This window comes from Rhinoderma darwinii, chromosome 8 (genome assembly GCF_050947455.1).
Source record: "Rhinoderma darwinii isolate aRhiDar2 chromosome 8, aRhiDar2.hap1, whole genome shotgun sequence".
Lineage (NCBI taxonomy): Eukaryota > Metazoa > Chordata > Amphibia > Anura > Rhinodermatidae > Rhinoderma > Rhinoderma darwinii.
This window is the reverse complement of record NC_134694.1, coordinates 79,948,426-80,092,604: the sequence shown is the minus strand read 5'-3', so window position 1 is coordinate 80,092,604 and position 144,179 is coordinate 79,948,426. Positions and strand designations below refer to the sequence as shown.

The 144,179-nt window shown below is 41.9% G+C and overlaps 1 long non-coding RNA gene across 1 annotated transcript; it reads left to right on the top strand.

Annotated features, from left to right (window-relative positions):
* The first annotated feature begins 58,325 nt into the window (after window positions 1-58,325).
* Window positions 58,326-78,687, top strand: LOC142658730 (uncharacterized). The gene is made up of 3 exons (XR_012850161.1): window positions 58,326-58,388; window positions 70,749-70,821; window positions 78,494-78,687. It is a non-coding gene; the product is annotated as an uncharacterized LOC142658730 (long non-coding RNA).
* Window positions 78,688-144,179: the final 65,492 nt, after the last annotated feature.

Sequence of the window (144,179 nt, the reverse complement as noted above, 5' to 3'; positions counted from 1 at the left end):
ATAATGTCATCCACCTATTATCAATCACATCTAAGTTAAGAACTTAGATGTGATTGATAACAGCTCACTGCACCCGTCAGTCCCGCTGACCTGATGGATGCAGGTTTCAGGGCACGATACAGCTGCCATGTATCCAGGATACAAAGCAGCTGTATCTGAAAATGTTAAAATAATTTTTAATAAAAAGTAATTAGAAATTTGCACCAATCACACTGAAAAAAAAATAATATTGTTTTTAAAGGTGTACATAGCCTGTAAGTCAGAGTTTCAGTATGTTCAGTTGGATACATTTACTGCTGCTGGGTCAAACATGGGTAGTCTCATACAAGATAAAGTGTGCTGCGCAGCTAAGTACACTAAAATAACAGTCATCCATTTTTACCTCCATTAGATAATCCTGTAATGGAAACAACAGGATGACTCAAAAATAGTTTAGTCTTGGATTAGTCCTTGTTGTCAAACAACCTGAAATTACAGAAATTGATTTGTTAATTAATTTGCTAGATTATCATTTGCTACTGAGAGACCCTTTATAGCTTTAACACGTCAATGCATTATATGTTTGATACAAGGACCACTGTGTGATAAGTCTAGTTTCAATAAAGGATTGTGCATAGGATTACATATATATTCACATAATGTATATATCGCTAGCATATCGTCTCTTTAGGCTAGGGCTACACCTAATGAGTGGGGGATCCCCTCTCCATTAAGTCAGATCCTTACACTTGCCCATTGTTCCTGCTTCAACACATCAACTTCAAGAACTAACTGTTCACTTGCTGCCTAATATTTCCCTTGACAGGTGCTAATATAATAAGATATCCAGTCTTATTCACTTCACCTGTCAGTGGTTTAAAGGGGTTGTCTGGTGAAATAAAATTGATCGCCTATCCTCAGGATCATTATCTGATCGGTAGTGGTCCAACTCTTGGCACCCCTGCCGATCAGCTGTTTAAAGGGGATGCAGCATTCCAGCGAGCTCTGCTTCCCCTTTATTGCTTACACAGCTTCATACTGCACAATGGCGACATTCATAGCAGTGGAGCACAGTATTACAGCTTTCTCTGATTCACCTGGGGACCACCAGAGCCAAGTCCACATTGGGGACTGTGAGGATGTGTAGATGTAAATCCGAATTAAAACTTCATCTCTGAAAAAGAACCTAGGTTTCTCATCCTATATTTTTCTTAGCACTATACGTCATACATAATCAAAACAAAAAAGAAGTAGTATGCACCCAAATAACCACAACCTGCATGATAAAGGTATTCTCTCTTTCGTTTTGTGCCCCTCAGGCCCTGTACTAGGCATAGCACAGTATATCAGTTTTGCCGGAAGCAGTGGCGTAACTACCGCTATAGCAGCCGTAGCGGCTGCTACGGGGCCCGCGGCATGAGGGGGCCCGTGTCGCCCGCCGGTACGGGCCCCTACCATGGCCGGAGGCTCCGCTAGCAGCCGCTATGGTTGCTACAGCGGGACGCCACTGAACACTACGGCAGAGCAGGGAGGTATCTCCCCGCTCTGCCATTAAACAAAAGACATGTATCCCCTATCCACAGGACAGGGGATACATGTGTGATCACTGGCAGCGATAGGGAGAACGGGGGACTGAAAGTCCCCTGAAGTTCTCCATCACAAACCTCGGACTTCCGGTGTCTGTGTCGGCAGCTCCGTAGAAATGAATGGAGCGCCGGTCTCGCTTGTGCGCATGCGTGACCAGCGCTCCTTTCATTTTTATTGAGCTGCGCAGACGCCGGAAGTCAGAGGTTAGTCATGGAGAACTTCTCCCTATCGCTGCCAGCGATCACACATGTATCCCCTATCCTGTGGATAGGGGATACATGTCTTTTGTCTTTTGACACTGTAGGTCGCATTTTTTTGGGGGGTTGGGGATGCTGTATAGCGTTCCCTACAGGGAGGGCTGTATGGCGTTCCCTACGGGGTGGGGGGGGCTGTATAGCGTTCCCTACAGGGGGGCTGTATGCCGTTCCCTACAGGGGGGGCTGTATGGCGTTCCCTACAGGGGGCTGTATTGCGTTCCCTACAGGGGGGGGCTGTATGGCGTTCCCTACAGGGGGGCTGTATGGCGTTCCCTACAGGGGGGGCTGTATGGTGTTCCCTACAGGGGGGCTGTATGGCATTCCCTACAGAACCCCCCTGGAGGGAACGCCATACAGACCCCCTGTAGATAACGCCATACAGCCCCCCTGTAGGGAACGCCATACAGACCCCCCTGTAGATAACGCCATACAGTCCCCCCTGTAGATAAAGCCATACAGCCCCCTCTGTAGAGAACACCATACAGCCCCCCTGTGGATAGCGCCATAGAGCCCCCTGTAGATAACGCCATACAGCCCCCCTGTAGATAGCGCCATACAGCCTCCTCTGTAGATAATGCCATACAGCCCCCTGTAGATAGCACCATACAGCCCCCTCTGTAGATAACGCCATACAGTCCCCATGTGGATAGCGCCATACAGCCCCCTCTAGATAATGCCATACAGCCCCCCTGTAGATAGCACCATACAGCCCACTCTGTAGATAGCGCCATACAGCCCCCTCTGTAGATAGCACCATACAGCCCCCTCTGTAGATAGCGCCATACAGCCCCCTCTGTAGATAGCGCCATACAGCCCCCTCTGTAGATGGCGCCATACAGCCCCCCCTGTAGATAACGCCACACAGCCCCCTTTGTAGATATCTACAGAGGGGGCTGTATGGCGTTATCTACAGGGGGGACTGTATGGCGCTATCTACAGATGGGGCTGTATGGCGTTATCTACAGAGGGGGCTGTATGGCGTTATCTACAGGGGGGCTGTATGGCGTTATCTACAGGGGGGCTGTAAAAAAGGCACTATCTACAAGGGGGGGGGGGTTGTGTGACACCCAGGGGAGGGGGGGCCCCAGTCAAAAGTTTGCTATGGGGCCCAGTCTTTCCTAGTTACGCTCCTGGCCGGAAGTGCTTCTTTAAAACGTCTACACAGGTAAGCCAGTAGTAAGCTAATAATATAACGGGGGAATAATGTGTTATGGTTGACACTGACCTTCAGTTGCACTGTATTGGGAAACATGCAACAGTAAAAATGTTATTCCAAGAATTCATACAAAAACCTTTCAAGCAGCTAAATAACAAATGAAAGCTATTTCAGGGACATGAAGAAAAATAACATAGGTTGTAGGAATCATTTCTTCGTCTGAGCTTTCTGCTTTATTATCTTGGCCTATGTCTGGATGCTGCATCTTTAAGGCTTTTATCAGATATATTGTGTGACGTCCTTTAAGGAAAATGTATCCAGGGGACCAAAATAGTCTGGTGCAAAATGTAGAGAAAATGTTAAGAAAAAGGTGTAATATAAACCAAGATTTCTTTATATTTCTGTTGCACGAAGAGTAATATAAAATGAGTGACTATCTTCATGGTCTACCTTTGTATCAAGACATTTTATAGAACACAGATCTATTGACAAACTGCAGACAAGAATGACAGATAACCTTGGTCTTTTTTCCACTGTCTCTTCTTTCTGTTCTCCTACCCTCTAAAGAAAAGTCTGAAATGGAAACAAACTAGTGCAATGTGAAGTAAATGGTAATTTACTTTTTATCCATACATTTCTTTAGAAATTTTATATTTATCACATTTTTCTTTAATTTAATTTCAGTGGTCACTGTCTTTTCAACAAACTTTGCATGAATCAATGGCACACGTGAATATAAGAAACCTTGTAACATATCTTATTAGAGAAAAATTGCTCTTTCTCTACGTAGCAGCCACTTCTCCCCCTCCTCAAGCTCCTGCACTGATCTTTCACTCTCAATTCTCTGCTAAAATCTATCTTGAGAAGGATTAACAGCACAATGAGGTATTAGGTAATATGCTACCAATAGAAGTCTATGGAGAGGGAAGGGAAGAGAGCTTCTAGAGGGAGACAGAGACAAAGATTCTGCTACTTCTATTAAGTGTTTTATCTCACCCCAGTGCTGGATTCACAGATTAAGGCCACATTCACACGGCAGGGTTTCCCGGCCGGGTGCCGGCCGTTCATAAATCGGCCGGCACCCGGCTGCATTAGGAATAATAGACCCCTAATGGGGCTATTCACACGACCGATTTTTTGACGGCCGGGAAACCCGGCCGTCAAAAAATAGGACATGCTCTATCTTCACCCGGGTACCCGGCCGCCCGGCTCCCATAGAAGTCTATGGGGCCGTGTATTACACGGCCATCACTGGAATGTGTTCCGAGTGATGGCCGGGTTTCCCGGCGCTTGCGCTCTATCTCCTCCTCCTCACAGCGCAGAGTGCATGTGAGGAGGAGGAGTTGATGCCATTCTGACGAATGGCATCGCTGCACACTGTGTGGCAGGGCCGGGGTGTACAGCAGGTGGAGGGAGCGCTGCGCTGGCTCCCTTCCCCTGCTTGTTAAAATCACCCTGGCCCGGCGACACCTTCGATGGCGCCGCTAGCAGCTGCAGCTGCTGCTGCTGCGGCTGCTACTACTGTAGCGACCCGCTCTGCTATGTGCTAGCCGCACTTTAGCTCCTTGAAGGAGCGGAATCCCCGTGTTTTCGGGGATTCCGCTCCTGGACAGAGCGCTTGATGTCTCTGTCCATATCTGGGCAGTGACATCAGGGGAAACTCCTGAAGCGGAATCCCCGAACACATGGGGATTCCCCTTCAGGAGTTGCCGCTGATGTCACTGTCCGGATCTGCCCGGCCCGGCACGGATGCAAAACTTTATGCAAACCGGCCGGGCAGAATGGCCGATTTTACCGGCCGGCACTCGGGCTCGGGAACGACCCGTTCGTGTGAATCCCGCCTTACTGCTCATTACTGTTGTATAATGTCCTCCATGTTGCTTTTTTCTGAGGGTTTACTACAAAGATATAGGAGAGCAGGGTGTTCTCCTCTCTATATGTGCAATGTATTGGAGACATAATAGCAGCAAGGCTCCACACACTATCTCAGGGAAATCTTAGACTCATAGATAGAGCCTGGACAGGGAAAAACTGCCAAAAACGGCAAGATACAGGAAATTGTGTTAATTCCTATGTACACACGACTGCTAATTCTGAAAACTTACCTGAAGCGACAGGTACACTTTAATGAATATTCGTTTTAGGTATTATATAAACTGGAATATAATAGTCATGATGAGTTTTCCCGAGGATGTACATCGGTTTCATCCATGTGCTTCTCCATGTTTTTAGAAATGCTAGTTTCTTTTCAGAGAATTGAGAGTGTTCATAGACCCACTGTAACAGCAGGGGGTAGGGAGACGGACAAGTGAGCCCTAATCTACCCGCCACTCTGTCCCTGCCTACTTGCAACGACCCGCCCTAGGCGACGGGGTACAACTGGGCGGCGGTCCCTGCGCTCAGTAAGTGCACGACAAACACGACAAACATACAAGGAACACAAGCAAGGAAAAGGGGCCGTTGCCCACGGCAACACCGTGAGCAACCAGAGTGGTGAACGAGCCGAGTCAAGCCAGGAGTGTGCGAGGTACAAAACGAAAAGCAGAAGAGTAGTCAGTAAGCCAGGGTCGGTATGGAGCAGGATCAAAAATAGCAGGAGCTGTAGCTGGGCCAGGAACCACAAGGAAGGAAACCAAAGCAATAACAAGCACCGAGGGACAGGAAGTGCAGGCTTAAATAGACCGAGGGCGGGAGCTAGCTGAGTCTGGCCAGGTTACGATAGGCTCTCCCACTCCTAAGCCTGCCAGCCTGAATGGTGGAAGCAGGAGTCAGTCTCAGGGATGTATTCTCAGGTGCTGACTGATTAGTTCTGGGAGTTAACCCCGCTGTGCCTGGCAGATCCTTTACACCCACACAGTGGGTTGACCGTAGAAGGAAACAGATGTAACGATCGCGATCACAGAGAGTGTGAGTCCGGAGGGGAAGGGGGCTCTGCCGTTACAATAGCAGAGCAGAGAGCCATTGGTTCCCTGCCCCACCCTTTACTCTGGTAAGCCACAGGCTTTTTTAAGCCTCTGGCTTACTAGAGGACGCTGAGGATGTCAGCCTGACATCCCGGCGCAGGTAGTGCCATATTGTCACTGCATTGTGCCGCCTAAAATGGGGCTCAGAAGCTTGTCGAGAGACATGATTAGGTGAGTTTCAGTTTTTTCTTTTAGTAGCGTAAAGGGGGCACTATAATGGCAGATTAACTGCTATATTGAGGTATCTAACTGCTATATGGAGGCCTAACTTCTACATGGAGGCACAAAAGCGTAATACTACTGTGTAGGCGCACACAGAGGGACATTAGTACTATGTGGGGAACTATTACTGTTTGGGACCTAAGGAGGGCTCTGTTACAGTTTGGAGGACACTATTACTGTGCGGGGCATTAAGAGGAACACTATTACTGTGTGGGGCCTAAAGGGGGCACTATTACTGTGTTCAGCACGAAAAGGGATACTATTACTGCGTGGTACTACTAAACCAGGATGGACATTATTACCATCTGGGGGACTGGATGTCGAGTCTGTGTCGAGAGTTGGGAATAGGTGGCGTGGGGTATGTGCTTAAAAATTGAGAAGTCAAAGATGTCTGTACTTTAAATTCTGCAGAAACGAATTGTGGCTGAAAGAAGTCATCATAGTGGTTTCATCTGGATAAAGAAGAAAAGCGAAAGTGAATGACTCCAATCTGAGATCTCACCTGTCAGTCACTGAATGTAACGGAACTGTATTCAGTTATACGGTCTATAGAGCGCCTGTGTAGAACTGTTAGTTACCATTACATGGTCACTGTATTGTGGTAATATTATACGGTGTGCCGAGCGGCTGTATATTTATCACTCTATGGTCCCTGTATGATGGAAACATTGGCCTTTGTGCAGTATTTTTTATTCGGTAACAGTATGGTGGTATTATTGAGTCACTATGTGGTGGTAATATGTGGTTATGGTGGGGCAGTATTTTTGTCCCTTGAATGATTGGTAATATTGTCCTTGAATGATTGTACGTGCTTATATTTGTTCCTTGTATAGTGGATAGTGGTATGCTTTGGAAACTTTATCACTGAATAATTTAGAGGTAGATTATCATACACAGAAAATAGTCTTATAGCTAAGTTGTCTTTGAGACTAACAACACCTCTGGGGCACCAAGCAACAAGTGGCGGGGAGGGGGGATTCCAATAGAAGGGGCAAACAACACGGTTGTCAATTATAGTCAGATGTGATGCATGGTTTGGTACACAAGTAGATAAATCAGCCGTAGTCAGATGTAATACAGGGTTCGGTACACAAGTAGGTAAAGTGTCTGTGGTCAAATGTATTACAGGGTATATAGGTGTACAGGTAAGCACAAGAAAGCTGGATTACTAACAAGCCAGAACAATCAGGCACAAGAAGTACAAAGCTGTGGGTTGATATAGGGCAGCAATTGCTGTGATTGGCCACAAGGCACATGCATTCCACTAACTAATCACTAGGTACATAAAATGCATGGCTGCACGAAGCTAGAACAAACAAGTACTGGGGAGTTCATAGTTCCAGTCCAGGTAAATTCAATTACTGACAAAACCCACCCTTCTCAAAGAGTGTCTTGGGGACGGTTCCTGACCAGGCCTGTCTGTGTAGTGACAATTAAAATCTCTTACCAGCCAGGGAGCATGAATATTCCTCATAGGTTCCCATGACTTGACCTTAGGACTGTATCCTAACCACTGAATCAAGTGTGAAAGGAAATATATTTTTCCAAAGTGTTTTATACTTACTGTATACCTTATATACTCATATCCTTATATGTTTGTACAAGTTAGTTATATTAGAAGGTAGGTGCTCTGGGACTCTAAGGCATAGTGCCGTGTGCAAAACACTACGCAGCAATAATAATAATTAAAATGGAGAATCATAGTGCCGTGTGCAAAGCACTACGCAGCAATAATAGCGAAGATGAGGGAACGGCCCCTCTAAGAGCCAATTGAGTTGTGGAATTATATCTAAACTTTCTGACTCATTTGTTATTGTTATTTTGTTATTGTCTGAATATAAATATCCATGCTGATAAGAATAAAGTGGAAGCATTTTCAAACAGTAACGTGTCTGTGTGTTTTTGCTACTCCGGGCTGCTCGTACTCATAAATTGATTTTTAAAAGCTAATTTGGAGCTGGATGGAACTCAAGGCGTAGTGGGATGCTAAATTGCACTCACACAAGTATTGTAATAGATTGGGAAAAAATCCTAGAATCCAGAATTCTTTCTAAAACAATTCTTTCTTCTCCCCGAACTGTAACCAGGTCTGGTGGAAGCAAATAATACCCTGGGAATAGATTCTCAAAAAAGGGCTGAAAACGAAGAAGGAATCACTCCGGCAGATTTTCTTATGCACATACAATGCTAACTCACCAGCAATATTATTAAAGTGTCATTCATCTTTTCTCAGTTCAGTTGCATCAATACAATGCACTCAGAAAGTCTTCAGACCGTATCAATTTTTTCACATTTTGTTATGTTGAGGCCTTGTCCTAAAATAAAAAAAAAATCACGTTTTTCCCCAATCATTCTGCACTCAATACCTCATAAAGACAAAGTGAAAATGGAATGTTAGTAATCTTTGCTAATTTACTGAAACGGAAAAACGAAAATATTGCATTGACATAAGTATTCAGACCCTTTACTCAGAACTTAGTTGAAGCACCTTTGGCAGTGATAACAGCCTCCAGTCTTCTTGGGTATGATGGTTTTGGGAATTTTCTGCCATTCTTCTCTGCAGATCCTCCTAAGCTCTGTCAGGTTAGATGGGGACCGTCGGTGGACAGCCATATTCAGGTCTCTCCAGAGATGTTCAATTGGGTTCAAGTCAGGGCTCTGGCTGGGCCACTCAAAGACATTTTACAGAGTTGTCCCTAAGCCACTGCGTTGTCTTGGCTGTGTGTTATTTTTGGAAGTTGAACCTTTGGCCCAGTCTGAGGTCAAGAGCACTCTGGATCAGGTTTTCATTAAGAATATCTCTGTACTTTGCTCCATTCATCTTTCCCTCAATCCTGACCAGTCCCCCTGGCTCAGCTGCTGAAAAACACCCCACAGCATGAGCTAAAGCTCATGAACTTAGATGTGAGCGATAATAGCTGGATGCTGCATGTCAGAGACACACGGGACCAGCGTTCCCGCTGTCCTGACAAATTTGGCTTTGACCGCAAGATACAGCCTCTGTGTTTACAGGATACATAAAAGCTGTGTCTGAGCTACTATTGTGGTAAGTTGGTTTTCTTTTTTGTATAAAAAGAGAAGTGAGTCTAATGTGGAAGTGCAAAGTGGCCTATTTTAGGTAGGTATAGTGGTCTCCAAGTTTAAAGGGCTTGTCCATTGTCAGACAGTTCTATCAGTGGGATATCTTTAACATATCCTAATAATATTAGACAACCAAGCAAGACAACATAGAAGAAATGTGTGTAAAGATGTCATAGTTGAATATCCTTATGTAATTGATGAACTGAGAATAAAACATTTACATGTTAAAACGAAATGTATAAAACATTAATTTTCAGTGTGACAAGACTAATTAAAGAAGCAGACTAAATGGCAACATTTATTACACTCTTATATTGTCTGTCTAAATACACGGGTGCGCACACTTAAGTGATTTTTCTTTACAATGAATAGCTGCATTTATCATTGTTTTGGTCTATGATGTTGCTGGTGAAACACAGCAGGACAGACATGTTTCAAACTTACGTTCTTCCATCTCGCTTGACCGGGCTGTCCACGGAAAGATCTTGTATAATCAATTAAAGGCAAGGTTTCTCTTTGTTGAAAGCTCAGGGCAATCAATAGCATCACTGCGAGAAAGCATATGTGAACCGTGTAATGATGTATATGCAAATTTGTTTTCCTGTTGCTAATGACATTACTAGTTGTTAATGGCATATAATGCAAGACAATTATTCACTTTGCAGTAAATACCAGTGTCAATCTAAATTTGGTTTCATTTGAGAGGTTATGCTGAACTCTTGTAAACAGTGGCATAGAATTTAAAGCCATAAGTCTAATTTGTTTTCATCTTGACAGCAAAATATAGTTTGAAGGGCATTACAGTCAAGTGCTTAAATTACTTGATATATTCTTTTATTTATGGCTGAATGGCTACTGTTCCAATTAGGAAAATTCTTCTGCCTAATACAGAAATTGATCTTCTCTACCTCCAATTGGAGATGGCAAAAGGGATGGATACAGAAAGCAGGGGCTTAGCTAGGGGGGGGGGGGGCAGGCGGGGCATGTGCCCCGGGCGCAACCTGGAGGATACGGATAGGGGGCGCCGAAGAGCAGCTGATCGCTGCTGACAGGCGCCCCGTATGTGGGACACCTGCAGCAGCTTAGGAAGAGCCAGGACATTACAGCGTTCTGACTGGGGTCTGTGACGGCTAAGAAGTGGACCAGTCCAGTCACCTGACCTCACGTCAGTGACATGAGGTCAGATGACTCATGTCAGGGGCAGGTCCACTCCCGTGCTGCAGCCTCCCTGCATCTGCCTGTGCTCTGTGCTCTGCCGAGAAGCAGAGAGGAAGCTCCGCCCACAGCCCGTCCTGACCTGTCAGCAAGGAGACATGGTGAGTGTCTGTGTGTATATGTGTTTGTGTGTTTGTGTGTGTGTGTGTGTGTGTGTGTGTGTGTGTGTCTCTGCATGTGTTTGTATCTTACATCTACTACATTATCTGTACTCAGAGAGTTATCTCTGTGTTATACGTGGTGTTACATAGGACTGCAACATTATCTGTACTGTGTGCTAAATTACAATCTCAGCTCTGCTACACAGTACAGATAATGTTACCTGCAGTCTTATGTAACACCACAGATAACACAGTGATATCTCTCTGAGTACAGATAATGTAGTAGATGTTGTCTGCAGTCCTATGTAACACCACAGATAACACAGTGATATATCTCTGAGTACAGATAATGTAGTAGTGTTACCTGCAGTCCTATGTAACACCACAGATAATACAGTGATAACTCTCTAAATACAGATAGTAGTGTTACCTGCAGTCCTATGTAACACCACCGATAACACAGTGATAACTCTGATTACAGATAATGTAGTAGCTGTTTCCTGCAGTCCTATGTAACACCACAGATAACACATTGTGATAAAAATTACAATCTCAGCTCTGCTACAATGTTTTATCTGTGGTGTTACATAGGACTGCAGGCAACAGCTACTACATTATCTGTACTCAGAGAGTTATCACTGTGTTATCTGTGGTGTTACATGGGACTGCAGGTAACACTACTATCTGTATTTAGAGAGTTATCACTGTGTTATCTGTGTTGTTACATAGGACTGCAGGTAACATCTACTACATTATCTGTGCTGTGTACATATGTGCCTGTGTGCGTATATATGGGTCTGTTTGTGAATGTGTCTTTGTGCTTGTATATTTGTGCCTTTTATGTATTTGCATATGTTCCGGTCTGTGTATTTATCTGTTGGTGTGTGTGTGTATATGTGTCTGTACGTCTATATATTTACCTGTATGTATATATTCCAGAATGTGTGTATGTATAATTGCCTGTATGTCTAAATATCTGTCTTTATGTATGTACTGTATATATGTTCCAGCGTGTCTATATATGTGGTTAATTTTTGGTTTGTGTAGGGGGCGGCAATAGAGAGTCCCACACAGGGCGCTATCCAACCTAAGGCCGGCCCTGGCTGTCACCAACCCTAGTCAGAAGAAACTCCGCCGCTGCCTGCGCCGAATGACCTCCTCAGCTCCTCCGGTAAGTCACACCAGGCAGAGCGGAGAGTGGTAGCGGTAGGCTACTGCTCACCGGTCTGTTCACAGTGTGGCGCTATTTAAAAGGGGTGGGAGTGTGGCGCTATTTAAAAGGGGTGGGAGTGTGGCGCTATTTAAAAGGGGGGGGGAGTGTGGCGCTATTTACAAAGGGGCAGTGGGCTGTGTGGCACTATCTACAAGGGGGGCTGTGTGTGGCACTATTTACAAGGGGGGCTGTGTGTGGCACTATTTACAAGGGGGGCTGTGTGTGGCACTATCTACAGGGGGCTGTGTGTGGCCTCTTTAATTTATTTTCTTTTAATTTATTTTTATGTTAATTACATTATAGAACTATATCGCTTGTAAAATGTAGAAATGCTTTTATACTCAAGTTACATTAAAAAAATTGTGAACAAAAAATTACATCTCATTGATTGGTAGGGAAAGAAAACATGGCGAGGGGGAAGGAGATGTCGGGAAATAAGTTGGGGGGGGGGGGGGGCGCCAATATGAATCTTTGCCCCGGGTGCAGGAGAACCTAGTTACGCCTCTGCAGAAAGTCAGGAAGTGCGTCTATTACTTGTCACTCTCGCTAACAGTGTGCAGGACTTAAAGGGGTTGTCCAGGATTGGGGCTGTTTTTTTATACTGATGACCTTATCCTCATCAGTATATGATCAGTGGGGGTCCGACACCTGGATCCCGCAATGATCAGCTGCTCCGGCTGCCTCTCGGCGCCGGAAGCTATGCGGGGTCGGTGCTGGAAGCAGAAGGCTCCAACCACTGTATAGCGGCCGTGCTGCATTACTGCAGCTCTGCTCCTATTAAAGTGAATATGAGCAGACCTACAGTAACCCAGTAGAGCCATCTGTTTTCGGCACTGACCCTGCATAGCTTTTGGTTCCCGGAGGACGCCGCAACAGGTGATCGATGCGGGTCCAGTGTCGACCCCCACTGATCATATACTGATGACCTATCCTGTGGTTTTGTCAACAGTAAAAAAAAAAGCCCTGAGCCTGGTCATTTCCTTTAAGGCCCTTTTACATGGAGCCAATGATTGGGCAAATGAGCGTTCATATGAACACTCGTTCATTGGCTTATCTGCTTGTTTATGCAGCAATAAATATTATCGGTGTCTGCAACACATCTCCCTGTGTAAATAGGGAGATGTGCTGCCGACATGATAGAAATGCATGGGGATGACCGATCATAGTAATGTTCGCTCGTCCCTATACATAAGCAATCTCTGCTCCTTGTGAAAGGAGCAAATGAGCGCCAAGCAACGAGCTGTGCCATTGATCAGTGTTTTTTTTTAATGGCCCATGTTGGGTCGTGTAATAGGACCTTAAGTTCAGGGAGAGATGGCATAAGTACCAAAATGCAGCCCCCTGTAGTGAGGCAAGGGTGCTTGTCTCATGCCTAGTGCACCTATGGCTCCCATTCAAGCATTAGGTGGGCTTCCCTAAACTCTTTCTATTTTATCTGGCAGACATACATTGTTTTTAAAAATAAAATGTATCGTCTACTTTGGACTCAATGGCCCACATGTATCAAACGTTGTGTAATTTTAGCCAGTGTCTAATGTAAAGCTAGATAGATTTATTGACTTATTTTGCCTCTCATTTTTTACCACACATGCGCCATTTGATACATCTGTCACAACAATTATCACTAGTATTAAAGGGGTTTTCCTATCAAGGACATTTATGGCATATGCACAGGATATGCCATAAGTGTCAGATAGGTCTGAGACCCACACCTATCTCTAGAACGGGGCCCTCCAAACCAGGTTCTACCTTTCTGTGTTCCCTCTGCCACTTGTAATTTCCGACCGTGTAAGTAGAAAATAGCATAGCTGGCTGAGCTACGCTGTTTTCATAACCCCCATTCAGTCCGTAAAAGCCTATGGGACTTCTATGGGACTTAGGGGAAAAGCGTAATTCAGCGAGCTATGCTATTTTCTACTTACACGGTCAGAAATTACAAGTGGCAGAGGGGACACAGAAAGGTAGAATGGGGTTTAGGGCGCCCGATTCTAGAGATAGGTGTGACTCCCAGAGATGGGATCTGTATCTATCTGACATTTTTGGCATATCCTGTGGATATTCCATAAACGTCTGGTGGGAAAACCCCTTTAACTATAACAATGTCTAAAATTATTGCAATTTTTCTGCACCAGTTTCTGTGTGGGGCAGAGATGCAACATTTTTTTCTCATTTGTAACTTTTCTTTGCAACTTTTTAAAATGTGTAATTTAAAAAATATGTGTAAATCCTGGCCAAGCAGTTAATCAGGGCTGTTTTGCACTTACACTTTTACAGACATTGGTGGCATTTAGCCATATACCACCAATGTCTGTAAATGCCCTATACCACCAATGTCTTTTACAGACGCTGGTGGCATTTAGCCATATACCACCAATGTCCCTGATGATGTTACGTTTCTCACCAGAGAAGTGGAGTCGTTGAGGTGCAATGAGTTTGGTGCTGGCTTATCTGAGGTACGGAAACAAATGAATCCCCTATTCTTCACCCTTAACCCCCGCAAGGAGGTATTGACTTTCCCGTCTAGATCTGGATAACGGTCAGGAACAATACAATATAACAATAGATATACTTTGATTCACAGGTAAGTGATAAAGGCTGGATTTATCTTTAAATAAGCCACCAGGCCTGACATCATTGGTGTGCGCCTATCGCCATAGCACATCGACACAGCCGAATGAAGAAAAGCCACGGCCACAAGCAGGAGGGCAATGCTGGATCAAGAAGGCATAAATTCAGTTGCTTAGCAACCTGACATGGCCAGCGGCTAGATGCAGGAGAGCTGTGAATAGGAAGAAGTAAGTAACAGATGAGCCTATACCTAGTTAACAATTCATGCTAAAATTCTTCTGTTCAGTGCCTATGGATGGGGGAGCCAAATTCTGGTTAGTCCTATTGGCTTCTAAATGGCTGGTGTGAACCTGTGCTGGTCCCAACTGTGCTATCATAGGGTAAGGGCAGGGCCAATTCTAGTTTTTCTGCTGCTTGAGGTGAAAATTGAAATGGCGCCCCCCAGATTTTGATTGACATCCCCCTGGCTGTTCTACATGACTGGCAGCCTCTTCCAACACTTGCGGATATGCTGTTGACTTGTACTGGCATGCGCGGTGCAGCCTGGCTGAGTACACCTCGCTGTACGGTGCATGCACATGTAGTACACGGCAATGGCGCATCCGAGAGAGTTGAAGGAGACTGGTAGTGATGTAGAACAGCCAGGGGGATGTCAATCAAGCATGGAAAGGTGGGTTTGGAGGCAGCACTATGTGACTCTTCAGGATAGCGGCACCGCCCCATGACACTTTAATGAGTAATTAGCATATAGTGTGCACCATTTTAAAAGTTGATTTTATAGATTTTGCTGCATGGGAAAAAAAACATACAGGGGAATGTTTGGAAAATTTTGTCAGGTCATGCATTACTGCATGGTGGCGGTTCAAGGGGTTAAAATTACCTGACAGGTTCCCATTAAATATGCAATGAATTGAAAACAATTTTATCTGCCCTGCAATTTTGTTATTATAAATATATTCTATATAATTACAGATCCAGAATTAAGCTCTGACATATACGGCTCCAGAACCAAGCTCAATACATATACACAGCACCAGACCCAAGCTCAGTACATATATACAACACTAGAACCAAGCTCAGTACATATATACAGCCCCAGAACCAACCTCAGTACATATATATACAACACCAGAACCAAACTCAGTACATATATACAGCACCTGAACAAAGCTCAGTACATATATACAACACCAGAACAAAGCCCAGTACATATATACAACACCAAAACCAAGCTAAGTACATATATATTACACCAGAACCAAGCTCAGTACATAAATACAACACCAGAACCAAGCTCAGTACATATATACAGCCCCAGAACAAAGCTCAGTACATAAATACAGCACCAGAACAAAGCTCAGTACATATTTACAGCATTCAGAACCAAGCTCAGTACATATATACAGCCCCAGAACCAAGCTCAGTACATAAATACAACACCAACACAAATACAACTCAATTTAGTGCAACTCCCAGCATGATCCGAACAATGGTAAGGATATGCTGGGAATTGCTTTTTGACAAAAAAAAAAACATCATACCACCCATCATCTAGCTGCAGATCATACAGTGGCTACAGTACTGATTAGAGGCAGAATAAACATTTAGATTAAGTGACTCACCAGTGACGTCTCAGATTCTAGTTGTTCTTTTTCTCTTTTTTTCTCCATCTGGTCCAGACCTGTATGATGACTTCTCCCGGCCACAGCCCATTTCTGCAGTTTTCCGCTCAGATGTCTTCAGCTTCTCACTTTTCAAACATTTCTGCACCTATAAACAAAGATAAAATTCTCATGATGCTACACACTACACCCCTAAACATAAATATAATAGTGCCATACACTGCACATCTAATTATAATAGCACCATGCACTGTCACACACACACACACACACACACACACACACACACACACACACACACACACACACACCAACACACACGCACACACACACACACACACACACACACACACACACACACACACACACACACACACGTGCGCACACACACACACACACACACACACACACACACACACACACACACACACACACAGTGCTCCCTGTAGGTAGTGCCCCCCATAGATACCCATGTAGATAGTGCCCTACATAGATCCCCCTGTAGATTGTGCCCCACATATAGCTCTCCCTGTAGATAGTGCCCTACATATAGCCCCCCTGTAGATAGTGCCCTACATATAGCCCCCCTCAAAATAGTGCCCCACATATAGCCCCCCTGTATATAGTACCTCACATATAGACCCCTTGTGTAAAGTGCCTCACAAATAGCCCCCTGTATATAATGCCTCACATAGTCCCCTGTATATAGTTCCCTACATATAGCCCCCTCTATAGATTGTGCCCAACATATAGCCCTCCCGCCCTGTAGATAATTTGACGCACACTTTTCAAAGAAAAAAACTAATTTACATACTCACCTTTATCCCGTTCCCGCACCGTCCTGTGTCAATGCAGACCTGCTCTCTTCTGAGCAGGTCTGCTGGGGCTGACTGATGCAAGCGACACGATTATGTCATCGCACCGCTTGCATCGTTGAAAGGTGGTGATTGGCAGGGCAGAATGGCTTGCCCCGCAAATCAGCGCCTTTCAATGACGGTAGCAGCGCGATGACATCATCGCGGCACTAGCATCTTTGAAAGGCGCTGATTGGCAGGGCAGAATGACTTGCCCTGACAATCAGTGCCTTTCAACAACGGACGCGGTGCGTGTCATCTATTTTATATTGTTTCTATGCAACCTCTACTTTTTTTATGTATCCTCTACAAAAGCAGCTAGTTTATCTATGCATTTTAGGCCTTGTATTTTAGTCTTTAAGCTGTCTATAGGACCTTACTGAGGATTATGTGCGACTAACTACCCATTGCTAATTAATTCCTAACTTAAAACATACCACTTAGAAATGAACACTGGTTGACTTTTCCAATTAAAACACATTGATCTTTTACTTGATTGTATCTATATGTTTAGCGTCCTTCCTCGCTGAACAGCAGTTAGAAAGCTTAAAATGAATAGTCTCCTGTAATTGCTATAATACTTTAGCCTCATTACATTTTTATTTTAAAACCGTTAGTCCCAACTAACGACCTACTGGGAATAATTGCAGAATTAAACCATTTGCCATATTATGTGTGAATCTGCAATCTTTTAATACCATTTACAAATTAAATTGGCATTTTTAATGCTTTTTAATTTTAGGCCAAGACACCTAAATTACACAGTAGAGCAGGAGTCACCAATGAAAAGGTCAACTCCATGTAATACAATTTAGGACAGGCTAGTCTGCTTTGCAAAAAAGTGATATGAACTTTACATTGCAAAAATGTTATATGCCTTCTTAACACATAGGCACGCCACTGGGAGTAATAACTTCTTTATGATGGCTTATCAATCATTTAGACAAGTTAGCATTGTGAGAAAGTAGACATGGACCGCACATCCACAATATATACGTTGATCTGAGCCGCTAGGCACAATTTATAAACATGAACATGAGGTTCTTTGTTAACAATTTAGACAAGTTAAATTGTGGTGACAGACCAAAATATGATTGTCCCTTCCTTATTACAACATAGGGAAACACTACAACTAGATACATTCGGTATATGTAATATGTATATATTTTTTTATATAATAGTTTATTGATTTTTTTAATATACACTACATCCATTAAAGATTCAAAGGAGGTAATAAAACAGTTGGTATAATATACATAAAGGTCTATCAGTTTATAATCAAAATTTTCCACACTTTTAAATTAGCTTAATAATCATAAAAGAGAGAGAGAGAGCGAGAGAGAGCGAGAGAGATAGAGAGAGCGCGAGAGAGAGAGAGAGGGAGAGAGAGCATATAAGGAAAGAAGAAAAAAATATGCAATATATTGCTGGGTGCAAAATAGCACTTTTATTTGGTTCTGTTTTATTACATTTTCACGATATACCAAGAATATACTCTCAAATGCAAAATATATAAAACCCCAAGTACCCTACCCTCATCCCCACAACCATAAAGGGTAGACCTGAGAAAAAAAAATTAAATCAAAAGACTTCAATCCTCAATTGTGCATCATTGACTCCATTGCATAATGGAATTTAACATCCTGGTTCCTCTGTAAATATCATATTTTATCATACTCCTTTATCTGCTAAGCCAACACGATGAACTGTTACAATACCAGCACCCTGGCCATACTCCTATTATAAGAAGAAGTGCCCCAAAAAAAATTATTTTATGATACATTGTAACAATTTAATAGGAACCTTTCAAGTCATGATATGATGTGTGAAATAGATACTGTCCTGTCAGATAATTTATTCTACTCAAATGCTTACATGAACCAAGCACTATTAAGGTAAATTGCAATAAAACTATATTGAAACAGTGTCACGATCTATGGGAATGTGGACCAACTGGGCCGTACCGCCGTAGCAGAATAGCAGCTGGCCAAACAGAGTAACAAGTCAATGTCTATAGTTCAAGTAAGGGTACCAGTGGTAGCTTAGAAAGTAGCGATGGTTAGGCTCGGATCGGATCTTGGCAGCATACACCAGGCGTGGTGAAACACAGCAGACGTGATCGGTGACACAACACGACTCCAACTCTCTAAGGCACAGGAACAAGTTAGCACGGCATACAGAATACAGGTAGCAGGTACGGGAACACTGGGAGCTGGAAAACACTAAGGGACCATTTGCAAAGACTAACATGGGTAAACACAACAACGCTCAGGCAATGAAGGAAGGGGCAGAGTCCAGGGTGAGTATGGGCTAATTTACTGATTTACTTCATGTGCGCGCGCTGGCCATTTAAGGCGGGCACGAGCATGCGCGCGCACCCTATGAGACACAGTAGAATGAAGCGGAAGTGAGGGCTGGCGTCTCCTGAGGAGGAGATGTGGCCGTCGGGAGGTTAGTAATCCCAAGGGTCCGTGGCCATGGGTGTTACAGTATCCCCCCTCTTATGCCCCCTCTTCTTGGAGCCAGAGCGAGAGAGAAACTTCTTCACAAGGGTAGGAGCATTGAGCTTCTCTGGCTGCCAGGACCTCTTTTCTGGTCCAAACCCTCTCCAATCCACCAAATAAAAAGTTCTTCCTCACACTTGCTGGGGGCAACTGCAGGACTAGGGGTCTTGGTGTAGCGGTTCAGGACCAGAGGCTTCAGGAGGGAGACATGAAAGGAGTTGGGGATCTTGAGGGTGGTAGGCAGCATAAGCTTGTAGGAGACAGGGTTGATCTGCTGTAGGATCTCAAAGGGTTAGAGGAATCTGGGCGCAAACTTGTATGACGGCACCCTCAGCCGGATATCCCTAGAGGACGGCCAGACCTTGATACCCGGTAGAAACTAAGGAGGCTCTATTCTCATAGCATCTGCCTTTCGTTTTATGCCGTCGACCGCCAGCAGAATGGAGGATCGGGTTTGCTGCCAGATCTGCAGGAAGTCCCTGAATGCAAAGTCAGCTGCGGGCACCTGGGACGTAGCTGACATCGGGAGAGGAATTCGTGGGTGTTGGCTGTAACCATTAAAGAACGGTGTGACAGTGGTGGACTCGCTTGTGTGGTTGTTATAGGAGAACTCAGCCCAAGGAAGAAGCTGCATCCAGTCATCATGCTCCCTGGAGATTAAGTGTCGTAGATAGTTCTCCATAATTTGATTGATCCTCTCAACTTGACCATTGGACTGGGAATGGTAGGCTGAGGAAAAGTCCAACTTCACATCAAAGAGTTTACAGAGGGCTCTCCAGAACTTTGAGGTGAACTGGACCCCCTGATCAGACACGATATGCAGAGTTAAGCCATGCAGGCGGAAGATGTGTTGAATGAAGAGGTTGGCCAGTCGAGAAGCAGAAGGTAGGTCAGTCAGCGGAACGAAATGAGCCATTTTTGAGAATCGGTCTACCACCACCCAGACCGTACTGCATCCAGCAGAGGGAGACAGATCTGTGACAAAGTCGATAGCTATATGCTGCCAGGGAGCATTGGGCCCCAGCAGCGGCTGGAGCAGGCCTGCAGGCTGGAAGTGAGCAACTTTGTTAACCGCGCATACCGTGCAGGACGAGGCAAAGTCTGTGGTGTCTTTGGGCAGCGTGGGCCACCAGAAATGATGGCCAATCAAGTCTCGGGTTTTGCGGGCACCCGCGTGACCTGGAGCTGTGTCCCCAGCGAAGAATTCTTCTTCTATATGCCAGGTGTAAAAAAGTCCTCAAATGTCTCTAACGCAGTGGGTTATCAGAGACAATGCAGGACAGATCAATGATGTTTTGCGGAGACTCCATGGTGTCCTCAGTCTCAAACTACCTGGACAAGGAATCGGCCCTCACATTTTTGTCGGCAGGACGGTAGTGGAGCTCAAACTGGAACCGGGCAAAGAACAGAGACCACCTGGCTTGACGGTTCTTGTGGTCGGTAAATATCAGAATAGGGGGAGCTGTTCCCTCCAGTAGATGTCTCCACTCCTCCAGAGCCAACTTGATGGCCAGTAACTCCCGATCCCCAATCGAGTAGTTGCGCTTTGCGGAAGAGAAAAGTTTAGAATAATAGCCACATACCACTGCCTTGCCTTTGGGACCTCTCTGGAACAGAAGTGCGCCTGCACCAACCGAGGAGGCGTCCACCTCCAACAGAAACTGTCGCGACACATCAGGATGATGGAGGGTTGAGGCTGATGTGAAGGCACTTTTCAGGCTATTAAACGCAGATTCCGCCTCTGGAGTTCACAACTTGGCGTTCATGCCCTTTTTGGTGAGGGTAGAGATGGGTGCTGTCAGTGAAGAGAAGTTTGGGATGAACTGCCGGTAGAAGTTGGCGAATCCCAGAAAGCGCTGTATGGACCTTAAGCCTTGAGGACGGGGCCATTCCAGGACGGACTTTACCTTCTCAGGATCCATCTTGAGATCTGGATCCGAGATGATGTAGCCCAGGAAGGGTAGAGAATTTCTCTCAACCACGCACTTCTCCAGCTTGGCATATAAGTGACTCTCCCTTAATCGCAGCAGAACTTGACAGACGTGTCTCTGATGAGTTGTTGGGTCAGGGGAAATGATCAAGATGTCATCGAGGTAGACCACGACACAGACATAAAGGAGATCTCGGAAGATGTCATTGACGAACTCTTGGAAGACCGCAGGTGCATTACACAAGCCGAAGGGCATTATCAGGTATTCATAGTGCCCATCCCGGGTGTTGAATGCAGTCTTCCATTTGTCACCTTGGTGGATCCGGATTAGGTTGTCCCCTGTATGTCTAGCTTGGAAAAATTTTTGGCTCCTCATACGTGATCGAACGGTTCAGAACGGATATCTGTTCTTGACCGTGATCTGATTGAGACCCGGTAGTCGATGCAAGGTCGAAGAGATCCGTCTTTCTTTTTGACAAAGAAGAACCCGGCCCCTGCAGGGGAGGAGGACTTTTGTATAAAACCCCTCTCCAAATTCTCCTGGATATAAGCGGACATAGACTGGGTCTCTGGCAAGGAGAAAGGGTATACCCATCCACGAGGAGCGGACGCACCAGGAACCAGTTCAATGGGGCAGTCGTACGCCCGATGTAGGGGCAGCGTCTCATCCTCCTTGCTGAAGACATCTGCAAACTGTGAGTAGTGAAGTGGTAATCCTGCCAATGACCGAGGCAGAGTAGGTTGGGCCAGATGGATCTGTCCCAGATAGTGGTTGAGACACTTGTGATCCCACTGGAGCACCTCACTGGAATTCCAGTCCAGGACTGGGGCATGTAGTCGAAGCCAAGGCAGACCCAGCAGCAAAGCGTTGACGGCTCTGGGCAGGAGGAGGAAAGAATTTAGCTCTAAGTGAAGAGCTCCAACTTGGAACCTCAGCGGTTTGGTCTTAGACTGGATCAGGCAGAGGCAGACCGTTCACTGGGGCAACTGCCAAAGACGTCTCCAGGGGAACTGTTGGCAACTGGAGGCGATCAACTAGGTCTCTCTGGATAATATTGGCTGCGGATCCCGGTGGGTCTTCCTCCTGGACACTATGGTCACGGGGATGGACAGTTTTGAGGAGAGTTTTTTTTATCTAGTGCTGTATCGCCTAGTGTTGACTCCCCAACCAATCCTAGGCATCTGAGTTTTTTGGCTTTTGTGGACACAGACGCACAACATGGCCTCCGAGGCTGCAATACAGACAAAGTCCAGAAGTGCATCTGCGTTGTTTCTCCTGGACGGATAACTTAAGCCGGTTCACCTGCATAGGCTCCTCAGGTGGGCCAATAGGCAAGGGCAACAGGGATTGCTGGAAATTGGGGACCAGCCTAGGGAGTCTTCTCTCCCGACAAACCTCTTGAGGTCAGTCCCGGAGCCTCATGTCAACCCGGGTGGCAAGCAAGATGAGGTCATCCAGGATAGATGGTAGATCACGGGCGGCAAGTTCATCCTTGATCTCAGATGATAGTCACTGCCAGAATGTAGCCACCAGTGCCTCGTTTTTCCAGGACAGCTCTCCCGCCAGGGTGCGGAAGTGAATGGCGTTCTCACCCACCGATGTGTCTCCCTGGCGAAAGTTCAGCAGGATGGCAGCTGCTGATGAGACCCGTCCCGGCTCCTCAAATAGTGTGCAAAATGTCCTTAGGAACCCCTGGAAGTCGCAAATTTCTGGTCCTTGACGCTTCCAAATCGGATTTGCCCATGCTAGGGCCTTGCCAGAAAGAAGCGAGATAATGAAAGTGATCCTTGCACCATCAGAAGGGAACGCTCTGGCATGTAGAGTGAAGTGGATCTGGCACTGGTTCAGAAATCCCCTGCAGCCACTCGCGTCTTCGTTGTAGCGAGGCGGTAGTGGCAGCGAGAATCGGGGATCAGCACTGGTACTTGCAGGAGGTGTAGCAGGAGGAACAGCCGGGGTAACTGGAACAGGTGCTGTGGAGACTGCAGCTTGCGCATCCAGCCGCCGTGCAATGGAGTTCACTGCCAGGAGGAGTTGGTCCTGACGTGAAAGACGACGGGATAGCAGCTGGCCAAACAGAGTACCAAGTCAATGTCTATAGTTCAAGTAAGGGTAACTGTGGTAGCTCAGAGCGTAGCGATGGTTAGGCTCGGATGGGACCTTGGCAGCAGACACCAGGCGTGGTGTTACATAGTTACATAGTTACATAGTTAGTACGGCTGAAAAAAGACACATGTCCATCAAGTTCAACCAAGGGACGGGAAAAGGGAAGGAAAAATTTCTACACATCGGAGCTAATATTTTTTTGTTCTAGGAAATTATCTAACCCTTTTTTAAAGCCATCTACTGTCCCTGCTGTGACGGCTCCTGCGGTAGGCTATTCCATAGATTCACAGTTCTCACGGTAAAGAAGGCTTGTCGCCTCTGCAGCTTGAACCTTTTTTTCTCCAGACGGAGGGAGTGCCCCCTTGTTTTTTGAGGGGGTTTTACAAGGAACAGGATTTCACCATATTTTTTGTATGTGCCATTAATATATTTATATAAGTTAATCATGTCCCCCCTTAGTCGTCTTTTTTCAAGGCTAAATAGGTTTAATTCTTTCAGTCTTTCCTCATAACTTAAATTCTCCATGCCCCTAATTAGCTTTGTTGCTCTTCTTTGTATTTTTTCCAACTCCAGGGCATCCTTTCTATGAACTGGAGCCCAGAACTGAACTGCATATTCTAGATGAGGCCTCACTAATGCTTTGTAAAGTGGCAATATTACATCCCTGTCCCGTGAGTCCATGCCTCTTTTAATACACGACAATATCCTGCTGGCCTTTGAAGCAGCTGATTGACATTGCATGCTGTTATTGAGTTTATGATTTACAAGTACACCCAGATCCTTCTCAACAAGTGAATCCGCCAGTGTAGCTCCCCCTAGGACATATGATGCATGCAGGTTGTTGGTACCCAGATGCATAACTTTACATTTATCTACATTAAACTTCATCTGCCAAGTGGACGCCCAAACACTTAGTTTGTTTAAATCTGCCTGCAATTCATGAACATCTTCCATAGACTGAACTATATTACATAGCTTGGTGTCATCTGCAAAAATAGAAATAGTGCTATTAATCCCATCTTCTATATCATTAATAAATAAGTTGAATAATAGTGGTCCCAGCACTGAACCCTGGGGTACACCACTTATTACCGGGGACCATTCAGAGTAGGAATCATTGACCACAACTCTCTGTATACGGTCCTTGAGCCAATTCTCAATCCAATTACAAACTATATTTTCTAAACCTATAGTCCTTAATTTACCCATTAAGCGCCTATGGGGGACAGTGTCAAATGCCTTTGCAAAGTCCAAAAACACTAAATCCACAGCGGCCCCTCTGTCTAGACTTCTACTCACCTCTTCATAAAAACAGATTAGATTAGTTTGACAACTTCTGTCCTTAGTAAAACCGTGCTGGCTGTCACTTATAATGCTATTTATTGTCACATAATCCTGTATATAGTCTCTCAATAGCCCCTCAAACATTTTCCCCACGATGGATGTTAAGCTCACTGGTCTATAATTACCCGGGGAAGACCTAGAGCCCTTTTTGAAAATCGGTACCACATTTGCGCTGCGCCAGTCCCTTGGCACTATGCCAGTCACTAGAGATTCTCTGAATATTATGAAAAGGGGGACAGAAATAACTGAACTAAGCTCTTTAAGAATTCTAGGGTGTAACCCATCTGGTCCCGGGGCCTTGTGCACATTTATTTTATTTAATTTAGCTTGGACCATATCTACATTCATCCAATTCAGTATATCAACTGATATATTAACAGCACTGGCACCGGCTACATCAGCTGCTCTTTCTTCTGTTGTATATACAGAGCTAAAGAACCCATTTAGTAACTCTGCCTTCTCTTGATCCCCTGTGATCAACTCCCCATTACCATTATCTAGGGGTCCTACATGTTCAGACCTTGGCTTTTTAGCATTTATATACTTGAAGAATTTTTTGCCATTTGTTTTACTATCCTTGGCCACCTGCCTTTCATTTTGTATTTTTGCTAATTTTATTACCTTTTTACAGATTTTATTAAGATCTTTATATTTTACAATGGCTGCAGATGTACCCTCAGATTTGTATTTTTTAAATGCCCTTTTTTTGTCGTGTATTGCCCCTTTCACAGAAGGTGTAAGCCATGTGGGGTTTAATTTGAGTCGTTTATACTTGTTACCTATAGGAATAAATTTTGCACTATAATAACTCAAAGTAGATTTGAAAATCTCCCATTTATCATTTGTTCCATTATTTGACATTAGTTCTTCCCAGTCCATATCCTGAATTACAGCCCTCATCCTGGGGAAATTGGCTTTCTTAAAATTAAATGCTTTTGCCCTCCCAGCCTGCGTTTGTTTTTTACAGTATAGGTAAAATGTAACTATATTATGATCACTGTTACCGAGGTTTTCACGAACATTGACATTCCCAACAAGATCTGCATTATTAGAAATGACCAGATCCAACAGAGCTTCACCTCTAGTCGGGTCTTCCACAAACTGGCCCATAAAATTTTCCTGCAACAGGTTGAGGAAATGTCTCCCCTTTGCAGTTGAAGCTCAACCATGACACCAATTAATATCCCGGAAATTAAAATCTCCCATTATCACTACAGTACCCGCCTGTGCAGCCCGCTCCATCTGTTTATATAGCTGTACTTCCATCTCCTCAGTTATATTGTCGGGTCTATAGATTACACCAAAAGTAATTTTTTCAGTGTTTACCTCCCTTTCTAGTTCCACCCACAAGGTTTCAACCTCCTCACAGTATTCACCCACTATTGTCTCTTTCACACTCGCCTTCATATCATTTCTCACATACAGACATACACCACCACCTTTCCTATTTGTCCTGTCTTTTCGAAAAAGTGTAAAACCCTGTAGATTTACAGCCATTCATGTGAAGAGTCCAGCCATGTTTCAGCAACACCAACTATATCTATATTTTCTTCCAGTATCAAGGCCTCCAGCTCCCCCATTTTGCTTGCTAGACTTCTGCCATTTGTGAACATACACTTTAACTTGCCTGTCAGTTTTTCACTTTTATTATCAGAAATGTGATTAATTGGGCCTTTTTATTTACACTGATGTTTTGTAACGAAAGGATCTCCTTATCTTGTTGTCTAGTCCTCTCCCCACATTCTGTTTCTCCCCCCACCAATATAGTCTGACCCCTCTCTAACCTGGCTACCCCTTTTTTTTCTACATTGAACTCCCTCCTCAGCCCTAGTTTAAATACTCCACCACCCCAGCTAGAATTCTCTCCCCCAGCACAGAGGACCCCCTTCCATTTAGGTGCAAATCATCTGCAGAATACAGTTTGTACCCCAATGAAAAGTCAGCCCAGTGCTCTAGGAACCCAAATCCTTCTCCTCTACACCAAGACTTCAGCCATGCATTTAACTCCCTGAGCTCCCACTGTCTTTCCTATGATGCGCATGGCACAGGCAGTATTCCTGAGAATACTACTTTGGAGGTCCTTCCCTTCAGCTTGTAGCCTAGTTCTTTAAAATTATTCTTAAGGCTCCTCCACCTACCATTTATTCTGTCGTTGGTTCCGACATGGACCACGACAGCTGGATCATCACCACATGCCAAACCCTGGCACCAGAGAGACAGCAAATCATTCGGTTGAGGTGGTCTTGGCGACAAATTATTCTATCCGTCTTCCTGATTATAGAATCCCCTACGACTATCAATTGTCTTGGCTTACCTGCATTACCATCCCGCCGACTACTAGCTGGGCTGTTCTCCCGGCTGTTAGGGAGATCAGTATCCACTAGGGCTGCCATTTCTGAGACTGACACCCTCGCATCATCACCCAACTTGGCAATTTTGCCTGGAATGTCAGAAACCGGATCGGCCTTCCTTTTCTTTGACCCCTTTCTACTGCCCCTAACTACATTAACCCAGCTACTTACCTGATCCTGCTCACCCATGTCTTCACCCTCCAGTTCTAACCCACTAACTGCATGCTCCGTGAGCAGCAAGCTCAGCTCAAGATTGTCTATCCTCAGTGTTGCATTTTGCTCCTCCAGATCTCTAACACAGCAGAAGTGATTGGTGACGCAACACGACTCCAACTCTCTAAGGCACAGGAACAAGGTAGCACAGGATACAGGATACAGGTAGCAGGTACAGGAACACTGGGAACGGGAGAACACTAAGGGACCATTTGCAAAGACTAACACAGGTAAACACAACAATGCTCAGGCAATGAAGGAAGGGGCAGGGCCCTTCTTATAGTCCAAGGTGAGTATGGGCTAATTTACTGATTTACTTCATGTGCGCGTGCTGACCAGGGCACAAGCCTACGAGACACAGTAGAATAAAGCAGAAGTGAGCGCTGGCGTCTCCTCGGGAGGAAATGCGGGTCAGCACTCACAGATCCATGGCTGCGGCCGTCGGGAGGTTAGTAATCCAGATGGTCCATGGCCATGGGCATTACAAACAGTATGGAATTGATGAAAAAATAAAATAAATAAATAAATAAATAGCCTTTCCTTAATTTTAGTTTTTCACTCCTATAGACCAGGCACTAATCCAGAACAAACTTTAACAGAAGTAGGCATAGAAAATGTAAAGAGTAGGAGTTATCACAGGGGAAAGATGTGACTGTGACAGAATTATAGCTCCACAACTACTAAAAATGGCTGCTATCATTTATTTACTTCCTGGACCCAGCTGCCAAATAAAGACTTGATGAAGAACATTACTGGCTGATATAGGAAGAAAATAAAGTACAAAATGAGAGAACTAGAATAATTCTCAGCACAATAAACATAAAAGAATGTGAAGAGATACTTCAGATTGACAGCCTACCCTTAAAAATGTCAAATGTGTGACATCGCTGTTTCGCATTTGTTGTATAGTAATGTCAAATTCTATAGAAGCCCATAGATATTACATTTCACCACTTTATTAATGTACATTAAATAACTTCATGCAATATTGTGACTTAAACTCTGAAAAATGTTGTGGTTTGTCGTGCCGCAGAGGCAGATTCTAAATGCATGTCACTGTCTAGTCCATCACTTATTACCTCTAGTACAGAACCAGTAATTAACAATTCTCATGAACACTATTCTGAGTGTGCTTTTATTTAGAGATATGCAGGATACTACATAGTCTGAACCATTAGGTTGTTTAAGTGTTTTTTCTGAACCCCATCCCATGGAGGAAGGGTACTGAACATACAACAGTAGCTCTGAGAAGAAAATGTGCTCAGAATGTTGACCACTTTTCTACCTCCAGATGAGAGTGAAGGGAAAAGAAGTTCTACCAGCTTGGACAGAAAATTGCCCGTACTACAAGCATTGCATGACCAAAATCTGTACAAGAGGAATTTTTAAAAAGGGGTTATCTCATGAAAACAATCCTTGTCTATATGCCCAGGGCCAGCCTCAGGGGTGTGCAACCTGTGCAAAATGCACTCGGCGCTGCACCTTCCCAGCATGTAGGAGGCGCCACTGAGCTCTGCCTCTGCTCTGTCCTCTGCTCTTAGTTACACACACGGTGGAAACAAGAGCAGAGCCAGAGAAGGGGAGGAAGCTCCGCCAAGAGCCTGACCCTACAAGAAACCTGTGAGCCTGTCAGCAAGGAGAGATGGTAAATGTCTATGAGTGTATATGTGTCTCTGTATACAAGTCTCTGTGTTTGTATGAGTATATGTTCCAGTATGTGTGTGTATATGTGCCTGTGTGTCCATACTGTATATGTGTCTGCATGTGTATATATGTCTCTTTGTAAGTGTGTGATCAGTATTAAAGTAGAACAAATAAAATTATCTGTGTTGCCCCCTATATACTATGCTGCCCCTTAAGGGAAACACCACATTTTCATATATGGTCATCTATAAAACATTAAAAAAATTATGGCAGTTAATTCATGTATAGAATATTTTTAAAGTGTATTTCCAGTTTGGAGGTGCACTGCATGAAATGTATATATATATATATATATATATATATATATATATATATATATATATATATATATAAATTTCATGCAGTGAAAGGTTCCTGTTGAACCGAAACGTTGCTGTTATTTCTTGAGGTGAATAAATCCACCCTGTTTTTCATCCGTCTTGAAGTCCTGGTGCCGTTACTACGTTCTATGCTGGTATCTATCTAAAAAGAAGGGGAATTGATTCATCCCCTGGTAACGAGCACATGGCCTGATTTCCTTGATGTGTGGAGTGCTGTGTTTTCTTGCCCTTGGATTGTGTATATATATATATATCCAAGAAAAGAGACTGGAAGCAGCACTCAGCAAAAAAAGTATGAATTTAATCACCCAACACAGCAACGTTTCACTTCCTCCATGGAAGCATTTTCAAGCGCACATTATGGTTGCCTTTTTGTAATATTGGTATACATTTATCTATATGTTTTATTGGAATTATACATATAATTGTTTTATTGTCGATTATTGTATGCTCCTCCTATAAATACCTGACACTTTGTTTAGTTTGTGATGGCTTGAGAAAGGTTCCTGTTGAACCGAAACGTTGCTGTGTTGAGGTGAATAAATCCACCGTGCTTTCATCTACTCTGAAGTCCTGGTGCCGTTACTGTGTTCTATGCTTCTTTCTATTGTATTTTGGGGAATTGATTCACCCCCAGGTAACGAGCACATGGCCTGATTTTTTGGAACCATTGGAGTGCTGTGTTCATCTATCTCTGGACTGTATATATATATATATATATATATATATATATATATATATATATGATATCCAAAGATGGCGACAGCACTCTGTGAACACTAAAGCCACCTTAACACTATAAATGAATAAATATGCATTGCTGTTGAATCTACTTACAATAGTGAGGTTCTTAGCGCGCATTTCGATCAAATTGTGTGAGTCCACCTGCTACGACAAGGCGACCTCTATAAGGTGGGTCCCTACACTGGAACTAAGCCTACATATACTTGGGGATAATAGGAACCAGCATTAAACTAATTAAAATCACCCATGGCAGAATGGAAGGAGTGCCAGATCAACAATGGAGAGAGTCAACCCCACATATATGCAATACATAAAGAGACAACAAAATTTGATCAGCACATTCAATCAATGAAAAAAAAAACGTGTATACAGGTGCAAGGAAGCCTAAGACTGCAAACAATACAATATCCCAAAATGGAGATAGCACTCTGCGAACACTAATGCCACCTAAACACTATAAATAAATAGATATAATTTGATCAAAATGTGCGCTAAGAACCTCATTATTGTAAGTAGATTCAGCAGCAATGCATATTTATTTATTTATAGTGTTCTACTCATATAGTGTTCGACCCGCATCTATCTGACATTTATGACATATCCTGTGGATATCAAGAGAAAAAGGATTTTTGAAGCAGCACTAATCCCGAGTATGATGCGGTGCACGCTGTCAAGCCAGGCAAACCCACTCCGGCACGATGTAAATTCAAAAAAGTCCCCACACTCACTATGGGTCGAAACGTTGCCTGTCGTTTGTGGATGTCTCGACAATAAAACCACTTTGATGATTTGAAGACGTGTGCTGTTGTCCTACTACTTTTTTATCCTGTGGATATGTCATAAATGTCTCTGATGGGAAAACCCCTTTAAAGGAACACTACAGGAAAAACTAATACACTGTTCATACCTAGTGCAAGCATGAAGATGTGGTGCATGACTTCCACCTGTTGTAGAATATCAACAGTATATCAGGAGCCAACATCTATAAATGAAAGAAATCCGGTTGCCAGCCTTTAGATATAAAAATAATGAAATGGAAGTACTCCAAATGTTTTAGGTGAAAAAAATAAGTGCACTTAAGTGTTGGTAGTTGATTATTGACTGTTATTTTATCTAAAAACAATAATTTTTACATGAATAGTTTACTTAAAAAGTCAAGGTTTTAGATGAATGTCACTTATGAAAAGCAATTAGCTGGACATAAAAGAAGTCACAATTTCACTTTCTAATTGCTTTGCAGCACCTTGCAGCTAATAAATTTGTCACATTGAATTATTAATTAGAAACGAATATTTGACTTGCTGCTTTGAATAGAGAACCGTTCATTATCAGTTGGCATTGTTCCTTCGGAATAATGAGCCTGGCACAACGGGAGTAATACAAAGGTGAATGAAAGATGTTTTATAATTTGTGTCATTGTCATTCACCACATGAACCAAAATAATAACTAAAAGTAGGTGTGTTCATTTCAATTGTTTTTCTTTCTCAATTTGTTTTTCATCTTCTTGATACTTATGGAATTGCCAGGGTTAGAAAACCCATTATCCAATTCTAAGTTAGGGAATTATGAATTAATAGAAAGGAGTTCCTGTTCAGCGCCCTCCTTTATTAGCCAGAAAAGAGAGTGGCTATAAAGAGAGTCTCTTATATTGGAGGACCCTTCACATCCATTCATTACATGCATTTCAATGAGAACTGTGAAATACTTAATTTCTCCTGTGGCGGTGCTGCAGGGGAATTAAACACTTGCTGGCTTCTCGGTTTACAGTTGATTGATATGGGTCCCTGATCAGATTGTCATTGATCGTTCTAACAAAACGATTGAGTAACAGATTGTATCTAATTTAATGGTTCCATGATTTGAGTGACATCACGGCATGAATTTACGTCTTTGATCATGTTACCAGTCTTATGTAACATATGTGTATTACCATATGAGGTAATGTCTCGTTCTACCATTTTTTAATAGAAAAATTGAGTTGAATGTGCGTGTTTTAGTTTACTTTAAAGCGGATCTGTCCCATTTTATGCTGCCCTGTCTATTTAGATCTTATGCTTATGACATTCTGCCAGCAATGCAGGGCCTGAGTACAAGTATATTTATATACTAGCTGTGCCCGTGACTTCGTAAGCGCAGACCTTTTAAAAACCTACCGATGCCGTTTTCTATAGGTATACTCCTAGCCTTGGACCATACTCAAAACAAAGTGAAAAAAAAAAACAAAGACAATAAACAAACTTCAATTAAAAATAGTTTTCTTTCAGTAATCAGGTTCACTATGACAATGCTTCCCTGTAAACAATGTTAGCAGTAGAACCACCAGGGATGTGTGCATAAAGATTGGTGGAGTTGCTAACACAGGAGAGAGCCACATAGAGCTGGCTGTGCACAGAGCAGCTGACACTGAGGTCCACGGCCGCAACGCGCAGCGTATGGCCCTGCGCTTTGTTGATGTTCATAGCGTAACATAAGCTGGCAGGAAACTGTACACGTTTAAAACTGAAGGGAATATTATTTGGAATGAGGGGGATTCGGGGTATAAAAACGCTATTACCTGCGCCGCATCCTGTTAAAATCTCAGCTTCTTCAAATCACTTTTGTTGTAGATTTGTGATTTTTAGTCGGGTGCCGTTACATCGTTTTTGTGGGCTTAAATTTCTAAGGAGCATTATGGGGACGCTGTCTTTTAAATAAATTTTGTGTGACGGAAGACCGGGTGTGCTTAGGGAATTTAAAAATTCCACCGGATAGTTGGTAGCGTCTTCTTGTTCATTGACTCTGTTGATGGAGATATATTCTGCACTTTCCCCATGAACACACGTCAATATTTCAGCGTTTATTGCTACTGCTGCCTGGTGGTTTTGAGGGGTCAAAATAGCTCTTTCACAAAGCCAAGAGTTTTCATGATTTGTTATTTGCATTGAGTCACCATACACAGAAGAACTGAGCTCTTGCAGAGATGGAACAGTACAACATAAATTATCAGGCAAAATAACTTTCCCTTCTTCCTGCGGATACGTGCCGTTACCAATTTTTTATAATAAATCTGAAAACTCTTGTGCATTTGGGTTGCCTCCGATTCGCGCCCGCATATTTATTGTTAAATGCATCGGTATAACGTTGTGCCACAGACTTGAACTCTTTAGGCAGGCTCTAACTTCATCTGCCCTCATTCCTCTTGACTGGCAAAGTCTGCCTAAAATCGCCACAGAAAAGCATTGTTATACCACCCATGGGCTGGTCATTTTGTCTGATATCTCGCAGGGTTCTATCTACTGCTTCTACCGCCTTACGGTTTACCATAGTGCACTCGTCCCATATTACTAAGCAGCAATCGCATCGAACCCTTTCTTTGTTGCTGTTTCTAAAAACATTACACCCTGGGCTTTCCATAAGATTCAAGTCAATCGGGATCTTGAACATTGTAAGGGCAGTTTTTGCCTCCGGGCAACAATGTGGGTGCTATGCCCGATGAAGTGACATCAAGAGCAATTTTGCTTTGATTGCGTATTTGGGCCAAGATGACTTTGGTGAGAAATGTTTTTCCCATCACACCGGGTGCATCTAAAAACAGGATTTCTCCCAAAGTACCATCTACGCTATGACACACGTGATTGAATATCATATGCTGTTCCGTTGTCAGACTCAAGAAACCGTTTTGCAATGTTTCGGTCAGTTCCGCTGGATTATAGTTTATTTCCGCTGCGTATGCCCTGTTAATGCGTTCCCCATCTAAAGCTGGTGCAGGAATACCATATTGAGAGACAGGATTACCTCCTATAGATGTAACTTTGTCTTGGATAGCCAGCAAACATCGATTCATATTACTTTCACGAAACATGTCATTCAGTTTGCCGTTATTGTTTAGTTGTGCATTCCTAGTCTTCAACTAATTTTTCCTGATATTTTTGCCACAACTGTGCAGCATCCGAAAGTCCACAAAAAAACAGCAAAATGGCAAACAAATGACGCAAGCGATGTGGACTATCGCTGACGCATGCTTTGGCCAAAGCTCCATCCCAATGCTGATCACCATCTAGCAAGTGAGGCACTCGGCATGCAGCTTGGTAAGTAGGATATTCAATATCATCAACCTTTCGCAATTCGGCAAAATAAGTAGGTCCTCGCACTGTATGTAGAAGTAATCGTAAGTAATAGCATTCTGAGTTGTTTGGATGCACCGTATAGACTCCAATGACGTGTTCTTTTAAAATGCCGGGCTCGCCATTCACAGCTGTTCCACGTCTTCTACGGTTGAAAACATCTTGCTGCTTATTATAAGTATAATATGACGGAACTTCGTTATATAACAGTGTTTTTGCAAAATCATCTGTTGAAAGTATGCCAGCAAAGTGGTTTGTCTCGGGTTTTCTAGCCTATGAACCATGTGCGTCTTTACAATCTCGTGCAATATCGGATCCTCGTTCCGGTCAGGAAATTCAGCACTTATGACCGTGTCAACAGCATCGTGACAGATTTTTTTCTTGTAATGGTAAATACACATGATTGTATGGTAATAATACCTGTTCAAGTAAACCTCAGCCATGCCCTAAGAATGGCAGTAATACATTGGAATACACAGATATTCCAATACATTGCCATTAAAAATAAAATATAAAAAATTCAAGTCCCCTAGAGCAGCGGTCCCCAACATTTTTTGCACCAAGGACCAGTTTGATGCAAGAACATTTTTCCAGGGACTGGCAGGGCGGGGGAAGGGGGTTTAGGTTCAGTTCACACATTGCGTAAATATGGCGTATACCTATATTATAATACCTGTATTATGCTGCGGAAAATCTGCAGCATAATACAGTAGCAGCAAAGTGGATGAGATAAAACAAGTCTCATCCACACGCTGCATAAATAGTGAGCGGAAAAAACACTCAGAAATGGACTTGTGTGCAGAATTTTATTCCACAGCATGTCAATTGTATTTGCGGAAACGCTGCTTATTTATTGCGGGTTTTCCCCATCGAATTCAATGGAAGGTAAAACCCACAACAAATAGCAGCAGGGGCATAGCTAAAGGCTCATGGGCTTTGGTGCAAGAATTCAGCTTGGCCACCCCTACGCCTCCCCAACACCACCAGACCTTTGTAGGCGCCTATGTCCAGCCGCCTTGCACAACAGTGTCCATGGATGCCCCCACAGTATAATGCCCCCATAGCTGCTTCACGGTATAATCCCCCACACAGTATAATGCCCCCATAGCTGCCTCAACGGTATAATGCCCCCACACAGTATTATGCCCCATAGTATAATGTCCCCATAGCTGCCCCCACACGGTACAATGCTCCCCATAGCTGCCACATACAATATAATGCACCCCATAGCTTCCGCCATACAGTATAATGATATAGCAGCCACCATATCATCCCCCACTCCCATACCCAGTATAATGCCCCCATATATGCCTAATAAAAAATAATAACATAATTACTTACCTATCCCCGTTCCCACGACGGGTGGAGGATCCTTCTCCTCCAGTCTGTGCTGTGAGTGACTCGGCGCAGACATGCACGATGACTGCATTACATCGCGCCTGCCTGCGCCGAGCAGCTCACGGCAGTGTGAATACTGGAGCAAGGGGTGGTCACTCATTGCTCCAGCATTGAATTCAACTGTCTCTGCATCTTAAGGATGCAGATGCAGTTGGAACTAGGACCAGCGGCAGTAACATGGGATGAAACATCTGCCTGGATGACGTTAGAGGGGCGACCTCCTGGGATGACGTTTCATCCCATGTGACCGCCACTGCAGCCAATCACAGGCTGCAGCGGTCTCCTGGGATGAAATGTCATCCCAGGAGGCCAACCTACTAGCAGGCCGGCTAAATTTTCGTCAATTTTCCGCAGTGGACATTCCGGGCGAAAAACTGCACCACAGTTTGGTGCGGATTTTTGCCCAAAATTTCCTGAGGCCATCGGGGCGCATACCAGATACCGCAGCCCGATACAAAATAATCCGGGGCCCGGTATTGGTCCGCATCCCAGTGGTTGGGGATTACTGCCCTAGAGAGACTAAATAAGAAAAATATTAATAATACTTAAGATTATGTAACTAAAATAACAGAATAAACACCATTGATTGTCTTCTCACCATTACCACTACTAGCATTGACCACTAGGCAAAATGTATGAGCAATGTTCTGTTCACACTTGTGTTAGGAGCTTTTGTCTGGGGTTCCATCAGCCATTCTGGTATGTTTCACAGCAAGTGAAAGATGTCAGACCCCCGACAGACCCTATTAAAGTCAGTAGGTTCCGTCTGAGTTCGTTTTGATCAGTTGGAAAACAGATCCGTCACAGCTTCCATTAATAATAGGAGCGATTGCGCTAGCATGAACAGAGCAAATGAAGAATTAGGATAAAATATATATTTTCTTTTTGAAATGTAATAATATTTGATTCCCTGCCTGAATCTAGTAGTATAACTGATAGTTACCATAATACAGTATTCTAAACACTTGTATGCAGTAGATTGGGGATTTGATAACAGGAGGTTGAAGGCTAATACAGATTCAGAAAAGATGCTTATGAGACATAATCCTATTCTGAATAAAAAGTAAAGCTGAGGATCAATACAGGGCTGAAGCATGTGCACTTTTTCAAAAAAGCAGATGAGATAGGTCAAGCTGTAGACCTGGATGATAGGGGCATGTTATATGTCTGTCAACGACAATATGTGTTAACATTTATTTACATAATGATTAATTATTGAGACAAATTTAACCTGACTTTGCACATCTCTACATGAAAATAGATTGATACAATTCTGTTTGGAAATAATACCTACTGCCTTTCATATTGCATAATCGAATTTTGGCTAGTGCTACCCGCATGTTGCCATGACATGGCAGTCACAAGAAATCCAAACTTGATGGATTTCTTTCGAGTCGCAACGTGCCGACGTTCACGGACAGCGCAACACTGATTACACAGCGATTTTTGGCTGTGCGACCTGTGTCCTACAATTGTGACCCACTGAGGTGGCCTTCCTTACATTTCCTCTTATCTCAACATATGCTGAGATATGTGGTTCGAGATGACCAGCTTTGAAAAAAAAACAAATCACAATGCTCTCTCATGAGATGTCTGTTATATGTGTCTATGTGTGGAAACCCGGTTGTGATGCAATTCGCAGCCTGTCAAGTGTTTTGCTAGCATGTCGCGATATTGTGTTAAAATTGTTTCATGAAAAATGTAAGTCCTTAACCAAATTCAAGCAAAAGCAAGGATGTGTTTAGATCTAAACACGCTCTGCAAGCATCATGCTCACACTGAAAATAATATATATATATATCTATATATATATTTGCACACCACAGGAGTCTGGCCAGAGTCCTATGTCAATATGTCCAAAAAAGAGGCAGTACTCAAAAAAAAAGTGGTTGTATTCCATGAGCCATGTTTCGGTTCCTAATCTGGAACCTTTCTCAAGCTTAAAATAGAATTTAGGACGAGGGACGACTAGGCCCGAGGAAGCATAAGGTGGGCCAGGGCGTCCCTGATAATGGTGGTTTGATGAAGCAAGGTTTATAAAATGGTGCTGGCCGCATGGCTGGGGGGGGAGGGTCTCTCTTTGTTCACTGTGAGATAAGTGTAAGAAAGGGGAGTGATAGTGGGAAGAGCTAGAGGAGCGCATAGGTAATGAGGATAGGGGAGGAGGAGCAGTATAAGGGTTTATAAGACCAGAGAACAGAGGGAGGTGAGGCATACTTACCAGGAGAAGAAAAGACCCACCCAACCCTCCCTTGTTAGAAATAATGGAATGTTATGTTATGTTAGGCTATGTTATGCTATGCTATGTTATGCTGTGCTATGCTATGTTATGCTATGTTATGTTATGCTATGCTATGTGATGTAAAGCCGGGGCGGATCGTGGCACTGCACTCCTGCTAAGAGCGGTTTCGGTGGTGGACCACGGCGAAGTTACCACTAGCTATATGGCGGGGTGAACTCGCACGTGGGGGGACACTAAATATACGGCAGGTCCCCAGGATGTTTTGGGCCTGGGCAGTCACGAAAGCTGGACGGCGGACCGGCGGCTGCCTGGGGGGGACAGCCGTGGCAGGGGGCACGGCTGTCCTGGTTTACAAGATGCGAGCTGGGGGCACGCGGGCCCCAGCTCAGGGTGTGCCATGTCGCGATTGAAGTCAGGCTCCTCTTGCGCTGTATTGCCTATGGTTACTGTTTTTTAACAAATCGTGGCGCATGCCACAATTTACTTGCCAATTTAAGACTAATGTGTTTTTAATGTTTAAAGTTGTTACTAAGGGTTTAGCACGTGCACACCTTATAAGTAAATAGAAATACATGAACATAAAAATACGTAAACTAGGTGTGTCAAGAGCAGATAGCCTGCTTGTTGACAGTTTCCACTGCACAATAAATGAAAACAATCTAAAGCAACATGAAGTGAAAAAAGCTAAATATAATGAAGATAAATTACAAAGATGATAAAGCTATTTAATCGTGAATTCAAGTAAAAAGTACATTTGTAATATAAACCTTTCTACTATGCCTCACCTTCTAGTACACTAAATGCAAGCAGTAATATGAACAATGTTTTTGCTCTATCTGAATTGGCTATATGCAGGGACCTTGAGCTAGGGACTTAAAATGTGTCAAAATGTATTTGGAGTACTTGTCAAGGCATTAGTACTTTATACTATTGTATAGTTTCATTAATAGCATTTTTCCCCACTATGTTGGCTGCGGAGCATTAAATTAAATTGTTAAATATTTACTCTCAGACCTTAACTTAACGCCTCCACCATTTAAACTGGGGCTTACACAAAAAACCTTGCTGCCAATACTTGGAGGCTGAATACCATACACACTTTTACATTTGCTGCTATGTCTATAGCAAGATCCACACCAAAACAGAAATGGAATGACACACTATCTCAGTAAAAAAGACAGTTTCTCTTATTTAATTACAAATAGAATATACACAATTACATTGAAATCATAATTGGATTCAAGTTGACAAGAACAAACAATGCCCTGATGACCTGTGCTGGTCATTGAACCACTACATATGATTCAACCATATTACATCTAATTATTATTTCTTGTATTCTGAATCATGATTTGTAAGTGGACACAATAAGTTGTAATTATATCATTAACACTTGCAAATTGAAAACTATAATGTGCAGATTTCCAAAATCCCTCACTTATAAACTTATTCCATATCTAGGGTAATGTAGATACACTCTAATACTAAGTGGGGGGGGGGGCTATTAGGATAATCCCCATTATAGTATTATATGTCACAACAAATTATCAATAGTACATACCCATCGAAGAGTTTGTATCCATGTGGGTGTAAGCAAGGACTCCCCAACGTGCGTTTTGCGTTCCTCGCTACCTCATTACATGCTGAGGTAGTGAGGAACGTGAAACGTGCGTTGGGGAGTCCCTACTTACACCCATATGGATACAGCCTCTGCGATGGGTATGTATTATTAATAATTTGTTGTGGCATATGATACTATAATGGGGATTATCCCAATATGTCCCCCCTTAGTACTATATTTCCTTAAAACAGACAATCTGATAATTGTAGTTGTCTTGATGCGCTGTTGGCAGTTGTTGTGCTTGTGGCCTATTTACCGGCAGCCACGACCAGAGGACACTGTCTTCATGCCGACGTCTCCCTCCCCAGAGAGGCCACCACACGTGGCTGCAGCTCTCCCACTGAATCCTGTAGGGTGCGCGCGCTCGTTACTGGCCTTAAAAGTCCAGCACGCGTACCATGCAAAAGTTCCCTAATCAATCCCTATACATCCTGGATGTCAAAAATTGCTCTGCCCTTCCGAATTGCTCGCTGTCAGGTTGGCCCTGAAAGAATGGAGACACCTACTAGAGGGGTCTGCTCACCCCATCATCATCTACACCAATCACAAAAATCTTACATATCTGCAGTCTACACAGCGACTGAACCCTCGTCATGATAGATGGTCGCTGTTCTTTGCCAGATTTCGATTTCTTTTTCACTCGCGCCCTGTGGACAAAAACATTAAGGACGATGCCCTGTCTCAGTCATTCAAAACTGATGACTCTGAAGAAAAACCTAAACACATTATTGATCCTTCTAGGATTATTGCTGTAAATCCTCTGCAGATCAGGTACTCCACCTGGAAAGATTTTTGTCCGTTCTGCTGACAAGAAAATAATTCTCCGCTGGGGGCATAATTCCAAAATGGCTGGGCATTCTGGTGCTAGCAAGACTAGGGACATTATTGCTCCTCATTAGTGGCCCTCGCTACCTAAACAAGTCCTCTCATTCTAAACCTGCTGGTCTGCTCCATCTCTACCGATGCCTGATGCTCCCTGGCGACACATTGTTATTGAATTTATCACTGACCTTCTGCTGGATGTACTACGATCTGGGTAGTAGTGGACCAGTTCTCCAAGATGGCACAATTTGTTCTTTTAACGGGCCTTCCCTGAGCTCCTCGTCTGGCAGATCTGTTCATTCAACACATCTTTCATCTTCATGGACTACCTCTTCATATTGTTTCTGACTGGGGGGGGTGGGGTACAGTTCACATCTAAATTCTGGAGAGCCCTATGTAATCTTTTAGATGTGAAGCTGGACTTTTCTTCTCCCTATCACCCACAGTCTAATGGTTAAGTGGAAAGGATCAAACATATACTACAGAATTAACTACAGAATTATCTCCGTCATTATGTCTCTGTCCGACATGACAATTGAGTACAGCTTCTGACTTGGGCGATATTCTCATACAATAACCATACAAGTGAGTCTACTGCTTTCTCTTCATTCTATATAGTATACAGTCAGCACCCACGAGTTCCTCTTCCGGTGCCAACTATGTATCAAGTGCCTGCAGCAAATTCTTCATTTGGGACTTTTCTTCACATCAGGCAGAAATCCAAGTCTGCGATTCTTCAGGCAGTGGATCGCATGAAAGCATATGCCGATATGAAGAGAAGGGTTCCTCCTCAGTTTCTCTCCGGAGTCAAGGTCTGGCTCTCTTCAAGGAACATTAGTCTGAAGATCCCATCCCACAAACTCGCTCCCAGGTTCCTCGGCCCCTTCTAGGTGCAACAACAAATAAACCTTGTGTCCTATAAGCTTCGGCTGCCTCCTACTTTCAAAATCCCCAACTCGTTCTATGTATCTCTCCCAAAGCATGTGATCCTGAACCGTTAGGGTATGTTCACATGGGCTATTTTCGGCCATTTTTCGGGGCCAAAAATGGACGAAAAATCATAAGCCTCCAAACATCTTCCCATTGATTGCAATGGAAAAACCGGCGTTCTGTTCTGGCGTGCCGTTTTTTTAAACGCACCCGTTTTTCAAAAATGCCACGTAAAAAACGGCCGCAAAAAAGAAGTGCAGGTCACTTCTTCGGACGTGTTTGGACCCGTGTTTCATAGACTTTATTGAAAACAGCTCCAAAAACGGCCATAAAAAACGCCACAAACATCGTGAGTGGCTTAAAAAAAAGTCTGAAAGTCAGGAGCTGTTTTCCCTTGAAAATAGCTCCATATTTTCAGACATTTTTGAGTTTGCATGTGAACATACCCTTACAGAAAATCCCCTGGTTCTACAGTTGGTCCCAGCGGTTCTTCTGACATCTTTGAGGTAAAGGAAATCCTGGACGACTTCAAGAGAGTAGGAAGAAAGACTGGTAGACTAGAAAGGGTTTGGTCCTGAGGAGAGGTCTTGGGAGCCTGAGGCGGACATTGATGCCACAGATCTCATCAGTAAGTTCCTCTAACACTCTGGATCTAAGAAAAGGAGGCTTAAGGGGGGCACTAATGCGCTCGCGGTTGCTGACCGCCGGCACATTCTACTTACCGGCAGCCTCGACTGCAGGACACTCTCTTCATGCCGGTGTCTCCTTCCCCAGAGACGCCGGCACATGCGACTGCAGCTCCCCCACGGAATCAGGTAGGCTGCACACCATGCAAAGTTTCCCTAGCCAATCCCTTTACATCCTGGACCTTAAAAAGGGCTCTAGCCCTCCTCTCCTTGCCTGAGCGTTGTTGTCTGCCCATGTTAGTCTTTGCATATGGTCCCTAAGTTGTATCCTGTATCCAGTGTTCCCGTTTCCTGCATCCCATATCCAATAATTGTGTTTGTTCCAGTGCGTAATCTAGTCGAGAGTGTCATCTGTGCCAAGTGTCATGTGCCAACTTTGTGACAAACAGGAATTATTTAAAAAATGCATTAAAACACACATTTGCGCCTATACCTCACACACAAGCGAGATTAATTCACAAAAACAATGTAAAAATAATAGATCAAGGGGTGCAAAATTCATATTTATCAAAATTGTCTACATGAACAAAAACCTCTCAAAAACACGTAAACAAAGGCCATAACATTTTTGATCATCCACAAAAGTGTGTCAAAAATATATACTGCACATGGCAAACAGCTACTATGTTACCAAAATCTACATTTTTTGAGAGGGCATAGCATACCATGTATAAAAATAAAACGTAATAATTTTTACACACAATCACCTTCATGCAACTTTACATCAAACAGTGATTACAAGCAAAAATTTCATGAAAATTCTACTTTGCAACTAAACTTCGTATTCAACCCCTTATGCAAAAAAAATTTACTCTGCAAAGAACTGTAAGGCTATGTTCACACAGGGCGGTTGCGCTGCGTAAAATTACACAGTTTATGTGCCCTATGTGCTGCAGGGAATTCCGGACAAAAAAACGCATGAAACTGTGGTGCAGTTTTCCGTACGGAATGTCCGCTGCAGAAAACTGCACATAAAAACAAAAAAAGGATACTTACCATGGCGACATGTCCCTCCGATGTCCTGATATCATGATGCTCTGCAGCCCTGGGATGACGTTTCATCCCATGTGACCGCTGCAGCCTGTGATTGGCTGCAGCGGTCACATGGGATGACACATCATCTCAGGAGACCAGCCTGGAGGAAGAAACACAGACTTCTGGGTAAGTTGTTTTTTTTCCTGAGTTGCGTTTTTTGTGGTGCAATCGCTGCGACTCTGCTGCAAGAAACGCAACATCTGCTGCTTGTTGCGGGTTTTACCTGCCCATCAAATTCAAAGGGGAAATCCCACTACAAGTAAGCAGCGTTTTCGCAAATACAATTGACATACTGCTGATTAAAATACCGCACCGCATGCCAATTTCGGAGTGTTTTTTCCACTCAGCATTTACGCAGCATGTGGATGAGATTTGTTCTATCTCCTCCACTTTGCTGCTACTGTAGTATGCTGCGGATATTTACGCAACGTGTGAACTGACCCTAAGATGTGGGGAGTTCATTCATACCACACATGTCTATGTTCATATGTTTATCATGTGATAAAGAAACGCACCAAACAATTTTTGTATTATAGGTATATCATTTTGGATTTCCCTATACAAACTCTAAGGCTGGGTTCCCATGGGCTGGATATACTACGTAAAACGGCACAGTGTATCCGACCTAGAACCCCGCAGCACATGTCGTCCAAAAAACTGCACCACATTGTGGTGCAGTTTTTCAGGCGGAATTTCCACTGCAGAAAGCAATGATAGAAAAAAAAAAGTTCATACAGATGTAGCTGTCTTTAATTTGACTTTTAACACATTAAATACACAGTGGCAAGATCCTTTATCTTGACTCTTTCAATTACTTTTGAATGGCTTTTGTTGTATGATATCACGCTGCATCAAGTTACCAGAGTCAAGATAAAGATGGCTACATCTGTACTTACCCCTTCTGTAGTTATGGAGAGGCGTCCCTCCATTGGCATGTAATCCACCCTCTTGGGATGATGCTGCAGCCCATTTGACCACTGCAGCCTGTGATTGGCTGCAGCAGTCACATGGGCTGAAACGTCATCCCAGGGGGCTGGCCTGGAAGAAGAGCAGAAGAAAGCGTCGTTATGACAACACCCGGGTTGTAATTATAAGCTTTTTTTTTTCTGAGCTACAAATTATTCAGGCGGAATAACTGCGATTCCACTGCAAAAGTCGTAACACTTGAGTATTTGTTGCAGGTTTTACATCCCCATTGAATTCAATGTGGAAAACCCGCAACAGAAAAGCAACGAAAACGCAGCATAAATTTACATGATGCGGATTTAATATGCGCACCACAAGTCAATTTATGAACCTTTTCGTGGCACTTTTTTCCACACTGTGGGCATGAGATTTTCTAAATCTTATTCACTTTGCTGCTACTGTAAATACTGCAGAATTTTAGCACAGAATTCCGCGGAGTTTACTCTACGTGGGAACCCGGCCTAAGGCTGTGTTCACACATCATCGTCAAAGCACTGTTTTTAAAAAAAAAACAAAAGTAGAGCAAAACTGCTACATTTTTACAGTGATTCTGCAAAGATCATGGCAAAGAACACAAACTGACCGCGAAATGTGAACACAACTGAACCCTAATGAAAATCCATAAGACTAAACCAATGCGTTAACTAATACTGAATTTTTTAGTGGAACTAGTTGGAAATTATCTTTATGGTGACCGTCACAGGATGAAAATATATTTTCCATCCATCAGAAATCTATTAGATGTTCTTCTCTAGGGATCATAGTTATGGTAACGTATAACAGGTATCACTAGCGGTCACCGGATATAATACTAAAGATCAGGTACACATAGGTTAAGAACAGTTTAAAATTTATAAACTTTAATAATATGTCTGTGAGTGCTTAGAGCGATTTTTTTGGACACTGTGATCCTGACCCATTAGACGCAGGGAAGTAGTTAGATGAGCTACTAATGATCTTCTCACTTTTCTGGAAAAAAGTATGCTCTCTGATTAATGGGGCGGGGGTGATACCATGAACAAAAGTTTATATTACACCTCTCCCAGGGGTCATCTACAGCCATACAGGGACAGGAGGAGAATCACATATTCTCCACCTCTCCTTGCACGCTGGCACGTCCCCCGCTGCCTCTCCTCTTCAGCATGAACTGAAGTTAAAGCGCAGATATTTATTTCTGCAATTCAGCTTGAGCTAGAGACGTTAGAAGCACCAGTTGAAGTGAGAACTGCAAGTATATGAAGCTTTTATGTCAACCTGATCTAACTCAAACTAGATCTCATCTAGAGCTGGGATCTAAGTGTTATTTTAAAGCGATATAGTTGGACATATCAGTTACATCCTTGGCTACTGAAGTGCACATCCTTGTGTAACGCCGCATCTGCCTGTGATCCCCAATATCGGGTCAACTACCTTTTCCTCCGGCGGCCTAGTTCACGTGCTGCCCATGGACACCGGTGCCTCTGTCCTGCCTCCTGTGGTCGTGCCTCTACTCCCACTCATGGTTGCATGTCTCTTAGGGTATGCACGCTCCCTGGCTGCCTCTTAAAAGGTCCACAGTATGTGAATTTACACATCTCCCTAACCAATCCCTGTTGCTTCAGGCTTATTTAAAGGCTATGTAAACTTTTGAAATCACCTTGTTTTTTTTTTGTTTTTTTATAAAAATGTCTATTAGTGTGTTTGGTGCAACTTTGTAAATACCTTTTATTTAAAATTATTTTTACTTTTACAGCTGCTTTGTATCTTGTTTAGAGAGCATACAGAGCAGCTGTATCGTGTGCCGAGACGTGAATCCGTCAGGTCTGCAGCGCTGACGGGTTCAATGACAGCAGATCCACCTGTTATCGATCTCATCAAAGTCCATAACTTAGATCTGATCGGTAACAACTCGATCCTGCGTGTCAGAGACATGCTGGACCAGCTAACACTGAACCTGTCAGTCCCGCTAACCTGACAGATACAGGTTTCAAGTCTAGATAAAGCAGCTCTGTATACAAGATACAAAGCAGCTGTATTTTGAAAAGTAAAAATAATTTTTAATTTTAAAAGTATTTAGAAAGTTGCACCAAACACACTGATTCATATTTAAAAAAGATAAAAATAAAATTCAAAGGTTTACATAGCCTTTAAGGCAGCTCCTATGATCACCTGGTGCCTGAGCAACTTGCTGTAACTTAGCTGTTTCCTGCAAAGGTTCCCATTTATATCCTGCTACCCGCCACACGTTTGTATCCTGCTACCAGCTACCAATCTGTGTCCTGCTATCGGCTACCAGTCTGTATCCTGCTACCTACTACCAGTCTGTTTCCTGCTACCCGCTACCAGCCTGCATCCTGCTACCCGCTACCAGTCGGCATCACGCTACCTGCTACAGTCTATATTTTGCTACCTGCCAGTATCATCTGCCAGTGCCTGTACCCACAGAGTACTACACCGTTGTCTCCTGGTCCACTCTGCCAGCTGGACTCACACCGGGACTACCTCAAAAGATAGCGACCTGATGCCTCTCCGCAGCGAAGTCCAAATTCCCATATGGGGGTCAAAGGGTGAATACCGGGGAGGCTACTTACACAAAATCCTTAGAGGTGGCCCTAAGTCAAACCGGTTGAGTAGCACAGTGGGTCTACAATGCGCTGGTCATTACACCTTGGCAGGAAAAGGGTTAAAGCAACATCAGACTGAAGCATTTTTTGGGCAAAATAAAGGTGCAAAAAGACATGTGAAAATGCCACCGAAAACATGAAAAAACGCTTTATGTGAATCCAGCCTAAAACAACTTTTAGTGGTAAAGGTGGAAATGCATTTAATGAAGAAATGTAGCCTCCAGTCAGACACTTTTAGATTTTGGCCTCATGTAATGTCTGGGAGCTAAATAGATAATACTTAAAGGCAGGGGTGGGATTTTTAACAACAGGTTCCCTGTTTTGCGGACAAAGATATACACGTCGGGGAGGGGGGGGGGGGTCGCAGTGATTTGCGGTGTATCGCGCCATGGAAAATTATTCTAATAATAAAATAAAACAATTATGATATTTCAAATACACCCTATTTTAAAGTAGACTCTAAATAAAGAAATTCCCTATCCAGAACGTTTTAGTGTGGATTTCCACACTATGTATAAAATTACATAAGCGTACATACCTACCAACCTACCGACGCTCATTATATTAAACTCACCCATTATGTATAGGCCTATATGCGCACATTCAATATCCTAAGCGTGCTTAGGCCATTTAGTTAGGCTGTGAACTGTGAGAAGGGTGTGCGCAGTAAGCCATGACAACTCTCCCAGCTAATGACAGATACGGTGCCAGGAGAAAGCTCAGTACATATAAGCAGCACCAGAACAAAGCTCAGTACATATATACAGCACCAGAAAAAAGCTCAATACATATATACAGCACCAGAAAAAAGCCCAGTGCATATATAAAGCACAAGAAACAAGCTCAATACATAAATACAGCACCAGAACCAAGTTCAGTATATATATATATATATATATATATATATATACACACAACACCAGAACCAAGCTCAGTACATACATACAGAAGCAGAACCAAGCTCAGAACATGTATACAGCACCAGAACAAAGCTCAGTACATATATACAACTCCAGAACCAAGCTCAGTACATAAATGGATCACCTTAACAAAGCCAAGTACATAAATACAACACCAGAACCAAGCTAAGGAAACACATACAGCACCAGAACAAAGCCAATTACATAAATACAACACCAGAACCAAGCTCAGTACATATATACAGCACCAGAAAAAAGCTCAATACATATATACAGCACCAGAAAAAAGCCCAGTGCATATATACAGCACAAGAAACAAGCTCAATACATAAATACAGCACCAGAACCAAGTTCAGTATATATATATATATATATATACAACACCAAAACCAAGCTCAGTACATACATACATACAGCACCAGAACCAAGCTCAAAATATATATACAGCACCAGAACCAAGCTCAGTACATATATGCAACTCCAGAACCAAGCTCAGTGCATACATGCATCACCAGAACAAAGCTCAGTACATATATACAGCACCAGAACAAAGCTCAGTACATATATACAACACCAGAACCAAGCTCATACATATATACAGCATCAGAACAAAGCTCAGTACATATATACTCACCAGAACCAAGCTCAGTACATAAATACAGCACCAAAACCAAGCTCAGTACTGTATTTATGTAATAAGCTTGGTTTTGTTATTGTATTTATGTACTGAGCTTTGTTCTGGTGCTGTATATACAGTGAAGGAAATAAGTATTTGATCCCTTGCTGATTTTGTAAGTTTGGCCACTGTCAAAGACATGAACAGTCTAGAATTTTCAGGCTAGGTTAATTTTACCAGTGAGAGATAGATTATATATATATATATATATATATATATATATATATATATATATATATATATATATATAAAAAAAAAAAGAAAATCACATAGTCAAAATTATATATATTTTTTTGCATTGTGCACAGAGAAATAAGTATTTGATCCCTTTGGCAAACAAGACTTAATACTTGGTGGCAAAACCCTTGTTGGCAAGCACAGTAGTCAGACATTTTTTGTAGTTGATGATGAGGTTTGCACACATGTTAGATGGAATTTTGGCCCACTCATCTTTGCAGATCGTCTGTAAATCATTAAGATTTCGAGGCTGTCGCTTGGCAACTCGGATCTTCAGCTCCCTCCATAAGTTTTCGATGGGATTAAGGTCTGGAGACTGGCTAGGCCACTCCATGACCTTAATGTGCTTTTTTTTGAGCCACTCCTTTGTTGCCTTGGCTGCATGTTTCGGGTCATTGTCGTGCTGGAAGACCCAGCCACGAGCCATTTTTAATGTCCTGGTGGAGGGAAGGAGGTTGTCACTCAGGATTTGACGGTACATGGCTCCATCCATTCTCCCATTGATGCCGTGAAGTAGTCCTGTGCCCTTAGCAGTGAAACACCCCCAAAACATAATGTTTCCACCTCCATGCTTGACAGTGGGGATGGTGTTCTTTGGGTCATAGGCAGCATTTCTCTTCCTCCAAACACGGCGAGTTGAGTTAATGCCAAAGAGCTAAATGTTAGTCTCATCTGACCACAGCACCTTCTCCCAATCACTCTCAGAATCATCCAGATGTTCATTTGCAAACTTCAGACGAGCCTGTACATGTGCCTTCTTGAGCAGGGGGACCTTGCGGGCACTGTAGGATTTTAATCCATTACGGCGTAATGTGTTACCAATGGTTTTCTTGGTGACTGTGGTCCCAGCTGCCTTCAGATCATTAACAAGTTCCCCCGTGTAGTTTTCGGCTGAGCTCTCACCTTCCTCAGGATCAAGGATACCCCACGAGGTGAGATTTTGCATGGAGCCCCAGATCGATGTCGATTGACAGTCATTTTGTATGTCTTCCATTTTCTTACTATTGCACCAACAGTTGTCTCCTTCTCACCCAGCGTCTTACTTATGGTTTTGTAGCCCATTCCAGCCTTGTGCAGGTCTATGATCTTGTCCCTGACATCCTTAGAAAGCTCTTTGGTCTTGCCCATGTTGTAGAGGTTAGAGTCAGACTGATTAATAGAGTCTGTGGACAGGAGTCTTTTATACAGGTGACCATATAAGACAGCTGTCTTTAATGCAGGCACCAAGTTGATTTGGAGCGTGTAACTGGTCTGGAGGAGGCTGAACTCTTAATGGTTGGTAGGGGATCAAATACTTATTTCTCTGTGCACAATGCAAATAAATATATATAATTTTGACTATGTGATTTTCTTTTTTTTTTTTTATATAATCTATCTCTCACTGGTAAAATTAACCTAGCCTAAAAATTCTAGACTGTTCATGTCTTTGAAAGTGGGCAAACTTACAAAATCAGCAAGGGATCAAATACTTATTTCCTTCACTGTATATGTACTGAGCTTGGTTCTGGTGTTGTATTTATGTACTGAGTTTTGCTCTGGTGCTGTATATCTGTACTGAGCTTGGTTCTGGTGTTGTATATATGTACTGAGCTTTGTTCTGGTGTTGTATATATGTGCTAAGCTTTGTTCTGGTGCTGTATATATGTACTGAGCTTGGTTCTGGTGTTGTATATATGTACTGAGCTTTGCGCTGGTTCTGTATTTATATGCTGAGCTTGGTTCTGGTGTTGTATATATGTACTGAGCTTCTCTTTGGTGCTGTATATATGTTTTGAGCTTGGTTTGTTATGTATATAACTCCAAAACCAAGCTCAGTACATATATACAGCATCAGAACTAAGCTCAGTACATAAATACAGCACCAGAGCTAATCTCAGTACATAAATACAGCCCCAGAACCAAGCTCAGTACATATATACAGCACAAGAATAAAGCTCAGTACAAATATACAGCACCAGAACTAACCTCAGTACATAAATACAGCACAAGCACAAATGCAGCTCAGTACAGAGATCATTTGCAAATTCAGTTTAACCCCTGCCAAGTTGTACGGCATAAAACTACAGCTCCCTGTATAGCCAGAACGATGGTAAGGATAGGCTGGGAGCTTGTTTTACAAAAAAAAGTATGATACACCCATCATCTCGCTGCAGATCATACAGTGGCTACAGTACTGATCAGTCACAGGGAGAATAAACATTTACATTTAGTGACGCACCGGTGACGATTTCTCAGATTGGAGTAGTTCTTTGTCTCTTTTCTTTGGTTCTCTATGCCGACTTCTCCCAGCCACAGCCCATTTCTGCAGTTTGCCGCTCAGATGTCTTCAGCTCCTCACTTTTCTAATATTTCCGCACCTATAAATGAAGATAAAATTCTCATGGTGCCGCACTCTATGCTCCGTGCTAAATAAAATAGTATCATACACTGTGCTCCTAAATATAATAGTATCATACACTGTGCCCCTGAATATAATAGTATCATACACTGTGCCCCCGAATATAATAGTATCATACACTGTGCCCCGAACATTAGTGCTACACACTGTGCTGAATATAATAGTACTATACACTGTGTCCATGAATTAAATTTTGTCAATCACTGTAAAGTAATACACCATACACAGTGTCCCTTGTATAGTTATTGTCCCCTATATAGTCCTCTCCTGTAGTTATTGCCCCCTATATAGTCCTCCCCTGTAGTTAGTGCTCCTATATAGTCCTCCCCTGTAGTTAGTGCCCCCTTTATAGTCCTCCGCTGTAGTTATTGTCCCCTATATAGTCCTCCCCTGTAGCTATTGTCCCCTATAGTTAAGCCCCCCCAACACTGCCCACAGTAAAAGGAAAAAAACATTATATGCTTTCCTGCGCCATCCTCCAGCGACACAATCCTCTTCCAGCGGAACGATGCAGCGGCGCGATGACGTAATCACGCTGACTGCATCATCACTAAAGTGCTGAATCGCGAGGCAGATTCCAGAAAAAGCACCACATGGTCATGCCTGGTATTGCAGCTTAGCTCCAGTGAAGCATTGTAGCACAAACTGAGTGAGCTGCAATACCACACAGAATCTGTGGACAAGTGTAACTGTTTTTGGAAGAAGGAAGCCATGTTTATTAAATCCAGGACAACCCCTTTAACAAATGGATGATTTTTAGTTTGAGATGTTTTATAATCAGATTATCAATATATATCTACAGTGTAAGAAACTGCTCAGCATCTTGAGTACAAAACCTTACTGCACACCCAAAGTCTTTATTGAACCTTTTTTTTATAAGCCATCTAATAATAAAAAGCTTTACCTGTCATGCAAGAATAAGACTTAACCCCTTGCGTACCTTCGACGTAATAGTACGTCGCTGGCCGCTTATTCCAGCGTACCTTCGACGTACTATTACGGCGCAGGAATAAACTGTCACTATGTGAAATCACATAGTGACAGAACAGCGGCGGCAGCTGTCATTGACAGCTAACCGTCTCTGCTACCGGCCTGGGGACCAATTAGCAGTCCCCAATGCCGGCGATTACTGTGATTGGTCAGTCTCTGAAGACTGACCAATCACAGCCGTCTGTGACGTTTTCTGCAGGAGAAAGCTCCTGTCACTTTCTCTGATCTCCTCACTTCTGTGAGATACGTGAGGAGATCAGAGAACGCGGTGTAAAAAAACAAAACACTATTTTTATTAACCCCTTCCCGAAAATGGGCGTATAGTAACGCCCTGAGGATGAAGCGGGCACAGGAGCTGTGCTCGCTCCATCTTCATCGGATGTCGGCTGTAATATACAGCCGACATCCCACTGCAACTACAGCGATCACTGTCCTCTCCGATCGCTGTAGTTTAACCCCTTAAATGCCGCTGTCAATAGCGACAGCGGCATTTAAGTGATTGATACAGAGGGAGGGGGCTCCCTCTGCACCTCATTGCCCCCCCCCCGAGAAAAAAGCCTAGCAACGGCTTCCTGGTTGCCAGGTACGGGAGCCTATTAGGTCCTGCCCAGTCCCCTAGTATGTGTAAAATAAAAAGTGAAAAAAAAGTAAAAAAAAAGTTTTAGATAAATCAATAAATACACATTTACCGTAATAAAAACAATAATTGCCTTGTTTCCCTGATCAAGCCCTTTATAATTAGAAAAAAAATGAAAAAAAAGACAAAAACTAGACATAATAGGTATCGCCGCGTTTGTATCGGCCTGACCTAAAAAATATCTTATTATTTATCCCGCACGGTGAACACCGTAAAAAAAATACCATAAAAAACAATGGCAGAATTTCCTTTTTTGGTCACGTTGTTTCCAAAAAAATGGAATAAAAAGTGATCAAAAAGTCGCGCGTAGCCAAACATGGTACCAATAAAAACGACAGTGTGTCACGCAAAAAATGTATGTACTCCGCACAGATTACATATGCCCCCACATTATAAACTGAAACACCAGTAAAACACTAAACAAAACTACAACCAAGCAAAATCTGCGCTCCAAAAGCCAAATGGCGGTTCTTCTGGGCCTGGCAGTGTGCCCAAACAGCGGTTTATGACCACATATGGGGTATTACCGTACTCTGGAGAACCGCTTAACAATTTATGGGGCGTATGTCTCCGGTGGTACAAGCTGGGCCCAACGCATTGGGCACTGAAATAGCATATATGTGGAAAATGTCAATTTTATATCTGCAACATCCACTGTGCACTAATTTCTGAAAAACCTTTGGGGGTCAAAATGCTCACTACACTTCTAGATGAATTCCTTGAGGGGTGTAGTTTCCTAAATGGGGTCACTTCTCGGGAGTTTTCACTGTACTGGTACCTCAGCGCAATGCAACATGGAGTCAAAAACAAATTTTGTAAAATCTCCACTCCAAAAACGAAATTGCACTTTTTCCGTTTAGACCCTTGCCGTATGTCCAAATAGCCGTTTACAACCACATATGGGGTATTTCCGTAATCAGGAGAAATAGTGTAACACATTTTGGGGTGTCTTTTCTCCTGTATTCCTTGTGGAAATGAAAAATTCTGAGCTAAAGCTACAGGTTATTGGAAAAAAAAAAATGTTTTCATTTTCACGGACCAATTCTAATAAAATCTATAAAACACCTGAGGGCTCAAAATGCTCACTACACCTCTAATTTAATTCTTTCAGGGGTATAGTCTCCAAATTGGGATCACATCTGGGGAATTTCTACTGTACTGGTACTTCAGGGACTCTGCAAATGCGACATGGCCCCCAGAAACCAATTCAGCAAAATCTGAGCTGCAAAATCCAAATGGTGCTCCGTCCCTTCTGAGCCCTGCCATGGGTCCAAACAGCAGTTTATTACCACATATGGGGTATTTCCGTAATCAGGAGAAATTGCTTTACAAATTTTGAGGTGCTTTTTCTCCTTTATTCCTTATAAAAATTAGAAAATTCTGTGTTTTTTCCCAAAAAAAGTCTCTTTTCATCTTCACAGACTAATTCCAATAAATTCAGCAAAAAACCTGTGGGGTCAAAATGATAACTATACCACTAGAAAAATTCCTTGAGGGGTATAGTTTCCAAAATGGGGTCACTTTTGGGGGGATTCCACTGTTTAGGTCCCTCCAGGGCGTTGCAAACGTGACACGGCACTGAAAACCATTCCAGTAAAATCAGAGCTCCAAAATCCAAATGGGGGTCCTTCCCTTCTGAGCCCTGCTGTGGGTCCAAACAGCAGTTTATTACCACATATGGGGTATTTCCGTAATCGCGAGAAATTGCTTTACAAATGTTGGGGTGCTTTCTCTCCTTTATTTCTTGCAAAAATTAGAAATTTTTACGTTTTTCCAGAAAAAAAGTAGATTTTCATTTTCACAGACTAACTCCAGAAAATATAGCAAAATACCTGTGGGGTCAAAATGCTAACTATACCCCTAGATAAATTCCCTGAGGGGTGTAGTTTAAAAAATGGGGGTCACTTTTGGGGGTTTCCACTGTTTTGGCACCACAAGACCTCTTCAAACCTGACATGGTGCCTAAAATATATTCTGAAAAAAGGAGGCCCCAAAATCCAAGAGGTGCTCCTTTGCTTCTGAGGCCTGTGTTTCAGTCCATTAGCGCACTAGGGCCACGTGTAGGATATTTCTAAAAACTGCAGAATCTGGGCAATAAATATTGAGTTGCGTTTCTCAGGTAAAAACTTCTGTGGTATAGAAGAAAATGTATTACATATGAATTTTGTAAAAAAAATGAAATTTGAAAATTTCAGCTCTACTTTCCTTCAATTCCTGTAAAACGCCTAAAGGGTTGAAACACTTTCTGAATGCTGTTTTGGATACTTTGAGGGGTGCAGTTTTCAAAATGGGGTGTTTTATGGGGGTTTCTAATATATAGGGCCCTCAAAACCACTTCAGAACTGAACTGGTCCATGAAAAAATCGCTTTTTGAAATTTTCTTAAAAATATGAGAAATTGCTGCTAAAGTTCTAAGCCTTGTGAGGTCATAGAAAAATAAAAGGATGTTCAAAAAACGATGCAAACATAAAGTAGACATATGGGAGATGTTAATTGGTAACTATTTTGTGTGGTATTACTATCTGTTTTACAAGCAGATGCATTTAAAATTGGAAAAATCATAATTTCTTCATATTTTCGCTAAATGTTGGTGTTTTTCACAAATAAGCAATGAATTTATCGACCAAATTTTTGCACTAAACTAAAGTACAATATGTCACGAGAAAACAATCTCAGAATCAATTGGATAGGTAAAAGCATTCCGGAGTTATTACCACATAAAGTGATACATGTCAGATTTGAAAAAATGGGTCTGGTCCTCAAGGCCAAAATGAGCTGGGTACTCAAGGGGTTAATCAAAATATGATTTGTAAAATGTTGTTTTAAATGAAATGAATCAGAATTTGTGTGATAATGATAATGCATCATATTGACAAATCAGTGCAGGAACATAGTGAAGGTCATTTTAAGGCTGGAAAAGAGTTCATGTGCATAATGTTCTTCAGTGATGCAACCTGTGTGTAACCATTTAGGGTGGATTCACACCCTACAGATTTGTCTTGCATGCAGATTTTGTTGGGGACTTGCCAAAAATTGCTGTGGATTTTACCCCCTGCATTGTATCTATGCCATGTGGGAATCCACTCTTATAGAACTGGGAATGTTACTGCTGGGAAGAATGAAAACACTAGGGGAGGATTAGTAATGCAAGTATTCCAGTTTTCTGATCGGATTTGCATTGACAAAAAAATATGTTTGGCGCTAACTTTATATCTATAACCCTCCCCACTTTTCCTTAAATGTACACCTTCGAAAGCGTTTTTGTTTTTTTTATCCAAATGTCTATCAGTGTGTTTGGCAGAACTTTCTAATTAGTTTTTAGAATTTTTTTTTTTCACTTTTTGACTTATAGTTGCTATGTATCCTGTATACAGAGCAGCTGTATCTAGCGCTGAAACCTGTATCCGTCAGGTCAGCATGACTGACGGGTTCAGTGTTAGCAGACGCAGGATCTACCTGTAATCGATCACATCTAAGTTTTGAACTTAGATGTGTTCAGAGACCAGCTGTCAATGAAGCCGTTAGTCAGGATTCAGCGCAAGATACAGCTGCTGTGTATACAGGACACAAAGCAGCTGTATCTTAAAAAGTAAAAATAATTTTTAATAAAAACTAATTAGAAAGTTACACCAAACTCACTGGTAGACATTTTTATTTAAAAAATAAAGAAATACATCATTTTCGAAGGTGTATATAGCCTTTAAACTATTGAGACTTGTTTTGGAATAGAAGGGATGTGGTAGCGAGACTGATTTATTAACAATGCTAGGTACAGCCTGATGTATTTCTCTAGTGTACATCATGCTGGGTACTTAATTGTACCGTGGACTACTTTTTCATCCTGAGACATACACACAGACGTACTGCAAATGCTGGTAAGATTTACGGATGAAGCCATCTTTATCTTGACTCTGGTAACTTGCTGCAGTGTGATATCACACAACAAAAGCCACTGAAAAGTCATTGAAAAAGTCATTGAAAAAGTCAAGATAAAGGATCTTGCCACTGTGTATTTAATGCGTTAAAAGTCAAGGTAAAGACGGCTACATATACATATAAAGACGGCTACTGTATATGTTACCCCGGTGCTGGATTCTCAGCTACTCTGCTCATTACTGCTGTATAATCTCCTCCATGCTGCTGCTGCTAGTTCTAAATATGTTAATTTGAGAAGTTTGACGAAAAAACAGATTTTCCCTGGCGTTGCTAACTGGTAAAACCCTTCTTGAGTAGTGAGGATTTAAAACAAGCAATAGCATTTGTATTTTACCTGATGAAGAGGCCGGTCCGGCCTTGAAACGCGTAGTAATTAAAACAATATCTGATATTACATTTGCTTGCTTTAAATCCTCATTACTCATTTACCAGTTAGCAGCGCCAGGGAAAATCAGTTTTTTCCTCAAATTTCTCAATTTACCATTTACCACTGGACCCTTTGGATCCGGATCGGAACCCATGTTGAAGCAATATTTTAAAACACGCTTGCAGGATGTTGTGCTCCTAGCACAACCAACCAGGTCAGCAGAACTGATCAACTATCTGTGGCTTTTTTACTATACCATTTGATGCACTATGTGCGCTTTGTGTTGTTTTTTCTCCTCTACTGTTTAGTTCTAAATATGTGATAGAGATAAAGGAGCAGGATGTTCTTTTCTCTATGTGCAGTGTATAGAAGACAAGATAGCAGTTAGGCTCCACCCACCAGCTCAGGGAAAACTTAGATTTAGAAAAAGAACATGCAGAAGGGAAAACTGCTGAAATCTAGAATACAAGTCATATAATGGTCAGAAATAGTGTTGTTCCTCATGTACACACATATGACAGCTTATTCTCAAAATAGTCATCTGAAAAGTTATGTACCCTTTAATCATTTCCCTATGAAATATTATATAACTTTCTAATATGCTTGCATTGCCTCATCATTTTCAATATATTTGCTTGCTGTCAGTGAATGCAAATGCAATTGTTTACATTCAAAGCCCTTGGGCGGATTGCTCTTACTTATAATGTTACATATTAATAAATTCTCCATTGTAAGCGGAGCACTAGGCCAGGAAGATCCAATCCCTTAATGTAGACCAGAATATTTCCATTCTCTGAAAGCAAGCAGAGAGTTTGGAAACAGTAAGAAACGGAAACAAGTATATTTGAAACTTAATTTACTTTTCATTATGCAATGAATAAATAAATGTATAAATAAATATATATTTATTCATTTCTATCGAAATAGCAACCATATTTATTATTGATGAAAACAATCTCTGCTGGAATAAAATAGTATTTGGGCAATCTGCTAGGGCTGTCTATTCTACTGGAAACAATCAGCATTTTTCTTGTTTTACAAATCACGCTTGTTTTAGTGTGTACTTTTCTGCAATAAACAAAAATCTGTCATAACAACCTAGTATTTCAACAATGGAAACAAGACATGCAAACATCACATACCTACAGTAAAGTAATAATCATCCCAGTGAATAATAAATAGCTGCGATGTCACAAAGAGCAGTATTTTTACCTTGTCTAAATTATAGTCTTGTAATGGTCTTATCCATTTACAGGTGAAGAGTATTACAAAGGAGGACATTTGACTTAAATGTTTCATGAAGGAAGAATTCTATTGGAAAATCTTGCCACCGCTCTGAAATATGTTTCCACGCATAATAGCTCTGGACAAAATCTGCTTTGAGAAATACAATTGCACATGTGGAAAGCTATTTCATCTTCCGCTTGCTGGTTATTATTTCATACGGGACAATAGGTTACTGCATCATGAATGATTGCTCAAGTCAAAAAAGTGCTAGTAGGGTAAGGCATATCTTTCCATGGGACAGGGGGCACACTGGCCTCTCAGCCCTTAAAACTCTATGTAATTAAACGGAATGTAATGGTTTTAACATGGAAAGCAGATGTTTAAGGGACTGATTTGTAAAATGATGAATGAGATAGTCCAACCTTCTCTCACCGCTAGCAGATGTCACTTTCTCCTAGCTAGCAGATGTCGCTTGTACTGCCACTTCTAGTCAATGGGAATTGGTCTCCCTGGACCTGAGAGGGAAGATTATAACAGTAGACGAAGCCACATCCACGGGTAAGGAGAGGCGCTGATAGAAATTTTCTATAGCTATAATCATTTATTCTTTTCAAGAACCTACATATGATGCAGGGAACTGTTACAATCCACTGGGAGAGATTTAATGAATAATTTAAAGAGCATTTCCCTTTAAAAGTAAAAAAACTAATAAGTAAATCTGATAAATCATTGAATTGTCCTCTACTGTCAAGCTGTTTATGTTTGTGTATTTTTATCTGTTTTCTGGTGGTTGTGTGTCATATGGTCACCAATATGGGCTACAGGTCAGGACTGTAAATCAGGTGTTATCAAGCTATATATTCGCTGCTCACTTAAAGCCTAACTAAACGTTCAATCAACTTTTTATTTTCTAGCAGCATGTGTAATATAAATATTTTGTAATATACTTTATTATACTTTATACTTTACTTTTTTTGTGATGTGTTTTAAATGGCCACTCTGACACTTTTCTAGTACATTTTATTTCTTGTATTTTTCCTGCCGCTAGCAGAAATCCGACACCGTTTGAATGTATTCGGTGTACGGACTCTGCTGCCTCTGTGAATGGGTGGCCGGCGGCCCCTTCGTGACGTCAGGAAGGTCTCTCTGCCTCTTTGTACTATATATATGCACTAAGAACCTCCCTATTTCTAAGTAGATTTAGCTTTAGTGCATATTTATTTATATTTAGTGGTTTAGGTGGCATTAGTGTCGCAGGGTGCTGTCGCCATTTTATGTCTGCTGTATATCTGCAGTCATGGGTGTTCTTGCACCTGCATACATTTTGTATCATTTAGTTGGAATGTGCTGTTCAATTTTTGTTGTGTTTATGGTATCCATATATGTGGGGTTAGTGACTGCCTCCACTTGTTGTTCTTGCACTCCTCCCACTCTGCCCTGGGTGATTTTAATCAGTTCAATGCTGGATCCTACCATCCCCAGGTATATATGTAGGCTTAGTCCCAGTTCTGGGTGTATGTGCAGCGTAGGTTCCCACCTTACAGAGGTCGCCTTGTCGTGGCAGGTGGGCTAACACTTTTTGATCAAAATGTGCACTAAGAACCTCCCTATTTGTAAGTAGATTTAGCTTTAGTGCATATTTATTTATATTTAGTGGTTTAGGTGGCATTAGTGTCGCAGGGTGCTGTCACCATTTTTTGTCTGCTATATATATATATATATATATATATATATATATATATAAAATATATATTTATATGGCTGAATTGAGTCGGCCAGACTGGAAGCTTCTTTTACTTAGCGTCTTTTCTCACAGGTTAACAGAGAGGGGTCCTGAGCAGTTGACCCCCTCTATGATGTCCATATGCCCTAATGTGGCATATGGACAGAGGTGGTCTTTATAAGACAACCCCTTTAAGCCCTGTTTCTTTTCTGCCACTATCTGAGGGAGCCTGAGGGTGTGAACAAGACTGTGGAGTGGGGTCCCGATTTGATTTTGTCATGTGCCTCCTCCCCTATGTATACCCCTGGAAAAGGTAGAAAGTGCATTTATTTATCATCCTTATAAGCATTATAATGTAATTAAAGGGTTATTCCAACATTAGGCATTTATGGCATATCCACAGCAATTACTCTAGGATACCAGTGGTTTACATATTGCTATTCTCACATGAATCCCCGATTCCCCAGTTTTATTCTTAGGGTATGTGCACACGATAAGTGTCTTCTACGTCTGAAAAGACAGACTGTTTTCAGGAGAAAACAGTTGCGTCGTTTTAGACGTAAAAGCTCCTCCTCGTATTATGCGAGGAGTCTTTGACGCTCGTAATCTTGAGCTGCTCTTCATTGACTTCAATGAAGAACGACTCAAATTACGTTGCAAAGAAGTGCCCTGCACTTCTTTGCCGAGGCAGTCAATTTACGCGTCGTCGTTTGACAGCTGTCAAACGACGACGCGTAAATGACAGGTCGTCGGCACAGTACGTCGGCAAACCCATTCAAATGAATGGGCAGATATTTGCCGACATATTGTAGCCGTATTTTCAGACGTAAAACGAGGCATTATACGCCTCGTTTACGTCTGAAAATAGGTCGTGTGAACCCAGCCTTATTGTGAAGTCATGAACTCTAATGATGGTTGGGGCCCTGCAGTCCATTTGATGTTCTTCTGTTGTTTTTTTCTTTTGCTTAGAGTAGTTTTGGAAGGCTGCCCACTTTTGGGATAATTCTCCAGTGTTCCAAGTCTCTATTTGAGGATTATGACTTTCACACTAGATGCTTTAAAACAGCTTTCTAACCCTTTCCAGAAGTATTTATTTCAAAAACTTTTCTTCTCATCTTTTTTTAAACAAACCTTTGATCATGTCAGTGTTTTTATACAAACTTCATAATGTCAACTTGTCACTCGTAGTAACATTCTAAATATATTGTAGTTTAGAATCAACACTGATGTGGCAGACTAATATTAAAAATAGAGATTTTTTTTAATGGTATTGAGTGACTCTGAGGGTATGTTCACACGCAGTTAGCAAAAACGTCTGAAAATACAGAGCTGTTATCAGGCGAAAACAGCTCCTTATATGCAGAAGTTTTTTTTAACAACTCGCGTTTTTCGCTGCGTTTTTTACGGCCGTTTTTGGAGCTGAGTCAATGAAAAACCACTCCAAAAACGTTCCAAGAAGTGTCCTGCACTTCTATTGACGAGCCGTCATTTTACGCACCATATTTTGACAGCGACGCGTAAAATAAAGGCTCGTGGGAACAGAACATCGTAAAACCCATTGCAAGCAATGGCCAGATGTTTGTAGGCGTATTGGGGGCGTTTTTTTCAGTTGTAATTCGAGACGTAAAACGCCCGAATTACGCCTGAAAATAGGCCGTGTGAACATACCCTAAGGGTTTATCTGTTTTTGAATGAGCCTTAAAGGGAACCTGTCACCAGCATTTTAGCTATAAAGCCAGCAATACCTGGTGAAAGTGGGTGAAAAATCATTGTCATCTAAGCTATAAATATGTTCTAAGTAAGCTCTGTACCTTTAGTATTCCGTTTTTCAGTGGTCCCACGCCGTATGCAAATGAGCAGAAAAGAGTCAAATCTTCATCTGAAAAGAGTCCGATTTTCATTCCTTCAGCGTCTGAGTGGACTCCACCTCCTTCTTTTTGATTGACAGCTCCTTAGCCAGTCAGGGCAGGACAGGTGGCGGCGGTGGGCGGGGTTAAGAAGCTGCATCCCAGAGGGAAAAATAATTACCATAAAAGGCGGGAAGAGTTTAAACGACTACATTTACTGACAGAGGAGGACTTCAGGAAAGAAGAGAACAGGAACGAACTCTGGACAGCTGCGGCCATTGAGGGGTCAGGCGAGTTTAACAGGTAAGATGTTGATGACAGGATCCCTTTAAAGCTTGAGCTTCAGAGATGGCCTAGATCAATTACATTGACTGTTGCACAGAACTGAAAGGCAGAACACATTACAAACCAGTCAGCTGACATCTTATAGAGGAATATGCAAAATTAATTATTTATCTGCTACCTTGGTAGTTATGGCCATGATATGTTAAGTATAATCCTTACAGCAGTTGTGTCAAGGTCTGTAGCAGATTTGGAGTCCAGTGGCTAAAATGATCAGGCAGGAGGGTGCCCATAGCAAGAGTAATCACATAACAGTTCAGGTTTGTTACACAGATAAGCAGCAACAGGTTGTAGTGTGAGGCAGAGATATTGCCATGAAACAATCTAAGTTCGGTACCCAGATAAGCAGCAACAGTATATAGCTTGAGGCAGAGATGTTGTCAGGGCATAATCCAAGGGTGGTGCTTAAATGAGCAGCAACAGTTTGTAGAGGACCTAGACTACAGGCAGGAAGCTCAATAGTCTGGCAAGGAGGAAGAGCAAGGGCCAGGCTTATATAGGAAGCCAGAGGGGTGAAACCAATGAAGCAATCAAGGCAGGAGAACCTGGACAATAGATTCAGTGGAGCTGTCTAACATCCATGATAGCTGAAGGAGAAGAGCTTCTGCCTGCGACACAGGGTTACAGGGTTTAAATCATCCCAGGTTGTTCAAATTAATGCAATACCAGAAACAGCTTATGGAATGAAGTCGACTGCGCTGTTGTTTCCGGCAAAAAATGGAAACCCTACGAAACGGAGACAGAAAACATTTGCAACGGAAGCATTACCATTGAAATCAATGGTAATGCAAACGGAAACTATGGTTTCCGTTTCCCGTTCCATTGATGGGTTCCTCCGATGGAAAGGTCTGATGGAACCCATTAACGGAAACTGAATGCTGATGTGAACAGGCCCTTACCTATTGGTATCCTGTATCCTGAGTCTGTTACCTATCTGTATCCCGTGCCCTCTGGGTGCTTCCAGCAATCCAGCACCAGCATGCTTCCAGCAAGCCAGCACCATCGTGTTTCCAGTAATCCAGCACAAGCCTGCTTCAAGTAATCCGGCATTATCATGCTTACAGCAATGCGGCACCAGCGTGCTTTCAGTAATCCGGCACCAGTGTGCTTTCAGGAATCCGGCACCAGCGTGCTTTCAGTAATCAGGCACCAGCGTGCTTCCAGTAATCAGGCACCAACGTGCTTCCAGTAATCTGGCACCAGCCTGCTTCCAGTAATCCAACACCAGCCTGCTTCCAGTAATCCAGATTCTGTCTACTACCCCAAATGTACCATCTGCCTCTCTCTGTCTAGTTTCTGTTTGGCCAGCAGCTACTCCGCCGGGACCACATCAAGAGGTAGCGACCTGGCAGTCTCCCTGCAGCGAAAACCAGATCCCTGTAGATGGGTTAAAGCGTGAAGAACGGGGAGGCTGCTTAGACAACGCCCTTAGAGGTGGCCCTATGCCAATTCGGCAGAGTAGCCCAGTGGGTCCACAAACCTGCTGGTCATTACATTAAGAATGTTCCAGAGGGGCCTGGATGCCCTTTTTGATAATTATAATATTACGAGGTATGGGTCCTAGATACTGGAGATGGGACATTGATCCAGGGATTTATTCTGATTGCCATATTTGGAATCAGGGAGAATTTTTCCCCTAATGAGGCAATTGGCATCAACCTCATGGGGGCTTTGCCTTCCTCTGGATCAACATGGTAGGATTATAGATTGGACTTGAGGGACCTGTGTCTTTTTTTAACCTTATAAACAATGTACAGTAACTATGTAACTATGTGTTTAGGCTTTGTTTGTCTAATATTACATTCTATGCAAAGATTACAAAACATTCAGTGTGAGAAATGTGCAATAATAGAGGACATCTGGAAGGGGGTATTTTTCACAGCAGTATACAGAATAAGCATATATTAGGCATATTCTTTCTTACCTCAATGCTCTGTTTAGCTAAACCAATTGTATTACCTATGTATATAACATTTACTAGGCATAATAAAACAATAATTAAAGGCTATGTAAACCTTTGAAAGGCAATTTTTTTTAATAAAAAGGTGTATCATTGTGTTTTATGTAACTTTGTAAATACTTTTTATTAAAAATTATTTCTACTGTTTTAGATACAGCTGCTTTGTATTCTCTATACAGAGCAGCTGTATCTAGCGCTTTTCATTGAATCCGTCAGTCCCATAGACCTGACGGCTTCAGTGTCGGCGGGTCCTACAGTATGTGTCTCTTACATGCAGGATCCACCTGTAATCGTTCACATCTAAGTTCATAATTTAGATGTGATAGTTTACAGGTGGATACTGCGTGGATCCACACAGGACCGACTGTCACTGAAGCCGTCAGGTCCACAGGACTGACGGATTCAGTGAAAAGCACTAGATACAGCTGCTCTGTATAGGGAATACAGAGCAGCTGTATCTAAAAAAGTTACAATAATTTTTAATAAAAAGTATTTACAAAGTTACACAAAACAAAAATACACCTTTTTATCAAAAAAAACAAAAAAAACAAATAGCCTTTCGGAGGCTTACATAGCCTTTAATATTCACCTCAGTGTACTTGATCATAGAACTGTGATCAGGGGCGGATTAATGGTACCATGGGCCCAGGGGACTTTTTCAAGTCTGCCCCCCCCCCCCCGAACTCTGAAGACGCTGTACCTTATATATTTGCAGATTTCTGTTTAGGCGGCCACAGATCTGGCATGGTTTTGAATTTGCTGTAAGAGCAGAATGAGCCATAAAGAAGAGAAAAAGCAGAATACACAGACACTAAAGAGGTCAGGAGGTTTATAACTTTTTTATTTTTACGTCAATGGAGTGCAATGTGAAGAATTATTTTTCTGGGGGAGGAGTTGTAGCTTCTATTGGCACCATTTAAAGTACAATATAATGGGTAAATTGGCAAAAACTGAGATTCCTCTATGTTTTTTTGGGGTTTAGTTTTACTGTATATATTTACCTTCTCTTAAGGTAAAAGTAGATTTAACATCTACTTTTACCTTAAGAGAAGGTAAATATATACACCCCCGGAACCAAGCTCAGTACAAATATACAGACCCAGAACCAAGCTCAGTTGCTGGGAGTTGCTGTTTAACAGAAAAGAATGCTACCATCCGTCATCTCGCTGCTGATCATACTGTGACTACAGTACTGATCAGTCACAGGGAGAATAAACATTTACATTTAGTGACTCACAGGTGACGTCTCAGATTCTTTTTTGTTATTTTTCTCTTTTCTTCTACATCCAGTCCAGACCTCTATGATGACTTCTCCCAGGCACGGCACATTTCTGCAGTTTGCAGCTCAGATGTCTTCGGCCCCTCACTTTTCCAACATTTCCGCACCTATAAACGAAGATAAAATTCCTATGATGCCACACTATCCTTCTAAATATAATAGTATCATACACTGTGCCCCTGAATATATTAGTACTATACACTGTGCCCCTGAATATAATTGTACTGTACGTGTCCCTGAATATAATAGTATTATACGCTGTGCCCCTGAATATAATAGTACTATACACTGTTCCCCTGAATATAATAGTACTATACACTGTGCCACTGAATATAATAGTACTATACACTGTGCCCCTGAATACAATAGTACCATACACTGTGCCCCTGAATATAATAGTACTATACACTGCATGCCCTGAATATAATAGTATTATACACTATGCCCCTGAATATAATAGTACTATACACTGCACCCCTGAATATAATAGTATTATACACTGTGCCCTTGAATTCAATTGTGTCAAACACTGTAAAGTAAAACACCACACACTAACCTTGCCCCTGTAGATAGCGACAGTCACAATGCCACCTGTAGATAGTGTCAGTTACAATGCCCTCTGTAGATAATGCTCCTTGTAGATGGCGCCAGTCACAATGCCCCCTGTAGATCGCCAGTCACAATGCCTCCTGTAGATAATGCCAGTTGCAATGCCCTCTGTAGATAATGCCCCCTGTAGATAGCGCCATTTGCAATGCACTCTGTAGATAATGCCACTTGTAGATGGGGCCAGTCACAATGCCCTATGTAGATAGTACCAGTTACAATGCCCTCTGTAGATAATGCCCAATGTAGATAGTGCCAGTTACAATGCCCTCTGTAGATAACGCCCCTTGTAGATAGCACCAGTCACAATGCCCTCTGTAAATAATGCCCCCTGTAGATATTGCCCCCAATGCTGCCCAGAAAAAAACAAAACATTCTCACATGTCCCAGTTCCCGCGCAGTCCTCCAGCGGCGCAGGACTGGTCAGGGGCAAGATGGCATCTTCCAGCGCAACAGTGCAGTCGGCGTGATGACGTCATCCCGTCGACTATGTCATTAGTAAACCGCCGAGTGGGAGGAAGGGACGGATAATTCCCTGTCTTGCCAGCGCTAAAGTAAGCAATTGTATCTGCATCCTAAGGACGCGGATACAATTGGATGAGAGGTCCCGCTTCACCCCGGTTCAGAGGCGAACTTGGCCTCCTTCCAGCCTTGAAGCCTGGGCACTTGCCCAGTTTGCCCTCATTATAATCCGCCCCTGACTGTGATGCTTGGTTTAGTTGGGAGGAATGAGTAGAAAAGGGGTTAAACATTATTGTGCCTTTCAATAATGAAACCCGAATGAGAAAAATGCACATTCTTTGAAAATGTTGTTCAGTATTAATTTAGACGAGAAATGAAATGTAGGCAGCAGAGCAAGGCATCTTCTTGATGTGTCCAATACCTGTTTGTGCTGCTTATAAAGAATATGATGCGTAACGCTGAAAGAATCTCTATGTAACTACTGACATTCACAGTCTATGATAGTGTGAAAGACAAATTATCCACGTCAACATGTCACGGGTGTACTGATAAATGTAAAAAGTCAATGTTTAAGTAGCTAGCATTCGTTGAACTGTGCATAACAACCTCACATTTACTAAGTATAAATAGGAAATGCTTTGCATATAAAAGATCCAGGTTATACTACGTCATGTAGATAATTTTACAATGAATATTACACAGGCAGGGAATTCTTTATAGAAAAATGCATTAGCAGACACACATTTTCATGACTATTTAAATAAACATTTGTTACATTTGCTGCAACAATATTGTAGCAACACTAAGGGCACGTTCAGATGTGGCAGACTTGCTGCAAAACTCTGCTGCGGACAGGCCACAGTGGAAATCTGCAGCAGACTTTTTTCCTTTGGTTTATACAGATTTTTAAATAAGTTAGTGCAGACGTTGCGAAAAACAACTGTACGGAAACTAGTTTAGATTCCGTAGCATGTACAGTTTGTTGCGGAGAAGCAGCGGATTTTCACTGCGGACTTCAGCCAAAGACTGAAATCTGCGACACCCATTGCGAAATTCGCCATGTCTGGACGAACCCTCAAATATGCAATTTTTGATGCAGATTTGTTGTTTAGTTACCACAAATTTGTGGCAAAATCCACAGTTAAAAAGTTCCTCCACATCTGAGCGCACACTTACTCATCTACCATTGACCCCTATTTAACAGTTTAGGCTGGGTTCACACCACTTTTTTGTACCTTCAGCGTATTTGCCAGGAAAATCTCAAGATCCTGCTCTATACGCATTGGAATCTGCATGAAAATTCCCTCGAGTGAGAAATGTTTTTTACTCAAGTCCAATGTTCTTTCTTCTAAATATGCCTGTATTATCATGCAGGAATTTATGATGCACTGTTGATTTTCCTATGTTTTCTATAGCTAATAATTCCTTGTTGTATACGCTGCAGATTATTTGTCTGGAGCGTATTACAGTACCAGCTAAGTGGATCTCATCCACACATTGCAGAAAAACTTGCACAGAAAATGTGCATAAATTGACCTGCGATTTTAAATCTGCCGCTTGTCAATATATCCTTTAAATTTGCTGAGCATTTGTTTCAGAATTCCCCATTGAATTCAATAAGGAAGTCAAATTCGGCAACACATTTCATTGCTTGCAGAATTTGCTGCGATTACACTTTGTCTTCGAAGCAAATGCCGCAGGTTTTTTAATAAAAGCCTGCAGCGGTCACATGTAATGAAACATCATCACAGAAGGGGGCCTGAAAACAGAGCAGCCGGAAAAGAAGACACACGTTGCCATGGCAACCCCCAGCGAGGTAAGTATAGACCTTTTTTTATTTTTCTAGCGGTCATTTTCCACAGCAGAAAATCCAGTTGAATATATACGCACACTATTTAGTGCCGAAAGTCCCTAATTATTCTAGGTCGTATACGCTGCGGGTTTTTCGCAGTGTTCATGCCCTATGTGAACATACCCAAACTGAGTTAGGGCTCTATTTCATTGTTATCTTTCTATATTCAGCACTATGAACTGCAAAACCACCAGAATTAAGGGGCTATAAGATGTGCAATGTCTTACATCTGAAAGGATAACCTGATTTATAAGTAAAATTTTGCTTTTGAAAGAGGAAAAGTTTTATGAAGTAGCTTTTTTCTATTATTCTAACCAAACAAGTTTTGAGGAACTTGAATCCTATCTATAATCCATGGGGGTGCTGCAACTCACGAGCTGTAAATTAATCTTGCATTGGGTTCACTGATATATAGGAATACTAAAAGTTTACATCCATTTGAAGTCTAAATTCTGGTAAACTTGTTCATGATTGTGCATTATTTGTCTCTGAATAAAGATAATACAACAACCAGTGCTCCCATAGGTTGCAAGCAGAGATATTGTCCTCTGTGTTTAGCTACAGTAAATCAAATATATAGGCAGGGCAGTATCAAGGCTGGAGAAGGCATCTGGTCAAAACATGAATGGCGGGCCCCCACCTCATTGCCAGTGTCATGTAATATGTACATAATTTATACTAGTCATATATTATAGATTGTTATTGGCATGTCCTGCTCATGTTAACAGGATCATGACAATAATATGTCTAAGGGCAGCCACATTGTCATTCAGGGTCTGCTGCTGCTGGAAATAAGATTTGCCATGTTGGATTTTAAGATGCCTGATCCTTTATTCAACAAGGAGATAAGCATTGGCAGAGGTATCTGGCAGCTGCTCATCCTCTTCCATACCTATCAACATCTGCATCCCAAATCACCAAATCACCAAGGTTCGTCTTTTGGTCACTGTATATTGGTATTATTTGAGCACTATATGGTGGTATTTTCTTTTTGGAACTGTACAGTATATTATTTTTTCAGTGTATAGTGGTTGCTGCAGTGTATATCATTATTTAGGCAACTGTATAGAATTTTCATCTTGCCTACATATGGCGCTGTTATTTGGGCAGCATACTATATGCTGTTCATAATTATGTACTGTATGTTATGGTTATATTGTAGACTGTATGAAGAAGGTACATATAGAAGGTAACGCAGCACGCAGTAGGTTACGTACAGGGCATCATCCAACACAAGGCCAGCATTTTTTGCTGCTGGGAGTTTCTGTGAAGGGCTGGAGGGAACTGGGTGAGGGAGGCCCCTAGGTAATCGCCCTTTCCACTCTGCGTGTAAACCAGCTTTAAAGGGGTTTTCCGGGAGTCAAAAATTATCCCCTACCACAGGATAGGTGATCATTTTCTGATCACTGGAACCCCCACCGATAGGACCCCCACCGATCGTAAAAATGGGGATTCTAAATCCTGTGTACCTCCTCACTGAGCGACTGCAGTGAGGAGGATCTTAAATGAGTGGCGGTCAAGCATACGCCCACCCCCCCATTCAATGTCTATGAGAATGATGAAAACAGACGAGCGCTGTACTGCTTAACCGCCGATCCGATCAATGTCCTCCAATGTCCTCGAGCAGTGAGGAGGAACACAGGGTTTGGGACCCCCATTCTCACGATTGGTGGGGGTCCCAGCAGTGGGACCCCCAACGATCAGAAAGTTATCACCTATCCTGTGGATAGGTGATAATTTAAGATTCTGGGAAAACCATTTTATTATAGGTCATGTTATATAATGTTTGAGATTATGTTAGTGCCATAAAAATCCAGGGCAAAAATATCAAAGCTAAAACTACTACTACTACATCTTCTATTGTGTGGTGATGTCGAGTAGATCTGAATACTTTTTTCACAGTTTTATTTAATCTGCTATCACAGTTTTCACTATTAAAATTCATAGTTTAGTGACTTATATGCCACGACTGGGTTAAGTACATCCACTGTGCTCAGATCCTATTAACGATGGGAAATATGTATAGACTTTCAGCAAGAATTTCTCTTTGGGACTACAACTCAAATAATGCAAAAAGCAGGATTACTTAATGTAAAATATTATTCACTTATCTTACAGTAAAGGAGCAAAAAGATGATAATTTCTAGCTTTTTAGATAAAAATCGAATTTCCTCTAAGCTTCTCTCTACTTGTGTCTTCAAAATTGAGTTTACAACTTTCAGAAAATGTCATCAAAAACCTGTTCTGCTGTCAGGAAAATTCAATTACCCCTGTACCACATAATTTTCACAACTGTTATTGATAGTGGCAGAGGGATATTGAATTTAAATTATTTATTTTGATCGATTCACATGCGGCCTCTTTACATTTTTACAGTAAAGGGAAAAGTGACAAACAATTCAAATTCATATGTTTTGAAGAGAGAATTCATATTAAAATGGAAATTCTACTCATCCTGGTGTCAGTTTATGGGTGACGGTTCTGAGTTAAAGTAAGATACAAAAACAGATATTTGTGTAACGGTTTTGTAATAGAAAGTTGAAATTTATCTCAGCAGTTATTTCAGCTAACAAAATTAAATGCATTTACAGAACTGAGCAGTCAATGTGCTGTTACATAGTATGGACACCACTGTATCTGGCGCTACTGTCTACTAAAGTGCACCTGGCAATCTTATGTGGGCATTGTGTGGCATTACAATTATGTGACACTTTTAAAATGTCACTAAATTGCTTTATTAGGACTATATAACATCAATATATTGGCAGTGTATGGCACTTATATATTTATAAACAGAAAGATCGATTGCTAATAGTATGACCATCTCATCTTTGTGTGCACCACCAGTTGAACATACTGTAGCAGAACGGAGAAAAAAAAGGGGAGAACAGAGAGGATAATGTAACAGCAACATGCTAAGGTAAAAAGCTTTTATTTAAGATATTGATAAAAGCGCTCGTCTAAGTATGAATGACTCTAATAACAATAAGAAAATCAGTATTTCTCAGTATTATGTGGTAGATATTTCCTACCCTGGACCTCTTGTGCCCATATAATAAATCATAAAGTCCACATTAAGATTGTAGCGATGCTGTTCAGCTGATGACACGTGAGGTTGCAGTGTGGTAATATAAGTCATTTGTCTCTTTTAGATAAGTGTACGGGGTAAATTCTCGCTACAGAGAACTAACTATGTAATAAAGCGCATGTATTGTAATAACACCCTATAGTTTAACTGTGTGCAGCTCTTAAACAAATGAGTATTGTGTGCCGTTGTTACAGTAATTAGAATTAATCTTTTACAATAAACGCTTTTTACAAAAGTACCTTCCTGAAGACCCAGTCTGTATAGAGCATACGTGGCCTTGCTGAATTGTCAATCTACACAGATAAGGCTGAATGCACACGTTGCATATTACGTCCGGATTTGCCGCACGTATTTTCATGCGGCAAATCCGCAGCGTAATACAGTACTAGCAAAGTAAATGAGATTTCAAGAAATCTCATATACAAGGTGCAGATTTTTTATGCACTTAAACTGACCTGCGGTGCGTATTTATTCTGTGTTTCTGCTTGCAAATTGTATCTGACTTGTTTTACAGAAAAACACACCAAAATCAGCTTCATAAAAGAGCACCTATTTCTGCATCAAAATGTAAAAAACGTACCTTTTTAGCTGTGGAATTACATGCATATACCTGCGGTTTTGATGCAGATTCTCTGCATCAAATTACGCAACGTGTGCATTTAGCCATACAGTAGCTGAACTCTGCAGAATGACACAGATAGAGGTCCAAATGTGCTTATTTGGCAAAACAATGGATGAACTGTGTTTTCTGAAGATCAAAAAAACTCAAAAATCTACATTAACCAAAGCCTACTATCACGTTGGGTATGTGGACCCAGTGGGCCGTACTGCCTTGGCGGTATGGCAGCTGGCCAACAGGACACAGGTCTGTCTATAGTTCGTATTGTGTACCTGTGGTAGCTCAGACAGTAGCAAGACAGGCTTGGCTGGGACTAGGCAGCAGGCAGGCACCAGGCGTGGTGTAGCAGCTCAACACGGCTTAACACGACTTCAGCTCAACACGGCACTTGACCAGGATAGCACGGGATACAGGTTACAGGTAGCAGGAACAGGGAACCCTGGGAACTGGAAAACACTTAGGAGACCATTTGCATAGACAGACTAGGATAACGACAACAAGGCTCAGGCAAGGCAGGAAGGGGCAGAGCCCTTCTTATAGTCCAGGGTGCTCTGGGAGCAATCAGCTCAATCTCACACCTGTGTGCGCTCCAAGACTGGACTGAGTGGGTGAGCGCACCCTGGCGGTCACTGTGGAACAGCATGGCCGCATGTGCAGACATCTCTGGAGAGAAGGGCGTCAATCTGATGGAAAGAGTTCGTGGTCAGCGACCACAGACGTTACACCTACAGTAAGCTGTGTGTCATGCCCATGGCCGCGGGCCGTCAGGCTCACTCACCTCCTGACGCCCGCAGCCATGGATCTGCGAGCGTTGGCCCCAGTCCCCTCTTCAAGGGACACCTGCACTCAATTCGGCCGGGTCCCGTAGGGTGCGCTGGTCTATCCAAGAACAAATTGAAATCACAAGAGATGCAGACGGTTATGCTGGACCTCCGGTCTCGACAGGACCAACTCCTCCAGGCCTTGAACATTCTTGCACGTCGGCAGGAGGCACAAGCTGACGTTCCTCCTACTACACCTCCTGGCAGTGTTGATCCCAGTTTTTCTTTGCCACTTCCTTACCGCTATGATGGAGACGCAGGTACCTGTCGTGGATTTTTGAACCAGTGCCAGATCAACTTCAGCCAGTATGCGAGGACATTTTCGTCTACCGTCTACCCTGGATGACCTCATCCTTCTGTCCGCCCAGATTGATATGAGGATCCGAGAACGCCTCCAAGAGGCTTGTTGGGAGGGAGGCCTTCCTAGTCTGGCCCCTACTTTGCAGCAACCCCTGCTGTCCTCAGATGTCGATCCTCCTAAGGAGTCTGTGAGGATGGGCCAGTGTAAGCTATCCACCCAGGAGAAACAACGCAGACGCACTTCGGGACTCTGTCTATATTGTGGCCTCGGAGGCCATCTTTTGCGTCTGTGTCCCCAAAAATCCCAAAGCCTAGGGTTGCTAGGAAAGACAACCTTGGATAAAAAAGGACTTCCATCTAAATTGTCCATACCAGTGACCATAGTGTCCGGCGAGAGAACGCATCAGGTCTCTGCGTATCTGGACTCTGGATCCGCTGCTAATTTCATTTCTAGAGACCTGATGGATCTTCTTCAATTACCCACCACCCCTCTAGAGAGGCCGTTGACGGTTGCATCAGTAAATGGACTACCTCTGACAGATCCAGTTATTGCTGTGACCAAGCCGCTGAGGCTCCAAGTGGGAGTTCTCCACTCTGAGCTGTTATCGTTCTTTGTCTTGTCCAAGACCGTTAACCCCGTGCTGCTGGGCCTGCCTTGGCTCTGATTACATACCCCAGTCCTGGACTGGAACTCTGGAGAGGTTCTCCAGTGGGGCCCCAAGTGTCACAACCGTTGCCTGGGACAGATTAGTTCGGCTCAGCCTCCTCTGCCTCAGTCATTGGCAGGATTGTCTGGTCATTATGCTGCATTTTCGGATGTCTTCAGCAAGAGGGAGATGGAGACGCTGCCCCCACACTGAGCGTATGACTGCCCTATCGAGCTGATTCCTGGTGCATCCCTTCCCCGTTGTAGGGTATATCCTCTCTCCTTACCAGAGACTCAGTCCATGTCCACCTATGTTAAAGAGAACTTGGAGAGGGGCTTCATACGCAAGTCTTCCTCCTCGGCAGGAGCCGGGTTCTTCTTCGTCAAGAAAAAGGATGGTTCTCTACGTCCCTGTCTCGACTACCGGGGTCTCAACCAGATCACGGTGAAAGATAAGTATACGTTGCCACTGATCTCAGAACTGTTTGATCGTATACATGGTGCCAAGATTTTTTCCAAACTAGACCTGCGTGGGGCTTACAACCTAATCCGGATTCGCCGGCGTGACGAATGGAAGACTGCATTTAACACCCGTGATGGACACTATGAATATCTAGTAATGCCCTTCGGTCTGTGTAATGCTACCGCGGTCTTCCAGGTGTTTGTTAGTGACATCTTCCGTGACCTCCTCTACACCGCATTCCAAATTATTATGCAAATGTTATTTTTCGCTGATTTTCCTAAATAGTCGATGCAAATGACAGTCAGTATAATCTTCAAGCCATCAACCGTTGGAGTATAATGCAAATTTTATTGAACAAATCTCAGATTTTTTTTTAGAAGTAAAAATGCACTGTTTCAAATTATTTTAAACATTTTAAAGGTTGTAAAGAGAACTAAAATGGTAATTTGTTGAATTTGCAGCATCAGGAGGACATCTTTACAGAAATAAAAAGCTCTTTCAATCAAAAAAAACTTAACAGGCCAAGTTACATGTTAACATAGGACCCCTTCTTTGATATCACCTTCACAATTCTTGCATCCATTGAATTTGTGAGTATTTGGACAGTTTCTGCTTGAATATCTTTGCAGGATGTCAGAATAACCTCCCAGAGCTTCTGTTTTGATGTGAACTGCCTCCCACCCTCATAGATATTTTGCTTGAGGATGCTCCAAAGGTTCTCAATAGGGTTGAGGTCAGGGGAACATGGGGGCCACACCATGAGTTTCTTTCCTTTTATGCCCATAGCAGCCAATGACACAGATGTATTCTTTGCAGCATGAGATGGTGCATTGTCATGCATGAAGATAATTTTGCTACGGAAGGCACGGTTCTTCTTTTTGTACCACGGAAAAAAGTGGTCAGTCATAAACTCTACGTACTTTGCAGAGGTCATTTTCACACCGTCAGGGACCCTAAAGGGGCCTACCAGCTCTCTCCCCATGATTCCAGCCCAAAACATGACTCCGCCACCTCCTTGCTGACATCACAGCCTTGTTGGGACATGGTGGCCATTCACCAACCATCCACTACTCCATCCATCTGGACCATCCAGGGTTGCACGGCACTCAAGAGTAAACAACACGGTTTGAAAATTAGTCTTCATGTATTTCTGAGCCCACTGCAACCGTTTCTGCTTGTGAGCATTGTTTAGGGGTGACCGAATAATAGCTTTATGCACACTTGCAAATCTCTGGAGGATCCTACACCTTGAGGTTCGCGGGACTCAAGAGGCACCAGCGACTTCAAATACCTGTTTGCTGCTTTGCAATGGCATTTTAGTAGCTGCTCTCCTAATCCTATTAATTTGTCTGGCAGAAACCTTCCTCATTATGCCTTTATCTTTACAAACCCATCTGTGCTCTGAATCAGCCACAAATCTTTTCACAGTACGATGATCACGCTTAAGTTTTCTTGAAATATCCAATGTTTTCATACCTTGTCCAAGGTATTGCACTATATCACGCTTTTCGGCAGCAGAGAGATCCTTTTTATGTCCCATATTGCTTGAAACCTGTGGCCTGCTTAATAATGTGGAACGTCCTTCTTAATTAGTTTTCCTTTGATTGGGCACACCTGGCAAACTAATTATCACAGGTGTCTGAGATTGATTACAATGATCCAAACAGCCCTAAGACACAATACCATCCATGAGTTTAATTGAAAAACTAATAATTAAATGTTTATGACACTTAAATCCAATGTGCATAATAATTTGGAACACGGTGTATGTTTGTGTTGTGGTCTATCTTGATGACATCTTGATTTTTTCTCCAGATCCTATGACTCATTAGAGACGTGTCCGTCAAGTTTTGCTGCGGTTAAGGGAGAATCGTCTGTACGCTAAGTTGGAGAAGTGCATTTTTGAGAAAGATTCTCTACCCTTCCTGGGCTGCATCATCTCGAATCGAGGTCTCGAGATGGATTCTGGAAAGGTAAAGTCTGTCTTGGAATGGCCATGCCCTCAAGGCTTGAGGGCCATACAGTGCTTTCTGGGATTCGCCAATTTTTACAGACAGTTCATTCCAAACTTCTCACTGACTTCTCCTATCTCTAACCTCACCAAGAAGGGCATGAACGCCAAGGTGTGAACTCCTGAGGCAGAGTCCGCATTCAATAGCCTCAAGAATGCCTTCATCTCAGCCTCTATCCTCCATCATCCAGATGTTTCCCTACAGTTCTCATTGGAGGTGGACGCCTCCTCTGTCGGTGCTGGTGCACTCCTGTTCCAGAGAGGTTCCAAGGGCAAGTCAATGGTATGTGGATATTTCTCAAAGCTCTTCTCTTCCACAGAACGCAACTACTCGATTGGGGATCGGGAGTTACTGACCATCAAATTGGCTCTGGAGGAGTGGAGACATCTACTAGAGGGCGCAGCCCATCCTATCCTAATTTTTACGGAACACAAGAACCTCACCTGTCTCCAGACGGCCCAACGGCTGAATCCTCGTCAGGCCAGGTGGTCGCTGTTCATTACCAGGTTCTAGTTTGAGCTCCATTATCGCCCGGCTGACAAAAATGTGAGGGCCAATGCCTTGTCCAGGTCTTTCGAAACAGAAGACACCATGGAGATTCCACAGAACATTATTGATCCGTCTTACATTGTCTCTGTCAACCCCCTGCAAGTTGGGGACATTCCTCCAGTGAGGACTTTTGTGCACCTGGTTAACAGAGGGAGAATCCTCCGCTGGGGACACTCCTCTAGACTGGCAGGTCACGCAGGTATCCGTAAGACCCAAGATCTGATTGCCCGTCATTTCTGGTGGCCCACGCTGCCCATAGACATTATGGACTTTGTGTCTTCCTGTTCAGTGTGTACAAATAACAAGGTCGCTCACTCCAGACCTGCTGGCCTGCTCCAGCCATTGCCTGTGCCCGATGTTCCCTGGCAGCATATAGCTATGGACTTCATCGCTGACCTGCCTCTCTCTGCGGGATGCAGTACTGTCTGGGTGGTGGTGGACCGATTTTCGATGATGGCCCACTTCGTTCCTCTGACCGGTCTTCCTTATGCTTCTCAACTGGCCAAGCTTTTCATCCAACACATCTTCCGCCTGCACGGCTTGTCGCAGCATATTGTGTCTGATCGGGGGGTTCAGTTCACCTCGAAGTTCTGGAGAGCCCTCTGCGGACTCCTAGGTGTAAAGTTGGACTTTTCCTCTGCCTTCCATCCTCAGTCCAATGGTCAGGTCGAGAGGATCAATCAGATCTTGGAGAACTACCTACGCCATTTCATCTCCAAGCAGCATGATGACTGGGTGCAGTTGCTCCCGTGGGCTGAATTTTCTTACAATAATCACACCAGCGAGTCCACAAGGAAGACACTGTTCTTTATTGTCTATGGCCAACACCCATGAATTCCTCTCCCGGTGCCTGATACATCCGAGGTACCAGCTGCTGACACTGCTTTTAGCGTCTTTTTGCAGATCTGGCAGCAGACTCGATCCTCCATCCTGCTGGCGGTCGACCGCATGAAACGGAAGGCGGACACAAGGAGAAGAGAACCCCCTCAGTTTCTCCCTGGCACGAACGTCTGGCTGTCCGCCAGGAATATCTGACTGAGGGCGCCATCTTACAAATTTGCTCCCAGGTTCCTCGGACCCTTCGAGATCCTGCAACAGATCAACCCTGTCGCCTACAAGATTCGGCTGCCTTCGACCCTCAAGATTCCAAACTCCTTCCATGTCTCCCTCCTGAAACCGGTGGTTCTGAACCGCTTTACCAAGACCCCTAACCCTGCGGTTACCTCCATCGGTCCTTCGGACACCTTCGAAGTTAAGGAGATCTTGGACACCAAGAGAGTTAGAGGAAAAACTTTTTATTTGGTGGATTGGAGGGGGTTTGGTCCTGAAGAAAGGTCCTGGTAGCCAGAGGAGAACCTCACTTCTCCTACCCTTCTGAAGAAGTTTTTCTCTCGCTCTGGTCCCAAGAAGAGGGGGCATAAGAGGGGGGATACTGTCATGCCCAGGATCACTTACCTCCTGACGCCCACAGCCATGGATCTGCGAGCGCTGGCCCCAGTCTCCTCCTCAGGAGACGCCAGCGTTCACTTCCGCCCACCTCAGCCGGGTCCCGTGCCTGCTCTTAAAGGGGCAGCGTGCGCATCAGACTTTTATGTTTAATTAGCCCATAGCACCCTGGACTATAAGAGGGGACCAGCCCCTTCCTCCCACACCTGAGCGTTGTTTTCGTACCCTAAGTTTGTCTATGCAAATGGTCTCCTAGTGTTTCCCAGTTCCCAGACTTCCCTGCTCCTGTATCCTGTTACCTGTATCCCGTGCTATCCTGGTCAAGTGCCGTGCTGAGCTGAAGTCGTGCTGTGCTGTATACCACGCCTGTCCTCCTACACCACGCCTGACGTCTGCCTGCTGCCTAGTCCCAGCCGAGCCTGCCTTGCTACTGTCTGAGCTGCCACAGGTACCCTATACAAACTATAGACTGTAATCTGCGCCCTGTTGGCCAACTGCCATACCGCCAAGGCTGTATGTCCCAGTGGGTCCACGTACCCAACATGATAGTGTGTCTATACAAAGCACAACTAAGGTTACTGTACATCAATACGGTCTGTCAGCTATGTAAATCAACTCTTTTTCTTTTTTTCCCTGTTTTCTGTCTAGCTTTTCTACAACCTGTAATACAAAAAGAAAGAAAACAAAAACAACCGATGAACCGATGATAATATGAAGTATTAAGACAGCTGCAGTTCTTGCAGAGTCATCTGTCTATAAATTCTCAGATCAGACATCAAGTTCCATACTGGGTAACAGTATTGCTGTTTTGAGGTTGTATAAGTACAATATTTGTACTAGACATGGTAAAAGTCTTTGCAACTCCCTGATAAAGGTTCAATCGGCTTTCTTTGGCAAAATAATGGATGAAATGGATTTCCTGAAGTTCAAAAAACTGTTGTTATTTAGGGCCTCTTTCACACATGGCAATTTAAACTGCATCAAGAAATACTTAAAAAAAACACCAGCATTATTAAAATGTAACATCCTTTTATTAGTGATGTTTTTGGTGGCATTTTTCATTTAGTATCATTTTGTCCATACTTTTTTTCTGCCTTTTTTAAGTCCTATAGGAGACATCTATGGGAAAAATGGCTGAAAAATCACCATACCCAGAGCATGCTGCACTTAGAACGAAACACCACTGATCCCAAAATTGCCTCAAAAACGTCACAAATCAAAACGCAGTTCTATGTAGTGCTTTATATATTTTACTATGGACTTTAATGTAACATCTGGCCTGCACTAAAAAATGCATTAAAAATGTTAACAAAAAAAAAAGGCATTTTAAATGCCCTGAAAAATGCACAAAAACACACAAAAACGCAACAAAACGCTGTGTATAAATACAGCTTCAGCCTTGTTATCCCTACTCACGCTTAAAGTGTCAGTCCAGTTATACTGTCCCGCCAAAACTGACATTAGGCGTTGCAAGATGCTCCTGCACGCTTGGTGGTACTGTTGCCGTGGATCCGTGCACGATACTCTCAGCGCGTCGTACGGTTGCCATGGCAGCAGTGCCGCCCAGCATGCAGGAGAATCTCTTCACAGTATAACTGTACTGACAATTTAACTGTGTACTAACAGAAATACAGGTCACATAGAGGAATAAACCAAATGTTACATATTTGTAGGGGAGGAGTATACATCAGAGAATCAGAACTGCTAGAAGGACTAAACCAAAATAAAGGTGAGAAATACACACACTACTACTGCTGTAGCAGTGCAAGAATATTTGCAGCTTGTGTCAAGCAAATGTCTGGTCAGTATATTGGGATCCGACTTGGGAATCAAGAAACATGCTATACTGTATATTGTATGTATTAAAGGGTAACTATTGTTTCATATTATTTTTAATAATGTATTGAGCAGGCAATTTCAGGAAATATTCCAATAATCTTTATTACCAATTCAGCCTCTTTTCATTTTAAAACCATTCCTGAACTGCTGCCCCTAGCTGCTAGTCATTGTCCATATTCAGCGCCGTACACACTAAAAACAGATACTCAATATCGAGAACAATTCATGCTTTCTGTTCTTGAAACCCAATGGACACAATTTCTCAGTGCATTGGGTATTTCTACAACAGACTTTGTTAGTCCATTACTAATGACTAGCCAGACTGATCTTATGTCCCTACTCTCCCTGCCAGACGCTCTATAGGGTGTAGGATGCACACCTCCGGCTGGATTTCCATGCTCCTTCCTCACTCATCAAAGAGCCTGGCAGGGACAGCAGGGAGATAAGATCAGTGTGGCTGGTTATTGGGAATGGACTGACACAGTCCGTTGTAGAAATACCCAATGCACTGAGACATTATGTGCATCAGGTTTCAGAAGTAGGCAGCATGAAGTGTTCACCACACAGAGTAGCTGTATTTAGTGTGTACAGCGCTGAATATGGATTTACACTAGCAACGGCCAGTAGCTGAGGTTAGGGGCAGCAGTATAGGAACAGTTTTACAATGAAAAGAGGCTGAATTTGTTAATAAAGTATATAGCAATATTTCTTGAAATTGCCCGCCCTATACATTATTAAAAAAAAAAAGGAAATGATAGTTACCCTTTAACTGTTCCCCTGCAATATTGCCATGTCATCACAAACAATGAAAGTGCTATGCTTCGCTACCAGATTGGTAAGAACAGCTATAATGAAGGGTCACCTGGTCAGTTTGTATGGAGCTGACCCAGGGATCGCAGCCGCTTTGTACCACACTGAGGTATTACCATGTATTTCTAAAGTATATGACATACACCACTACAAAGTGTGGCAGTAGGTGGCCACTGTCTAGACAGATCACCCCATCAGACTGGACTGTATGGACACTACTAGGACTACTGTGTTGTGATCTGTAAGTGACACTGTTGTATTGGGACTCTACGGTAATAAAACTGCATAGCACTATTTAAAGCTAGTATTTGATACTTTTATGTAACATGAAACTACTTTGTTAGCACAACATGAAAACAGTATATATTTATTCAGACTTATATACTGGCAATAGATATATAGGAGGGAAGTTATGAAGGGCTTTTCTGTGAGTTTTCTGACGTCAAAAAGTCACAATTTGTGGTGCACACATTATTTGTGCTACTTTTCCTGCAGCTCATGGCAGACTTCACTTTGTGACGCACGGACAGCTGAAGATGCAACAAATATATAAGGAGGCATGTGTTGAATCTTACTCCTGTGGCCTTTAAGCTCAGACTGGCATATAAAACTATGAAACACCAGTCTTAGTAAGTCTTCCCTTTGGTCTTTTTATATTGGTAGTATAGAGCACTTTTATATTGCAACATATAATACTTTTGAATTGATACTATATGTGTCGTGCCCGCAGTCGCTGACCGCCAGCACGTCCTACTTACCGGAAGCCGCGACCGCAGGACATTCTCTTCATGCCGCCGTCTCCTTCTCCAGGGATGCCGGTACACGTGGCTGCAGCTCCCCTCTAAGTCCTTTATGGTGCGCACGAGCGTGCGTGTCCAGCCGTGAAGGACCAGCAAGCACACCAGTCCAAAGTTCCCCAACCAATTCCTATACACACACTGGATTTTCAAAAGGGCTCTGCCCTTCCTCTCCTTTCCTGAGAGTTGTTGTGTCTGCTCATATTCGTTACTGCAAATGGTCTCTTAGTTGTATCCTGTATCCTGAGTTCCCGTACCCTGTATCCCGTATGCAGTAATTGTGTTTGTTCCAGTGCAAAGCAAAGTGTCATCTGTGTCAAGTATCATCTGTGCCAAGTGTCATCAGTGCCATGTGTCTGCTACTCCTCGTGTCTGCTACGCCGAGGGTCTGCCAAATCATCTATCCAGGTACTCTTGTCCCAGAGACTGTTATTGATTATCGTTTGGCCAGCTGCTACTCTATTACGGTGGAGCAGCCTGGTGGGTACACATAACCTATAGCCGTGACAATATGGCATTACTATAGTGGCGACACATACTGCCAATATCTATATATTAGTGGTAAGCGAAACTATTATGTATGCAGTGTAAGTCACTTCAACACATTAAATGGAAATATGCTTACTGGCGCTATATATCAGTATATTGGCACTGTGTAGTAGTATATTGGCACTGTATAGTAACGCATTATTACACAATTATTAGCACTGCTGGAGGAACTATGGCCACGTGGCTGGTCACAACTTTGCATGTTAGACCTAGCAGATGACCCATCTGCTGAGAGTGGATCTGCGGGAAGGAGGACTAAACCTGCCATAATGCCCATAGAAATGTCGTTTTGCCCCTGATTAAAGTAGTATAATATATGTAGGAATCAAACGTAAACATAGCTGTATAAATGTCTGTAACATGGAGTATATGTATTTGGCTGTGGTGCATCTCAAAGTATGAATCAGTATGGTAAATCAGAAGAAATCTGACAATGTTTACCATTTAGCCAATATATTAATTTTGTTAGATTTACATTTTCATTTGTGGATCTATTCAACCTACAAGTTTGTGGTCAGTCTAGTCTAGGAAAACACATTTTTTAAATAAAATTGTTGAAGTATAGCAGGGACAAAAAAAACTAGAAGCTGGTTAAATAATATAATTTTGTCATTCTGCACAATAATTCATGTCACAAACAGCATTAGGAATAATAATAATACACTGTGGTTATAGTTTTTGCACTTGTCTTTCTCTAAAACTGCTAAATGGGAATGCTTTATAAGAGTAATAAACGGAGGCTGTCAGCAGTAATGTACAGCTTAGAAAGCTCTGTTGTCTGCTGATGTTTTATACAGCAGGTAGAAACCATTAATGTACATAACTTCCGAACGCTCTCTCTGCATGGACATAATTGGTTTTAAATATAGCACTTGAACTCCAAAGTATATTTTGCAAGCAAACAAATGCATTTCAATTTCATACCAGCAAGACTCTATTCCGTTTAGCATACAGTAATACAGGGCAAGGTGCTAAGCCATTCCAGCAAAACTCACAAACCAACCACTTTGTCACCCTTGCTCTATGCAAATTGCATATAATTAGGACGACATAAAAACTATGTTTAGCAGTCAAAGTCACAAGGAAGCCTTAAAATGGCTTGTAAAAATAAACATTTGTTATTTACATATTTGCCCTTCAATACATAATAATAAAACCAAAATATATTTAATGGACAACAGAAAAAAACCAGGAAAATATAGTGAAATACATCATTTCATAGCTGGAATATTTCAGTTTTCCTCTTCCGTTTTATTTCTTTGTATTTTTTGAAATTGATTAAAAATGCAAATACAGCAGAGCTGAGTTTATTAATCTAGTAAAACTGAGTTGGTAACTTGACACAACTCATTGTAGTTTGACAAGTGTTAGGGTATGTTCACACGCCCTATTTACCGACGTAATTCAGGCATTTTACGCCTCGAATTACGCCCGAAAAAACGTCTCAAAACCGTCTGCAAACATCTGCCCATTGAATTCAATAGGTCTTACGGTGTTCTGTGCAGACAGGCTTTTTTTTTACGTAAAAAGACGCCCGCCTCAAAGAAGTGCATGTCACTTCTTGGGACGTAATTGGAGCTGTTTTTCATTGACTTATTAATTTTTGGTTTAACAAATTTTATTTTTTATTAAAGACAAATAGTAAAGCGTCTCGCTTCTTGGGAAACAATCGGCTTCGCAGTGCCCTGTCTATTAGCATGAAACTTAGCAGACGGGGGAGAAGAGACAACAATCAAAAAGAGAAAGGGGGAAGGGAGGGGCTAAATACAAAGTTGTATAATTGCAACATATTAGCAACATCAGTTGTGAATAGATAGAGCATCGAAATATTATTAAATAAAAATTTCAGCAACATTTTTAATCAATAATTAGAAAAATGTATCTACCGTACTATTGTCATTTAACATATCAGGGCCATGGAATTACAGAATCACCATATGGTTTGGGTCTTCAACTGGTAGTAGAGAAAGTGTTAAGGCTCTTTATAGGGGCCAATGATTGGACGAGTTACTGATCATTCACCTGTATAAACAGGGCAGTAATATGAGCAAGCGTATATATTATCCTGGTTTGTTTATTGATGTAGATGCTGAAACTGAATAAAAATTCTGTGCTGATTAGTTTCTCAATATATCTTTCTAGGGATTGGAGCTACATTATTTTCTGATATAGGGTCCCAAATCCGTAGCATTCAAACCTACTACAACTACCACTAGAGGGAGCATACTTTACTGCATACTGTTTATACATTAAATTCAATAATAAAACAATATGTAGTAAGCCTCTAGGTCTAAGCACCCTCTAGTGGCTGCTGCAGGCAGCCAGAATGTTATGTATTAAACCTTGGCCTATGCAGAGGATATGGAGCTCTGTATAAAAAAAAACAGAACTCCGATCGCACAGAAATGAATCAGTATAGAAAGACCTCCAAACAGCATTGTGTTAAAAGGTGGTCATTCACTTTAATGTGGTCACTTTTCTTGCCAACCAACTGACAGTCATAGCAGGGTCGCACCGTCCATGAGGCGAGATGAGCTCATCGCCTCAGGCGGTGGCCTGCTGCCTCTCTGAGGGGGCGGCAGCGCCACTGAAACCAGCCATCACCACCCCCCCTGCACTATAATTGTACCTGCGTCGTTAAAAGGCTTTGATTGGCAGGGCAGAAGGACTTGGCCTGTCATTCAGCTCCTTTTAATGATGCAAGCGTCACAATGACGTCATTGCGCCGCTTGTGTCATTCAGCCCCAGCAGACCTGCTCACAAGAGAGCAGGCCTGCATTGCAAGAAGACGGTGCAGGAATGGGTTCAGGTGAGTATGTAAAGTTTTTTTCTCTTAAAAATGTGAGTGGCATTATCTACAGGGAGGCTATCTACAGGGGGGCTATATATAGGCAACAATCTACAGGGGGCTATATGTGGTGGACTATCTACAGGGGCTATTTGTGGTGCTCTATCTACAGAGGGGGCTATGTGTGTGGCACAATCTACAGGGGGGCTATATGCGGGGCACTATCTATAGGGTGCTGTATGTGGGACACTATCTACAGGGGTTACTATCTACAGGGGATCTATGTAGGGCACTATTTACAGGGGGATCTATGAGGGGCACTATCTACAGGGGGGCTATATGTGGGGCACTATCTACAGGGGCTATATGTGGGCACTATCTATAGGGGGGCTATATGTGGGGCTCTATCTACAGAGGGGGCTATATGTGGGGCACTATCTACAGGGGGCTATATGTGGGGCACTATCTACAGAGGTTACTATCTACAGGGGGATCTATGTAGGGCACTATCTACAGGGGGCTCTATGGGGGCACTATCTACAGGGGCAACTATCTACAGGGGCACTGTGTGTGTTTGTTTTGGACACAGTGTAAGGTGCTATTATAATCGGCACAGTGTATGGCGCTATTATAATTAGAGGTCCGGTGTATGGCGCTATTATATTTAGGGGCATAGTGTGTGGCACCATGAGAATTTTATCTTCGTTTATAGGTGCAAAAATGTTTGAAAAGTGAGAAGCTGAAGACATCTGAGTGGCAAACTGCAGAAATGGACTGTGGCCGGGCAAAGTCATCATAGAGGTCTGGACCGGATGGAGAAGAAAAGATAAAAATAACAACTAAAATCTGAGAAGACGTCACCTGTGAGTCACTTAATGTAAATGTTTATTCTGCCTCTTATTAGTACTGTAGTCACTGTATGATCTGCAGAAAAATTATGGGTGGTATGAGCCATGCTGGGAGCTGTAGTTTTAAGCCATACAGACCTATTCGGAAGGGGTTGCACTAAATTGGGCTGTATTTGTTCTGGTGTTGTATATATGTAATGAGCTTGGTTCTAGGGCTGTATATATGTACTGCTCTTGGTTCTGATGCTGTATTTAAGTACTGAGCTTTGTTCTGGTGCAGTATCTATATATGAGCATGGTTCTGGGGCTGTATATATGTACTGTACTTGGTTCTGGAGATGTATATATGTACTGAGCTTTGTTCTGGTGCTGTATATATGTATGAGCTTGGTTAAGTTTCTGTATTTATGTACTAATCTTGGTTCTGGTGTTGCATTTATGTACTGAACTTGGGTCTGTTGCTGTATTTATGTACTGAGCTTTGTTCTGGTGTTGTATTTATGTACTGAGCTTTGTTCTGGTTCTGATGCTGTATATATGTACTGAGCTTGGTTCTGGTGCTGTATATATATATATACTGATCTTGGTTCTATTGCTGTATATATGTACTGAGCTTTGTTTTGGTGTTGTATTTATGTACTGAGCTTTGTTCTTGTGCTGTATATATGTACTGAGCTTGGTTCTAGTGTTGTATATATGTACTTATCTTAGTTCTGGTGCTGTATATATGTACTGAGCTTTGTTCTGGTGCTGTATATATGTACTGAGCTTTGTTCTGGTGTTGTATTTATGTACTGAGCTTGGTTCTGGTACTGTATACAGTATATGTCAGAGCTTGGTTCTGAAGCTGTAATTATATAGGATATATTTATAATAACAAAATTGCATGGCAGATGGAATTGTTTTCAATTAATTGTATATTTAATGGGAACCTGTCAAGTAGTTTTAACCCCTTGAGTCGCCATTATGCGGCAATACATGACCTGACAATATTTCCAACATTCCCCTAAATCTATAAAATCAACTTTTAAAATGGCACACATTATATGCTAATTACTCATTAAAGAGTCATGGGGTGCTGGCACTATCCTGAAGAGACACATAGTCCTGCATCCAAACCCACCTTTCCATGCTTGATTGACATCCGCCTGGCTGTTATACATCTCTACCAGTCTACTCCAACTTCCTTAGATGCACCATTGCCTTGTACTACTTCGGTACGCACTGTGCAGCGAGGTGTACCGCGCATGCCAGGGGAGTACAAGACAATGACGAATCCACAAGAGTTGGAGGAGGCTGGTAGTGATGTATAACTGACAGGGGGATGTCAATCAAGGTCTGGGGGGCCCCATTTCAATTTTCGCCTCAGCCAGCAGAAAAGCTAGAATCGGCCGTGGTCATAGAAAGGTCAGATGGAAGGGAGTATAAATGCAGGATTAGACTACACATGTCTTGTGAGTAGTCTGCAACCATAGAGACACATACAGTAGATCTGTGTAGAAGTTGTAGATGCAAAATTTTTTTTTTTTAATGAAGACTACATAGGCTGCATCTCTTATGAAAAATCACTCCCATCTAAGGACTTTTTTTTTTAATGTCTTTTTTTTTACCAAACTGTGTTTTATCTAAAGGAATCCAGTCTTAGCGTTCTGCACTTGCAGTCATCTCTTTGTAATGCTCTGACTGGATTTCTGTCGCTTGCTTATTATCAGCAGTAACATCATTTGCACAATGTGTCCCATGAAATATCTTGCTGCCACATAATGTAACCAAATACATTGAACAATATATCTTTCTATACAATAGTCTGTTTATATAAAAGACTGCAGTAAATATATGTCTTCCTTATGAAGTTCTCTCCTTGGTTCCTCTTAGTGAATATCATCTCGGGAAACGACATAAATCTCCCAGGATTCTGTACAAGAAGAAAAGCATCTGTCAGTGGAAATGTACAAACTAGTTTTATGTGGGACTCATTTCTGTCAGCAAGTGAAACCTTTGTCTTGACCTATTGACAGTAGAGAAGTCTGACAACTGTTTTATCATTCCAGAGACAATAGCAGAGATATTTACAGCTGCTCGATTCTCCTACTGTCTGACTGCATCTATATTTTTAACCTTGGAAGTAAATATTCACAACCTTCCCACTTCCCATTCTGCCCTTCCAGTATGTTTTTCTGTTTAAAGGTATTTATGTGAGTAAATGCATTTTCTCAGACAAAGGAGACATGGCAATTTATGACTGAGAGGGAAAATACTATCTCCATTTGAAAAGACTAATAAACTTTTGTCATTGTTGCTGACCTATTGTTTTTTTTTGCTCCTTATTGTTGAAGATTTTTATTTCTTGAAAACCTGTTATGAGCTTATAAGAGTGCCGTGTGGTTTATTTCTTTAAAATCCTTCAGCATTTGCGTCTAAAGCAGTAAATTACAGCCTGGATGGCAACGATAAGGATGTCAGTAAGAGCTTTATGCATGCATATTGGAAAACAGCTAAATATCTATTTATGTGCGCTGTAATTGTTGGTTACTTGTGGGTTCTGTTCAGCTGTGAATCTTTTTTCTTTCACCATCCAGTCACTTCTGAACTGCTTAGCTATATGTAGACATTACATCCAAGTGAAGTTTAGTCCTTGCTAACTGTTTTTTGTCCTCCTTACCGCTTGTAATAGAACTACTACTACTACTACTACTACTACTACTACTACTACTACTACTACTACTACTACTACTACTACTACTACTACTACTACTACTACTACTACTACTACTACTACTACTACTAATAATAATAATAATAGTTCTTAATGGGTATTGTTTTGTTTTTTTAAATTGTAACATTTAGCTAACCCACTCTGTATCTCAACCTCCCACCATGTAGGTTTAGTTTTATATATTATTTCATCTAGTTATTGTAATCTAATGGTCTAAAGTTCTACTAGTGAAAAATTGTAGCTGGTATTGTGTGCGCAGCATTATCTATGATGTTACACCAACAACAGGATAAGGTGATCCTTTTGTTACAAAACAGCAGTGTAAATAAAAATGCCCAAATAATGTCAAATCACATTTCTGATAATAAAAGTGAAAAACTGAAAGGCAAGTTAAAGTTCACAAATGCCAGAAGTCTAGCAAGCAAAATGGGGGAGCTGGAGGCCTTGATACTGGAAGAAAATATAGATATAGTTGGTGTTGCTGAAACATGGCTAGACTCTTCACATGACTGGGCTGTAAATCTACAGGGTTTTACACTGTTTAGGAAAGACAGGGCGAATAGGAAAGGTGGTGGTGTATGTCTGTATGTGAGAAGTGATATGAAAGCGAGTGTGAAAGAGAGAATAGTGGGTGAATACTGTGAGGAAGTTGAAACCTTGTGGGTAGAATTACAAAGGGAGGTAAACACTGAAAAAATTACTTTTGGTGTAATCTATAGACCCCCCAATATAACTGAGGAGATGGAAGGTCAGCTATATAAACAGATGGAGCGGGCTGCACAGGCGGGTACTGTAGTGATAATGGGAGATTTTAATTCCCGGGATATTAATTGGTGTCATGGTTCGGCTTCAACTGCAAAGGGGAGACATTTCCTCAACCTGTTGCAGGAAAATTTTATGGGCCAGTTTGTGGAAGACCCGACTAGAGGTGAAGCTCTGTTGGATCTGGTCAGTTCTAATAATGCAGAACTTGTTGGGAATGTTAATGTTCGCGAAAACCTTGGTAACAGTGATCACAATATAGTTACATTTTACCTATACTGTAAAAAACAAACACAGGCTGGGAGGGCAAAAACATTTAATTTTAAGAAAGCCAATTTCCCCAGGATGAGGGCTGCAATTCAGGATATACAGTAGACTGGGAAGAACTAATGTTAAATAATGGGACAAATGATAAATGGGAGATTTTCAAATAAACTTTGGGTAATTATAGTGCAAAATTTATTCCTATAGGTAACAAGTATAAACTACTAAAATGAAATCCCACATGGCTTACACCTTTTGTGAAAGGGGCAATACATGGCAAGAAAAGGGCATTTAAAAAATACAAATCTGAGAGTACAACTGTAGCCTTTGTAAAATATCAAGAGCTTAATAAAATCTGTAAAAATGTAATAAAATTAGCAAAAATACAAAATGAAAGGCAGGTGGCCAAGGATAGTAAAACAAATCCCAAAAAAATCTTCAAGTATATAAATGCAAAAAAGCCAAGGTCTGAACATGTAGGACCCCTAGATAGTGGTAATGGGGATTTGGTCACAGGGGATCAAGAGAAGGCAGAGTTACTAAATGGGTTCTTTAGCTCTGTATATACAACAGAAGAAAGAGCAGCTGATGTAGCTTGTGCCAGTGCTGTTAATATATCAGTTGATATACTGAATTGGATGAATGTAGATATGGTCCAAGCTAAAATAAATAAAATAAATGTGCACAAGGTCCCGGGACCAGATGGGATACACCCTAGAATTCTTAAGGAGCTTAGTTCAGTTATTTCTGTCCCCCTTTTCATAATATTCAGAGATTCTCTAGTGACTGGTATAGTGCCAAGGGACTGGCGCAGGGCAAATGTGGTTCCTATTTTCAAAAAGGGCTCTAGGTCTTCCCTGGGTAATTATAGACCAGTTAGCTTAACATCCATCGTGGGGAAAATGTTTGAGGGGCTATTGAGGGACTATATACAGGATTATGTGACAAAAAATAGTATTACAAGTGACAGCCAGCACGGTTTTACTAAGGACAGAAGTTGTCAAACTAACCTGATCTGTTTTTATGAAGAGGTGAGCAGAAGCCTAGACAGAGGGGCCGCTGTGGATATAGTGTATTTGGACTTTGCAAAGGCATTTGACACTGTCCCTCATAGACGTCTAATGGGTAAATTAAGGACTATAGGTTTAGAAAATACAGTTTGTAATTGGATTAATAATTGGCTCAAGGACCGTATCCAGAGAGTTGTGGTAAATTATTCCTACTCTGAATGGTCCCCGGTTATAAGTGCTGTACCCCAGGGTTCAGTGCTAGGACCACTATTATTCAACTTATTTATTAATGATATAGAGGATGGAATTAATAGCACTATTTCTATTTTTGCAGATGACACCAATTTATGTAATATAGTTCAGTCTATGGAAGATGTTCATGAATTTCAAGCGGATTTAAACAAACTCAGTGTTTGGGCGTCCACTTGGCAAATGAAGTTTAATGTAGATAAATGTAAAGTTATGCACCTGGGTACGAACAACCTGCATGCATCATATGTCCTAAGGGGAGCTACACTAGGGGAGTCACTTGTTGAGAAGGATCTGGGTGTACTTGTAAATCATAAATTAAATAACAGCATGCAGTGTCAATCAGTTGCTTCAAAGGCCAGCAGGATATTGTCGTGTATTAAAAGAGGCATGGACTCGCGGGACAGGGATGTAATATTGCCACTTTACAAAGCATTAGTGAGGCCTCATCTAGAATATGCAGTTCAGTTCTGGGCTCCAGTTCATAGAAAGGATGAATCTAAGTTATGAGGAAAGATTAAAAGAATTAAACCTATTTAGCCTTGAAAAAAGACGACTACGGGGGGACATGATTCATTTATATAAATATATTAATGGCACATACAAAAAATATGGTGAAATCCTGTTCCATGTAAAACCCCCTCAAAAAACAAGGGGGTACTCCCTCCGTGAGGAGAAAAAAAGGTTCAACCTGCAGAGGCGACAAGCCTTCTTTACTGTGAGAACTGTGACTCTATGGAATAGTCACCTCAGAAGCTGGTCACAGCAGGGACAGTGGATGGCTTTAAAAAAGGGTTAGATAATTTCCTAGAACAAAAAAGTATTGGCTCCTATGTGTAGAGGTTTTTCCCTTCCCTTTTCCCGTCCCTTGGTTGAACTTGATGGACATGTGTCTTTTTTCGGCCTTACTAACTATGTAACTATGTAACGCTATGCGGTGAGCAGCTCACCACACAAATCTTTCTCATTGACCCTTTTTTAGCCTCAATGATTTCTTAACAGTGTGTTAGAAATAACGTTGCGCAGGCACTAAGGAAATAGGCAGAGTACCCTAAATAGTCCAGGATGTGCTGGGATAGGCTGGGGGCAATATTCCTGGTGTGCGCTGGCCCGTTAAGAACTGGGACGAGAGCACGCGCGCGCACCCTGCGGGCATAAGCCGGGGGAGGAGGAGAGAGCAGAGCTCACTGGCGTCCCTGGGCAGGGAGAAGCCGGCTATGAGGATAAGCAGCCTGGTTGCCGTTGGGGTGAGTGAGACCCGCGGCCACCGACAATACACAATGTACATTACTGTTATTTAGGCAACGGTATGGAAGGGTTACGTGACCAATGTATGGCACTATTGTTTGGGCACTGTATGATAGTAGACCATAAGGGGGCACCATGAGAAGGTACTGCACAGGGAATCATCCAACACAAGGTCGGCTCTTTTTTAAGTATTTCTTTAATGACAATATGCCAAACTAAGTATCCAATTTTCAGTATACAAATATTTGTATACAAGTTGTGTTGGTTTTCAGGAAATAAACCTCTTTAACCTAGAGTTGCTAACTTACAGTGTATTCTCTGCTTCAACGGTATCTAGGACCCACCTTGTAGTGTTATTAAGATAAAGTACAGTGTTAAAATATTCAATTTAAATTTCAGAATATACATGTTAGCAGGCTAACCTTACTAACAGACCTTCTGCCTCAGTACGGCCAAGAGTATACAGGTGGTAAATTTAACTTTCTAACCAAATGCGTGTTGGTCTTGGCGACTCTATGTTGAAAGTTAATAAAAAAAACTCTAGGTAGCCTATACTGAATAACTAATGATAACAAAAGGGGCAATAGAAATCCTCTTTACATCTAGTTTACCATAAAAAATGGCAGAACACTTATTCCTATGCAAAAAATAACTTTTAACTAAGCTCCGCACCTCAATAGAGACGGTATACATCTTCATACAAGTCATGTATTTATCTATGTATCTATCGATGACAGTGTAGAAGTCTATAGAAGAATGTTCAATCATTTTAAATGAAATCATTGGCATTCATACTTTGTATTAATGCAGCCACGGTAAAATGCTTGGTATTGTGTTGCTTTCAATTCCCAGCCTAACACACTAATATTTTATATTGCTGACTCCATTGCCACTGCGTCTGTCTTTTGACTACACCTGTGTGTGTGGTACAAAAACACTCTTGACTGATGTATAATTACCTATTAAAAATCCCCTTCTCCGCCTCTCTACTTAAGATTCTGTCTCTGCGCTCTCAGCACAGACTACAGTACTTGCTCCTTGGAGCGATGCTGCATTGGATTGTGTCATTGCTGATAATTATAGATTTCTCCTGTGTCTACGAAGCCTGAGATTCTATGATGTTCTAACATCTGGCAAGACACAATTTTAATATCACAGAGATGCAGCATACTGTTTTTATTTTCTTGCTGTAATAAATCTTGTCTACCCAGGCTAATCATGTGTCATAGTAAAGTTCTCTGGTGGTTTATAGCATGAGCAATAGCATCAGACTAAAGGATGTGGAATTCATTACCTTGTGATGTTTCTCTCAATAGGTGCTTTTAGTAGTAAGGATTTTCATCATTACATCGGTGTACTGTCAGAGATTAAAGCTACCTACTGGTGATAAAAGTCACTTTGTAAAGTTGATTTAAGCAAACATATCAAAGTTTGGGGTCTTTTATAACCCTTTAAAGCATTACTGATGCTTAATCTATCCTATTAAAATGATATAGTTGTGTGCTGTAAGAATTAAAATTTCAAAACCCGTAAACCCCTGCTGAAAAGTGTACATATCCCCTGATCTACCACCAATATTTCATCTTTTATTTAGAAGCTATGTATGCCTCGGCTAAACCGATACAACGGCAAAACAGGAGCAGGGCTCAGGGAGTCACATAATTTAAAGGGCTTTGCTCATCAGGGACATTTCTGGCATATCCACATGATATGCCATAAATGTCAGATTGATTGAGTCCTACTTCTGTGACCCACACCTATTTGTAGAACAGGGCCCTCTAAACCCCGTTCTACCTTTCTCGGTTCCCGGCCCACTTCCTGATCACATGATCGGAAATTACTAAAACAGAATTGAATGGCAATTACGGAAACAGCGTAACTCATGTTCTACGCTGCTACAATAACTGCCATTAACTTCTATAGGAGTTGCGGAAAGATCATAGCTCAGCGAGCTACGCTGTTTTAGTAATTTCCGATCATGTGATCAGAAAGTGGCCAGGGAGGCAGCGGGTACCGAGAAAGGTAGAACAGGGTTTAGGGGGCCTCGTTCTAGAGCTAGGTGCAGGTTACAGAGATAGGACTCACATCAATCTAACATTAATGGCATATCCTTTGGATATGCCAGAAACGTTCCTGATGGGCAAACCCCTTTACTGGTGGCCATCTTTCTCATTCTGTGTTGAACTGGGGTCCCTTGGGCCTACCAGAGGGAATGATTCTGAGGGCCCAATCACCATCTCTACAGAATACCTGCACATCCATTTGCTGTTATCATTGTACACATAGAACACAGTTACTTGTGAATCACACATAAGAAATAGACCCTAGTTACAAGTGCTTGGCTCTCAAGTTTGCTCCAAAAGGAGTTGTCATCTGCTAGACTCTTTGGGACCCATTATTGGGTCTGAGTCTGGGCACACCAGAGGATCCTATCGTACTCTGCTGGGTATAGTGGAAAACCATGAGTTCCAAACTGGAACATTGTATCTGCATGACTGCATTAATTTAATTTCAACAGACTTGTTTTATGAATTCTTGCTTCACTTTGTCTTAATTTACCTTCATTCAGTGGCGTAGCTAATGGGGGGGGGGGGGCAGTGGCCCAGGGCACACTGAGATGGTGGATGCCACAGCAACCGCCCCCACCATGACCACCACCCCAGCTGCCCCAACCATGACCGCCGTGGCCACACCACAATTCTCTTCAGTCTAGCAGACGTGCCGCACTCTAGGCATGTCTGCTAAAGCACAACTTTGACGCTGCCTGCCAGAGAGGTGCAGAAGAGCAGAAGAAGCTTGAATGTGAGGAGAGGGTAAGCAAGTAGCCCTCCTCAATAATGAATGGATACAGGGATGATGGGGTTTGTATACAGGGATAATGGCTGATATATACAGGGATGATGGGGTTAATGCAGGGATGATGGCTGGACTACCCATCATTTTTACATTTAACCCCCATCATCCCCGTATATAACCGCCATCATCCATGCCTATACCAGCCATCCTTCTGGTATATAAACCCCATCATCCCTGTGATGGCTGGTCCAGACATGATCACTGTATACAACCACCATCATCCCTGTTTTTATTAGCCATTATCCCCGTATATAACCCCCATCATCCCTGTATGTACCAGCCATCATCCTTGTTTATAACCCCCATCATCCCTGTAGATACCAGCCTGGCTGGTATCTACAGGGATGATGGGCTTTATATACAGGAATGAGGACTGGTATTTACAGGGATTATGGTTGTTATATACAGGGATGATGGCTGTTATATACAGAGATGATGGATGTCATCAGTTGGCCATGTGTCACCCATAGACTATCATGTTTTCCAAAATATATAGATTGTATTTAATTGGTATCATGACTAATTATATAACTTAATTCAATTTAAGAAAAAGTAAGGATGGACACATCTGTACAGTGTGAGAATTTGTTCACTAGGACCTGCACTAAGCTGTTCACTGTTGAGGATCTGAAGTGTCTCATTGTACGTATTCAACCATAAAGAAATCATAGGATTGTCTTCATATAATATTATATTAATGGTTCCTGAATAAATGATTTGCTGAAGTTAAACAATAGTGTCCTATTTCGGCGGGATAAGCTGACAATCTTATGTGTATCAGGACCTCCTGGCTCTCCCTAGACGGCAGATATTGGGGGAAAGAAGGATCGGGCATGTTTGAATTTTAACATGCCCGATACTTTGTTCCCATGGGAGATAAGCTGCTGCCAGAGGTGTCTGGTACCGTGCAGAGTCAACCGTGCATGTATATTGGGGAGTCAGTAATATTAACTTTTGGCAGTATAAGCGTATGATCGACAGTTATTTAATGTGGATGGCCATCTTGGAAAGGAATGTAGTATGTAGAGCACGAGATGATTTGCCCAAAACTATTCAAGTCACATAAAAAAGCCAAAAAACATAAAATAAAGTAAAATTCATGTAACCTTTTATAATACATTTGTCATATTTTAATATAGAAAATGCTGTGTAATCCTCAGCCAGTTTTGAATTCTGTTGTATTCTGTGTTTAACTATAAACATTGCTGCTTGCTATATACCCTCGGGACTCCTTCACGTTATTTGTTTATGGGTCGAAAATATTGTACTAGAAATGAATGTAAATTGTTGTGCTTTGTTTAACTACAAATCAATACTGTGAGCTTATTGGAAAGAAGCTTCAGCAGAACAATTGGATAAAGGACCTGTAGTACAATTATCTGTGATAAACTATTTGTTGTGGTAAGGTCTATGTGCTGGGAGGCTCCCTTCTCTGCCTTATTTCCTGAGAAATCTAATTAAGTTTTCTGTATTATTTTTCGATTGCTAATCCCAGTCCAAAGATATTGTAACATTTTCTATTCGCTCGGTTCGGTTTATGATAGCAATATGAACATTACAATCATCAAACAGGTTTATATTGGAAACTATATTTAATAAGAGAACATATTGAGGATCAAGGAAGAATTGCGAGGATGTTAGATGCAAATAACATCACTGTTTTCTGTGGGAATTCAATGAATATTAATTTTAAAAGTAGTAATAAGTGTTTCATATATCACCAATCCCTAGGGGAACTCAAAAAAATCTTTAACGACCCAGATGGCAACATGAAAATGTTATACGTCGTTAAGAATAGATTTTGGGCATAAATTATTATGAAGCGATGTCGGTTAAGGATACTCCTATATTTCTTGTATATTTGTCAAATAAAAATAGTTAAGGGAGTATTTAATTACAGCACTGTCGACATTATACAACTTTTTGATACAAATAGAATTTTATTGGCTTAGTTTTTGGACTTAGTTGAACAAAAAACAAAAAAAAAATCAAAACAATTCCTAGAATTACAATATAGCAAATTTTTAATCCAATATCCATAACAGAAAGGTGGCAAGTCATCTTCTAGGGGTTAATCTTTACCCACATAATTAGAATTTAAAAACTTTGAGTTTCTGGATAAAATAAATTAGTTTTTATTATGTTTTTTGATACTTTACAAAATTAGAATCACTGGGGAGAAACATCGTAAGTATATCATAGGTATATAGACAAAAACGTAATAACCTGCAGGTGCAGAGAAATCAACAAACAGCACAAAACAATTTTATAAATACTCTCTATAAATGCATCAACACATTCACTTATAGTGTGTTCACAAGTCAATGCACCCTGATACTCAGGACACAGATGAATTAAATTAAGATGAATCCAAATAGTTTATAATGATACAGCACAGCCTATAAGAAAACACAAACATTATTGTGACATCATTACAAGAGTGCAGTCTAAAAACAAACATACGTGATTGTGACATCATCACAACTGAAATTCAGACATGCATTGCAGTGTGACATTATCACAATGATTCACAGACTTTAAATAAACATGTTGGCTATTGTGACCTCATCATTAGGCTGGATTCACACGAACGTGCCATTTTTGCGGACACAAAAACGCGGCGTTTTGCGCGCGCAAAAATCACTTGCCAGCTCCGTGTGTCATCCGTGTATGATGCGCGGCTGCGTGATTTTCGCGCAGCCGCCATCATAGAGATGATTCTAGCCAACGTCAGTCACTGTCCAAGGTGCTGAAAGAGTTAACTGATCGGCAGTAACTCTTTCAGCACCCTCGACAGTGAATTCCGATCACCATATCTAGCAACCTGTTCTTACCGAGAACTTCCCGGCCGTTGCCTTGGTGATGCGTCCTTGGTGACGCGTCCTTGGTGACGCGCCTCTCTTGACATCTGGCCCCACCTCCCTGGATGACGCGGCAGTCCATGTGACCGCTGCAGCCTGTGCTTGGCCTGTGATAGGCTGCAGCTGTCACTTGGACTGAATTGTCATCCCGGGAGGTCAGACTCGTTCATGTGTATTGGGATCGGAAGTCACTGTCCAGGGTGCTGAAACAGTTTAACTCTTTCTGCACCCTGGACAGTGACTATATCCGGACGTCGCGTACCGGAAATTTTTTTGCCGGGTTCGGCCAAAACGAGTTCGGCCGAACCCGGTGAAGTTCGGTTCGGTTGTCCGGGTTCGCTCTTTTCAAAGACACTCCATTTGGATGTTTGTATATAGAAAAGCACGTGGTGCTTTTCTGTTTACATTCATCCTTTTGACAGCTCTTGCGCGAATCACGCAGTTCGCACGGAAGTGCTTCTGTGCGGCATGCGTGGTTTTCACGCACCCATTGACTTCAATGGGTGCGTGATGCGTGCAAAACGCCCAAAGAACGGACATGTCGTGACTTTTTTTCAGCGGAGTCACTCTGAGCAAAAATCACGGACATGTCTGCACGGCCCCATAGACACATATAGGTCCGTGCAACGCGCGTGCAACGGACCTTTTTCACGTTCGTCTGAATAAAGCCTAACAGCGTATAAATATGCACACTACTCAGTCCTCATGCACATGACCGTAGCCAAATGCACGGCCGTGATTTTCGGGACGGCCGGGTGCGGAGTGTCACCCGCAAGCCGCCCGCAAATCGAGGGCCGTGCACATGGCCGCGCCCATTATTTGCTATGAGCCTGGACCGCAGAACACGGCCCTAATAAGACTTTCATGTTCTTTCTTCGGTCCGGGCTCCTGGTCCATGCACGGACCGTGGAAGCCACGGTCGTGTGCATGGCCCCATAGGAATGAATGGGGCCGCAATTGTCCCGTGGATTTTCCACTTGCCTGGTGGTATTCACTAAAATATATACAGCACTATATGATTAACAAACAACAACAGTGATTTCAGGATGATGACAGTCATGATTTACCAAACCATATTTTCTGCCTTTAAAAGCTTTACAAAGATTTAGTATGAGAAGCAGATAGTGTTTTAAGTCAATATCATTTAAAAGTAACAGTTATTTATTTAGCAAAAAGCATCTGGTCTACAAATGAGACAACTCCTCAAACTATTATGAGGATCTGCCTCGAGAGGTAATGAAGTGTGAAAGAAAAGAAAATCGCTTCCATGACAACATAATACCATTACATTTTAAGTTGAAAAGAGGAAGCAAATGCTATATTGACAATGTTTGCTCACAATGCTTGGAAACATCTGATGCTTAACATTGATATTGTAGAGCAGGGGTAGGCAAGCTTTTTAGTATGGCGTGTCGATAAAAAAAAATATCTGAGGTGAAGTACCCAGTGTACCACACTACTGGACACCAGCTTAGGGGAGGGGAGTGCACATAGGAGAGACCATGGCTACTGGACACCAGCTTAGGGGAGAGGGGATGACCATAGGAGAGACCATGGCTACTGAACATCTACTTAGGGGAGGGGGGTGCACATAGGAGTGACCACGGCTATTGAACACCAGCTTAGGGAAAGGGGGTGCAGATAGGAGAGACCGTGTCTACTGAACACCAGCTTCGGGGGGAGGGTGCACATAGGAGGGACTGTGGCTACTGAACATTAGCTTGGGGGGTGTACAAAGGAGAGACTTCGGTTACTGAACATCAGATTAGTGGTTTCTTTGAAAAAAAGGATTGGGAGGAAAAAGGGAAAGGGGAGGGGAGACATAAAAGAGGTACAGGCGCTCCTCTAAGGTGATAACGCATGAGTATTTGGTTGGATGAAGAGATAGATGTGTGAGCTGGAGGTTTTGTTTTCACTCACCTTCTATGGTTGTGTAAGATGGTCGGCACAACTCAATTGTAAAGCGTGTTGAGTCAATGGACTCCGTGGATGTACAGTCTGCAGGCCTCCGGAGTGGGCACCGGTAGCTGGTGAGACACCAGGTTTTCTGGTGGAAAACGATAGCAAACAAATTTTGAAAAAGATCACTCCTTCTTTGGGTGCTCCTGTAGTGATGATAGTTGCCATGGTGTCTCATGACAGTAGGATAACGGCACAGGTTTAAGAATAATAATTTATTTGTTTAAAAGAGGTTACATATGTGTATGAACACCAAGTAACTAATTTTGACCTAGCATTTAGGTCTTCATCAACACACTTTCTAAATTTGTTTGCTATTGAACATCAGATTAGGGGAGGGTGGCTGCACATAGGAGAAAGAAAAGCCAGAGATTTCCTTGGGGGGGTTTGCACATAAGACAAAAAGCTGCCAGAGATGGGGGGGGGGGAGTCATACATTTTATTGGGGTGGCGGGGACAGGGACATAGAAGTTTGAAAACTTTGCCTCTGCGGCATTGATTTCTAGGGTGACTTTAACTTACTTTTACACAGATCAGTGATGGCGCCGGCGCTGATCACCCAGACAGGAAGCGGCCTTCATTAAACGCTTGCCAGCGCTGAACACCAGGAGAAAGAGCAATGCTGCACAGGGCCACCCAATGTTCAGCGCCAAGCGCCGCTCTGCTCTCCTATTTATAAGTGATTGGTGAACAAGTTGAAACTGAAGCGCCAGTCTACGCTCCTAAGGAAGCAGCGCTCCACTCTATACTCCTGTGTTTAGCACCGCAGCATACAACGGCCCAGGACACCGGGAGAGGGGAGCGGGCCAGAGATCGAGGCGCCACGTGTCAGCTGTGGCACGGGTGCCACAGGTTGCTGACCCCTGTTCAAGGGAAACAACATGGAGGAATATTGCTATAACTGTGACCTTTCATAAATGTGACTCTACTGTTGTAATGAAGACATATTTAAAGCAAAAGAGGAATTTCTTTCTTTGCTCTTGTAGCAAAGTCAGTAACATAGCGGAATAGCAGTCAGGATGCAACAAGCTGCAGTATGAGACAAATTCGTAGACAGAAGACAGGCCTAGAGTCGATGCCAGGAGTTGAACCACAAGAACCAGGCAACATATCTGCGGTGGTCATAGCAACGATTGTCTCATATTTTGGAGGACATCCCTCTACATTATGATGTGACACTTTTTCATTATTAGTTTTAAATTCTAATGCTTCTAAGGCCAGGATCACACACAAGTTTTGATGCCGTTTTTGGCTCAGTTTTTTCAGTCAAACACAGGAGTGGACACAAAAGAAAGATCAGTCTTTTCTTTATACATATTTCTATTTCTTTCCTTCCTATTGGATCCACTTGCGGCTTTGTCTAAAAAAAATGCACCAAAAACTGCATCAAAACTGTTTGTGCGATTCTGGCCTCATGCTTGTAGAATGTGGTAAAATATGGTATTGATGCGATCCTATATGTGTCGTATGATTAAACATTCTGCATTATCAGTGGGAGATTGGAAAGTACCGTAAATAAAATTACAAAAAAATAAATTATATATATGTGTATATAATATATATGATAATTCTAAAATATGGTAGAAGTGCATATTATTATGTTTTTATTCACTATTCCAGTTTATTAGGCAACATCTGGTATTATCGGACTATTTGATACTTGCATATTGACAAAAGTGTGCATATGTGGAAAAATCTATGTATTTGGTCATATTAATTCACACAAGGTCTCCATGAAAACACTGCACCTCAGAGAAATTAGAAGAGGAAATGTCATCAGAATCTCACAGTATGAGTACTGCCTCAGGCTTTCGGCCTATAGCCTTAAGTGATCATATCTAACTTTAGAGGTGAGTTATTAAAAAATGCGGTTTACGTTTGAATTAACATTTATGGGCCATTTAAGAAACCTGGTTGACCGCCCTACTTTCATTCACTTTACCTATTTTACTGTAGATACCCAAATAATACAAAACCAGTGGTCGCCACCTAAAATACTTTGCTGGCCTTTTAGGCCGGGTTCTATGGGTTTTTCTACCGGAATTTCTGCTGCGGAATAAAGCGCTCATACTTACCCCCTCCATCTTCTCTGCGCGTAGTCCAGCCATGTGACGCTGCAGCCTGTGTTTGCCTGCAGTGGTAAAATGAGATGATACGTCATCCCAGGAGGCCGGTCTGCAGGAAGAAGGAGGGAGTTCTGGGTAAGTATGATTTTTGTTTTGTTTTCCGTAATTGTGATTTTTGCAGCGTAATCGCTGCGAATACGCCGCAAAAGTCACAACAGTTGGCTTTCTGTTGTGGGATTTGCATACCCATTGAATTGAATGGGGAAAACCCGCAACAGAAAATCAAATAAAACGCAAGATAAATTGAGATGCTGCGGAATTAAATTCTGCACCGCAGGTCAACTTATTAACGTTTATGCTGCAATTTTTTTCCGCATCGTGGGCATCACATTTTCTAAATCTCATCCACTTTGCTGCTACTGTAAATGCTGTGGAATTTCCGCACAAAATTCCGTTGTGGAAATCACACAGCGTTTACGCTACGTGGGAAACCCAAACGTATACATTCTGTTTCTTAATTTGTTTCTTTCAAAAGGGAATTACAAGGCTGCTATGAGGGTAAATCAGTTCCATTCATCTGAATGTGGTTGTTTTTTGCAGAAAGTGCATGGATTTCTGTTTATTCAGATAAATGGAACTGTTTTTAAGTCGCAGAAATTTCTGCAACAAAATCTGCTCCGTGTTACTGCGCCATTAGAGACAATTATTACACAACGCTTAAAAACAAATAAGTGATAGTTCGGGCTCATGCACACATCTCTTAATATCTTCAGTGTGCTATCTGTTTTGTTTTTTAACGAATAGCACACTGTACCATTCATTTCTATAAGGCCATGCACAAAATTTTTTTGCGGATTTGTGTGTCTGATTCGTAAAACTCATTCTACTCTTCTGTTTTTTGCATATGAAAGTGAAAGGATCTGTGCATGAGCCCTTGCACAGCACTAAAACCTGTGTTTGATAGCAACAATAAGGGTATGTGCACACGGCCTATTTTCAGCCGTTTTTCGGGACGTAAATGCCATGGAAAACGGCTGAAAGTACGGGGGCTGAACGCCTCCAAACATCTGCCCATTGATTTCAATGGGAAAAACGGAGTGTCACTTCTTGAGCCGTTTTTGGAGCCGTTTTCATTGACTCAATAGAAAAACAGCTCCAAAAACAGCCGTAAAAAACGCAGCTAAAAACGCAAGTTGCTTAAAAGATGGCTGAAAATCAGAGGCTGTTTTCCCTTGAAAACATTTCCGTATTTTCAGACGTTTTTTGTTAAGTGTGTGAACATAGCCTAAATCTTCCAAGTTATGTTGTAATTGCCATCAATATATTACTGTATTATACAAATAACCGGGCTATCATAAAAAAAACAAAAAAACACAACTTAGGCTATGTTCACATCTGCGCTAGGGCTCCGTTCCGACATTCTGTCTGAGCTTTCCGTCGGAATGAAGCCCTGACTGACGCAAACGGAAATCATAGGTTTCCGTTTCCATCACCATTGATTTCAATGGTGACAGATCTGGTGCCAATGGTTTCCGTTTGTCTCCGTGGTGCAAGTGTTCTGTCGTTTTGACTGAATGAATACCATAGTCAACTACACTATTGATTCAGTCAAAACGACGGAACTCTTGCACACTGGAGACAAACGGAAAACATTGGCACTGGATCCGTCACCATTAAAACCTTAGGTTTCCGTTTGTGTCAGTCAGGGCTCCGTTACGACGGAAAGCTCTGATGGAACGTCGGAACGGAGCTGTGACGCAGATGTGAACGAAGCCTAAAACCTAACAAATGATACAACCGAACAGTTACTCCCATCACCATGAAGTAAAAAGTGTTAGCAGTGCCAGCTTTTATCGCTGTACGTAGATGTTTCTTGTATCTGTTACATTACCAGAACTGACTTCTTTTGTGGTTCTCTTGTTTCACAAGTCAAGTGCCACATGTAGAGTCATGATAAGCCACAGGTTAGGCATCAGGGGAATAGATTGATATTCTGAAGCTTTACTCTGCTGAGTCACTGTGAGGACTAGAGAAATTTAAAACTGACAACGTTCATTCCATAGGAAGCTTTATATAAAAAAAAAAATATAGCAAGCAAAGAATTCTGTTCAAGCAACAAAGTATTTTTTATCCGTCTTTCAGATACTTTTCACACTACTAATATTTTCTAAAAGAATAAAAATAAAGAAGCAGGGCCTAAAATGTATCTCGAGACTCAAATATGTCTTCTGTCAAACTACATAGTGCTTGCATGGGAAAAATGTAAACTCTCAGACTCAGGCGGATTTACACCAGCGTGTGCGTTTTGCGCACGCAAAAAACGCGGCATTTTGCGTGCGCAAAAGGCACTTAACAGCCCCGTGTGTCATCACATAGTATGTGCGGCTGTGTGATTTTCGCGCAGCCGCTATCATTATTACACTCTGTTTGGATGTTTGTAAACAGAAAAGCACGTGGTGCTTTTCTGTTTCCAAACATACTTTTGACTGCTGTTGCGCGAATCCCGCGCGTCCCACGGAAGTGCTTCAGTGTGGTGCGCGTGATTTTCACGCACCCATTTACTTCAATGGGTGCGTGATGCGCGAAAAACGCAGAAATATAGGACCTGTTGTGAGTTTTACGCAGCGGATTCACGCTGCGCAAAAATCACTGACAGTCTGCACTGCCCCATAGACTAGCATAGGTCCGTGCGACGCGCGTGAAAAGCAAGCGCGTTGCACGGACGTATTACACGTTCGTGTAAATCCGCCCTTATATAGTATAGAATGGCTATATAATAGCCGTTATCAGTGGCATAGCTAAGGGGAGGCATGTTCCTCGAGTGATGGAATCCAAAGATGGGGATGGGGGGGGGACAACAAGTCATTCTACCTTGACCAGGATATTTGATAGAAGGCTATTGCAGCAAAATAAATCGTTGCCCTTGGTAAAAGAAAGCCTAGTTTTGCCTTTGGTCACCATTATAAATGCAGTGCTGGGCATGGTAGATATTTAGTCACAAATAGTTATGCTGATGACCAGAGGCGAAGCTGAACGCGCATGGGCCTTGGTGCAAAAGTTCAGCTTGGGCCCCACTCCCATTCGGGTTACAGAAACTTCATTCACAAGCGTGGCATGTGGATTGTCATCGGATTTTACGCATATTTTGGAGTGGAATCTGCGCAGAAATACGGACATACGTGAACAGGGCCGTAAGGTAAGTTCCTAAAAACTTTCCTGCAGATTTTGCTGGGGGCTTGCTGCACGCCCGTACGGTAATATCACAAGTAGCAGGACAATCCAGGTATGATAAGCGCTGCAGGATGAAGCCACTAGTCCGTGGATTCATTTAAAGGATTACTTTATTGATAATTACTAAGCGTTACGGCACTGGACCGTAATCATCTACCTGATGAAGGCACCGGTCCGGTGCCATAACGATTAGTATTTATCAATAAAGTAATCATTTAACCCTTTCCCGATATTTGACGTATGGCTACGTCATAGCCGAGTAGGGGAAGTATGGACCCCCTTTAGCAGCTCATCGCGCCCCCCGCGATGCAATCACGGGGTGGTGATGGTTGATATGTCTGCCTGGGGGCCTAATTAAGGCCCCCAGGTCTGCCATCTTTGCACTCCTATTAAACCCTGCCTCTGGCAGGGCTTAATAGAATCCTGTCAGAAAGAAGATATACTGCAATACATTAGTAGTAATGCCGTATATACTGCAAGTGATTCAACAATCGCTGGTTGAAGTCCCTTCGGGAGACTAATAAATAAAGTAAAAATGAGTAAAATAAAGGTTTTTTTTATGTAAAAAAATAAATATTAAAAGTTCAAAAAAACACCTTTTCCCATTTCCCCCCTAAAGAATTGTAAAAAAAGAAATAAATAAACATAATTGGTATCGCCGCATCTGTAAAAGTCTAAACTATTACAATATATCATTATTTAACCCGGACGGTGTGCGCCGTAAAAATAAATGTAAACACATGAATCGCTATTTTTTGGCCACCTCATCTCCCACAAAAAATAGAATAAAAAGTGATCAAAACCTTGCATGTACCCCAAAATTATATAATTAAAAACTACAGCTTATTCCGCAAAAAATAAGCCCTCATACCACTTAATCGACGGAAAAATAAAAAAGTTATGGTTCCCACAATGTGGCGACACAAAATAAATTCTGGAGCTTCATTCAATTTTTACAGCTCAGTGATTTGTGGACTACAATGGAGCAATAGTGACAGTGAAATCACTCAATACATTACCAACTATATTATTCCAGGCCAAGGGTATGTGAGTTTGGGGGTCACTCACATGCCAGTTTGCACCAATGGACTTTTAACAATTTTAATGCAGATCAATAAAAGTTATATATTAATTCAATTCTAGACCACATCTTTTCCCTTTCCCCCACTCCTGACTAAAATTACGAGAAATACGCACCGCAGGACAAAATGTCTGGTCGGAGATTTCACGCAGCGTCTGGATGAGATTTGGTAAATCTCACTCACTTTGCCGCTACTGTATTCTGCGTATTTTCCGGGTGGAAAATACGCAGCAATTCGGTTAAGTGTGGACAAGCCCTAATACAGTAGCAGCAGAGTAGATTAGATGTGAACAATTCTCATCAAACGCTGCGTAAATGATAAGTGGGGAAAAAAAAAGCTCAGAAATTTATCTGCAGTGCATTTTTTTAAATTCCGCAGCATGTCAATTGTATTTGCGTAAACGCTGCTCATTTGTTTCGGGTTTTCTCCATTTAATTCAATGGGGAGGTAAAACCTGCAACAGATAGCAGATGTTATGTAAAAACACAATTTAGAAAAAATAAAAATCTTATACTTGCCCAGAATTCTGTTTCTTCGTCCGGGCCGGCCTCCTGGGACAATGTTTCACCCCATGTGACCGATGCAGCCAATCACAGGCCAATCACAGGCTGCAGCAGTCATATGGGATAAAATGTCATCCACTTAGCTGCAGTGTAGCAACGCTGTGTAGCACTATATACAAGGGGGGGAGCGCTGTGTGGCACTATATATAAGGAGGAGTGCTGTGTAATGCTATCTACAGGGGGTGTGTGTGTGTCTCTATCTACAGGGGTGTGTGTCTCTATCTACAGGGGTGTGTGTGTGTGTGTGTGTGTATGTGTGTGTGTGTGTGTGTGTGTGTGTGTGTGGCTCTATCTACAGGTGTGTGTGTGTGTGTGTGTGTGTGTGTGTGTGTGTCTCTATCTACAGGGGTGTGTGTGTGTGTGTGTGTGTGGCTCTATCTACAGGGGGGTGTGTGTGTGGCTCTAGCTACATGGAGGGTTGGCGCTGTGTCCCTGCACAGTGTGATACTGTCAGTATGTAGGGACACAGCCCTGTGAAAGGGGAATCGTAACACCCATTTGTTAATGCTTTTGCAAAAATATAGTGTTAGCAATAGTTACGGCTCGGCAGGGTGGCGGTGGAGAAGGGGGGCCCAAGGTTAAGTAACAGCCCAGGGCCCATGGTCTTCTTAATCCGCCACTGTCAACAGGTCGTCTTTATTCAACTTCTGAAGTAAAGTAAATCAGTACAATGCATTGCAAATCTCATACCTGTCAAATGTATTCTACCATTTTTATTGACAGCCATTTATAGTCTACCAATATGAACATTGTTGTACCCTTCTCAGTAGCTAAACTGACATTGTAAAAGATTTTCTACAATACGTTTCTTTTGGACAAGCTAAATAGAATTATTTTTGTCCTGATTACTCTTTCACACCGTAAGCTATTTACTGTAAAACTCTCCAAACCTGCACAACATAATGTCTCACCTTCGGGTGTGAAGTCTTAGGCCCTGTTCACACAGAGTTTTTTTGCAGGCAGAAAAAATCTGCCTCAGAATTCCTTTAGGGCATGACCACACATGGCGGAATTCCTCCGCAACTGTCCGCATCAATGCCGCACAGAATCTGCGTTGCAGATTCTGCAGCGGATCTGCACAAAATGTGCAGAAAATTGATGCGGACTGGCCGCTGCGGACTGCAGGAAAAGTGCTTCTCTTCTCCCTATTCAGTGCAGGATAGAGAGAAGGGACAGCACTTTCCCTAGTGAAAGTCAAAGAAATTCATACTTACCGCCCGTTGTCTTGGTGACGCGTCCCTCTTTCGGCATCCGGCCCGACCTCCCTGGATGACGCTCCAGTCCATGTGACCGCTGCAGCCTGTGCTTGGCCTGTGATTGGCTGCAGCCGTCACTTACACTGAAACGTCATCCTGGGAGGCCGGACTGGAGACAGACGCAGGGAGTTCTCGGTAAGTATGAACTTATATTTTTTTTTACAGATACATGTATATTGAGATCGGTAGTCACTGTCCCGGGTGCAGAAACAGTTACTGCCGATCGCGTAACTCTTTCAGCACCCTGGACAGTGACTATTTACAGACGTCTCCTAGCAACGCTCCCGTCATTACGGGAGCCCCATTGACTTCCTCAGTCTGGCTGTAGACCTAGAAATACATAGGTCCAGCCAGAATGAAGAAATGTCAAGTTAAAAAAGCAAGACGCATCCGCAGCACACATGACATGTGCATGACAGCTGCGGACTTCATTGCGGAACTTTGAATCTCCATTGAAGTCAATGGAGAAATTCCGCCATGAGTCCGCCACTGCTCCGCAACAGACAGAGCATGCTGCGGACACCAAATTCCGCTCCGCAGCCTATGCTCCGCAGCGGAATTGTACGCATCGTGTAAACGAACACTGCTAAATTAAAGTGAAAGTCAATGGAGAAACGGCTCCGCTGCGGATTAACGCTGCGGAGTGTCCGCAGCGGAATTTAAGTGAAATTCCGCCATGTGTGAACCCGCCCTTAGGAATTTCGAGGCAGATTTTGAACTGCATGCACAAATTTTTCAAATTTTTTTCTCAGCGCTTTCTGTAACGAGTGTCGCAGTTTCTTTCTGCCTGGTCAGAGGTGAAAATCGCGGCAAGAAAGGACATGCCGCTTTCTTTCCCCGCGAGCGGCCAAATGGCACTCGGGAATAATAACGCCTCTGCCTCCCATTGAAATCAATGGGGGTAATTTCGGCCGTTTTTTGGCACTGATTCCGATGTGGTTTCTGCATTAAAATCAAAGCCAAAAAAACTCTGTGTGAACTGACTCTTAGGGTATGTGCACACGACAACGCCAAATACGTCTGAAGTTACGGAGCTGTTTTCAGGAGAAAACAGCTCCTGAATTTCAGAAGTTTTTACAAGTGCAGGCGTTTTTCGCGGTTTCTTTTACGGACGTAATTGGAGCTGGATTTCATTGGAGTCAGTGAAAAACGGCTCCAATTACGTCCCAAGAAGTGTCCTGCACTTCTTCGACGCAGGCGTCTTTTTAGGCGTCGTCTTTTGATAGCGACGCGTAAAATGACAGCTCGTCTGCACAGAACATCATAAGACCCATTGCAAGCAATGGGCAGATGTTTGCCGACGTATTGGAGCCATCTTTTCAGGCGTAATTCGAGGCGTAAAACGCCTCCATTACATCTGAAAAGATGTCGGGTGCACATACCCTTACAGTCAGATGTTGAATTTTTCACACTTTACAGCAGTCAGACTGGACATGGGCTATTTGTGATTTAGCTACTTGTATTAACAAGGCTATAGGCCCACCAGTATGATTTTTATATATATCAGTCATGCTCTGCATTTGGTCATTTAACTTCAATACTCTAACCAAATAGGCTTTTCTGGAGAGCATGGCATAAAGGTGAGTGTTATGTGCGTCTAGCAAACAAGAAACTCAATTCAATTACTCTGACACTTAAATAGATCCATGTTTTCCTCTAGCTTCATTGGACAATAAAATAGAAGATTAATTGCTGCAAGTGAATCATAAAAAGAATTAGCAGAAAACCAACAAAAATCTGCTTTCCTGGCAACTGTCTGCATTTATCAAAACTTGAAATCCAGGATTGAAAGATCAATGTTTTACTTCAGAATGAAACATGGCAGAGCTTCCACCTAGAGAGAGAGCTTAAGCTCCGAAGAGAACGTTGGCAGCAGTAATCGAAGGACACCAAATGCAAAAATCAATTTTCTTCTTTTGTGATCTCTAATAAACAGATCACATTAGCGGCTCATAAATTCTTTGTGAACATATTCAGGTTCACCTTGGTTTCTTTGCAAGGGGAAAACAACTATCAGTTTAATTTGTAGAAATAATTCACAAAATAGACTTGTACTGAGTCCCCCTATGAAATATGTGTAAAATGACAGCCAACTTGTGTATCACTGCTATGTGGCAATAAATAATACTGAGTCTGTATTAGTAGAAATACAGGGTGGGCCATTTATATGGATACACCTAAATAAAATGGGAATGGTTGGTGATATTAACTTCCTGTTTGTGGCACATTAGTATATGGGAGGGGGGAAACTTTTCAAGCTGGGTGTTGACCATGGTGGCCATTTTGAAGTCGGCCATTTTGTATCCAACTTTAGTTTTTTCAATGGGAAGAGGGTGATGTGACACATCAAACTTATCGAGAATTTCACAAGAAAAACAATGGTGTGCTTAGTTTTAACGTTACTTTATTCTTTCATGAGTTATTTACAAGTTTCTGACCACTTATAAAATGTGTTCAAAGTGCTGCCCATTGTGTTGGATTGTCAATGCAACCCTCTTCTCCCACTCTTCACACACTGATAGCAACACCGCAGAAGAAATGCCTCCCGATCTGACCCCCTTAGACTTTTATCTTTGGGATCATCTGAAGGCAATTGTCTATGCTGTGAAGATACGAGATGTGCAGCAACTGAAACTATGGATACTGGAAGCCTGTGCTAGCATTTCTTCTGCGGTGTTGCTATCAGTGTGTGAAGAGTGGGAGAAGAGGGTTGCATTGACAATCCAACACAATGGGCAGCACTTTGAACACATTTTATAAGTGGTCAGAAACTTGTAAATAACTCATGAAAGAATAAAGTAACGTTAAAACCAAGCACACCATTGTTTTTCTTGTGAAATTCTCGATAAGTTTGATGTGTCACATGACCCTCTTCCCATTGAAAAAACTAAAGTTGGATACAAAATGGCCGACTTCAAAATGGCCGCCATGGTCAACACCCAGCTTGAAAAGTTTCCCCCCTCCCATATACTAATGTGCCACAATCAGGAAGTTAATATCACCAACCATTACCATTTTATTTAGGTGTATCCATATAAATGGCCCACCCTGTACAATAGATGTGAGACCGCAGTGGAATTAACACTGCTCGTAAACACACTGATACTTTAGTCTGTTTCATTATGAGAATTCTATAAAATATTCACTGCTACTTAGAAAAAGTTAATTAAACTTTCTAGAACTTTTGCAAAATGAATCCCTTTTCTCAAATCCTTTTTAAATCCTTATGTAGCTCTGTGTGTCTCATCATTTGTTTTACATTATCAGCTGTATCGTTCATGTTTGTATCCTTTATTCAAAAAAAAAACCCAAACACAGCTTTTGTCGTTGTAAATGAATAGATAATCACAAGGAATTTACAAAATATTTAAAAATAATCGAAATAAATATATACGTTAGAGAAGAAAGATATTTTGAGAATTCTACATATTTAGAAGATGGTCAGTAGAGTTGTTTTTATTTTCTTGACTAAGAATTTAGATACTCATTGGGGTAAAAAATATATTTTTGCTGACCCTGCATTGCCATTTTTTTACAAAACGAAAAGAAAAAAGCAAATAAACCTCACAGAGAACTAAAGCAGCTCTATAGTGTGAAGACACTACCAAACAACTCCCCATATCTCAGCTTCCTAGAAATGTGGAAGTAAGACATGGTGGAGTGAGATATTGGAATTAACTGCAGTTGCACCTACATTTATAGGTTTTAGGTTAGACCTTTAAACATAGGTCATTACGGTTAAAGATGCATAAAAAATTTATTCCCAAAACAGTAGAATACTTCTTAAAATATAACATTTTCTACTTAGGCCTCCTTCACACATAATAAACTGCATCTAAAATACTCTTCTTAAAACGCTGGCAGTTTTCAAATGCAACATGTGTTTTTTTAAGGCATTTTTTGTGGCTTTTCTGTGACTTTTTCATTTGGTGCTATTTTGTACATGTTTTTTCCTGCCATTTCTGAAGTCCTTTAGAGAAGCCTATGGGCAAAACGCCAGAAAAAAACGCAATACCCAGAGCATGCTGCATTTGAAAAAACATTCCACTGATCACAAAATTACCTCAAAAGTACCATACTTCTGTGCAGTGCAGTGCATTTGATATTTTACTATAGACTTTAATGTAACCTCTGGCCGCACTGAAAATTGCATGAAAACGCCACAAAAAACGCCATTATAAAACACAGCAAAAAATGCGCACAAATTTAGCAAACCGCCGTATGTGAATGTAGCCTAAAGGCTAAAATTAAACAGCCCGTTTTTGTGGCAGTTTTTGAGGCAATTTTTTGTCAAAGACAGTAAATTATCAAAAAAAAAATGGAAAACTATCCACTTCTGTGGTTGGTTAAAAAAAAAATGCCAGCCTCATAGTTTTAGGAACAATTCTTTAAAAAAAATAAATGGTAAAACCATAGAATAAGTGCGTGTATTGACTCCACATAATATTGCTGTGGTTTTTTTCGTCTTTGTGGTTGAATTGTGGATTTATGCTGTAAGGATTTATGGTGTAAGGCAAAGTCTGAAGTACATAGATTTCCAATTGTGCTATCCTAAAATGCAGCAAACATTGGTTTACAGCTAAATGTTTCTTATTTCCTAGATATTAAAAAAAATACACAAAAAAATATAAATGACAAAAGTTTAAATTGTCTCAAGGTTTGATGATAGGGTCATTTCTCTAATACCCTAGCTAATTTAAGAGTGTTCCTGTAGTGAGGTTTCTGTAGGCTTGTGATTCACTCTGTAGCTTTGGCCGCACTATATTCGAGCACACAAGTGACATTGTGGGAACACTATGACATTGGTTTTGAGTGTAGTAGAGCTAACTTTGAATGTAACAGAGATCGGTGCCAGGCACAGATGATGAAAAAATGATGAAGAAAGATGCCAAGAGCAGGAAAAAGAGCACTATGGGGAATAAAACAGAGGCAGGGAAAACATATGCTATAGTAGACTGATGTGCACCAAACCGCTTACACAGTGTCTGGGCACCAAACATAATTTGCCTCCCTTGGTGCAATGATCAGTGCCTAGAGGAAAGAGGTTGTTAGAAAAGGCAATAAGCAGAGCAAGAAGAAAGTAGACAACGGGAAGTAAACCTGCAACTGCCAACTTCATAGATAACAAGCAAAGTATGGTGCTGGGAGTTTTATAAAAATATGGTCACCACAAATACCGGGGTTTTCCCATCAACTTCAGTGCTCTTGTTAAATAAGTTGGTTAGTGGAAGTAAGATCCAATTAGATAAACAGTCAAAAGTAGTGTAGTAAAGAAGAATACGGCCATCTTTAAAGGGTTGGAGTATAAAGAAAGAACGAAGAAAGATACAAATATTGAATAGAAGAGGAAGCCAAAACTAGAGAGCTTGTCTTCACTATGGATGTTTGCAGTTTTTGGAGCGGCATGTTCAATTTTACCATAGCTTCAGGGCCACCGAACTTTATAAGGTCATAGATCATTAAACTTAATTTCACGCTTAATTAAACCATAGTTGGTAACTCTCTTAAGATTAATGACCAAATGTGAAATCTTATTTTCTCTTTTGATTATAATTTGTAACTTTTAATAATCCAGTATTAGGTGGAATTAATTTAGTACTTTTATTTGGATGTCTTTTTTTATGAGTTTTATGATATTTTTTTAGCTTGTTTTGTTATTGTCATGTTTATCTTATTTTCTGTAAATCCCTATAATAACAGTATGTAAAAAAATTATATCCAATTAGAAATTATATTATTTCAAAATGTCATTCTTTCGGAAAGGTATTAAGGAAAATTAATTTAACAGAAAAACATAGCTACAATAAGTGTCGAGACAGAAAACTGTGAAGGGTACCAGCACACTACAACAGAAACTACAAGGGAATGAAAGTAGTGCAATACAACAGACATGTTGAATTGATCAGACTAACCTGACTGTGTGATAAGGTTTGCACACATCAGAGAAGCTACTTCAAAGCCTACAGTGACAGTGTTGCTGCTTCATGAGACAATCTCCCTGATGTGCCCTATTATTGCTTCTTTGTCAAACTGAATAGTTCCTGAACTTTTAACAGAATATAATATTAGCCAAGGGGAACCTAAGCAAATGCACAACATAGTTTTTGAAATATTAATACAGCAGCAGTGGACCTATAGGCGATGCCGAGATAGAAATTGTCTAAAAACCTGGAGGGTCTGTACAAAATTCTGCAGCATAAAGACAAAGTTGTCATAACATATCTTGCAATCCGCAAAATGACTAAGCTTTATAAAATTGTCTTGCTGTCAAATAAACACCTCATTTTCACAGTATATATATATATATATATATATATATATATATATATATATATATATATATATAGGCAGAGATTGGAGCAGCACTGTGGCAATGTAGACTAACACTATTATAATCGATGCGCAAGCGCACCTTAGAAATACACGTATTGTATCGCCATCTTAAAGTAGGGAATGGGCTGTCCATACTAAAGAACTGTGACTACATACATAGTAGAACATGAGTGAATTGGTAAGAGATATATTTATTTCAAAGGCGATATTACCTAATCACTGATTATTTGTCCTGTCTTAATAAAGGAGTGTATAATGGTTGTTTGACATTCAATGGTAGGGCCGATTATTATCGTCATTACCCCCAACAGTATCATCTTCAGTGCCTCAGGTCCCTAGAGACGAGGTGTATCCGACATCATCGTATGCAAGAACACCAAGTCACCGGTATCCACTCCACCAATGAGTGGATCTATAATCCACACAGAGGTATACAGTGAAGACCAATCCAGGATCATTGGCTTTAAGAAGGACACCTTAAATCATTCCAACCATAACTCCTACATATAGGAAATGTCTCTGGGAATTCAGATTAATATCACATAGTATGGAAAAAATATTATAGATTACCCGATATCTTACTACAGTACACAAGCTCAGCATAGTTGTATTGTGATCCCAGATGCCACTTGAACTCCAAAAAAATACAGTAAAAGTAAATAACACATATAAACTATCACTAATCAAAACAAAGGACAGAAAAACATCACATATGGGTCCAATATTTTGTAGTTCAGATGGTGAGTACCCAGTGGTAACATCAAAGTGCATCTTTCTATCTTAAAAGAAAGAAAAAATGTCAAAAGACAAATACAATCAAAATTGTTCATCTGTTACAATATATTCTCTGCTCTCAATTCCCATTGACCAATGCCTAATAGTAAGAGATGGATAGAAGCTAAATGGATACATCAGGGCAAGGGAACATCTCAACATGAACCGGCTCTAGTCACATTCAACGCTACATAAACGGAAAAAATCTATTTATCATATCAGGGTCAGAAATCTTATATCAAAGACGGAATCATGATCATTACTTAAATATATTTAAGGGATAATCCACATTTAAACCATTAGGATATAGCGAATTTAATCCGTTAATCCATTGTGCCTCACGTTGTTTTAAAATCTGTTCCCTATTGCCACCACATTTCAATAGAGGAATACTGTCAATGATAGTAAATCTGAGTTTTTGGACTGTATGTCCTGCCTCCATGAAATGTGTTGCCCTTAATCATTAAGGCACAGTTCTCACATGACAAGCAGGGAAAGCAGCCCCTGCGTATAATGTCAGATTGTCTGCCCCTCTTCAAATATTTATTTTTGCTAACATCCATCACAACTAGTCCGTCTCCAGATTACGGGGCTTTCTATAAGAGAATAGAGGCAGAGATTGAAATTCCATTACTTTATCATAATAGTTACAGATAATCCTCCAATGTTTTTTAATGATCCCTGCTATATTCAATTTATTATTTAACTTCTTGTGGAAGTTAGAGCTCTAGATGAGAAAGATGGCGCACTGACCAGTATGAAGATATATTAAGAAATGCATCAGCACAAGGGACAGAGTTTGGCACGCTGGATCTGGAACTCTGCTGAGACCTCACTGGAGCGGGCTGAACCATAGCTACTAGATTGCGTAAAAATGGTCAGATCCTAATAGTACCGACAGCGCAATCCCCCTAGGGGCCCTGGAGTTGCTTTCTGGCAAAGAGAAATTGAGAAATCCATTAAAAGATCTGGCGGGATGCAGGCCCAGAGAAAATCCAAGATGCCACCTAGCAAATCTAGAGAGCTGCATGCTTCCACCACACTAGAGGCAGACGAGGGAGAAGAGACAGACACAGTGTAGCAATGATACCAGTGGACTTACCGGTCTCTCTACCGATTTTGCAGAAAATATTGGCGGAGGCGCTAGAGTCGCTGGTCCAATATTAATGAGACATTAAAAGAGACCTGTGACAAGTGGGCACAAGAGTGGTGGCGCTAGAAGTACACCAGGCCTCGAATGTGGATCATAGCACAGCCATTACCAATAACCTGGATCACACTCAGGCACATCTTAACTTCCTCTACTGTCTACTTGTAGATCAGGATATCTGAGGTAGGAGAAATAATTTACGCTTAAAAAGACTATTAGAGGCAGTGGTGCCAGAGTCCTTAATGGCAGCAGTCACAGAATTTTTCACTACAATGCTGGACTCGGACACGACTAATGATCTCACCATGGATAGGGTTCATAGGTCTCTTAGACCTACACCTAAACAACAAGTACCCCCTCAAGATGCAATATGCCATTTGATGAACTTTCAAACAAAAGAAAAAGTGCTTAAAATTGCTAGAGAATCTAAAAATCCACCATTACAATTTACCAAGATCTGTTGCTCATGACTTTGTGGAAATGCAGGTTTTCAAACCCGCTTTTGGATGTGCTTATGGGGAACGCATTACCTACCGGTGGTTACACCCTTTTGGGCTACTGAAACATTTTCCTGGCAAATGTATCGCGGTTAGGTCCTATGCTGACCTAGGAAATGTCTACAATGCATTGGGAACTGAACACATGGATATTTCTGACTGGAGCCAAGCGCAATACATATGAACTTTGCCAATGTTGCTGAACATCCTGCACTGGGAACTTGAAAACTCCTTTAAATCTCAAAGACAATGCAGGAAAGTCGGCAAATTGACCCCTCGGAAGATCCAAGTCTACCCAAATTGACTCTGGACCCCTGATATCCACCTATGATGTTTTCTGATACCTTCCTCCCCACGATATTGGCTCCATGGATGAGACGCTATTTTTAACTTTTTTTATTGATGATGAATTGCTGGACTGTTTCCACTTTGGAGGTCACTAGCTTAATGTCACAGGTTTTCACATATACTGTATGCTAGTATTCTAATGTGCGTACATATTTTTTAAGTCAATTTTTTCCTTATGAGCAAGCCCACTCTAGGGTTGGGTATGAAGGTAGAACATGCTCCCTTACGGTTTCCACTATTGTCCCCGTAGTAGATTTTTGGCTGAGTAATCAGCTCTGTGAGAGCCTTGCGTTCCGGGCAGTTAGCAGGCCCAAAACACGGGGCTCTATATGATTCCCACTCTATGATGCTTTTTAAAGTGTCAATGTTTCTGGTTGTTTTTCTTCTCTACCCACCCCCTCTTTCCTTCCCCTTTTCCCCCTTTCCCAGAAGGGTTTCTTAGGATATATTTCTGAAGTATAATGCTGATTATTTGTGCGGATCTCTGTGCGGCCCTCTCTGGACAGTAGGGAATTATGGCGACACTTAAGGTATGGTCGCTTAATATATGAGGTTTAAATGCCCCAAAGAAAAGGAGCCAAATTTGCCATCATATTAAATCCCATCATGCAGATGTTATTCTTTTACAGAAAACACACTTCCGAGTTAACCACTACCCAACTCTATCTCGTATGTTTTATAACAAATAGTTCCATAGTCCTTCCCAGAACGTTGCTTCCAGAGTGGCTAGTAAAGCTATACATAAGAATACTCCCTTTGTACAGACTTTGATCAACACAGACCTGGATGGGAGATATAAATTTCTTAAAGGCACAATCGGTTCCAACTGGTCACTTTTGGAAATACATATGACCCGAATATCGGTCAAAAGCTTTGGCTAAAAACTGTGTTGGGCAAGTTTATGGAATTTTCGGAATGTTTTATTGTGCTAGGTGGTGATATTAATGCCACTCTTGACTCTACAATTGACTCTTCAAAAGGAGCCTCTTCATTACCATCTACTGCTATTTGTGTCAGACCTAGCTTTAGCTGGGCTTTGCAGATGTTTGGAGGGCAATGCATCCTATAGTCAAGGACTATTCCAACTACTCTGTAGCCGATCAGTTTTATCAAAGACCGGATTAACTCTTTCTTCCTACTTACATGTAATCCCATTTTATTAGCTCCAAGATCGGACAACACTAATTGTCGTATCATGCCCCGATTCTTCTCATATTACATTTTAAAGGCCTGCCCAAGCCAGAAATGACTTGGCAACTCAATAAAAAACGTATAACTCATCCCGAGCGCAAACAAAAACTCTCAGACTTATTATCTGAATATTTCTTCATAAATACTTACCCAGACATTTCTCCAGGCACTCGATGGGAGGGAGGCCCACAAAGAGGTGATAAGAGGACATCTGATTGCAATGTTAAGAAACAGAGAGCGATGGCTATAACTGATTTGCAGACACAAGCATTAGAATTAAAGCATCAAAAATTGCTTACTCTAGACATGGTTGCCCAACTGGATCTTTTGAGATCTGAGTTGAAAAATTTGTTAAATGTATTTACTGCCAAACTCTATCTTTCCGCACAATATAGACACTATGCACATGGTTACAAAGCCTCCAAATATATGATGACTCAAGTACGGAAGAGGAAGTCTTTATCTTATTTCTCTTCTATTAAATCATCCCTTGCTAGCACCTTGCATACAGCTAAGGGTATGTGCACACGATGAAAGGCTTTTACGGCTGAAATGACAGACTGTTTTCAGGAGAAAACAGCTGCCTCGTTTCAGACGTAATTGCTCCTCCTCGCATTTTGCGAGGCTTGTCTGACAGCCGTAAATTTTGAGCTGTGCTTCATTGAGTTCAATGAAGTACGGCTCAAATTACGTCTGAAAGAAGTGTCCTGCATATAATGTGTATAAGTGTCCTGCACTTCTTTTGACGAGGCTGTATTTTTACGCGTCGTCGTTTGACAGCTGTCAAACGACAACGCGTATATGACAGGTTGTCTGCACAGTACATCGGCAAACCCATTCAAATGAATAGGCAGATGTTTGCCGACGTATTGTAGCCCTATTTTCAGACGTAAAACGAGGCATAATACGCCTCGTTTACGTCTGAAAATAGGTCGTGTGAACCCAGCCTTAGCACATAGCAGACTGTTTCCACAAATTTTATAAACAACTCTATTATCTCAGTGGTCCTGTCTCTCCACAAGAAGTCCTTGACCAAACCAATAAAATTACTGATTGGCTTCAGCATTTATAAATTGCGACCCTGTCATGCATATTCCTTGATCAAATCTTTCACGTTACTATTATTTCAAGATGAGTTAAATAACTTTGTTTTTTAAAAGCCCTGGACCAGACAGCCTCCTGGCCTTTTATTACTCTTCTTTTAAAGACATATTCTTCCCAGACTCCTAGAGGTCTGTAACCAAACCCTACTAGGCTTACCCCTCCCAAAACAAATGTTAGAAGCCCATATGACTATTATACTGAAGGTAGGAAAGGACCCTACTACATGCACCAGTTACAGGTCAATCTCACTTCTAAACAATGATCTCAAATTGTTTGCAAAAATGCTAGTACAAAGGCTGAAAGTCTTCCACTCCTCACTTATACATCCAGAGCAGGTGGGATTTGTTGCTGTAAGAGAGGGTAGGGAAAACTCTGCACAACTTATACATCTAATACAACTTGCTAGACTTATGTCCACTCGACTGTTCCTTCTCGGTGAAGATGCCGAGAAGGCTTTGAACGAATAAACTGGCACTACATGACATTAGAGTTAAGATGATTTTGGATACCCCAGACCTTCCTAGATGCTGTGATGTCTATGTTCTCTGCTCCCACAGCTAGGGTTCTAGTTAATAACACCCCCTCCCCTTTTCCATAAGTAACGGCACACGTCAGGCATGCCCCTTGTGTCTAATATTATTCATCCTCACAATTGAAACACTTTTACAGGCTATCGAACAGGATGATAAAATAGAAGGCCTACAGAACAAAACTCACCATCACCACCTAGCAGCCTTTGCAGATGATATATTGCTTTTTATAACTAACCTGACTTCTACCTTCCTTGCTATAGGAGATTTGTTGGAACAAATTGGCTTAATGTCTAACTTTAAAATAAATGTAAATAAATTCCAAGTCCTCATTGTTACCCTAGACCCGTTTATACAAAGATCTCTTGCCCTCACCACTCCATTTCAATGGACCTCAGACTCACTTAAATTCCTAGTTATTAATATCACCACTGACCAATGTTATGTTTATGAAGCGAATTATCAATGACTATCGCAGGATATTAATACACTTTTAAAAGCCTGGTGCATATCATTTGCTTCTTGGTTAGGTCGTAGTACACTAGTTAAGTCGGTGATAATGCCAAATATCTTATATTATTTCCAGACTCGTTCGATCCCGCTCCCCAATTACATCTTCTCGCAGATACGGAAAATCCTCTCAGTCGTCTTACGGAAGAAACGTAGACCTCGATTGTCTCACAAATACCTTGTTAAAGTGTCGGGATGAGAAGCAATTGGGTTGGCGGACCTTTTTCTTTACTATAAAGTCATTATATGTACTAGGGCTTTGGAACGGTTAGTTCCCCCCCACTAGATTGGATATTGATGTGGAAAACGTCATGTCGTATATTGCTACAGGATAAGTCTTTCCCAAATGATCTTGAGTCTAACCCTAACATTCTGACCGGAGCCGTTCTCTGAATGAGGTATAATTCTCACCTTCAATTCCTATTAGCACCATTGCCCTCTCCTTTGACACAGGTTAGAGATGTTTTACTCAATTCCTCTGCTGTCTTCCGGGCTACAATGAGTGGAACTGTGGTGGTAAACTTCCTAACTCTTAATTTACTCTGCTCGGAAGCTTCTATTCCCTCATTTTGTGTTCTTTAGAAAGAGCTTCGACTTGAAAGCTTCTCTAATGCATCTGCATTTTCTATACTCGTTTCTGAAGAACCTTGCTACTTTAGAAAGAATATTGAAAGATCCTACAACTTTTGAGAAGATGGTTCTGGTCCAGAAAACACTGCTTAAACTTATATCTAAGATATATGCTATATTATTAGATTCACAAGTGTTGGCACCCCCAGCTTACCTATCTGCATGGAAGAGGGACCTCAAGTTCATTTCCCAAAGGCGGAGACTAAAACTCCTCTGTCCCTCACCCCTAAGATCTCCAGATGCGTTACTATTCAGGAGAACCATTATAAAGTTTTCACAAGGTGGAATTTCACAAACATCACGTTTACATAAAATGTTTCTTTTTTTCAGTCCTCTTGGCTAGAGATGCTCTTCTGGCCTATATGGTGCCAACTCCCAGCAATTGTTCCATATTAGTCCCAAATATGCCACACAATATCACATATATGTTCAATTACCCTCCCGGTGATCCCTCAGATCTGTCTTTTGGGGTTACTGCCACGACTGCAGTGCTCTGCACCAAATAAGAAGCTCATTAGTATTTTGTTGCCGGCAGCGAGAACACGACTTCAACTGTATTGAAAACAAGTCCCCCCCATGCAGCAGGGGTTTAATAAATGCCACCCTTCATATGGACTGGAAGAGTTAGCCCATTGGGAAAATCATTCACATAATACATTTTTGGACCTATGGGGTAAATGGATTAAACACCGGAAGTTCTCAAGTGTTTAAACAAGTAGTCTTTATTCTCCAACCATACCTCAGGTGGGGACGAGTAGACTCTCTCTTCCTCTATAGATATGGTCTGACTGTGTATTTTGGTATCTTGGTCCTACATAGCCTGACAAATATATGTATTTTATGCATTTACTACCTTTCTTGACCCGCATCTGCAATGTTGTGCCATCCAATCATTATACATAGCCTACTATATGATTTATATGTTGTCAGTACTTTACATAGCCTCTATCCCTCCCCTGCATTTCCCCCTGATCTCCAAGTTCTCTGTCTCTTCTTATTTCTTCTTCTGAGAAGGTGGCTTATGTATTTATTATTGAACTGCATATTGCTATATTCAATTTTCTCTTATGGAGTCATATGCACTTTGTTTGGCCTTTGGGTCTTTTTTGCACTCTTTTGTATACTCATGTTCAATGGCCGACTTAAGATAATTTGGACATACAAATGACATGGTGTGATAAGGTAGACATTCACTTCAAGACAGAAATTACTCTTCCAGACTAACGTTATTCCTTAAATAAATATAGTATTAAAAAATAAAAAAACAAATATGACATAATTATTGTCAATTGAAAGCAGCATCACAGTCAGTAAATAGTTTTTACACTGGTAATAACTGTATTTACCTGTATATACCAAGATAGTCATACTTCTTTTTATAAAGTTATTTTGTGAAAGTGTAATTTGATATATTTATGATGTCAGGTACATTTTTATCTGCTTGGCCTGATGTCATGTCACTGCAATAACATTCAAGATAATCCTTGGGTAGTTGCGCAGCTCTGTAGCTGTCTTGGTTTAATTCTTCATGCCAATTTTCCAGAGTTATTTTAACTGAAGAGTGACGCTAAGAGTGTTTGACCTTCAGGATTACACAGGAACTGTCCATCATAATAGGTGTAGTCTGTGTCTTGTTAGTGCCATGACCACTAGCCACATGTGGTCATCACATTCCACATTGCATTTGTGATGACAGATTATATTTACTTGCACTTGTTTTACAAATACATGCAGCTATAGTTATAACATGATGGTACTCTATGTTGAAGGATTTATTACTTTTTGCTGTAGGCAATAAATGTATAGATATATCAAGCTATAAATATACAGTTTATACTGACGCATACTATATATATATATATATATATATATATATATATATATATAAAATGCATTATACTTTATCATCTTGTAGTTTATGTATTTAATTTATAGTATTGTAAAATATGAGAAACATTGTATACTCTCTTTTATTTATTTTCTATTACTTATATGATGCCAACATATTTTGCTTTACTGTCCAGACATTATCACTATTTATAACAGTCCCTGTACCCAATGAAGCTTACAATGTAATTTCCCTTTCTTAACCCCTTCCCGACATTTGACATATCCATACGCCAAAGTCAGGTAGAGGAAGTATGGACAGCCGACACTTCAGAGTAACGAGCGGCATCGCGCTTGAGCGCAATCCCGCTCGTTTAACTCGTTAAATGCCCCGGTCAATAGCGACTGCAGCATTTACATCGTTAGAAAGAGGGGGGCGACCCCCTCTAACAACTCATTGCTCCCCCCGCAACGCAATCGCGGGGGGACGGACGATGGTTGCTATAGCTGCCTGGGGGCCTAATGAAGGGACACAGCCCTTTGACAAGGAGAATCGTAACCCCCATTTGTTAATGCTGACACAAAAAGGTAGTGTTAACAATAGTTACGGCGCGGCAGGGTGGCGGTGGAGAAGGGGGGCCCAAGTTTGGGTAACAGCCCAGGGTATATGGCCTACTTAATCCGCCACTGTGTACAGCCCTTAACCCCTTCCCGACATTTGATGTATCCATACGCCAAAGTCGGGTAGGGGAAGTATGGAGCGGGCTCACGGAGTGAACCCGCTCCATACGATGCCGGTGTCATTGCACCCCCCGCAACGCAATAGCGGGGGGGCGATGGTTGCTATGGCGGCCTGGGGGCCTAATGAAGGCCCCCAGGTCCACCATCTTTGTGCACCTATTAAGCCCGGCCTCCGGCAGGGCTTAATAAATGCCTGTCAGAATCACGATATACTGAAATACATTAGTATTGCAGTATATCGTGCAAGCGATCTAACGATTGCTGGTTGAAGTCCCTTAGAGGAACTAATAAAAAAATTAAAAATGAGTTAAATAAAAAAAAAAATTATGTAAAAAAAATAAATAAAAATTAAAAGTTCAAAAAATCCCCCTTTGACCATTTCCCCCCTAGAGCATAGTAAACAAATAAATAAATAAACATAATTGGTATCGCCGCATCTGTAAAAGTCTGAACTATTACAATATATCATTATTTAACCCGCCCGGTGAACGCCGTAAAAAAATAAATAAATTGTAAACGCCAGAATCTCTATTTTTTGGTCACCTCATTTCCTACATAAAATGAAATAAAAAGTGATCAAAACGTCGCATGTACACCAAAAAATAAAAATAAGCCCTCATACCACTTAATCGACGGAAAAATTAAAAAGTTATGGCTCTCGGAATTTGGCGACACAAAATAAAAAATTTTTTTCAACTTAGGTTTTTACTTGTAAAAGTAGTAAAATATAGAAAATACTATATATATTTGGTATCACCATAATCGTATTGACGCACAAAATAAAGTTAACATGTTGTTTTAATTGCACAGTGAATTCCGTAAAAATGATGCGCAAAAAACAATGGAGGAATTGCTGTTTTTTTCATTTTCTACCCCACAAATAATTATTTTCCCGTTTCCTAGTACATTATATGGCCCAATAAATGGTGCTAAGAAAAACTACAAAAATCAAGCCCTCATAGGACTATATCGACGGAAAAATAAAGAAGTTATGGCTTTTGGAAGGTGAGGAGGAAAAAAAGAAAATGAAAATCTGAATAAGGGCTGCGACAGGAAAGGGCTCTGTCACTAGTTTAGTAATGCCTTATCTCCTAGCTAATCTGATAGGCGCTGTCACACTGATAATGATAGTGAAAATTGTGTCCCAAAACATTTATTATTTTAAAAGTTCTGAGCTTTTTTCTAAATATGTAAATGAGGCTATACTCGACAAGTCCGTGTCAACTCCAGTGATTCTCCTGAGGTGGAGCCTCCTCACAGCCTCTGACGCTGTCCTATCAGCATGAAGCGGCTTCACACAGTGTGAGACAGTCTAGAGGAAAGGGGGATCACTTCAAACATCCATATCTCGGGATGTGGATCACCTAGAACAGCGGTTCTGGCATATGAAAGAGGAGATTCTAATCATTCATATGACACCAGGATCGCAGTTCTAGCTGTGACACAACCGGAGATATCGCTAGTTAAATACACAGTCGGGAATGGAAGCTGTGTACTATATGATCACCCTGTGTTGCTGGGCAGGGAAGGAGGAGAAGCTGTAAGCTGATTGGATAGTGTCATACAGAAAACATTACACTGCCCAGAGTGAAAAGAAAGAATCACCTCCTATTTGGCTATTAGAGAAACATTTACATATTTAGAAAAACTCTCATAACTCTGCAAATAATAAACGTTTTTGAAAACAAATCACACTGTAGTTATCAGCAGCAAAGCGCCTATTAGATTAGTTAGATGATAGGGAATTAATAAACTGGTAACAGGGCACCTTTAAGGCCCTCTTTCACAGAACGCTCGTTCCCGATAAATGCCCTGTGTAAAGAGGGCAACGATCAGCCGATGAAGGAGCAAATTCTCGCTCATTGGCTGATTGCATCGTTTTAAATGCCAAAACTATTATCGTTTTGGGTAACACATCTCCCTGTGTAAACAGGAAGACATATTGCCGACATGATAGAAATGTATGGGGACGTGCAGGGCCTCCAGCAGGAATTTCTGGGCCCCATACAGCCAAGGAGTCTAGGGCCCCCTCCATTTCCGAAGGTTGGGCAACGGAAGATTGTGTGCTCACGTTTGTACTTTATGCGCGTTAACTGATTTTCGTACTGATGTCAATTACAGTGAACAAAACCATGGGTCAGACAGATGACCGGTTAATACCCTGGATTTTGTTCAATTCAGCCAAAACGTATCCCACTGTATGGCATGCAGTGGGACACTTAGCTCGGGGAATGGCCCTGGCGAAACTCCTGACGTCACTGTCCATAAATTGACAGTGAATTTAGTAGCTTTCCTAGGGCTGGAGTCTCCGGGCACAGCTTCTACTAGTGCTCTACCCAGGGACCCCAGCGCTGTTCCTGATGTCCAGATTTGGACAGTAATGTAAGGAGCTTCCCTAGGGCCAAAGTCCAAGGGCATAGCAATTGTGATGCTCTGCCTGGGGACTCCGGCATTGGGAAGCTCCTGACATTACTGTCCATATAGTGTTGTCAGGCGCAGTATGAATTTTTTTCGCAGGATCTCTCAGGATGGAATAGCATAGACTACTATGCTATTCCACCCTTCAAAAAAAATGTAAACCCTATTCACATGTGTTATATTGTAATTTGTAGTGAATTTGCAGTGCGCAATCCGCACCAAAAATAGAAGAGTTTTAGCCATGTGCCAATTTAAAAGCAAATTGTTCTTCTATTCCTCTTCCAACCTACATGTACTTGGTATTGTTTTCCTATCTATCTATCTATCTATCTATCTATCTATCTATCTATCTATCTATCTATCTATCTATCTATCTATCTATCTATCTATCTATCTATCTATCTATCTATCTAATTTATATTGATATATACACCGCGTTCCAAATTATTATGCAAATGCTATTTTTCGCTGATTTTCCTAAATAGTCGATGCAAATGACAGTCAGTATAATCTTCAAGCTATCAACTGTTGGAGTATAATGTGCATTTTATTGAACAAATCTCCTAATGATAACAGATTTTTTTTTAGAAGTAAAAAACTCAAAATGCACTGTTTCAAATTATTATGCACAACAGAGATCAAAAAAATTTAAAGGTTGTAAAGAGAACTAAAATGGTAATCTGTTGAATTTGCAGCATCAGGAGGTCATATTTACAGAAATCAAAAGCTCTTTCAATCAAAAAAACTTAACAGGCCAAGTTACATGTTAACATAGGACCCCTTCTTTGATATCACCTTCACAATTCTTGCATCCATTGAATTTGTGAGTATTTGGACAGTTTCTGCTTGAATATCTTTACAGGATGTCAGAATAGCCTCCCAGAGCTTCTGTTTTGATGTGAACTGCCTCCCACCCTCATAGATATTTTGCTTGAGGATGCTCCAATGTTTCTCAATAGGGTTGAGGTCAGGGGAACATGGGGGCCACACCATGAGTTTCTCTCCTTTTATGCCTATAGCAGCCAATGACACAGAGGTATTCTTTGCAGCATGAGATGGCGCATTGTCATGCATGAAGATAATTTTACTACGGAAGGCACGGTTCTTCTTTTTGTACCACGGAAGAAAGTGGTCAGTCATAAACTCTACATACTTTGCAGAGGTCATTTTCACACCGTCAGGGATCCTAAAGGGGCCTACCAGCTCTCTCCCCATGATTCCAGCCCTCCTTGCTGACGTCACAGCCTTGTTGGGACATGGTGGCCATTCACCAACCATCCACTACTCCATCCATCTGGACAATCCAGGTTTGCACGGCACTCATCAGTAAACAACATGGTTTGAAAATTAGTCTTCATGTATTTCTGAGCCCACTGCAACCGTTTCTGCTTGTGAGCATTGTTTAGGGGTGGCCGAATAATAGCTTTATGCACACTTGCAAACCTCTGGAGGATCCCACATCTTGAGGTTCGCGGGACTCCAGAGGCACCAGCGGCTTCAAATACCTGTTTGCTGCTTTGCAATGGCATTTTTGCAGCTGCTCTCCTAATCCTATTAATTTGTCTGGCAGAAACCTTCCTCATTATGCCTTTATCTGAACGAACCCGTCTGTGCTCTGAATCAGCCACAAATCTTTTCACAGTACGATGATCACGCTTAAGTTTTCTTTAAATAGCCAATGTTTTCATACCTTGTCCAAGGTATTGCACTATTTCACGCTTTTCGGCAGCAGAGAGATCCTTTTTCTTTCCCATATTGCTTGAAACCTGTGGCCTGCTTAATAATGTGGAACGTCCTTCTTAAGTTGTTTTTATTTGATTGGGCACACCTGGCAAACTAATTATCACAGGTGTCTGAGATTGATTACAATGATCCAAAGAGCCCTAAGACAAAATACCATCCATGAGTTTAATTGAAAAACTAATAATTAAGTGTTTATGACACTTAAATCCAATGTGCATAATAATTTGGCACACGGTGTAGTATAGTTTTAGGCTCGGGCTACATGGCGACTTTGGCCATGAAACAGGTCGCACGGCCAAAGATTACTATGTTCCATAGCCTATTAAACCGAGCAAAGAAAGAACCAAGGAGTCTTTAAGTCCAAAAATACATGTAGTCTTTTTATTCAACAATATTACACTATTTATACAATATGAATTTCTAAAAATGAATCACAAATAAAAGCATGGCCACCACATGAGTCAAATATAGGTCAAAATATAATCATGTGAATAGGTATATACCTCAAGACAAAGATGTAAAGTGACATGAGGTGAGATGTACAAGCTACAGGTAATGTGTTCAACTGCTTGCAGAGTGGGTGAAAGGGATGTAACTCACAATTATGCAAAGTACAATTGAGACAGGACTATTACACCAAATCATGTGGTGTCCACAACGACTAATGCATGTATGAATACTGGGATGATGCCCATGTGCGTATTAGAACCCAGACAGCAACCAGCAGCAAATAGTAAAAAACGAAGTACTAGCAGAGTACTAACCCATGTAGCTGAGACTCCAAGAATGGCGGCCGGCCCCAACGCGTTTCGGCTTCCGCCTTCGTCCTGGGATGATGTTTCATCCATGTGACCCGCTGCTACAGCCTGTGTTTGGCTGCAGCGGCGGTCACATGGGATGAAGCGTCATCCCAGGAGGCCGGCCTGGAGGAAGAAACACAGACTCCTAGGTAAATATAGATGGTTTATCTTTTTCAGAGTTGCATTTTTTGCGGTGGAACAAACCCGCTGCAAAAAACGCAAAAACTACTATTTGTTGCGGGTTTTACCTCCCCATTTAATTCAATGGGGAAAATCCGCGGCAAGTATGCAGCAAAAACAATTGACATGCTGCGGAATAAAATTCCGCACTGCAGGTCCATTTCTGAGTTTTTTTTCCGCACAGAATTTACGCAGCGCGTGGATGAGATTTATTCTATCTCATCCACTTTACTGCTACTGTATTCTGCTGCAGTTTTTCCGTCCGCAATTCTGGACTGAAAAACGCAGCAATTCCGCTACATGTGGACAAGCCCTTACTGTTCTTCCTCTCCTACCAGACTGCCAGGAGATCGAAAAGTTACAGCAGGTCTTCAGGGGGGGCCGCGAGTGGGGCCCATGAGGGTGCACGAGGTGGGGCTGCGAGGGGGCACAGGGGTGTTGCCAGTCAGGCGGCCCTTTTTTTCAGCTATGTGGCCGGGCCCCTGATGGCAGTGCTAGTAGTACTGCCCTGATGGTGGCCCTGGGGACGAGCAAGCGTAGTGAAAGGAGCAAATGAGCGCCGATCAACCAGCTGTCTCGTTCATCGGCGCCCGTTTACTCGGCCCACGTCAGGCCTTGTAAAAGTACCTTAAGCCTCACACACACACACACACACACATACACACACACACACACACACACACACACACACACACACACACACACACACACACACACACACACAAAAGGCGATTTTCATAGGAAGTCAATTAATATATCAGTTTGTTTTTGGAGTGTCGGAGGAAACCAGTGTACGTGAAGGAAAGTTACACAGACATGGTCAATCCCAGTGCTGCAAGGCAGCAGTGCTAACCACTTAGCCACTATGCTCTGGGAACAAAATGTAACTTACACATGGATATACAGTGATTCCTCAATATTCTTCTGTTACTTACTTTGCTTTCTTTATGAAAGGGAGGAATCCAATAAAACTGCAAGGTCATTATCGATTTTCAAGCAACCCATGTCTACTGCATTAACAGCAGAATACTGGCTGCTATAAATGGTCGATTGTATTCTGCTGACAGATTTGCAGGCCTTTGGTGGGGAATCACCGCTGACCTGCCCTATCATTGGATTGATCTTGCTCAAAAAAGGGAGTAAGTACAATACTAGGACTATATTTTAGAACTGGTGTATTGTATATGTAATACGATAATATACAAGCATAGGTTAATTCTGTATATACCAAAAAACAAGTAATTTACAAGAAGCTGTTCCACACAAAGGTTGTTCTTTACTTTTTTAAACATGCAGTCTTTCTTAATCTAATTAGATTCCAATTGTGATACAATTATAGAGATGACATTCAAAGATGACATTTAGTAGGCCTCCAGGATGGGATTCAGTAAAACTCAACCACAGGAATATTCACCAGAACTGTCATTATTTGCACAGTGTTTTTCTGTTATAAACATTCCAATAGTCTGAAGAATGTATAAATAAAAAAATATTTGCAATATAAAATATATTTTAACTAAAAAATTAACTACAGTTAACTTTAACTGAGGCAAGTGTAGACTGCATTCTTTAGATATTTGTCTGGGTTCATTTGTGACCTCCTAGATGAGTTGTCGATGCACTCTTGGTGAAATCTTGGTAGGCTAGCCACTTCTGGGAAGGTTCACCAATGTTTCAAGTTTTCTTCATTTGTGGATAATGGTTCTCACTGTGGTTCGCTGGAGTACCAGTGCCTTTGCAATGGCTTTGCAATCCTGTCCAGACTGGTAAATTTCAATACATTTGTTTCATATCTTTATGTGAATCTCTTTAGAACGTGGCATCTTCTGCTGCTTTTTGAGACCTTCCAGCCAGCTTCTTATAATGAGACAAGTACACTTTAAGTGATGTTTAGATTCAACAGGTCTGGCAGTAATAATGCCTGGGTATGACTAGTGAAATTCAACCCAATTGTTAATTGAATTTGGTTAACTAATTGATTTAATAGCTAATGGGGCAATTAATTTTCACATAGGGACAGGCAGGTATGAATAGCATTTTCCTTTATTAAATGAAGACATTATTTAAAAATATTATTTTTGTTTAATATTAAAAGTAGTTTGATGATCTGCAACATAAATGTGTGACAAATAAGCAATAATATTACTCACATAAAATGTGATAGCCCACGTGCGTAACACGTGTTGGAGTTGGTTCCCCCATAGTCCGGGTCTGTACATCTCTCTTTACTTGAGTTTGACTCAATAGCCTTTCTTGTATCATGCACGTTTTTGTGCTCATGTTTTACCTTGTCCATAATGTATTGGCTCTCCTTTGCTGCACTATGCTTGCACTTCTGTAAGGTTCTGACTGGGTCAGTGTGGGGATCCATTTTATGTGGGTAATGTGGTTCCTTTTTATGTATTTTATATCTAATATAGCATTGTTAATTTTTTTACTAATATGAGAATTTGTGTGATCTTTATATTGGTGGTTCTCTAGTTTTCCTTTTCATACATTTTTGTGTAGGCTCTACATATAGTTATTGGCCCATATCTCAGTATGTAAATATGTAATAATATAAGAAATACTTTTTCACAGCTCTGTAGGTGTTATATTTCATTGTTATCCCACAAGTGATTATAATTAAATGACTGCTGAGAAGTGATCTATACAGAACAGGAAGTGTCAATCTATTATGAGGCTCAGTGGCCAGAGTGAAAACTGCAAGATTTCAGGATTTTTTATTATTTAATTTTTTTTAAATATATAGATATTGACAAAGAAAAAAACCAAAAAAACATCACCAAATATTTTTATAAAATATGTTTAACATAAAAATGTGATTTAAACTTTCAAATTATAGGTAATTTTCTAATGACACATTCTCTTTAATAAAAAGAACATGGATGTCAATTAATATAATAAGTAGGTAAGCATAAGATACACAAAGCCATAAGGAACATACACTATATGTACAAAAGTATTGGAACACCTACACAATACACCTACAGGCATCAGTATGGAGTTAATCACCCCTTTGCCTCTAAAACAGCTTCCACTCTTCTGGGAAGGCATTCTACAAGATTTTGGAGTGTGACTGTAGGAATTTTTACCCATTCATCCAGAAGAGCATTTTTAAGGGCCAGACACTAATGTTGGATGAGAGGACCTGTCTCGCAATCTTCTTCTAGTTCATCCAATAGTGTTCAATGCGGTTAAGGTCAGGGTTGTGTGTGTGCCAGTGAAGTTCTTCCACACCAAAATTACCCAATCATACCTTTATGAACCCTTCTTAGTGCCCTGGAGCACAGTCATGATGGAACAGAAAAGGGCCTTCCCCAAACTGTTCCTACAAAGTATTGTCCAAAATATCTGAAGCATTAAGATTTCCCTTCGCTTGAACTAAGGGGCCTAGACCAACCCCTGAAAAACAACCATGTAGCCTTATCACTCCTCCACCAAACTTGACAGTTGGCACAATACCTACATGCAGCTAACGTTCTCCTGGCATTTGACAAACTCAGATACAAATGCCTCATAAAGGGGCTCTGTCACCAGTTTATCAATTCCCTATCTCCTAACTAATGTAATAGGTGCTTTGCTGCTGATAACTACAGTGTGATTGGCTTTAAAAAAAATGTTTATTATTTCCAAAGTTATGAGCATTTTTCCAAATATGTAAATGAGCCTTTATTAGACAACTGGGAGGTAACGGCAGTGATTCTCCTGAGGTGGAACTACCTCACATCCTCTGACGCTGTCCTTTCAGCATGAAGCTGCTTCACACAGTGTGAAACTAAAGCTGAAGGGAAGGGGGATCACTTCAAACAGCCATATCTCGGGCTGTGGACCACCTAGAACAGTGGTTGGACAACATCATACAGAAAACATTACACTGCGCAGACTAAAAAGAAAGGAACAGCTCCTATTTGGCTATTAGAGCCCCATTAGCATATTTAGAAAAATGCTCATAACTTTGTAAATAATAACTGTAGTTATCAGCAGCAAAGCACCTATTAAATTAGTTAGGAGATAGGGAATTGATAAACTAGTGACAGAGTCTCTTTAATGTGTCACTTTTTTTGGCCGACCGTGTGTTTTCTGATTGTTGTGCAACGACTGTGGTTGTGCGCCATCTATTCCCCTCTTCCTATTGGACATACTCTAAAATAAAAAAAAGGATGCCCTCAGGCGCAGTCATGTGTGTGTGTGTGTGTGTGGGGGGGGGGGGGGTGGTTGTAGGTAGTCTGATTGGTCATTGTAGGAGGCCCGTCACAAGCTTTTACCTTGCTACGCCGCACAGAGTAATATCGATGCCAGCTGCGAGCTGGCATAGATTTCCACTATAATCTGGCATAATTATAATAAATATGTCGGCCTCCATGGTCTCGCCCCCTTTCAAAAGCCACACAGCTTTCCACAAATGTGGCGAGTGCGGCATGAAGAGGCAGAAAAACTTTTGGCCAATTTTGCGACTTTTCTACGCAAAAAAACTGGCTAGTGTAAGAGTAGCCTGGGTTAGGGAGAGCTAAAGGTACTCTAAGAATCCAGCCTCGTAGTCCAAATAAGATAATGATGCATCGGAGAGATCACACAGACACAGATAAGATCTTCAGTATCTCATGTGGCATTTGTCTGTAGAATGATGCCCGGTGCTGTTTATTTATACAGGACAGGATACCAAAGAGAGATAACATACAAAAGCCAATAGAAAACATACACGATTACAAGTATGGCCTCATTGCAGAGGTAGCTTAACCAATTAGGGTTAAGATCACTTATGGTATATACATACATGCATGTTACTTAAACAAAGAGGGAGCCTGTCGGAAATGCTCAGAGCTACCACTTTTGGGAAGAAAAACAAGTTAAACTGAACTTTAAACTTTCCTGGGGGTTATACAGACCATGTACACAAAAACAATCATTAACTCTTTATCTCATTCTCATAGTCCAAATGATACATGGTAAACACTCTAATTTACCCTTCGGTTACTTTCATAAACCCCTCTTTTGTTTATAATTTATCATACAATCATCACATTCATTGGTGCTTGACAGGGGTACTTCTACACAAGCCGGGGTTTGATTCCCAACCGTTGCAGGGAAACTCCACCTACCAACTTCACTCCATTCCCCCTGGGATAGCACTTGCCTGGTGTGCAGTGTCCCTCTCTTCGTATTGTTTCCAATTCAGTAGCACTTTGTCCCATCTTGTTTGGACTAATAGATCGGTAGTTTTGTCCTGGTGGCTGGCCTGTGTGTGACTGCTTTCACACCATTTGATACGCATGAAGGTTATTTACATATTGCCCACATAGCCAATTTGAAAGGGAGATATAACAGCAGTAAGACTATAAGCAGCTGGGCAGCAACATGTAGTAATCCAGAGATCCAACCACCTATCCCACTAAATCAGTTAGCTGAATCCTCTTTTTCTTAGTGTTCCTCGAGCCATTTCCTTCTAATTTTGTCTACTATTTGGATCTCTGCTCTTACCTGCATGTTGCCTTTTGGGTCTATATACATTCCACCTTATGTAGCAATGAGATAGTCTAGGACTATTATATGCGGGCTCGTTACTAGGATTAACTGTTCAATATATATTCAAACATACATACCGTTATATTACCAAACAATTCCGCAAGTTTTTCTATATTATGTGTATTCTTAACTGCTAAACCTACAAGTGTTAAAGTAAAATCATACACATACCACAACAGTAGCTAATTTTCAATTTACGACTAGTAGTATCCCTTAAGGGGGTTTTCCAGCCCCTAAAATTGATGGCCTATCCTCAGGATAGGCCATCAATAGCTGATGGGTCAGGCTCCGACTTTTGGGACCCCCGCCGGTCAGCTGTTTTGATGGGGCTGCAGCGCTCGTACGAGCTCTGCTTCCCCTTCATTTCTTCTTGCTCACTGTGAGTCATCAACATGAATTTATCGGAGATTCATAGGTATTGTAGACTCTTCTCCCATTTACTTCAGTGGTAGAAAAGGCTGCAATACCTGTGAATCACCGCTAAATGCGTTTTGACGTCATGTTGGGCCCCCTGGGATATTCAATGGCCTAGAAAAGTTACATTCTCCTAACAAATGAAATGTCACTCTATCACTTTTAAGAACCTCAGGTACACCATACGTATACACCATTACATTAAGGCATTGGTGGTTACCACGGCATATCCAGTTTTGTATTATTCAGGGAGGGTCAGAATATTCAATATCTGTATGTTCTATCTGTATTTTAATTCTCTTTTTCCCATAATTTTTGACCCAGTGGAAATGTAGCAATGTAGCCGGGTTTAAGATACTACAACGTTATTTTAGAACATGTGAAAATGCAAGGAGGGTGTAATGACAGGGATAGGGAAACAGGCAAGTGAGCCCTAATCTACCCGCCACTCAGTCCCTGCCTACTTGCAACGACCCGCCCTAGGCGACGGGGTACAACTGGGCGACGGTCCCTACTCTCAGTAAGTGCACGACAGACAACCAGACAAGGAAACACAGAACAAAAGGGAAACGGGGCAGTTGCCCACGGCAACACCGTGAGCAACAAGAGTAGTAAACGAGCCGAGTCAAACCAGGAGAGTACGAGGTGCCAAACGCAGAGCAGGAGAGTAGTGAACAAGCCGAGTCAAACCAGGAATGTACGAGGTACCAAACGCAGAGCAGAAGAGTAGTCAGTAAGCCAGGGTCAATACGAAGCAGGGACAAGTAGTTCAAGAAGCTGCAGCAGGGCCAGGAAACCAACAGAGAAGAAACACAAGCAAGGAAGAACAGGAAAGGCAGGTATAAATAGACAGAGGGCGGGAGCTAGCTCCGTCTGGCCAGGCTGTGATAGGCTCTCCCACTCCTAAGCCTGCCATCCTGAGTGGTGGAAGATGGAGTCAGTCTCACAGACATAGAAGCAGGTGCAGACTGATTACCTATGGGCGTGGATACAGAAGCTGTGCCTGGCAGATCCTTAACAGAGGGTGACATTATACTTAGTGAGCCTAGTCTATCGCCACCACTGGTGAAGACACCTCATCCCTGGCGCTGCATTTCCAGCAGTCCACATTTGTAATCTATCTTTCATACAGATAAATACTTGGTCTGAGCTTGATGTAGTATTTCACTATCAGCGTGTGGGACCATGAGTAGATCATGGTTGATACGATATCAATAGCTTTGTCCTTCAGTCACAAGAGAGAGCACTTTTCAGTATTGTGTGTTTCTAATGGCGGCACTAAGCACAGCAGTGTGGAGATAAGACACAATTAGGTTCACATTCCTTCTAACACTTCCATGTTCTCTAATCAGCTGCCTCTTGCCTCACCACTCACTGCTCTCAAAAGCATACTTGTAGAAGTATGAGTCTCAACAAGACAAAATGCTGAAAGAAACTAAGACTGTTCTGTTTTTATAACTCTAAATCCTAATTTTACACAGTTATTTAAACCTTATAGATAAGGTACGTTAAAAAGCCAGTCTATTTATAAAACCTTGTACTTAAGTTCAGTGTTCTATGTTTTTTTTTTACACAGTTTAAAATAACTACAAGTTCAATTAGTTCAGTAGATACACAAAATGTTCTCAATCTGGATTGAAATAAACATCTAACATCAATCAGTACAGCTGGTTAGGAGTGGAGAGCATGCAGTATAGATCTAAAAAGCAATCTTATACTGTGGCCACTTGGTCTCCCAGACCATCAGCCATGCAAGTTCTGCTGGATTGGTAAGCTTTGCTACCCTTTTCCTTGTTTTCTTTCTTTTTGTTTTTCTAACATTAGCAAGAGATTTCCCACATTTGTCAGTCCATTCTCATTTGCACCAGTCTGCTCCTCAGACTCGTCTTCGACACACACACTGTATACATGTCTACATCATACTTCTCATCATAATCCACATTACTCACTGCAATGTGCCTATTTGTGTTAGTCATCATCATCATCGTCATCATCATCATCATCACCACTAGTACAGTCACTCTTCTTGTCAAAATCGATGCCTCTATACACATATCATTCATATCAACTTCCTTATAACCACCTTGTTCAACATTCATTGACACACTCTTCCACAGCTCTGCTTTTCCTGTCAGTTCATGGTCTTTCAACCATGAAGCACTCTTGTTCTATGAAATTTTTCCATCTTGAACTTTCTAAACAACCTCCCTTTAAATTCCTGCTCATTTTAACATTCTGTCACAACCTTCTACTACCTCCTTTCCTTCTATACTTACAACTATATCAACTGCTAGATGTCTACCATCCCTTGGATGGTGTTTACTTGAAGAACTACCTGTTTGGAGTTCTTCTTACTACCAGTTCCCGGAACTTGGAATTCTATTCTAGTCGGTAATTTTTATAGTCTTTTCAGTCTCTCTAAAACAACACGGTGGTAGTATTGGCCACTATATGAATCGCTAGAAAACCACCCTCCCCGGACAGTGTTTACTTGAAGAACTACCCTTTTGGAGTCCTTCTTTACTACCAGTTCCCTAAAACTTGGAATTAATGTCACTTTATATCTACTCCTTTTTATAGTCTTAAAATAGGATATGCTTTTTTATGGTCCCTAGTAATCTTTATCATCAAACACAGTACAAACATAAGGAAAGAACCTCCAAACAAGACAATTCAAGACACACAGTCAAGGTCTACAAAAGACAAATTCTCACTACAAGTTGTTACATTCATACTGTTCCGCAGGCTGGATTCTATGGGACCCAGCTTGAGACAGTCCACCGGCTAATTCAACAGGCATGAGCAATGGGTGAAACGGTTTGTAAGAATCAAAGGCTCTTACCACGGTTTTGTAGTTTCACCGATCCTTCGATTAGCAGCGAGCGTCCGGTTAAACTGGCCCATAGTGGGTCCCTGATTTTGGCATCAATGAAATGTCAGAGTAGCCTGGGTTTTGGAGAGCTAAAGGTACTCGGAGAATCCAGCCTCAGATTCCAAATCAGGTAACGATGCATCGGAGAGATCACACAGACAAGTGCTTTAGTATCTCATGGGACATTTTTTTCAGTAGAATTATTCCCTGTGCAGTTTATTTATACAGGACAGGATGCCAAAGAGAGATAACATACAAAAGCCAATAGAAAACACACACAATTACAAGTATAGCCTCATTGCAGAGGTAGGTTAACAAATTATGTATAAGATCACTTATGGTATATGCATACATGTTACTAAAACAAAGAGGGAGCCTGTCGGAAACGCCCTGAGCCCCCACATTTTTAAAAACGGAACTTTAAACTATCCTGGGCATTTTACAAACCACGTACACAAAAACAATCATTAGTGTCTGTAATGGTACTAACAATGATACTATTGCAATCCATTCTGCGGACAAAGGAGGTGGCATAGTCCTACAGAACCGTATCAACTATATTAATGAATCCGTCAGGCTATTGTCAGACGATACTTTTTATGAAAAACTGAGTAACAATCCCCTGGTGGCCTACACTACCGAGTATAAACGTCTAATTGAACGCGGTCAGAGCGAGGGCCTTTTATCCAAAAAATAATTTAACTTTTGAAATATCTCACACCCCAGTTTACCGTTTCTATATCATCTTCCAAAGATACACAAGTCAATTACTAATCCCCCAGGCCATCCCATTATATCCGGCATAGGTTCACTCACCAGTAATTTATCACACTTCATAGATTTACACCTTCAGCCCAATGTCTTGAAACTTCCAAACTATCTGAAAGACTCCACACAATTAATCAGGGACCTTAGGACCCTGAACAAAAATCACCATTCTACTACCTATAACTTCCTAACGGCAGATGTATCAGCACTTTACACAAATATCCCCACGATAAGGGTTTACTGTCCATAGAGGCCGTACTAATGTCCGACAATTCCATATACCACGTGCTCAATCCTTCTTTCTTTTAGAATGCATTGATTTTATCTTACAACATAACATCTTTTCTTTTAACTCACAATTTTTTAGAAAAATTAGAGGGTGTGGAATTGGATCACGCTTCACACCCTCGTATGCTAACCTTTACATGGGTAACTTTGAGGATCTTTACATAGTAGATAACCAGGCTTTTAGTGAGAATATTGTTTTTTATCGTCGCTATATTGATGACCTGTTCTTCATTTGGAAGGGGAACGAAACTGAGGCTTCCGCTTTTATTAGTCTCTTAAATCAAAATGACTTTGGACTTTCTTTCACACACAATTTTTCTACCACTTCAATAGACTTCCTGGATCTCACAATAAGTACAGATGACAAAGTTTTTTTTTCACTACGAACACGCATTTTAAAGCTGTAGATGTAAATAGCTATTTGGATTTTAAAAGCGCACATCATCCCTGATGGCTTAGAAATATACCGTTTGGTCAATTCAGACGCATCAGGAAAAATTGTTCTAGCACAAAGCAATTTAAGTTGGAGTGCACTATTTAAAAAAAATAGTTTTAAAGATAAACATTTCCCCACCAGTCTTATCCAAGGAGCCATATCTAAAGCATCTGTATTGACGCAAGAAACTTGCACTGCACTAAACTATAATAAAATGAAATCTGGCACTGATAAAAATATCTGAAACAAAAGTGCACAATTCATTACCATCCCTCGTTGGCTCCTATAGATATGGTCACCAGAGATGCTTACCGTATTTTTCGGACTATAAGACGCACCTGACTATAAGACGCACCAGGTTTTAGACAACATAAAATAGGAAAAAATGTAATATTTTACCTTTACAAAGAAAAAACTATTGGTTAAAAAAAATAATTTGTTCAGTTTCACCACATTCTGAAAGACATAACTTATTTTTCAATCATTTGAGCGGTGTGAGGGCTTAGTTTTTGCGGGACGAGCTGTAGTTTTTATTAGCACAATTTTTTTGGTCCATACGATTTTTTTAATCACTTTTTATGTCATTCATTTTAGCACTATGGTGACCAAAAAACAAAGATTCTGGGGTTTTAAATATTTTTTTTTTACACCGTTCACTGTGTGAGTCAAATCATGCTATATTATATATATATATATATATAATAGTTTTGGACTTTTACGGATGCAGCGATATCAATTTTTTTATTTCTACATTGTTCTTTTTGGAAAAGGGTTTATTTTTTTTAACTTTTACATTTTTTTTACACTCCTGAAAATGTATCTAACTTTTTTTTTTTACACATTTTATTAATTCCCCTAGGGGACTTGAACCAGCGATCATTAGATCGCTGGTACAATACACTGCAATACATGGATGAGTTACGGAAACAGCATAACTCTCTGAGCTGCTCTGTTTCTGTAACTCCCATAGTAGTGAATGGCAGTTACAGAAGCAGCGTAGCATCCTACGCTGTTTCCGTAACTATTGTTCAGTTATATGGGAGTTACAGAAGGTGCATAGCTCGGTGTGTTACGCTGTTTCTGTAACTCGACCATGTAAGCAGGAAGTGGCGAGAAGACAGCGGAGCCGGGTAAGATAGAACGGGGCTTAGGTGGCCCCGTTCTAGAGATAGATGTGGGTCCCAGGGATGGGACCCGCATCTATCTGACATTTATGACGTATCCTGTGGTTTTGTCATAAATGTCCTTCATGGGAAAACCACTATAAATACCGCGGTCGCTATTGACTGCGGCATTTAACTAGTTAAATTGCCAGGAACAGCGCCATCACTGTCCCTAGCCATTAGTGCAGCGTGTCAGAAGCGGACACCTGAGGTATGGAGCGGGCTCAGCTCGTGAGCCCGGACACCGCAGAGGAGACTGACGTGGGGGAGTCTCTGCGAGAACCTCCTGCTCCCAATGTCCTGCCGCCCAGCCCCGAGCCGACACCCCAGGAGCCCGCACCTGGCCAGTCTGCAGGGCCCGTCGCCTCTCCAGCACATGAGCGCCCCGTGCGTGCCCGCAGTCGCCGTGTTCGTGCACCACAGCCCTCCATAACTGCCCAGGTCGATACTCGGGTCCTCGACTATCTTAGGCGAGCCGCAGAAGAGGACGGGAATGATGCCTTCGGCCGCAGCATAGTCCCCCTCCTACGCCTGGTGCCCATGGACCGTATGGGCGTCTGCAGGCGTCGATAGTCACATTGATCGACGCTTGCAGACCGCCCCACAATCCAAACATCTGTTTCACGGCGATAGAGCAATGGCGCAGTGCATACATGCCGCCATCCACGCCCCAGGTGCCTGCCCAATTCCACCCTGTCCCCCAGATGGGCCGGCCGCATCCGTACATGCGCCCTATGGCTCCCCACTTCGCAGGGCCAACATTCCACCCATAACATCAGCACCACTATGCTGGCGAGGAACAACCTACCCAGCTCCAGGTCCAGCATAGTGGTGCTGAAATGCAGGCGTATGCCTCCCCAGGACAACAATACCAACACCTCTGAGTGTGTTGGTGCCAATAGATTTGGACGCCACAGTTGTGTGTGGTGCAGGCCTGGCCACGTTTGTTGTGGGCTCATGTTTTTGATTTGGATTACTTTACACCATGTTGGTGTCTATGCTTTGCTACTAAAAGTTTGTGTTTGGTCCTAAGACATAAATAAAATGTTTCATGGTTAATGGTTTGAATTCGTGTTGTTATTCATTTATACCACACAACACAAGGTTTGCAACACATTTCCTTTGCCTACACTCTCACACACTTCTGGCCTTTTGGGCCAATGCATGCCCACGTGATATGAGGTTTTAGTTAATCTCTCGGGGTTTGACATGGCTTGCAAGCGATGGCAAAGTTTAGGTCCTGCCATGGGCCCCGAAGCAAACTAAGTACACTTGCAATTGGACTTTCCTAACTGTAGTCGGCACAACAGGATATCTGGGGAAAGTAAGTCGGCAACTGTCTAAAGTCCTGCTCAAACCCCGAGAGATGTAAGCTCGCAACCCGCGTCAAGGGTCCTCATGTTTTGCGAGTCCCTAACCCAACACCAACCCCAAAAAAACACAAAATTAAAAAATGGTCACATGTGACGTGGGTAGTGAAGCCGCCAAACAACATACACCCCTTCAAAGGTCATCAGCCCCCCACGGTGCTGGTCCAGATGGGCACTCAAAATATGCCGCCAAAGTATCACGCACTCGAAGGCCGGAGGAGACAGATCGGCCCGAGAGGAATCACCGGGACATTGTCAGTAGTGCCTGCATGTGTTAGGATATATTCTGCATCAAAGTTAGCATCATTAATGCGGCAGAAGTTATGCAGAACTACACCCGCTTGTATAACACGTGTGACATTCTGCATGGACAATTGCATTGGTGACAGAAAGACACGCCACCTGTTTGACATAATGCCAAAGGCACATTCCACACATCGCCGAGCTCGGCCCAGGCGGAGATTGAACATGCGCCGACGGTCATCCAAGCCCCTTCTTGCAAAGGGACGCATTACTTGCCTTGTGAGTGCAAACCCCTCATCCGCCACGATTACATACGGGATTGGGGGCCCGCTGGAGCCCGGGAGGATGGAGGGTTCCGGCACCACCAGTCGCCTATTCACGAGTCGCTTCCCCATTCTTGATGTACGGAATATGCGTGCATCTGCCGAGCTTCCATACGAGCCAATGTCAACAATAGTGAAACAATAATTAGTGTCCGCCAAGGCTAACAATACCATAGAAAAATACTGCTTGTAGTTATAGTATTGCGAGCCACTGCGTGGGGGCTTTCTCACACGAATGTGTTTGCCGTCAAGGGCACCAATGCAATTTGGAAATTCAGTAGCTCTAAGAAATCCCTCTGAAATACTTAGCCACTCTTCTGTCGTGGGCTGAGGCATGACCGTGCTCTTTAACCTCTGCCACAACACGACACAGGTGGATATGACAATTAAGGAAATGGTGGTGACTCCCAAAAGAAATTCAAAATGCAACGAATGATAACTATTGCCTGTGGCCAGAAATCTAGAAAAGAACGAGAAAGAAAAAGAAAGGCAGAACACATGTTAGTGGGGGGCTGGTGAAGCAGACAGCGGCATGGACTAAGTTCTAGCAGCTTCACACATACCTCAAGGTCACAAGCAGCCGTTCCTCGGCCGAAATGCAGCGTCTCATGTTGGTATTCTGGTAGGTGAGACCAGAGCGAGTTTGCTCAAGCAGAAGGTCAAATGTGGCCACAGACATGCGGCAGAAGGCTCGAAATTTGTCTGGATGCCGGCGTAAGTCCTCATACTTGGTATGGAAATGCCCTTTTATTGTACGTTGGGCCACAAGTGGATGAACCCAAATGCGACTTCTTCCAGGCGTCTGGTGCTGCAGCATGTGTCGGCGCTCGCCAAACCGACGTGAGATCATAGAGACAAGAAGCACACGCGCCAGCGCTGGCGAAGCCATAATAGTTGGGTGTCAAGGCGATTCCAACGTGAAGGGAAAAACACACACTGTGGTTTCTGCAGAGGCGGAAATAAGGTTCGAAACAGACTTCTACCAGCAAGCAGGGGTTGGGCCAGCTGGCCTATTTGTAGGCGGGCGTCCCATTAATCCCCTCTGCGTTTTTTACGCGCGATGCAAACGCTAGTCGTGCGCGCGTTTAAAACGCACCAACGCTGCGTATACGCAGTGCATACGCAGTACAAATGCGGGCAAAACGCAGCGTTTTTTGCGCGCACAAAACGCACACGCTCGTGTAAATCAGGCCTTAGATGCAGGGACTTTTTAGCAAGATTTATTCTTCCTAAAAACTGCGTCTTATAGTCCGAAAAATATGGTATGTTGCAGCAACATTACACCCGGCTGCAAATCTTTTTCCTCTACCGTAACAAATTAGTCATTCCCAAATAAAACATACATTAACTGCAGTAGCAACTATGTGGTATATCTTTTGAAATGTCCATGTAACTTACAATACGTGGGGAGAACAACACAACATTTACGATGCATAATTAATAAACACAGATCCAACATTAAAAATGGTTTCCTAAAAACACAGTGTTTCACTGCATTTTACTACTGTGCATAATAATAATTTTGGAAGTATTCTTGTTACCCCTATTGAATCCATTTCAGCATCATAAAGCGATAGATTTAATAGACTCAAACAGAGAGAGAATTATTAGATTTTCAAACTCTCCTGCCTGAAGCCTAGTGGTCTTAATGACATATCTGAATCTTCATTAGATTAAATGCATTTTTTATGCCATTTGTTTTTTATCTCACTTATATTTAAATACCCTTTATACACCCCTACGCGCATGGCTGTTTTTATAAGTTGTCATAACTGACTAATAACAAGCTATTACCACACTTTATATCCCAGATAGATGGTTATGAAATTCCATTCTTTGACATATGGTTTAATGGTTACATACATTCATTTTTATGGAATTCCCCTCCCTCTTTTTTGCTTATATTGTCCCCTTCTTTTAGCCATATTTATAGTTATATGCAATATTTAACATACCGTTCTATATGTTTTTGCCATTGTCCAACCTTTCTTTTTTCCTTTTGCTTCCCTAGCTCCAAGGTTGTCAAACCAACGGGTGACGCTGGCGGGCCTCCGTTATTCATTCTCTCTTATATATATATAATGTTTACACATGAACTCTTTACATCCATTTGCCTATACATACATTCCGCACATCTGATTAATTACAAAGGTGCACACCATGGACAATGAGTATTATTTTATTCTTATTATCAACATATTTCTGCTAACAAAACGAATGTATACTGGCATTTTGCCCTTAATAAAGATGGTGGTACACAGCACATTTTACCTAGTAATGATTGCATGGCCGGAATGGCCTTTTTCAGTTGCTGTGTTTAATTTGGACACCATGTTGTTGTACTTTGTCATGGCAACCTTGGAACACGAGGATGGCCTTACCCAATAGACAGCTAGGATGT